General features: G+C 41.1%; 1 protein-coding gene across 1 annotated transcript; it reads right to left on the bottom strand.

Moving 5' to 3' along the window:
* Positions 1-29038: 29038 nt before the first annotated feature.
* On the bottom strand, positions 29039-113257 carry LOC121855917 (neuralized-like protein 4). Its single transcript, XM_042351111.1, has 7 exons — positions 113081-113257; positions 101235-101336; positions 55313-55426; positions 32670-32808; positions 31701-32467; positions 31259-31459; positions 29039-29390 (listed from the first exon to the last, which is right to left on the bottom strand). Exons 1-7 carry the CDS (start codon positions 113243-113245, stop codon positions 29199-29201), a joined length of 1680 nt encoding a protein of 559 aa, XP_042207045.1. The 5' UTR covers positions 113246-113257; the 3' UTR covers positions 29039-29198.
* Between the last annotated feature and the right edge of the window lie 5613 nt (positions 113258-118870).

The following is a 118870-nucleotide window of genomic DNA, read 5'->3' on the forward strand; positions in this document are numbered from 1 at the left end:
CAGCTCGCTACCACCAACTTCAGGTACAGCTACACCATCAACTTCAGGTACAGCTACCCATCAACTTCGGGTACAGCTACACCATCAACTTCAGGTACAGCTACACCATCAACGTTCGGTACAGCTACACCATCAACTTCAGGTACAGCCACCATCCTTCGGTACAGTCAACTGGTACAGCACCAACTTCTGGTACAGCTACCATCAACTTCGGGTACAGCTACCACCAACTTCTGGTACAGCTACACCACCAACTTCGGGTACAGCTACACCATCAACTTCAGTACAGCTACACCATCAACTTCAGGTACAGCATCAATTCAGGTACTCCCATTGGTACAGCTACACCATCAACTTCAGGCAGCTGCCACCAACTTCGGTGTACATCAACTTATTTCATTACACCATCAACTTCTGGTACAGCTACCCGCTTGGTAGCTGTACGCACCAACTTCTGGTACAGCTACACCACCAACTTCAGGTACAGCTAGACCATCAACTTCAGGTACAGCTACACCATCACTTCGGTTTATTTCACCATCAACTTCGGGTACAGCTACACCATCAACTTCAGTGCCAGCTACACCATCAACTTCGGGTACAGCTACACCATCGCTTCTAGCCAGCCACCATCAACTTCAGGTACAGCTTCACATCAACCAGGTACAGCTACCATCAACTTCAGGTACAGCTTAACTTCGGTACCTTCACCATCAACTTCAGGTACAGCTACACCATCAACTTCAGGTACAGCTACACCATCAACTTTAGGTACAGCTACACCATCAACTTCAGGTACAGCACACCATCAACTTCAGTACAACTTCAGGCAATCAACTTGGTATGCCATCATTCGGTGTACACCAACTTTAGGTACAGCTCACCATCAACTTCAGGTACAGCTACACCACCAACTTCGGGTACAGCTACACCATCAACTTCAGGTACAGCTACACCATCAACTTCTGTGGTACAGCTACACCATCAACTTCAGGTGCCAGCTACCATCAACTTCAGGTACAGCTACACCATCAACTTCTGGTGCTCTACCAACTTCTGGTACAGCTACACCATACAGCCACACCATCAACTTGTGGGTACAGCAAGTGACTAACAACTTCAGGTACAGCTATCTCTATCAACGTACAGCTACACCATCAACTTCAGGGTACAGCCACACCATCAACTTCCCAGGTACAGCTACACCTTCAACTTCAGGTACAGCTACACCATCAACTTCTCAGGTACAGATACACTAACAACTTCAGGTACAGCTACACCTTCAACTTGTGTGCCAGCCATGTTCAACAACTTCAGGTACAGCTACACCATCAACTTCAGGTACAGCCACACCTTCAACTCAGGCACAGATACACCAACAACTTCCAGGCACAGCCACACCATCAACTTCAGGTACAGCCACACATTCCTCCAACTTCAGGCACAGCCACACCATCAACTTCAGGTACAGCCACACCATCAACTTCAGGTACAGCTAACATCAACTCTCCAGGTACACAGCTGCCCTTCAACTTCAGGCACAGCTACACACCAACAACTTCAGGGTACAGCCACACCTTCTCAACTTCAGGCACAGCCACACCACCAACTTCAGGCACAGCTACACCAACAACTTCAGGTACAGCTAATCTTATCAACTTCAGGTACAGCTACACATCCCAACTTCAGGTACAGCTACACCATCAGTCTCAGGTAACAGCTACACCAACAACTTCAGGTACAGCCACAACATCAACTTGTGTACAGCCACAACAACTTCAGGTACACCTACACCATCAACTTCATAGGTACAGCTGGCTACCATCAATCTCAGGTATAGCTACACAACAACTTCAGGTACAGCTACATCATCAACTTCCACAGGCACAGCCACACCATCAACTTCCAGGCACAGAAGCTACATCATCAACTTCCAGGTACAGCTACACACCAACAACTTCAGGCACAGCCACACCTTCAACTTCAGGTACACAGCTACATCATCAACCCCAGGTACAGCCACACCATCAACTTGTGTACAGCCACACCTTCAACCCTCCAGTGCACAGCCATACATCATCAATCCCAGGCACAGCCACACCATCAACTTCAGGCACAGCCACACCTTCAATCCCAGGTACAGCCACACCATCAACTTCAGGCACAGCTACACCAACAACTCAGGCACAGCTACAACATCAACTTGCGGGTACACACACCAACAACTTCAGGTACAGCTACAACATCAACTTCAGGTACAGCTACACCAACAACTTCAGGTACACCTACACCATCAACTTCAGGTACAGCTACATCATCAACTTCAGGCACACCTACACCATCAACTTCCCAGGTACTACATCATCAACTCAGGTACAGCTACATCATCAACTTCAGGTATAGCTACACCAACAACTTCAGGCACAGCTACATCATCAACTTCAGGTACAGTTACACCATCAACTTCTCAGGTACACCTACACCATCAACTTCAGGTACAGCCACACCAACAACTTCAGGTAATAGCTACACTCATCAACTTCAGGTGCTGAAGCCACACCATCAACTTCAGGTACATACACCAACAACTTTAGGTACAGCTACACTATCACTTTCCAGGTACAGCTGCTACACCATCAACTTCAGGTACAGCTACACTATCAACTTCAGGGGTACAGCCACACTCCATCAACTTCCAGGTACAGCTACACCATCAACTTCAGGTACAGCTACAACGCCAACAACTTCAGGTACAGCCACATCACACACCAACCATGGGTACAGCTATTACCCATCAACTTCAGGTACAGCCATACCCCACCAACTTCCAGGTGCACAGCTACACTCCCATCAACTCTCAGCCACAGCCACATCATCAACTTCAGGCACAGCTACACCACCAACTTCAGAAAGGTACACAGCCACATCCATCAACTTCAGGCACAGCCTACACCAGCAACTTCAGGTACAGCTACACATCAACTTCCCAGGCACAGCCATACACCCATCAACTTCAGGTACAGCCACACCATCAACTTTCAGGTACAGCTACACCATCAACTTCAGGTACAGCTACACCATCAACTTCAGGTACAGCCACATCAACTTCCCCAGGTACAGCTACACCATCAACTTCAGGCACAGCCACACCACCAACTTCCAGGTACAGCTACACCCACTGTCTCAGGTACAGCTACACCATCAACTTCAGGTACAGCTACACCACCAATCCCAGGTACAGCTACAACACAACTTCAGGCACAGCTACACCATCAACTTCCAGGCACACAGCTACACCATCAACTTCCAGGTACAGCTACACCTCTCACTAACTCAGGTACAGCCACCCATCAACTTCAGGTACAGCTACACCAACAACTTCAGGTACAGTCCTAACTTCAGGTACAGCTACACCATCAACTTCAGGTACAGATACACCAACAACTTCAGGTACAGATACACCAACAACTTCCAGGCACAGCTACACCAACAACCTCCAGGTACAGATACACCAACAACTTCAGGTACAGCCACATCTATCAACTTCAGGTACAGCTACACCTTCAACTTCAGGCACAGCTATTATTCATCAACTTCAGGTACAGCTACACCATCAACTTCAGGTACAGCTACACCAACTTCCAGGTACAGCTACACTATCAATCTCTCAGGTACAGCTGCTACACTCATCAACTTCCAGGTACATACACCAACAATCTCAGGCAACAGCCACACCTTCAACTTCAGGTACAGCCACATCATCAACCCAGTACAGCTACACCATCAACTTCTGTAAGTACAGCCACACCAACAACTTCCAGGTACAGCTACATCATCAACTTCAGGTACAGCTACACCATCAACTCAGGTGCACAGCTACACCATCAACTTCAGGCACAGCTACACCTCAACTTCAGGTACAGCCACACCATCAACTTCAGGTACAGATATTGTTCAACAACTTCCAGGTACAGCCACACCTTCAACTTCAGGTACAGCCACCAACAACTTCCAGGTACAGCCACACCATCAACTTCAGGCACAGCCACACCTTCAACTTCAGGCACAGACACACCCCAACAACTTCAGGCACAGCCACACCATCAACTTACAGGGTACAGCCACACCTTCCAACTTCCAGGTACAGCCACACCATCAATCCCAGGTACACAGCTACACCATCAACTTCAGGCACAGCTACACCAACAACTTCAGGCACAGCCACACCTTCAACCCAGTGTTGTGCCACACCATCAACTCCAGGCAGCCAGCCACACCTTCAACTTCAGGCACAGCTACACCAACAACTCTCAGGTACAGCTACACCTTCAACTTCAGGTACAGCTACACCATCAACTTCAGGTACAGCTACACCAACTTCAGGTACAGCTACACCATCAACTTCTGGTAGGCATGTCACAGCATCCAACAACTCAGGTACAGCTACACCATCAACTTCCAGGTACAGCTACACCATCAACTTCAGGCACACCTACACCATCAACTTCAGGTACAGCTATACACCATCAACTTCCAGGTACACCTACACCATCAATCTCAGGTACAGCCACACCAACAACTTCAGGTACACAGCCACATCATCAACTTCCAGGTACAGCCACACCTTCAACTTCAGGTACAGCCACATCATCAATCTCTCAGGTACAGCCACACCTTTCAACTTCAGGTACAGCTACACCATCAACTTCAGGCACAGCTACAATTCAACAACTTCAGGTACAGCTACAACATCAACTTCAGGCACAGCTACACCAACAACTTCAGGCACACCCCACACCATCAACTTCAGGCACAGCTACACCATCAACTTCAGGTATAGCTACACCAACAACTTCAGGTACAGCTACATCATCCACCCAGGTACAGCCACACCATCAACTTCAGGCACAGCTACATCATCAATCTCAGGTACAGCCACATTCAACAACTTCAGGTGTACAGCTACACCTTCAACTTCAGGTACAGCTACATCATCAACTTCAGGTACAGCTACACCATCAACTTCAGGTACAGCCACACCTTCAACTTCAGGCAATAGCCACATCATCAACTTCAGGTACAGCTACACCATCAACTTCAGGTACAGCTACATCTTCAATCTCAGGCACAGCCACACCATCAACTTCAGGCACAGCCACACCAACAACTTCAGGCACAGCTACAACATCAACTTCAGGTACAAAGCACACCAACAACTTCAGGTACAGCCACAACATCAACTTCAGGTACAGCTACACCAACAACTTCAGGTACACCTACACCATCAACTTCAGGTACAGCTACATCATCAACTTCAGGTACACCTACACCATCAACTTCAGGTACAGCTACATCATCAACTTCAGGTACAGCTACACACTCATCAACTTCAGGTATAGCTACACCAACAACTTCCAGGTACAGCTACATCATCAACTTCAGGTACAGTTACACCATCAACTTCAGTACACCTATACCATCAACTTCAGGTACAGCCAACAACTTCAGGTACAGCTACACCATTCAACTTCAGGTACAGCTACACCATCAACTTCAGGTACAGATACAACAACTTCAGGTACAGCTACACCATCAACTTCAGGTACACACACCATCAACTTAGGTACAGAAGCACCATCAACTTCAGGCACAGCCACATTCATCAACTTCAGGTACAGCTACACCCATCAACTTCAGTGGCCAGCCACACCAACAACTTCAGGCAGCTACATCATCAACTTCAGGTACACACAACTATCAACTTCAGGTACAGCCACACCACCAACTCTGTGCAACAGCCACACCCATCAACTCTGTGTACAGCTACACTATCAACTCTTCAGGTACAGCTACACCACCAACTCTCAGGTACAGCTACACCACATCAACTCAGGTACAGCCACACCAGCAACTTCAGGTACAGCTACACCATCAACTTCAGGCACAGCTACACCATCAGTCCCAGGTACAGCCACACCATCAACAATCCCAGGTACAGCTACACCATCAACTTCAGGTACAGCTACACCATCAACTTCTCTCAGGCACAGCCACACCATCAACTTCCAGGTACAGCTACACCATCAACTTCACAGGTACAGCCACACCACCAACTCTGGTGTGCCAGCTACACCACCAACTTCTGTGTACAGCTACACCATCAACTTCAGGTACAGCTGCTACACCCACCAACTTGTGGGCAGCAGCTACACCATCAACTTCAGGTACAGCTACACCATCAACTTCAGGTACAGCTACACCACCAACTTCAGGTACAGCTACACCAACAACTTCAGGCCAGATACACCAACAACTTCTGTGTGTACAGCTACATCCCCATCAACTTCAGTACAGCTACATCTATCAACTTCCAGGTACAGCTACACCATCAAACTTCAGGCACAGCTACACCATCAACTTCAGGTACAGCTACACCATCAACTTCAGGGGTACAGCTACACCATCAACTTCAGGAAGGCCACACCATCAACTTCAGGCACAGCTACACCACCAACTTCAGGTACAGCTACACCATCAACTTCAGGTAAGAAGCATACCATCAACTTCTGTAAGCCAGCTACATCATCAACTTCAGGTACAGCCACACCATCAACTTCAGTACAGCTACACCACACCAACTTCAGGCACAGCTACACCACCAACTTCTCCAGGTACACCTACACCATCAACTTTGAAAGCAGCCAGCACCATCAACTTCAGGTACACCACACCATCAACTTCAGGTGCCAGCCACACCAAACAACCCCAGGTACAGCCAACATCATCAACTTCAGTACAGCTACACCTCCTTCAACTTCAGGTACAGCTACACCAACAACTTCAGGTACAGCTACAACATCAACTTCAGGTACAGCTACACCAACAACTTCAGGTACACCTACACCATCAACTTCAGGTACAGCTACACCATCAACTTCAGGTATAGCTACACCAACAACTTCAGGTACAGCTACATCATCAACTTCAGGTACAGCTACACCATCAACTTCAGGTACAGCTACATCATCAACTTCAGGTACAGCTACACCAACAACTTCAGGTACAGCTACACCTTCAACTTCAGGTACAGCTACATCATCAACTTCAGGTACAGCTACACCATCAACTTCAGGTACAGCTACACCTTCAACTTCAGGTACAGCTACATCATCAACTTCAGGTACAGCTACACCATCAACTTCAGGTACAGCTACACCTTCAACTTCAGGTACAGCTACACCATCAACTTCAGGTACAGCTACACCAACAACTTCAGGTACAGCTACAACATCAACTTCAGGTACAGCTACACCAACAACTTCAGGTACAGCTACAACATCAACTTCAGGTACAGCTACACCAACAACTTCAGGTACAACGACACCATCAAATTCAGCAGCAACTTCAGAAACAATTACAGGGTCAGTAACAGCTTCAGCAACAGCTATGGCATCTTTCTGGAAAGTTACAACTTCGGCCAGAGTTGAACCTACAGCTTCAACCAGAGTTGAACCGGATGATTTAGGAACTTCGGCATCTGAATAAAAACTCGCACATCATCATTGGCTGTCCTTATGTTTTCGACTTTACCACTATTGGTGAGTAGAATTTTTGTTTTACATTCATAAGTATTATTTCAAACATATATGAACAGCAATATGTGGTGCTTTCATATTCTTATACCTGTACAGTATAAGGAAATGATGCAATGTTTTCACATGCGCAACCTGTCTCACTTTTTTTTCTTTACTATTAGTGGTTAGCACCCACACACACCCTCCAACATCACCCACACATACTCTCCAACACCACCCACACACACACTCCAACACCACCCACACACACACTCACTCCAAAACCACCCACACACCTCCAACACGACACACACATCACACCACCCCCCACATACCACCCACCAAAAAAACAAAAACAAAACACACACACACCTCTGTTCTATTATTAATGCATCCTTCAGACAAAGCAAATGACCTAATAAATTGAAGACCGCATTTGTCACCCCTATCCCCAAGGTCACCACCCCCAAAGTCCCCTAACGATCTCAGGCCAGTTGCCATTACCCCTATACCCAGTCTACTCCGTGAAGACTTTGTTTTTGAGTGGACATTTGCTAGAATCTATCAGTCAATTGATCCACACCAATTTGGCAATGAGGACCTCCTCTACATCACACTGCTTAGTTAGTTTTCTGGATTTCCTGCACAAAAACCTGCAGAAACGAAAGACATCACTGGCCGATGCCCTTGTTGACTTCAGGAAGGCTTTTGACCTTGTTGATCACTGCACCGTTATCAACAAGGCCATTGCACTTGGGCTGCCCACCAACCTGGTTTCATGGCTCACTGATTTCTTGAGTGGATGTCATCAGGCAATGAGGTATCAGGGTTCTGTCTCCACATTCCAACACCTCACCTGCGGTGTTCCCCAGGGGACCAAGATGGGACCACTGTGCTTCCTCATCCTCATCAACGACGCTCTATCCGACACTCCTCACAGGTGGAAGTACGTGGATAACTGCACTGTGAGGGTTACAGTGGACAACACTCAACACTCATTGCTACAAGGCACCCTGGACAAGGCTACAGGCATGGACTACGGAGAACAAGGTCGTCAACAACAACCACACCAAAACCGTAGTCATGCACATCAATACCACCACCACTCCAGTGCAAGCTCCAGCAGTCACAGTGGGTGCCCATCCTCTCCAGTTAGTGCGGTCTGCCAAACTCCTGGGTGTTACCATAGACCACAAACTGGACTGGAAGGCCCATGTAAAAAACACAATCAAGGCAGCCTCGTACCGACTCTACATGCTACGACGACTTAGGTCACTTGGGACACCCACACCAGAGCTGAGGACTACCTACAATGCCTTTATTCTACCCAAACTAACGTATGCGTCACCAGCCTGGTCGTCTTCTCTCAACTCCACCCAACAACGTCGGCTAGAGAAGGTACAGAAAAGGGCCTGCAGAATCATGCTCGGTGCAGACTACTCCGGCTACATCAACGCTCTCTCCTCCCTGGAAATGGCATCCCTCAGTGACCTCCACCACCAAGCACTAGCAAGGTTTGGCAGTGGACTAATGCACCATCCTCGTCATCGCCACCTCCAGCCACCGGCAGTCCCCCACCAACCTAGCGCAGTCAGCCACTACAACAAAATTCAGCCCATAAGAGCCCGCACCGATAGATATAAGAATAGCACCATCCCATCTATTGTTAAAATAAATAATAAACAACTCCGGATTTATGTACTGTTCAGCCCTGTAAATGTATTCAACGCATATCGTTATGTCTATATGAAATGTAAGTTTGTATATTTTCAGCCACCGCCTGCAACTCTATTAATAAACCGTTGTTGTTGTTGTTGTTATTATTACACACACACAGTTCCTTCAGCCTTCATAGGGTAACGACTTGTGTAGTTGGCGCTGCCCGCTCACGCGGCTGTGGTCTCTTGACCATGGAGACAGCTGCCAGCCTGGTCTGTCGGGCCCTCCCCTTCCCCATCGAGAGAGAGAGGAGAGAGAGAGAGAGAGAGAGAGAGAGAGAGAGAGAGAGAGAGAGAGAGAGAGAGAGAGAGAGAGAGAGAGAGAGAGAGAGAGAGAGAGAGAGAGAGAGAGAGAGAGAGAGAGAGAGAGAGAGAGAGAGAGAGAGAGAGAGAGAGAGAGAGAGAGAGAGAGAGAGAGAGAGAGAGAGAGAGAGAGAGAGAGAGAGAGAGAGAGAGAGAGAGAGAGAGAGAGAGAGAGAGAGAGAGAGAGAGAGAGAGAGAGAGAGAGAGAGAGAGAGAGAGAGAGAGAGAGAGAGAGAGAGAGAGAGAGAGAGAGAGAGAGAGAGAGAGAGAGAGAGAGAGAGAGAGAGAGAGAGAGAGAGAGAGAGAGAGAGAGAGAGAGAGAGAGAGAGAGAGAGAGAGAGAGAGAGAGAGAGAGAGAGAGAGAGAGAGAGAGAGAGAGAGAGAGAGAGAGAGAGAGAGAGAGAGAGAGAGAGAGAGAGAGAGAGAGAGAGAGAGAGAGAGAGAGAGAGAGAGAGAGAGAGAGAGAGAGAGAGAGAGAGAGAGAGAGAGAGAGAGAGAGAGAGAGAGAGAGAGAGAGAGAGAGAGAGAGAGAGAGAGAGAGAGAGAGAGAGAGAGAGAGAGAGAGAGAGAGAGAGAGAGAGAGAGAGAGAGAGAGAGAGAGAGAGAGAGAGAGAGAGAGAGAGAGAGAGAGAGAGAGAGAGAGAGAGAGAGAGAGAGAGAGAGAGAGAGAGAGAGAGAGAGAGAGAGAGAGAGAGAGAGAGAGAGAGAGAGAGAGAGAGAGAGAGAGAGAGAGAGAGAGAGAGAGAGAGAGAGAGAGAGAGAGAGAGAGAGAGAGAGAGAGAGAGAGAGAGAGAGAGAGAGAGAGAGAGAGAGAGAGAGAGAGAGAGAGAGAGAGAGAGAGAGAGAGAGAGAGAGAGAGAGAGAGAGAGAGAGAGAGAGAGAGAGAGAGAGAGAGAGAGAGAGAGAGAGAGAGAGAGAGAGAGAGAGAGAGAGAGAGAGAGAGAGAGAGAGAGAGAGAGAGAGAGAGAGAGAGAGAGAGAGAGAGAGAGAGAGAGAGAGAGAGAGAGAGAGAGAGAGAGAGAGAGAGAGAGAGAGAGAGAGAGAGAGAGAGAGAGAGAGAGAGAGAGAGAGAGAGAGAGAGAGAGAGAGAGAGAGAGAGAGAGAGAGAGAGAGAGAGAGAGAGAGAGAGAGAGAGAGAGAGAGAGAGAGAGAGAGAGAGAGAGAGAGAGAGAGAGAGAGAGAGAGAGAGAGAGTTCCTTCCCTTGCCTGAGCTGCCTCCTTACCAGTGTTTTGTATTTGCCTGTACCCCTGTATTCATTATTATACAGGTATATTCTTTTATGATCAGCTTCTTATGGTGTATATTTTATCATTGATAATATAAAATATTAAACGCTATAGAAAAATACAATATATAATTTGTAATTTTTCATCAAAATTAAATAAGCCAAATAAGGCAATTTTTTCTCCCAGAAATCTCTGCACTAGGATGAGGGTGGTGGGTAGGCTAAAGTCCGTATTATAAAACAACATCTTCCCTTGAAGAGGATCCCTGCGTCGAAAATCTTTTACCGCAGCGCATGATGGAGTGTGGTGGTGGGAAAACGAACTAATATTGCTGAAATTTGAAGAGGTAGCTAGTACAAAGAAACACGTATTGGTAATTTTATAAATCTATTTTTTTTTTTACATTATTGGTTTTACGGCCCATATTATGACATTTGCAAAAGCTGTTTCCTGTTATATTACGACATTTGCAAAAGCTGTGCTTCCTGTCATTGCCAAATGCAAGCTGCTGGAGTCATCTCATCTTATTAATGCTGGTACTAATCAAGTAAGCACATTTAAGGTAATTTATTAAACTTTTTTGCAGTTTCATAAGGGAATTTCTATCTGGATAATATAAACTGGCAAAATTCTTGCCTAGAAATATTAAAATGGATAGAGGCAAATTTCACTGGGAGAAAATCATCACCAAAATTTATGAGGCATATATTAATAAAGTAGGTACACTCACAACAAAAAGTATCGGTGAATACTGTAGTGTGAACAATTTGAGACCAGTGACGATAGGTATTGGGAAAGAAAGGCGAGTTGTTCCAGCCATATGTTGGCAGCCCTGACTGTCAGCCATATGGCAACACCTAGTTGGGGTGGGGGTGGGGTTATGAGGATACACTTACCAACCTTCCCGACATATCACAGTGTATACGTATCGTTTCGGAACTCGTCGCTCTCACCCTGCACCGATACTTTATGGTGCGAGTGTACATCTAAGTTACTTAATGCAACTTTTTAGCAGTTTTATAAGTGAGTTTCTGTCTGGAAAATAGAAACAGGGGAGGTTTATGCCTTGTTACAAGGATGGTAACATTACATACAAAAAGACCTTTGATACAGTGGATCATGATATAATATGTGAAATACTGCAGGTTCTAATTTTTCATCACCAATTACATTATTTCGTTTTGGTAAACTTCCATTTGGCTGAATTAGGTGCATAATAAAAGAAGTTCACTGGAAGCTGGAGTTTGATTATTTAATGATAATGTGACTTAAGCATATATAATACAATATTTTGGTTAATATAGAGGACTTCACAGCAGCTTCCCCCGTCTCAGTAATAGTAAGTTCGCCCACGGCATGTGATAAGTTATGCTAGGTTAGGTTAGCTTAAGGTGAGGTTAGGTTAGCTTAAGGTGAGGTTAGGTTAGCTTAAGGTGAGGTTAGGTTAGCTTAAGGTGAGGTTAGGTTAGCTTAAGGTGAGGTTAGGTTAATTTAACTTTAACGTACAAATAAAACTTTTTCAAACATTTGCCATAAATATGACCGTCTCACTATAAAACATATTGAAATTACGGCATATCAGCACTTAAAAGACATTTCCTATTATTTTATGCATTACTGTACATTAGTTATATTCGACAGTTACATTGGAAACCTTATAAAATTTATATTTCCCCTGTGTTTGTAACTAATAGGCTTTCCACAAGTATTCCTATTTTGTGAAATCTTTTCTTCCCCAATCAAATGGACAAATAAATCACATTCTCCCTGTGATATAGGACTTGCCCTTGATGATTGAGAGGAAAAAATGTCCATGATGAAAGAGCAGTAATCTTAATTTTAGTGCCAACACACACAAGTAAGACGACCCATAATGGATCAGCGAAGAGTACGGTGCAGTGATCCCTCAGTTAACGAACACCTTGCTTAACGAAATTTCGGTTAACGAATTACCTTCCATAAGATTCTTCACTTCAGTTAACGAAAAAATTTCGGTTAACGAATTCCTTACGAATTTTTCCCAACATGTTTTCACCTGCTCACCAGCTGTAGTATTAGTCCGCCAATACAGTAATCGGTTTTAGGGCTTAAATTCATTACCATTTGAGTAAATATCAAGAAGGTTGTACTATTCAATAATTTCCCAAATCTTATATAAAAGTTTTTAGTCATTTTAACAATTATTTAACATAATTGAAGAACAGGGAACTAGTTTTTAGAGCGCCAAACAGCCACTTGACTCACCCAGTATGGTGTCAGTGTGTGTTCCTGCTCTGTGGAGGAAGCTTCTTGCTCGAGACTTTCTTGAACATAAACTATTTTTACGTTTTTACAGTACAATTATTGGTTATTCTGAAGTTTATTTTACATATTGGCAATATATAATGCAGTGCAGTGTTGATTTAAAGAAAATAATCTTGAATTACACCAAGTGAATTAAAATTTTATGGGTGAAATGGCAGCATGGGGTGACTTCTCTTCCACCCCAATGCCTTCTCTTCTCCCTTCTCCTCCACCCCCATTCTAATTCCCATCATCATCATCATCATCATCATCAACCAGGAGCCTTCTACATGCACACCTCAAAGTAAATGTACTTTACTGCATTTATTTTTAGTTTGTATGTAATTTTCAGTGAGCTGGAACCAATTACCCAAAATCCCATTGAAACAATGGTTTCTGTTAACGAAATTTGCGGTTAACGAACGACCTTCTGGAACGAATTGTGTTTGTTAACCGAGGGACCACTGTATTACCAAACCTACCCTACTTGGTCCCTCACGAAGGGGATGAGGTTCGAGCAATTAAAAATACCGTTTGAAAGAGCAATCCCTTCAAAAAGACTCTCCGTCAGAGAGGGAAGATGCTGTTTAATAATACGGGCGTTAGCCATTCCCAAGTTCCCACATTTTTTTATTTATTAATTTCAGTACTGATACATTATAAAAATAAGTATTATACTGTATATGAAGGATACAGGTATTAATATGCACAAGTTATTACAGTAACATATCTTTACTCATTAATAAACAAAAAACAATATAATGTTGAGTTACAGTAGAAATGACAGAGGCAGGAATATATTTGGGGTGTGAATGGTCAGTTTCCCCCCAAGGATCTCTCCCCTTCCTCACACCTCCTGGCCACCACCTTTATACTCCATAATGGATTTTAAAATGTTATGTAGAGGTATTAAATTAATAAAAAATATACAGTACTGTAAATAATTTGTATAATGACCATGTGTAAAATGAACATCTGTGTACAGTACTGCATAACGAACATCTGACATAAAATGACAAGATCAAACAACTCCTGGTGGTAGTGGTTTCCTCAAAAATTACAAATTAATGAATTATAGGAATAGAATATGAATTACAGTATATCAAGATACATACAGTACTGTGCAAAACTACATTTGAGTGGATAGTCGGGGAGAGGAGATGGCGGGTGGTGGAGGAGGGAAGACAACTGCTCACCTCCCGGCCCGTGCTCATCAGCCTTATGAAAACAGTATGAAATTCACCATAATTCCGATATTATTTAGGTTTATTTCGGGCCGAGTTAATAAAACATTATCGAGAAATAATTAATTTTCCAAAAAAATTCCACACTTAGTTCCAGATGAGCTATTGCATTGTAGTACAGTATATTATCAGTCTCTTGTTTACAGAGAAGTAACAGCAGATGTTTCCACTGACACCGCTCAACCCAATAAATGCAGTAAAGTACACTTACTTTGAGGTGTGTATGTAGAAGGCTCCTGGTTGATGATGATGATGGGAATTAGAAGTGGGGGTGGAGGAGAAGGGAGAAGAGAAGGCAGTGGGGGCAGAAGAAAAGTCACCCCATGCTTCATGCTGCCATTTCACCCATAAAATTTTAAGTTCACTTGGTGTAATTCAAGATTATTTTCTTTAAATCAACTTGTACTGCACTATATATTGTCAATATGTAAAATAAATTTCAGAATGACCAATAATTGCACAGTAAAATTGTAAAAATAGTTTATGTTCAAGAAAGTCTCAAGCAAGATGCTTCCTCCACTGAGCAGAGACACAAACTGACGCCACTCTGGGTGAGTCAAGTGGCTGTTTGGCGTGCTAAAAACTAGTTCTCTGTACCTCAATTATGTTAAATAATTGTTAAAATGACTAAAAATTTTAATATAAGACTTGAAAAATTATTGAATAGTACAACCTTCTTGATATTTACTCAAATAGTAATGAATTTAAACCCTAAAACCGATAACTGTATTGGCGGACTAATACTCCAGCTGGTGAGCAAGCGAAAACATGTTGACACGATTTCGTTAACCGAATTTTTGTTCGTTAACCGAGTTGAAGATTCATATGGAAGGTAATTTGTTAACCGAAATTTCGTTAACCGGGGCGTTCGTTAACCAAGGGATCACTGTATGGAGTTGGCTTTGACATCTACCACCGCATCCTACACAGGCTAACTGAAATGCCTATCGGGATCAACGAGCGCCTCATGAATAATCATGATGCTGAGAGTCCCATTGAATCACTCACGTCATGCCTTTTTCATCAGTGCATACGCCCAACACTGGATACAGAGGATGACATCAAGGAGGCCTTTTACACCGACCTCGACAGAGTGCTAACCTCTATCCCGAGAGAAGATAAGGTTGTGCTCCTTGACGACTTCAATGCCAGAGTTGGCAAAGATGCTGACATTTGGCAGGGAACCATAGGGAGAAATGGACTTGGCAAGTGTAATCCCAACAGCCTACTCCTCCTCAGTAAGTGTGCCGCTCACAATCTCACTATCACCAATACCTTGTTTAGGCAGGCAGACAAGTTCAAGGGCTCGTGGCAACACCCACGATCCAAACACTGTCATCTCATTGACTACATCATTGTCAGAGAAAGAGATCACCGAAATGTCCTCATCACCAGTGCCATGCGTGGCTCAGACCACTGTGACACTGATCATCGGCTCGTCAGAGCCAAGCTCTCACTTCACGTCGTCCCGAAACGGCGAAGGCAACAAGCCTCCACAAGAGGTTTTAACACGAAGCATCTGGCGGATCCAGCGGTAACACATGCTTTCAGAGAGCAGCTCGCACATGGGCTAATTAACAAACCGACAAAAAACAACCCAAATCCCGGTGCCGAATGGGGTATTCTCGACACCGTCATGACAAAAACCTGTAGAGACCCTCTGCCAGATCGAACGAATACACCAGGACTGGTTCAATGAAAATGACCAAGCAATCAATGTACTCGTCGATGATAAACGTGCCGCTTTAACTGGCTAGCAGAACAACCCTAAGTCTCGGACCAAAACTGATACCTTCCGTAAGAAGAAAGCGGCAGCCCAACGGGAACTTTGCAATCTAAATAACGACTGGTTTAAAAATAATCAGATCAGCACAAGATGAGCACATTTTTCAATTCCACTGAAACATTTTATGGGTCAATCACTAGAGTCGCAGTCCCCCTCCACTCATCTGACGGTAATTCCATAATTAAAGACGATGAAGGCATCCTTCAGCACTGGAAAGAGCACTACCATTTACTGCTCAACCGAAACACCGATGTGGATGTCCTGACTACCCAGCAGGTCCCTCAGCATCCAGAGCTGACCCACCTCAGCTATCCTCCATCCCTGGATGAGGAAGCTACTGTCATCAAGCAGATGAAAAATAACAAAGCCTCAGGGCCTGATGGAATCCCAGCCGAGATGTATAAAGCAGGAGGACCTCTGCTTAACAGACGTTTCCACTCTCTCCTGGAGAATATATGGGAAATGGGGGAAAACCCCCACGCTCTTAAAGACGCCTCCATCGTCAATATTTATAAGAACAAGGGAGATCGGTCAGAATGTGGCAATCACCGTGAAATCTCGCTGTTGTCCGTAGCTGGCAAGATTGTTGCCCGAGTCCTCTTAAACAGACTTCTTCCTGAGGTGGAGCACTTCTTCCCAGAATCTCAATGTGGTTTTTGACCATCACGTGGCACCATTGACATGATCTTTGATGCCCGTCAGATACAGGAAAAGTGCAGAGAACAGCGTTGTGACCTGTATTTGGCTTTTATCGACCTAACCAAGGCCTTCAACTCGATCAACAGGAAAGCCCTCTGGCGGACCCTCAGCCGTTGGCAGTCCACCAAAATTCATTGCCATTGTGAGGCAACTCCACGATGGCATGAATGGCAGTGTCCTGCACAATGGCACCCAGTCTGAGTTCTTCCCCATCCAAACAGGGTTAAACAAGGGTGTGTACTGGCACCAACTCTCTTTTCCATTTTCTTGGCTGCCTTCCTTACTCGTGCCAGTGCCAACTTAGCCAGAGGGGTGAACATCGAGTACAGGGTGAAGGGGGGTCTTTTCAACATAAGACGACTCCAGGCAAGAGCAAAGGTGTCGGCAGCTTCTATTACTGTGCTTCAGTATGCAGACTACCTCACCCTTGTTGTTCACATTGAACGCGACCTACAGGAGATCCTAAACTCCTACGCAGATGCGCAAGCGCACTTCAGCCTTGAGGTGAATGTACGTATGACTCAGATTCTCTTTCAGCCAGCTCCTGGTTCAGCCACACCTCCACCATCCATCCAGCTTAACGGTACTACCCTCTCTAATGTTACCCACTTTTGGTATCTCGGCTCCCACCTGTCCATCACCGCGGACATCGATGAAGAGATTCAACATCGGATCAGATGTGCATCTCAAGCCTTTGGCAGACTTCGAAACCGTGTCTTCAGCTGTAGGGAGTTGAAATTATCTACAAAGCTACAACGTATATCAAACAGTGGTCCTCCCCACCCTACTATATTGCAGCGAGACATGGGTCACATACAAGAGGCACCTCAAAGCACTTGAAAACTCTCACCAACGTATTTATTCTACGTTCCATCCTCCGAGTTCGCTAGAACGACGAGAACAAATGCCAGTATTCTCGCTGACACCAAATGTAGAAGCATCGGGGCTACGCTTATCCATGAACAACTACGCTGAACTGGCCATGTTACCTGCATAGACGACAGCAGACTGCCCAAGCAGCTACTTTACAGTCACCTAATGAATAGTAACCCTAATGTTGGCGGGCAACTGAAAAGGTATAAGGATAGTCTTAAAACAAACCTGAAAGAGTGCCAAATCGATCCCCTCACCTGAGAGACAATTACTCCACACCATAACACTTGGAGGGTCACCACACAAGAATGTGTCAATATCCACTACTGGCCGCGAGCAGTCTCCATGGTTTTTACTGCTCCCCGCCCTGCCTTAGGGAGGGAGGCAGGGAAAGGGTCATGCATGGTGCCATTGTTACATATAATGAAACTATAAAAATTATGGAAAAATCATTCAATACTCTAATGTAACTTCGAATAAAAGAATATATAATATAAAACTATAAATAAGTAATATGAAGAACATGGATGTGTATTCTGTGTGAGAGGTGATTGTCAGTGTGGAAGCGGTGAGAAGTTTGTCAATACAGTCTCTCCTCGACTTACGACGGGGTTCCGGACTGATGACCAGGTCGTAAGTAGAATTGGTCGTAAGTCGAAAAGGCGAAAATAATACGTACATAGAATATCTAAAATGGGTGTCCCTTTTTCTTCTCAGCACCACAAAACCCTCACTTTTACACTTGCCAGCAATTTTAAAGGGAATTACAAACAAAAATTTTGTCAGTACAAAGCGTGATCACTAACGTCGGGACTCGAAAATACGTAATTTGAAAAATATTTTATACGACTGCGGCGGTCTTATGTCCGGGTGGTCGTAATTCGAGTATGTCGTAAGCCAAGGAGTACCTGTAGCGCATCTTGTGACTAGGTTGGTATGGCCTATTTAATTTACGGAGTCTGTGGTCAGTTTACTTCCGGGAATGAGACATTTCCGGGTAACGAGATGATTCTCTCAAAGTCGAAAAAAATCTCTCATCCCCAGAATTCAGGATTTTTCCGGGTAATGGAAAAATGTTCTCAGAAGTTCTAGAAATTGCCCATAACATCATCTCTCAAACCCGGAAAAAAATTCCTCATCTCCGGAATTTTCCGGATAACGGAAAAAGTTCTCGGAAGTTCCAGAAATTGCTCATTACATCATCTCTCGAACCCAGAAAAATATCCCCCATTCCCTGGGTACTGGAAAATTGTTCTCAGAATATCCGGAAAATGCGCCTGATTTTCATCTTTTGAATCCATTAAAATCTCCCCCATCCCCAGAATTTTTCGAGTATCAGGAATATTTTCTCAGAATTTTCCGGAAAATATGCCCCTCAAATTTTTTTCCCAAAGTCAGAATTTTCCGAAAAACTCCGGCTTTGGGAATGATTTTCCAAGAAAATTTCAATTCTGGCAAACAGAAGTATTACTGTATGTCATAAAAATTAGAAAAAAGACCAAAACAGAAAACATAGCTATCATTAATGCTGCCAAAATAACTTTTATTTTCATGATGCTGTTGAAACATATACAGTTTTACCCCGCCTAACGCGGTTTCACTTAACGCGTTTTCGCATATACGCGGTGCCTTGCCAAAGCTGAACTTTCACTTAACGCGGATTTTTTCCACATATACGCGGTGAGTGTCCGAGACGCTATTTTTAGATTTGCCCCACCCGCCACCCTGCCTGTTTTAGCTCATAAAATTCATACAAATTACCAGGCCAGAATATAATTTACATTGCTGGAATTCTTATAATTTGGTGATCATTTTGAATATAAACATCATATATTTTGCTTTAAACTTACAATTTTTAGATAAAATTTTTCTCTAGGTAACTATGGTATCTTTTGTGCAAAATATATGACATTTATATTCAAAATATTCCTGGTCTTACAAGGAATCCAGCAATGTCAATTATATTATCCTAACTTTAGTTTGAGGTATTATTTATTAAAATTTAGTGGTTATCCCACACATCTCCTTGGGACGGTTGGTGGGGGGTGGGGGGGAGGGAGGGACCGACCGACCATCTGTTACCCTGTGAAGAATTATTTTTTTTTTTATTAACTGAAGATATTTGTTTTAGCTCATAAAATTCATACAAATTACCCGGTCAGAATATAATTTACATTGCTGGAATTCTTATAATTTGGTGATCATTTTGAATATAAACATCATATATTTTGCTTTAAACTTACAATTTTTAGATAAAAATTTTTCTCTAGGTAACTATGGTATCTTTTGTGCAAAATATATGACATTTATATTCAAAATATTCCTGGTCTTACAAGGAATCCAGCAATGTCAATTATATTATCCTAACTTTAATCTGAGGTATTATTTAATACTAAATGTTAAAAACTCTGGAAGGGAGGATTGGTGGGGGGTGGGGGGGAGGGTTGGGACTGACCGCGCGGTTGGAAGAGGGGGGGAGGCAAGGTGGGGTACTTTGATTGACAGATAGTGTCGTGAAGATTATTATTTTTTTATTAACTGAAGATATTTGTTTTAGCTCATAAAATTCATACAAATTACCCGGTCAGAATATAATTTACATTGCTGGAATTCTTATAATTTGGTGATCATTTTGAATATAAACATCATATATTTTGCTTTAAACTTACAATTTTTAGATAAAAATTTTTCTCTAGGTAACTATGTTATCTTTTGGGCAAAATATATGACATTTATATTCAAAATATTCCTGGTCTTACAAGGAATCCAGCAATGTCAATTATATTTTCCTAACTTTAGTTTGAGGTTATCCCACACATCTCCTTGGGACGGTTGGTGGGGGGTGGGGGGGGGAGGGAGGGACCGACCGACCATCTGTTAGCCGGCTGTGTAGTGTGAGAGGGGGAGGGAGTTGAGTCCATTATTTGAATGGACATTAACTTGGCGACTGTATTTCTCTATTTCTCTTAAGTATTAATTGTGTGCATGTACCATCATAAAATTAAGATGTTATTTTTACTACAACATAGGTATGTGTCTTCAAAAAGTGGAGTTTGGGGGTCGGGCCGGTTTCTATTGGAATTAATCCCATATGTTCTGTTGTTCACTTAACGCGGATTTCACTTAACGCGGGACCCTCTGAGTTCAATTGACCGCGTTAAGTGGGGTACAACTGTAATAACAATAATGGATGCCCCTTGAGATCGAGGATAGCCGGCCCTAGGGCCACCTAAGAATGAATTTGTTTAAAGTATAGAAGCTGTTGCGAACACAACAACCTCACCCTAAGTTAACGAATTGCATGACCCAGTGTCAAGGAACAGTCCGAGAAGACCGGACAACTCGCCAACTGCACTGGCCAACCATTACCCCGGAACACAATCCTCAAATCGATTAACATCCAGGTCCCCAATTGCTGCTGGGTAGACAAGAGGCAAATGGCATAAAGAAACTTGACCATAGTTTCACCCTGCCCGGGGATCGAACCTGGGCCCTCTCGCTTGCGAGGCGAGCATGCTGACCATTACACCACAAGTCGCCATATGCTGAAACATATGTACAATGAAAGACAAAAATCGTGTCATGTAATTTGGTGAAAACACATACTGAATGGCTAAACTTTTGGTGCTTGCCAACCACAAGATGTAACTGTGGTAGGGCTCTCATAATGTTTCACGAGTTATATTTAATCTTCAGACAAAACCGCGACACGACTTTTGTCTTTGATTGTACATGTACAGTAACTCAAAACATAATACACATGGCAGACAGCTGGGGTCTCCGGGAGATGAAACTATAAAAGTTAAGGAAAAATAATTTCAATACTCTAATGTGACTTTGAAATAAAGAAAATATATAAAACTATAAAATATGAAATATGAAGAGCATGGGTGTGTATTTTGTATGGGAGGTGATCATCAGTGTGGAAGCACTGGGCAGTTTGTCAATAGCTTACCTGACAATGGCTGGTTAGGCATATTTTGGTTTAAATGCCATAACACAACCACCTCTACTGTAAGCATATCTGAACTCTCACCATTCATCCTGGATCATCTTGCCATGATGATGATTAGTACAGATCCCATATAATGAATGATGATATGATGATGGGCATAAAACAATATAATAAACATGAAATAACATAATTAAATAAACATAAACATGAAATAACCAATACTCTGTACTGTACAAAGGTGTTGACCCCTCTTGATCCCTGGAGACTCTCCCCTTGCCAGGGGTAAGGTGAATGATGTTTATGAAGATGTAACAATGTCATGAGTTTTCCGCCACTTGAGAGTTCCTGCCAATTTTAAGCCAATAGTACGAACGCCTGAGGCCTGTCTTCGACCAATGAGAAAGCCTATGAGGCATGACGTCATGAAAGATGTGGCGTCCTTTATAGGCTGACACAGTTTGAAAGGCGGAGTCTGCGTTTGGTAAGAGTTAAGTGTGGTTGTGTCCTGGGTGTCACCTCCTCATATGGCGGCTATAATGTGAGTACCTATTAGGTTTGATCTGTTTCCTGAAATGTATTGCGAGTCATGGTCCCTGTTTAACTAGCTAGGAGCATAGGTTATTGTCTTGAAAGTGTAACTGTTCAATTTGAGTAACGCCGTTAATAAATGAAGAACCGTTATGATTAGTTCTCAATTCTCATGTGTTGACTAAAACATTGTCATGCATGTCTTTGGTATTATGCAGTAATACGGTGAGTCCTATATATAATAACTATCCTATATTTCCCCTCTGTGAAGAATTGTATCTTAGCCCCCCCTAACCAGCTTCCCCGAGTCTCCCCTTGGTGTAGGCCTTATTAGCCTAACCACAAACCATTAGTTCTGTACCCCCCTCCCCTCAAAAGTAAACAATTACCTCTCACTACCTCCCTTACTCCTCTCCACCTCTCACAAGTATAACGAGAAAGAATAGCAGGAATAAGTAAAAAATAAAAAAAAATAAAAAATAAGAGAAAGAAGAATAAGTATATAAATAAATAAGTAAATAAATAAAAAGAATAATTAAGACAATATAAGAGTAAGTTGTTACATAAAATATGTTACATTAAATTAGGGACATAAAATCTTTGTTACAATGATGCTGATGAAAAGGATGACTATGAAGTTGATGAAAATGATGATGCTCACTGCCCTTCACTCTCATCTGCCTCAACAGGGGAGACAAGGATGGCAGGGGAGAGTGGTGGAGGAGAGAGCACTTGGGGGTCATCCTCATCTTCAGAAGACAAATTGAAGATTGGAGGGCGTTGGCATGATACAATGGCAGTGGCACGAGTAATTTGAGTGGCAGGAGTAGCCGGAGTGACAGAAGATGCAGGGGTGGCTGGAGTGACAGAAGATGCAGGGGTGACTGGAGTGACAGAAGATGCAGGAGTAGCTGGAGTGGCAGAAGATGCAGGGGTGGCTGGAGTGGCAGAAGATTGAGTTGAAGCTGGTGTTTTGGGAACTCTGGAGAAGAATAGCATGATGGGGAGCTGAGATCTCTGGCACTTTAGATCTGTGAAGATTTTGATGAGTGGTGCTAGTGATTGGTCCACACATCTGTTTATCTCCAGTGCTCGGTCTAGAGATGAGTCTAATTCCAGAAGTGCTTCTTTTCCTTGCTTGAAGAATGTAAACAAAACAAAAATTCTCTTCTGTCCAGCTGTTTTCCTTTACATCAACTGGACCAAATTCTTTTTCCTGATCATCTTGCTCATCTTCTTTTAGTAAAGAAGCAGTTCTTCACTTGTTAATACAGTGACCCCTCCGTTAACGAACTCAATCCGTTCCAGAAGGTCGTTCGTTAACCGAAAAGTTAGTTAACCGAAACCATTGTTTCAATGGGTTTTTGGGTAATTGGTTCCAGCTCACCGAAAATTTCCTAAATTCAACAAAAATGGTAGAAAAGTTCACTTACTTTGAGGTGTGTATGCAGAAGGCTCCTGGATGATGATGATGATGATGATGATGATGATGATGATGATGATGATGATGATGATGATGGGATTTAGAATGGGGGTGGAGGAGAAGGAAAAAGAGAAGTCACCCCATGGCGCCATTTTACCCATAAAATTTTAGCTCTCTTGGTGTAATTCAAGATTATTTTCTTTAAATCAACACTGCACTGCATTATATATTGTCAATATGTAAAATATGTTTCAAAATGACCAATAATTTGCTTGGAAACAGAAAAAAAGCATTTAGTTGAAGAGAGTCTCAAGCAAGATGTTACCTCCAGTGAAAACAGAGAGAGACTAACTCCTGTTTGCTGTGTTAAGAGGCTGGATGCCGCGCATTAAACTAGTCACTTTACCTTCAGTTATGTTCAATAATTGTTAAAATGACTAAAAAATTGAATATTAAACTTTTAAAATTATTGAATAGTATAAACTTCTTGATATTTACTAAAATAGTAAGGAATTTAAGCCCTAGAACCGATTAATGTATTGGCAGACTGATACTAAAGCTGGTTGCCCGGTCAGTGCAAGCAAAAACATGTTGAGGTCGGTTCGTAAGAACTTCGTTAACCGAATTTTTTTTCGTTAACCGAATTGAAGATCCTTATGGAAGGCAGTTCGTTAATCGAAATTACGTTAACCGAGGTGTTCGTTAAACGAGGGGTCACTGTACTTCTCCAGTGTTTTCAAGCAGCTCTTCTCTGATTTCTTCTGGTTGCATGTCACCAAATCCCTCCCCACTTGCGACATGTGTGTGATCTGGGGCTCCACTGATGGGAATTCAGTGAAATCATTCACTGCTCCAGGCCATAGGGCCTTCCAACAGGAGTTCACACACTTGCTCAATTTAACATTTGCTAAGCAGTCAACACTGGTGTAATTTTTCCACATCTCCTTCACCCCCGCCTGGCCATTTTCTTCCAGTGCCTCGTGGATCTTGGAAAAACTGCGACTGACTAATATGATTTGAAAACAGCAATTATTCGTTGGTCAAGAGGTTGAATAAGAAAGGTTGTGTTCTTTGGGACTCATTTTTTTTTTCCCCCATGGCAATCCGTGAGCTTCCTAGGGACACAAATGTTAAAACCGCATGCCTCTGTTCAGCCCATCCCGAAGAAGGGTGACCATTCCAATCCCTTAAACTATCGCCCTACTGCCCTAACTTCAACCTTCTTTAAGATTTTTTAAACTATCATAAACTCTAATTTTTTCCGTCACCTTGAACGCTTTTTTTTTTTTTTTATCGGATCTACTGGTGATCTGCTCTCCTACTACACCCATCCTTGGTCATCCTCTCTTAGGGATTATGGGGAAACTTTCCTTAGGGCCCTCGACATTTCCAAAGCATTTGACAGGGTATGGCACAAATCTTTGCTCTCTAAACTTCCCTCTTATGGTTTCTCTCCCCCACTTTTTTCTCTAATCTCTAGCTTACTTGAGAACCAATCCATGGCAGTTGCTGTCCATGGTTCAATTTCTCTCTTTCTCTACCAATAGTGGTGTTTCACAGGGTTCTGTTCTTTCACCTACTTTCTTCCTTCTTTTTATCAAGGCTTTGCTTCAAACTACTACCTACTCTATCCATTCTTCCGCTGATGATTCTACTCTTCACTCTTCTTCACATTTTTCCCTTCCCCTTAACTCACAAACTAGATCTGTTTCTAGAGCAATTTTATTTCTTCTATCAATGCAGATCTGTGCAGCATCTCTGAATAAGAGATGTAGAAATTTGGTTAATTCAACAGTAAGAAAACACAGTATTTACCAATTACACTTTCCAAAATAGAAGATCTCCCACCAATCACATTTCAGGATGCAACCATTTTGCAAAATTCTAAAATAGATATGGTAGGCCTCACCATTTCCTCTTAATATGTCATGGAAACCAAACATCCACAAAATAGCTACAGTAAACCCTCGATAACTTGGCAGATATGGGGCTCTGGCCTTGCTGAGTTATCGCAAATTCCATCTTATTTAGGCACTTCCCTCCTCCTACAAAAATACAACAATAAAAAATTATCGACCCATATATACTGTTATCGCCGCTGGCTTCAGCTACAGTGCTGGCGTGTGATGCCAATAAATCTTTCGACCTGAGACCTCGCCAGATGTAGAAGTGTTTACAGACAAGTCCTGGTTCTGCTGAGTGGACTGTCTTAGACTGGTGGCGGTGGCTGCCCGCCCCTCCATGAGACAGATCGCCCTCTCTAGTGATGCTGTGAAGACCAGCCTTCTGTCCGAGAATTTGTGCTGGGAAAATTTACGCAATACTGTTTTCTCTTGGAACACCATACTGATCTGCATTGATCCGCACTTGTAAGTACAGCCTAAGCGATGACATACCCCTCGGTACTGAAATATTGTTGAATAATTACGCCTACTCGTTTCTGCCAAACCTGGAATAATAAGACACTGCAGAGTGAAGCGAAGCTAAGATTAATAGAGTTATGAACTTTGTGTTATGTCAGTATGTTTAATAAATTGTAATTAAGATAAAATTGTGTGAGACTAACTAATTATGTATCAGATGGATCACCTTGTAAAATTATGAACGCCTTCTCCTCTGCAGGTTTTGATCACATCAATAAATATTGAATACGTCAAAAGACGGGTTTCAGTCATTCCCTTCGACTTGCCCATAACCTGAACGTCCTTAACTAAGGCATTTATATATGTGGACATGTAATTAAAAATTTAATAAAGGAACACTTACGAGCACTGTAGGCAAAGAATAAAGCATCATAGTAGGTGACATAGATGAATGGTAGGTGACACAGAGGTATGGTAGGTGACACAGAGGCATGGTAGGTGATGCAGGTGGCCTGATATGCCAAGGTTTTCCCAGATAATTTTATATATCTCAGCATTTTCCGAGTTATACTACAATACATTCCAAGACCATATCCATGCCAAGTCATATGAAATTCCGAGTTATCAATGCCAAGTTATAGAGGGTACACTGTAAAGCTGCCTCCAAAAAGCTGGGAATGCTGTACAAATGCCATAATTACTTCACTAATGAGCAGTTGCTTCAGGTTTATATGGGATTCATTCATCCTGACATGGAGTACTGCTCTCATATATGGGGTGGTTCTTCTGTCTAACTGTTAGACAGGGTGGAACCAAATATCTTATTACTCACCTCCTAAAGTCAATACTCTCTCTTTGCTGTTATGTTTCTTCACTCTCTCTCATTTACCAGTGCTTTAATGGGCAATGTTTGGTGGATTTGGCATCCTGTGTACCACTGGCTCGTAACACTCATCTTGCCCATTGGTGCTCACAATTTCTGTGGAATGCTCTGCCTTCTTCTGTGTTTCCATACTCATATAATGTCTCACTTCAAAAAGCTGGTTTTCTGGCATCTTCACGATGTATGCTAACATTCTCTTTTTCTCCTATATTTTTAAATTTTTTTACCAGGCCCTGATTGTGGGTCAATAACCCGTGCCTGGGTGGACTATTCCCCATAATAATAATAAAAAATAAAAAATCATGCAATCTCTTCGTACACCCGAAAAATTTATTCCCAGTCCCAGAGCGGAGTGCATTGGAGAGATGTTTTGAGAAGCTACTTGGAATTTTTCCAGAAAATACGCCTGAATTTCATCCCCGGGAACTCATTCGCAGACACGGAATGGAGATAGTTTTTCCAGCCCAATTTCCATTCTAGCTACTGGAGAGTTCCCTCCGGGGATTGGGGAATCCGACTAACGGGGAGATGTTTGTCCTCTCTTCCGACGTTGCCACTTTGCTGCTGCACAGTTGCCACGTCATCTCAAATCTATTAGTAATAACCTAGGCGAATGACAAACTGTGCTATTGAATGTACAGGTGCTCCTCTACTTACAAACGAGTTACGTTCCTGAGGCTTGTTTGTAAGTCCAATTGTTTGTAAGTCCAAACATATTGTAAAAGATGAAAAGATTATGGATATTTAGTACAGCTATACCCTTTAATATAGCCTTAAAACCTGGCTCACTCTTCTCTTAGGTAAAGTTTGTTCTATCAAAATAATCCAGTCTCATCCACATTAAACACCTGTTCTGGCAGGTAACTCCCCTCAGTGATGATGTTTGTATCTCTGAAAGTTTGTAAGTTGAACTTTCTTAAGTAGAGGAGCACCTGTAGTCCTTTCCACTACATTCAAGTAGGAATAAAGAAAAGTGCAGAGATATGCCCGAATGGGGATATTATGTATACAGTAGTACCCCGATTTACACGGTCAATTGAATCCACGGGGTACCTCGGAAAGTGAAAACCGAGTAAAGTGAACAACAGAACATATGGGATTAATTCCAGTAGAGACTGGCGCGACCCCCAAACTCCACTTTTTCCGACACAATACCTATGTTGTAGTAAAAATAACATCTAAATTTTATGATGGTATGCTCACACAATTAATATTTAAGAGAAATACAGTCGCCAGGTTAATGTCCATTCAAATAATGGACTCAAATCCCCCCCTCTTCCCAGCTCACTAGCTCCTACCTCTCTGAGAAATGTTTGGGTGAAAACTCTAGATTTTAACATTTAGTAATAAATAATACCTCAGACTAAAGTTAGGATAATATAATTGACATTTCTGGATTCCTTGCAGGTCAGGGAATATTTTGAATGTAAACTTCATATATTTTACACAAAAGATAAAATATTTGCTTTGTGTAAACCAAATTATTACATTAGATCTAAAATTTGTATGTCTAATGCAAAATCCATGATGTTTATATTCAAAATGATCATCATATTGTAAGAATTCCAGCAATGTAAATTATATTCTGGCCGGGTAATTTGTATGAACTTTATGAGCTAAATAAAAAAAAATAAAAAAATATACTTCACGCGTATATGAGTAGATGCACCGCGGAAAGTGAAAGTCAGGTACCACGTAAATGAGAAATCGCGGAAAGTGAAACCATGTAAAGCAGGGTAATACTGTACATATGATCAATTGCTAAAAAGAAAAACATGTCATTCCCCCTATACAATTCCAAGATGGCACTTATCCTGAAGCACCATCTCAGACCACTCTGGTGAATTCCTCTTAAAAGCATGCGGTAGGCCTTCTTTTGCCCAAGAAAACCATTTTATACCAATAAAACAGACAAAACAATGCACTAGAGAATATCTTATGCCAAAATGTCCTCTATAGGGATTCAGCTTCCTCTATCACACCCACTACCATACCTTAAAGGTAGAATGTTATAACATTTGCAATATGAAGTAAATATTATACAGTGGGCTGTCAGCACAATGACTCAGAGCTGCAGCTTTAAAAAATACTTAGCTTCTAATCCCCAACATATGAGGATAGCAATTATTGAGGGAGAGTATGTTAATCTTTGAATTATCCCCACTCACCACAATTTAGGTTTACTAAGGGAATTGGCAGCATTTACATACAAGTCCTTCCAAAATGGCACTAGGCTCGTATAAAACCTGGTCAAAGCAGAGCCCTGAGTAGATATCCTAAATTAGATTTATAATGTAGCCATCAAGAAGAAATCTTGGTACATAAGTATTAATTAATTCTTATTGAAAATTTACCGAGTATGGTCTTCTGAATATAATAACTGAGTTTACCTTAACTGTCATGCCGTACAGGTCAACAACAGACCATACAGGTGAAGGAACTGTGGTTGCAGCAATGCCCTGATCCAGACCATTGATGTAGTAGTGAAGTTCTCCACCTGTTTTAATCATCATACCTATTCGATCACCTTCCTGAAAGCATATAAATAAGGATAAGAATGTAAACTCAATGCTATAAGCTTTAGTCAGAGAAAAGAGTACTTGTACACTATTATAAATTTTAAACTTTATATCTATATGATCTAAGAATTTGCCATGACTGCTTCTGCTATGTAACACTACTTCATCTCTAGCTCAAGAAAGGAAAGATTGTTCATGAACTCTTATAATCTAACTAAGACAGTCAAGTGTGACTTTGTATAACCAGGCAATGCACAAAAACTACATTAAGTGGGAAAAGTATGTATGATTGGGGTTGGTGAGGGAGAAAGTATCCCTCTCTCACCATTTCTCAGAGCCAACACCATTCAATGCAGTCACAATCATACCATTTGTTTGATTAATACAGTTTGAGTAAAATAAAGTGTAATACTGTATAGTCTGAGTTTACGCGGATATTTTTTACGCGGAAGGCCATTTACGCGGCACCTGTCAGAAGAGATAATTATTATTTACGCGGTAAATTCCATCAAATACGCGACAAGCGGCAGGGCAAGGTGCTGGGAGCTGACGTCACCGCTGATGTCAGACTCACGCCGGTGATGTCGCAGACTGTGATTGGGCCACGTATCCTTACCACCCACGCACGCCTTGCCGCGCGCTGTGATTGGTCTAGTTATCCTTGCCACCCTCGCTCTCCAACGCAGCCGGGTCAGTCTCTCTGTCCCCGTGTATACGGTATTCACTCGTGCCCAGGAACTGGTTTTGTTTTTTCTTTCTTGACAATGGCTTCCGCTGGACCCCCACCACCCCCGAGAAGCCCTGAACTACCTGGCCCAAGCTGCCCCAAGCCCAAGAAAGTGCGATGTGCCTTAAGCTATGAGGAAAGTACAAGATCGTCCAGGTGTTAGAAAAAGGCACGAGACAGGTGGATCTGACCAGACAATATGGAGCAGAAACTAACACATGCTGATGTGAAGGATGTCATCGAGTTAGCTGAGAAAATGAAGCTCATCCTTACCAAAGACCCAGTCAATCATCGCTACGAAGTGTCTAATAACCATCTGTTGAAATCCCTGGAGCCCTATGTTCAGTTGTATCATGACCACATCAATGCTAGTCGTCAACAAAACATCACCGAGTTCTTCACCCGCCAACCACCACAGCCAGCCCAAGTCAGTGATAGTGAGGATGTGGACTTCGAGGGGTTTGACGATGAGGCCCTGCTAGCCTCTGTGGTGGATAAAGAGACAGGCGAGGGCCAATAATCTGCCCCTCTGCCTCAGAACCAACCCCCCATCCCCGTGTGCCCAGCCATCTCTTCTACTAACGTAAGTGTTAAAAAACCTAATATTATTGATATTTCTCTCATGTATTAATTGTGTGCATACCATCATAAAACTAAGATGTTATTTCTACTACAATGTACAGTATTGTGTCGGCAATTGCCCCCAAAAAAGGGTAGTCTGGCAGTCGGCCCAGTTTCTATTTCAATTAATCCCATAGGTTCTGTTATTTTACTTATGTGTTTCACTTTATATGGGGCACATTTTCTGGAAAATAACAAGAAAATTTTCTCAGTAAGCGTAAAATTCCAGAAAATTACAGGGATGGGGAGATTTTTTCCGGGTTTGATACGAAAATCAGGCACATTTTCCAGAAATTCCGAGAAAAACTTTCCGTTACTCAGAAAACTCCGGGGATGAGGGATTTTTTCCAATTTTGAAAGAGATATAATTTGCAAATTTTGAAAATTCTGGGAAAAATTTTCAGTTTCCCAGAAGATTCCGAGGAGGAGGGATTTTTTTCCGGCTTTGAGAGAGCTGTCTCGTTACCTGAAAATCTCTCATTCCAATTGTTCCGGCTAATGGAACGCACACACACACACACCTGGTTCTCACCTTTAATTCATCGAGATTAAATTCCCCATACTCTCGATGTGTTCCTTTTCCATTTGTGAGAATCCCAGTGCCACTCATCATGGTGGTACCTGAGCGCATGTTGGTCATGGTAGCAGGGAAGTCCAAGAGTCCTGGATTGTGTGTAGTTATGCCAACTTCTATGCTGCCAGACCATTTGTCCACTAACCGGTCAATGCGAATCTAAAAAGGTATTTCATTAATATCTTATGGTGGGTATAGCTATATTGGAAATGATTTTTGAAGTACAGTACAAACAAAAATGATAAACCTTCCAAGTTTCAACTCTACATCAGGTGCACACATGCATATACACACACACATACATAGTAACCACGAATAGTTTCATTGCATCATTTATACTCTCTTTAATAGTTATAGTCACTATCCAAATACAAATGGCATAATAAACAAAAATATTTACCTCAAAAAGCTCATTTTCTCGAAGTGCTCTACAGCTCATGACCACTCCATTGTTGAATTCATCTAAAGGTCTTCTTCGTTCAGCTGTTCTGGAACTGTTGGACAGTTTAACAAGGGTTCCACACTTTTCATGAAACCTTAATCTATCAGATAAAGAGGAATAGTTTACCATATTGTCACCACTGACAGGATTACTGTTGCCAACTTGATTGGCAACTGTATTTACACCACTAGTGTTACTGTTGTTGTTTCCCCCACCATTGTTATTACCAGCACCATTATTATTGTTCCCACCACTGCCTCCCACAGCACCACCGCATGTGTAGCCAGAAGGAACAATTCCTACATCATTATTACAATTATTTACTGGGACTATCTGAGTTGGCCCACAGCTTGTGACAGGAGGGTGGGGAGCTGCGTCAGACACTCGTGGCGAAGGATTATGCGACGCCTCACAGCTACTCTCTCTACCATCTCTCTCATCATGTAAAACATTACTGTCACTGTTGGACATAAGACTGTTGGCAATGCTAATGTTTGCAACATGATTGTTAAGTGCACTACATGTATGACCAGCAGCTGCATTGAGGCTGGCAACTGTGGCTGGGATAGTTGAATTTGCAATACTAGCAACAGCAGCATGTGCAGATGCAGAAGTGTGATTGTTGATGCTGGTAAGACCAGAGGGGATTTGATCATGCTGGGAGTCCAAGATGTTGGAGTCCCGCATGGACGACATCTCACTTGTGGAGTCCTCATCCAGTGTGTCTGGAAAATTATAAATAGCACATATATTTTCTAAAATTATTAATACAACATCAAAGCACATACAATGTGATCCATTTCTCCATTTCTACTTTTATCCTCCTAAAACCCTATGAAAAATTTAACAATTAACTCAAAAAGCAATTAACGTATAGTAATAAATCATGACAATTCAAAATACTCTAACCGTATGTGATAAACTCACTAGAATCTGGTGTGGATGGTGCGGTAACAGTAACTTGTGCACATTTGCCATACATATCAACTACAGCATATAACATCTGGGGTAGATTGGCAGCAGCTACACCTTGGCACTCTCCATTCACAAAGAACTTTAGGTCCCCCTAGAATTAAAAAAATATATATATATTAAACATCCTTAAATCCAATGCCATTTTTTAATCAGATTGCGAAATTACAAGATTAGGTTGAGTAGTTAGTTATCACAGGGGATTAGTACTTATTCTGCGATGGTAGGAAAGGAAGAAAGAAAACGATACAAAAGTGAAAGGTAGTCCAAAACCTCATCAAAGCTCCCTTGAATATAAGACACAACAAACATCACTCTTACCTCCAGCCAGAAAAGTATATGATTTTACAATTTTCTAAATACAGGTAACTATTTTCACCAAACTGTAGCTAGGAACCTGACCTGTATTTCCTGTATGGTACACTGACCTAGTCACATACTCAAACAGCCATGTGTTGTCGTGGAACAGAAGCCTGTAATCATTGAGAAGTTTACTGCACCCTCCTTCCATTCTCAATTTCTGCTATAACTCCAAAACCACCAGTCACTCAAACTTCCCTTCTATTATCTTTTAACCAATTAGGTCTACCATCATTATCAGCCTCCTCCTACTGTTATATTAACAGATTCTTAACCCAACTTACCCCCCAAATTATCAATGCCAATCCTCCCTATCAAACATAGAGGACTGTATATATGATAATTATCACACACCAGATAACCTTATTCAATTTGAATTCTATAATTAACATTCTAGTGCTCCTATATGCAAGCAGTTATATGCTCATTATCAAGTCCACTTCCTTTCTATCCAAGAAAACCAGACTTACACCCTACATTCATATAATATTCTCCAATTCTTGTTTCACACACACTTTCGCATTTCCAGATCACTCTTTCCAGATACAGTAATATCTCTGTTAGCTAGAATCCCTCAAACCCGGAAATCTCCGATAGCCCGAATTGAAATGTGCTCGGAAATTCATTCCCAAAGCCGGAATTTTCCAAAAATTTCCGGCTTTGGGAAAAAAAATTCGGAGGTCGAACATCGAGAGCATTTTCTGAAAATGTCTTGAATAAAGATGGAAGCTAAAGTATTTTTGGGGGACCTGACCTAACCTGACTCAATGTCAGGTGGAGATAGGGTGGAGGATTAGTGGAATCATATTACTGACCTTCGGATGAAATGTCAGGTCACCCTTTCATGGATGGGGGATTAGAGGGTCTCATGACCTGAAGATGTCTTGAATAAACACAAAACCTAAAGTATTTTTAGGGAGATTGTGATAAGTATAAGTATAAATGAGCAAAGTTGTATCCCTTCAACATTATGTAACATAACATTTTAAAATATGGAGGGAGAAAGCAGAAAGGTGTGGTGATTAAAAAGTTGGAGTGGAAAGGAGTGTAACATGCACCAGTGTTGCCAAGTGCTTCTCAAAAGCTGATGTTTATCTCACCACCAGGCAGTCACACAACAAGACCCTCACCGGATGTCATTTTTTCTTAATTCAATAATAAAAATAATAATAATAATAATTAATGGTTTACTGAAAGAGCATGGCAGCCAGAAGGCTAAAAATATACAATTGCATAATTGGGGAATAGGTCTATTTATTTAAAAATGATATACAAGTAACATAAGTGATACAAATATGATACACAGTGGTCCCTCAATTAACGAACACAATTGGTTCCACAGAGTCGTTCGTTAACCGAAAATTTTGTTAACCGAATCTATTAATTCAATGGGATATTGGGTAATTGGTTTTAACTCACAGAAAAAGTACATACAAAGTGCTGTATACCAGTACAGTAATAGAATTAAATAATCATTAAATATAAACTAAATACAGTACTGTACTGTACAGTATAATGTACAATAATAAATAAAAAACAATAGAATACAGGTAGTCCCCGACTTACGACCGACTCGACTTACATCCACCCACACCAGTCGTACCAAAATGTGGTCAAATTATATATTTTTCAGTCCCAAAGTCAGTACACAGACAAAATTTTCATCTGTAATTCACTTTAAAATGGCTGGCAAGCTTAAAAGTGAGTGTTTTGTGGTGCTGAAAAGAAAAAGAGACCCAATTTTTTTATTTTCTATGTGTTATTTAAGCATTTCCGACTTACGACCATTTCGACTTACGACCTGGATGTCGGTCCCTAACCCTGTCGTAAGTCAGGGAGTACCTGTACTATATTTTAACTTACTTTGAGGTGTGTATGTCGTATTCCTGGCAGCTTTGTTAACATATCAAACAGCTGATTGAAGAGGCAGTCGATGATGACATGACATATTCTTTACAGAGTGCATTGATTCTAATGCCTTCTTCATGGTTCAGAATAATTTTAGCACTGTATATTATCAATATGTGAACTAAATTTCAGAATGACCAATAATTTTAAAGTAAAAATGCAAAAATATTCAAGAGACCAACAAACTCGATGTTCACTCCACTGTAAACAAAGTTAAACTGAGAAGTTTTGGTGGGTGATTCGATCAGCTGATGGGCGCACAAAAACTGTTCCCTGTACTGTATAAATTATCAATATGGTAACTAAATTAGAATGACCAATACTTTTAATATAAAAAATGCAAAAATATTCAAGAGCACAACTTTCTTGATATTTACTCCACTGGAAACGAATGTAAACATAGAACCAATTACTGTATTGGCGGACTAGCCGATCAGCTGATGCGCACAACAAAGCGTAAGGCTTTCGTTAATCGAAGTTTCGTTCGTTAATGGAATTGAAAATCCTTATGGGAGCTAATTCGTTAACCGAAATTTCGTTAATTGGACAGTTCGTTAATCGAAGGACCACTGTATAATAATTAGGTGGGGAGAAGTTCAAACTACAGGGCATTTCAACATAGTGACAGTGCAAAAAGTAAGATTTACTGGGAGTGAATACACTGGTTGATTACAAGTTATTGATAATTTTCACAATGGATGGGACTGGCTGTTCTTATAGCGATCAGTTCGTGCTCGTATGGGCTGGATGCGGTTGTGGTGTCAAACAACAATTCTCGGACGAGGGATCTCGGGTGGAAGTAGGAGCCGGTGTCGAGAATGGTGCACAAGCTTCTCACCAAATTTGCAGAGGAAGTCGTAGTGATGGTCAGTGAGAGCCGAGAGGGTCAGTGTGTTGAGTGCTTCTTGATATGTGTAGTAGGAAGGGGAGAGAATAATCTTGCGTGCCATTTTTTGCACTTTTTCTAGGCGTTTACTCTGTGTGTGTGTGTGTGTGTGTGTGTGTGTGTGTGCACGTGCGAGCGTGCGTGCGTGTGTGAGATAATAATAAACGGTTTATTGAAAAAGTTTTGCAGTCCGAAGGCTGAAAATATTCATTGGACAAAAATGACTTATTACATACAAAGACATAGGGTGGGTGGGTCGTTTAACAAAAGCTTTCATTACTCAAAGAAGAAGGAACAATGATTGAATATACAAATTATTACAGTTTACAGTTAATGGTCTGGGGGCCTGGGCTGGTCATTGAGACACCAGGTGGTGTGTTCACGTGGAATAGTAACTCCTCCTAGGGTGTTGATATGGACCTCAAGCGGTCGTGAAGCCATTTGGTGGTGTTGTGTTCACGTGGTGTAGTGACTTGTCCTCGGGTGTTCATATGAAGGACCTCACGTGGTCATGAGACACTATGTGGGGTGGTGTTATCTCATAGCCAGGTGTAAAACCGGTCTGATGTTGTTCCCAGGGTGGACGGAGTAACACCGTCTGGTCTGGTCAGAGGATGGTTCCCAGGGGTACTTATCTCACTGGTGGGTCATAGCTCTCACTGTTACTGTGTAGTGCTGAGTTCACTGGCTTAAACATTGTTCATCACTGTTCAACACTGATCCCACTTCTTTCTAAAACGAAATTGCCACTTTTGATTATGTAGATATCCCGGTGGTGACGATTGATTTTGATTTTGATTTTGCCGCTTGCAGCGGCTACTTTATTGTGCACCCCACACTCATCCTGTGAGCGGTAGCGCAAAAGGATTACAGAGTAGGGTTTACAAAGGGTCATAATAATTAACCCCCGTTGTCAGGATATTATGGCACTGAAAGTTACACAGTATTTCATTTACATTATTTGTTTAGTTCTATACATAAAGGGTAACTTATTCACAAATGCGTGAGAACAGGCGTGTGAGGCAGTATGTCTGGCCTAACACTTTGTTATTCACACCGCCTGTGGGAGGGCTGGAAGTGCTATTGTTGTGACTCAACCTAACGGTAATATAATTGAGAAAGGAGTTAGAATTAACAACTGGGCATCCACTCTACAAACTGAATTAGTTGCCATACTCACAGCTATTAAATTCATTGAAACCACTGTTACTGACAGTCTCATCATCACTGACTCTCTATCCTCACTACTTGCCCTTGGTACCCTCGACTCAGGTTGTCACGCTCTTGTCTCTGAAGCCAGACACAAATATGCGTGCCTTGTTGACTGGGGTGTCAGGGTCAAACTGTTGTGGATCCCCTCTCACATAGGCCTCATAAAACATGACAGAGTTGATGCCCTCGCCAAACTTGCGTCTAACAAAGACACCGTTGAATACAATTTGGGTCTGTCAAAAAGAACCCTTAAAACTGTAATTAGGAAAGAACTTATTGATGAGTTTGACGCAAGTAGACAAGTGCAAACAGGCATTAGTCGATCCATAGGTTACCATGATGAGATGTATCAAGTGAAACATGTATATGGAGCAAGTAACAAGATCACTAGATTACAAGATGTTGTAACCGCTAGATTAAGGTTAGGATATAAGTACCTTTGGCAGTATGTTCCTCAAGCAGATGTAAAGTGTGTGGCCATACATATGGCCACACACTTGAACACTACGTCCTCGACTGTGTGAAGATAGAACCTTTTAGGGACAGGTCCAAGCACACTGTGTGTGAAATGGCAGAACACTTCATCTCTAATGGCAAGATAGCCGACATATTAAGATTGTATCAACTTTTTTGCACTTAGTAACTATATCAATTCTCATGTACAGAACCAAATACGCAATGTGCTTGAATACCTCCCACGGTGGTGAAGATGGGTCGGGGAGAGGGACTTGAGGAATGGCGCTGTACATGGCCAAAGGGAGCAGCGCCTGAATAGGTCTCAACCCTCTGATCTGTGTGTGTGTGTGTTGTTACGACCGTGTCGTATTTTTTTCTATTATTTTTTATAACCTGCTTCCATGTTGTTCCATATTATTCCTGTAATGATGTGTTATATTTACTATTATATAATCTAGTCACCTTACCCTGTGCTGTTAAGGTTTTAACTGTTATTATTTGTTCAAGCCCATCTTATTTCTTCATTTAGTATTGTAACAAGCATTCTTTGTTCTCTAAGGACCATCTGCATCGTTAAACGCCCCATGTTTCACCAGCGTGTCGCACTGGCGGGAGCCGACCCTATATATAGTACCCCACAAGCAGACGGAGTTCAGTCCAGTCCTCTTGTCATTCAGTTCACATTCTTTTGAGTGACACCCGTCACCTGTTACTTATGCTTTATTTTATTTCTGTGTTGTTCCTGTCGCCACCAATGTGGTATATCTATGTGAGTACCTATTCATGTCTCTTATGTGTCCATCAGTGTTTGCTTAGTTACATTTAAGTAATTCAGTGTTGTTTCGCAATAGTAAATTTCAGTGTTAGTTATTTTATATGTTTACACAGTGTTAACGTAATCCAGTGTTTTATTTTTATTCTATATATTTAAGCAGTTCTTTGATGTTTCGATGTTTTAGTCTCATTTGTGTCTTAAAAGTTTCGATAGTGAATCAATTTGTTGTGACAGCCTACGAGGCTCTTTATTGCGTTACAGGTTGACAATCCTTTATCCGAAACCCTTGGGGCCAGAGGCATTTCGGTTTTCGGAATTTTTCGGTTTTCAGAATGGTTAGGTTTTTTTTTTTTCTTTATGTGTATTAGCCCACCCGGGCATATATCACTGACCCACATTAGGGCCTGGGGGTCGAAAATATTATAAAAATTATAATAATAATAATTCTTAAGTCTAGGTTGTGTTTCTCACTTTTGATCTTTTTTTCATTCTTGTACAGGTTGTACCTCTCTAGTCCGGCATTCTGTGGTCCGGAAACTCCAGTGGTCCGGAACGATTTTAGTTTGTCCAATAGGTAGATAGGCAGTTTTTTTATTTTTTTATTTTTTACTTATCTGAATTATTATTATTATTACAGGAGTATTAAATTTTTGCCCCTCAGGCCCCAATGTGGGTCAGTGACCTATGCCCGGGTGGGCTAATCCACTTAAAAAAAAAAGCCGCGGGAAATTAAGGTTTGTTTGCATCCGGCAGTTCGGCTGCTCTCTCTCTCTCTCTCTCCTTGTCTATACAGAGTACAACATTTAACCCTTCAATATATATGAGCAGTAAATAAGTGTTGCTTTCATATTCTCATGTAGAGTAATGACGATATATTTTCACATGTGCGCACTTACATACGAGCAGTCTCCCTTTTTTTTTTTACCATTAATGGTTAGCTACTTATATTGTTCCATTTATTAACATTACATAACATTACAGGTACCTCAAGGAACCATATTCATTTTTTGCATTAATTTTACTACAGCTAAACTCAGGGTCTTATTTTCTTCAGTTTTATATGTAGAACCAATCAGTCACTGGTTTCGTAAGCTTTAACATAAACAATGCCGACAGCCGTCTCGTCTCCTCTAATATTCCACGTATTATTAATAAATTGTATTGTTAATTTTGCACACACGTACATTAATTCAATAAAAACAAATTCAGAAACATTAATTAAAATATATACAGTGGGGTATGCTATAACGAACGGATCCTACTACGAATATTCCTATAACGAACGGTTTTACCTATAAAATTGAGAATGCTATAACGAACGAAACTCCTACAACAAACATTATTTAATTTTTTTTTTTTCTAATTTATTGTTCTTTTATTACAAATATTAATGATATTCTTTATTTCAGGGGTTTAGATGCGTATTTATGCACTTTTTTTACAATTTTACAATTTTATATTATATTTTTCAGTGTTAAGTGGTTGTATTTGGGGGCCTGGAACGGATTAATCCTATAACGAACAAGGTTCTAAAACCAATTAGATTCGTTATAGCATACCCCACTGTATATGAACAGTAAATAAGTGTTGCTTTCATATTCTTATGTAAAGTAATGAAGATATGTTTTCACGCATGCGCACTTACATATGCGATCTCTCTTTTTCTTTACCATTATCGTTAGCTACTTCTATTGTTCCATTTATTAACATTAAATAACATTACTTAAAACAACCATATTAATTTTACTACAGCTACAACCAAGGTCTTATTTTCTTCAGTTTTATATGTAGAACCAGTCAGTCACTGGTTTTGTAATCAACGAAAACAATGCTGTGTCATTTCCTCGTGTGTTTTAATATTCTACGTATTATTAATGAATTGTATTGCTCATTTTGCACACATAAACATTAATTCAATAAAAAGACATTCAGTAATAAACAATAATGAATCTTTTCTACATAAGAGAAATGACGCTGTTTACACGATTATGCACGTCATCTGCACGTTGGCGGGCCGTTCAAACCCGTCGAAATTCAAGTTTCCGCCGTCAAAATTTTTATTTTTTTTTGTGTGTTCCAATAAAATACGTTGAATTAAAAACTCGCGAAATTTGAGAAGCTACTATACGACATTTAACCCTCCAATATGTCTTCAAAGAGACCATGATGCAGAAAAAGTGGTGCTAGTGCTTCCAAGCATAAGCACAAGTCACTATCTATCCAGGAAAAGGGTGAATTTCCATGGTCCGGCACCGGTCAGGTCCTGAGGTTGCTGGACTAGAGAGGTACAACCTGTATTATTATTATTATTATTTTATTATTACAGTATTATTGTTATTATTATTAATTTTATTTTTATATTTTATTATTATTATTATTATTAATTTTATTTTAATATTTTATTATTATTATTATTATTATTATTATCATTATTATTTTATTTTGGTGTATTTTTATTAAATTTTTTATTTACAATGAATAGTTATTATTAATTACTTTTACATTTTCGCCCCCCCCCAGGCACTGATGTGGGTCAGTGATCTGTGCCTGGGTGAGCTAAAACTGTGTTAAAAAAAAAAAAAAAACGCCCACAAAAAACTTTCGGTTTTTAGAGCTTTTCGGTTTTCGGAATTTCGGATAAAGGGTTGTCAACCTGTAGTATTTAATTTAATTAAATTCTTAAAGGTTTACTTTATTTATTTTTATTCCCTTTTGATTTACAGGTAGTTCTTCTATAACGCGATAATTGTGTTCTTGTAAAATATCGTGTTATAGAAAATCGCGTAATAGAAATAACAGGGCTTATGGAGAAAATAGGGTTTGGTGCAGATTACTCGAAATCGAAAAAATTTAGTAGTTAGCCTAACACAAAGGATAGCACAGTCTAAATAAATGTTACATTCATATCTAATAATGAAATCATACAGTAAATGTAACACTTTACCTTGAAAAAATATGAATGTAACTTGATGGGGGAGAAGGGTGATTTTGAGGTTGATAAAATCGAGCTTCTCTTCAAGTGTTATATCCTTTCTTTTACAATCATCACCGGGAATTCTATCACCAGAACGCTTCTTGGAGATATTCTTCTTTACCATATTCACAGTTAATACCACAAAATTGGAGAAATAGTAAGCAAAAATCGCGTTATAGCAAACAAGCGTTCGCGTTATACAAATATTGTTCCTAATTCAAAAACCGCGTTAGAGCAAATTCGCGTTATCAAAACACACGTTATAGCAGAACTCACTGTACTTCAATTTTTTTTTTTTTGGTCACGCCTAGAACCTGGATATTAAAGTAAATTAAGAGACGGGGTAATAGTTTTGGCAACCTTGCCAGGATTCACTAACGACCTTTTGACACTTGTGATATTCTTTTTGTGTTTATTTTTTTTTATTTCTCAACTAGCCATCATGGTTATCATAAACCAAGATGATGTGCCTGCATTTGCATCAAGTAATCCCTCCATTGAGGAAGTTTCAGAGTTAAATACACATGAGTTAAGATCAATTTGCGAGTATTATGGTGTGGTAATTTCTAGCAGCGTCAGTAAAGCAAAGTTGTTTAACGCGGTAAGAAGTCAGCTGTTTGAAGATAGTGTTGATGTTGGTTTAAGAGAAGACCACGGTGAAGCTAGTCAAGTTAACGTAGATGAGTCACGTTCAGTGAATGATGAATTACGCTTTCTCGAGTCGCAAATAAAATTGAAAGAAGTTGGAATACGTCAGGCGGAAGCTGAAGCTATAGCGAAAAGAGTTGGGATACGTCAGGCGGAAGCTGAAGCTAAAGCGAAAGAAGCAGATTCAGAAAACTTGCGACTGCGTATACAGCTCGGTCAGAGTAACTCTTCTAACACCGATGGCCTCACCCCCAGATCTAGTTTTTCTCATTTTGATCCAGCACGTGCTGCTAGGCTAATGCCCACGTTTTCAGAGGAAACAGTTGATGAGTTTTTCATTGCTTTCAAGAGACTTGCTACCACTTTAAAGTGGCCTATAGAGTTTTGACCCATTTTGCTTCAACAAGCGTTTGCAGGTAAGGCTCTGTGTGTTTTTTCGTCTCTTACAGACAGTGACGCTAATGATTATTTATGTATTAAGGAGGAAGTTTTGAAGGCTTATGCCCTTGTTCCTGAAGCGTACAGACAACGCTTTCGTGGCCTCCGTAAGAAGGCAGAGCAGACCCACCTTGAATTTGCTAGGAGTAAAAGAGAGGTATTCTCAAAGTGGTTACACTCCAAGGAAGTGAGCGAGTTTGAAGCCCTGTGTGAGTTAATGCTCACAGAGGAATTTTTGAGAACCAAAAACAAAGAGGTTGCAGTATACTTGTTAGATAGGGAATTTAGTACTATTGAAGAGGCTGCTAAGCATGCTGATGGATTTGTTTTGAGACATGGTAGGACTAACAATGATGTTATGCCCCCACAGGTTCAAAGGACTTTTAATCCCTCTCTCCACAGAGCGAGACAAGGGAATACTAACAATGGTAATTTTGTGCGTAACAGATTTGTGCGTGACAGGAGGAGCTGGACGCGTTCGCAACCTAATGGGGTGTCCAAATTTTCTACATACACTTGTAGTTTCTGTGGAAAGCCAGGTCATAAGGCAGAGTTTTGTTGGACAAGGCTGCAGCCAAATACAGGCAAACCAGCAATGATTGTTATTGAGGAGGCTAATACGTCACCAGTCAGAGTGATGGCTGGTTTGAGCAAGGCTGACAGCATGCCAATAGCGTTAGTTTCCACAAAAGGTGAAGCACGAGAGAGTGCAGTTTCGGTTCTCGCCTCACGAAACTTTGATCTTTCCCAGGAGAGTTTTGCGAAGGACCCAGACGTTGGTACCTTTCGTCCCTTTTTGTCACAAGGCACGGTGGAAGTTGATGGTGTCAAAACACCAGTCACTATTTTGAGAGACTCGGGTTGTCTCCAAACTCTCATCAAAGAGGGTGTTGTTGCGGCGAGGAAGACTGACAAATACGTCGTTTTGGGATCCCTTTGGGGTCAAGGTATAGCTCCTTTGGTTTTAGTACGTGTCAAGTCTTCTTGTTTTTCAGGGATAGCTTATGTAGCCTGCGTGCACGAGCTGCCTGTTGCTGGAGTGGACCTCATACTCGTTAACGATTTGGCGGGAGGTCAAATGGGGAACGTAACCCCACCTCCTGTGCTGCAGGAAAGACCAGTCTACCGCAGAGCTGCAACAACTTGAAGATGATATGCCCAGTGTTTTCCCTTTGTGTGCTGTGACTCGTTCTATGTCAATGACTAATGATCATAATGTAACTCCTGATGTAGATGATTCACTTTCCTTAGAAGGACTTTTTGCTAACCCAATTGCTTCCCAAGACATTTCTTCCGCAGTTAATGCTGTGACCGGGAGAGTTGCTTTAATAACTGAGCAAGAGCAAGACGATTCATTACGGCTCTTGTTTGACCTGGTGTCCGATTCTGCCAATGATTCAGGCCCTACCACGAGATATTTCAGTCAAGACGGTGTTTTGTGCCGCCGCTGGCTCCCACCGACTATGTCAGAGGAAGACACGGACTGGGCGTCTGTCACTCAAATAGTTCTCCCACACACTTACAGACAACATGTTCTAACTCTGGCCCATGACGGTCGCTTTTCTGGACATCAAGGTGTCCGAAAGACGTTCAACAGACTGGCCAGAAAGTTCTATTGCCCAGGTATGAGGAGAGATGTCACTAAAAATTGTAAGTACTGTCATTTTTGTCAAAAGGTAGGCAAAGCCAATCAGGCTATTCCACCTTTTCCACTTGTAAGAGTACCTCACGTATCTGAGCCCTTTACAACAGTACAGTGTGACATTGTAGGCCCTCTGCCTAAAACTTCTCGTGGGTTTGAATATTTATTTACAGTCATTGATACCTCCACTAGGTACTTGCATACTGTACCTCTAAGGAACATTACTGCTAAGGCCTTTGTTAAATGTTTGCTTGACCTGTTTAACCACTTTGGGTTGCCGTACCGTGTTCAAACGGACAGTGCTTCATATTTTGTAGGAAAAGTTTTCAAGGAAGCCCTAACAGAGTTGGGAATAGTTCATTGTGTATCTTCTCCTTACCACCCCCAGACGCAGGGTGCAGTAGAACGTTCACACCAAACCTTAAAAATTATTTTGCGCAAGTATGCTTAGCAGTATGAGTCTTCTTGGGATATAGATTTACCTTATATTTTGTTTGTTCTTCGGGATGCCCCGAATGAAACCACAGGTTTCACCTCTTACGAGCTTGTTTTCGCTCATCAAGTAAGAGGTCCTTTGCACATAGTTAGAGATAGATTGTTAGGTAGTAGTGAAGAGAGTATTAGCGTATTAAGTATAGTAGGAGATGTTAGAGAGAAGCTTCTAAGATGTTGGAGCCTTGCCGCAGACCACTTACAGCAGTCGCAGTCCAAAACCAAGACATGGTACGACAAGCGTGCCAGACACAGAGAGTTTCAGATAGGAGATCAAGTTCTCATTCTCTTGCCGAGACATGGACAGCCGCTCCATGCGAAGTTCAGTGGGCCATATAGAGTGGTGAAGAAGGTAAGCCCCACAAATTATATTATCTCTACCCCTGACAGGCGCCGACTACAGCGCTTATGTCACGTCAACACCATCAAGCTGTACCACACACGCCCAGCATCCCCATCTATTGCTGATGATCCAGTTCCCGTGTGTGCCGTTGACACTTTCTTGGTAGACGGTGAGAAAGAAGAGGAAGAAGGGGCAAGTCCACTCGCCCTGTCATCAGTCAGGGTTTGGCAGTCCAACTCCGTGGAGTTGCAGGAGAAGCTACAGCATCTACCGGGACACCAGAGAGCTGACGTGCTGGCCGCCATCCAACAACATCCTCTTGTCTTCCAAGACAGGCCTGGCTGTACCACTGCCGTGGTGCATGATATTGATGTTGGTTCTGCTCAGCCTATCAAGCAGGCTCCCTACCATATCCATCCGAGCCAGGTGGAGGAAGTGAAGCAGGAGTTGGCCAACATGGAGTCCATGGGCATCATTGAACCAGCGAGTGGTGCTCACCAGTCACTCTAGTACCGAAGAAGGACGGCACTCTTCGATTCTGCATCGACTTCCGCAAGGTCAACGCCGTCACCAGCAAGGACAGCTTCCCTCTACCAAGAGTCGACGACTGCTTCGAAGCAATCGGGAACGCCAAGTTCCTCTCTAAGATTGATTGCCTTCGAGGGTTTTGGCATGTACCATTGACCCGTAGTGCTAAAGACATCTCCAGTTTTGTGACATTAGGTTAGACCTATAAATTTAATGTTATGCCTTTCGGGCTTTGCAATGCCCCTGCCACCTTTCAAAGGCTGATGTCACAAGTCACGGCCAATTGTTGTGTAGTATATTCAGATGATGTAATTTTTTTCTGACACTTGGTCAGACCACTTATGTCAGCAAGACGCTCTCTTCACGGAGTTAGAAAATGTAGGACTTGTTATAAACTTTACTAAGTCAGAATTTGTTTGTGCTCAACTTTTGTATCTGGGACATGTAATTGGGTTGGAAACTTGCTCCTCCCACAGCAAGGTGTGACACTATTTCTCAGATGCCTGTTCCATGTAACAAACGACAAGCAGCAGATTTTTGGGTTGTGTGGGTTATTACCGGAGATATATTTGTAATTTTGCCGAGTTGGCACTACCCCTTACTGATTTGTTGAAGGGTTATATTTTTTGTTGGACTTCAAGGTGTCAGGATTCTTTTCAAAGCTTGAAAAATGTATTATGCTCATACCCTATTTTGAGAGCCCCTAATTTTTCTAAGCCTTTCAAGCTAGCCTGTGATGCTAGTGATCTTGCTGCAGGTTCTGCCCTGTTGCAAGAGGATGATGACAGTGTAGACCACCCAGTGGCATTTTATAGTAAAAAATTCAATCCCGCTCAAACCCGCTATGCAACAGTGGAAAAAGAATTGCTGTCAATTACCCTAGCTTTGCAACATTTCAATTATTATTTATTACCAAGTAGGCCTATTGTAATTTATACAGATCACAAACCATTGCAGTTTCTCAAAACATTTAAGTTAAAATACCAGAGATTAATTCGCTGGAGTTTGTACCTTCAGAACTATAATTTACATGTTACACATGTTAAGGGTTCAGACAATGTTCTGGCTCATCTGTTATCTAGACCCACAGAATGAACACTTATGTCATATCAAAATTTGTGCAAGCCAAAATTTTATTTTATGGGGAGAAGTGTTACGACCGTGTCGTATTTTTCTATTATTTTTTATAACATGCTTCCATGTTGTTCCATACTATTCCTGTAATGTGTTATACTTACTATTATATATTCTAGTCACCTTACCCTGTGCTGTTAAGGTTTTAACTGTTATTATTTGTTCAAGCCCATCTTATTTCTTCATTTAGTATTGCAACAAGCATTCTTTGTTTCTCTAAGGACCATCTGCATCGTTAAACGACCCATGTTTCACCGGCGTGTCGCACTAGCGGGAGCCGACTTTATATACAGTACCCCACCAGCAGAAGGAGTTCAGTCCAGTCCTCGTCATTCAGTTCACGTTCTTTTGAGTGACACCCGTCACCTGTTACTTATGCTTTATTTTATTTCTGTGTTGTTCCTGTCGCCACCAATGTGATATATCTATGTGAGTACCTATTCATGTCTCTTATGTGTCCATCAGTGTTTGCTTAGTTACATTTAAGTAATTCAGTGTTATTTCACAATAGTTAATTTCAGTGTTAGTTAGTTTATATGTTTACACAGTGTTAACGTAATCCAGTGTTTTATTTTTATTCTATATATTAAAGCAGTTCTTTTGATGTTTCGATGTTTTAGTATCATTTGTGTCTTAAAAGTTTCGATAGTGAATCAATTTGTTGTGACAGCCTACGAGGCTCTTTATTGTGTTAGTATTTAATGTAATTAAATTCTTAAAGGTTTACTTTATTTATTTTTATTCCCTTTTGATTTACTTCACTTTTTTTTATACCTAAAACCTGGATATTAAAGTAAATTAAGAGACGGCGTAACAGTGTGTAATAATAATAATAATAATTAACGATTTATTGAAAGAGCATGGCAGCCAAAAGGCTGAAAATATGCAGTTACATAATTGGGGATTGGGTCACTTGATTGACAAATAATATACAAGTAACAAAAGTGATACAAATATGATATATAATAACAAGGTGGGGAGAAGCTCAAACTACAGGGTATTTCAACATAGTGCCAGTGTAAAAAGGAAGATTGACTGGGAGTGAATACACTGGTTGATTGCAAGTTATTGAAAACTTTTACAACGGTTGGGACTGGGCTGTTCTTATAGCCATCAGTTCGTTCTCGTATGGGCTGGATGCATCTGTGGTGTCGAACAGCAATTCTCGGACGAGGGATCTCGGGCGGTAAAGTAGAACGTTGATTTAAAGAGATTCAACTTCAGATTGATTTAAAGCGACACCCACAATATAGGACAATGTTTTAATTTAAAGCGAATCTTTCCTATTTTGTGCGAGTCAATCTGGCGCATCATATTTTAAATTAGCGTCTAATGTTTCTCTGGGCACGCTACACTGTCCTAAGGGCAAAGCAGTACTGTACATGTACAGATGCTCCTCTACTTACGAACGAGTTACGTTCCTGAGGCTTGTTTGTAAGTCCAACTTTACTCTTGAAGATACCAAACATATTGTAAAAAATGAAAAGATTATGGATATTTAGTACAGCTATAATCTTTAATACAGCCTTAAAACCTGGCTCACTCTTCTCTCAGGTAATGTTTGTTCTATCTGGAATTTTCTTCAAAATAATCCAGTCTCATCCACATTAAACACCTGGTCTAGCAGGTAACTCCCCTCAGTGATGATGTATGTATCTTTGAACGTTCTTAAGTAGAGGAGCACCTGAACTCAAGATAATGCACGAAATGATTACTAATTTTTTTTGTCTAGTGCAAACTATGGCATGTTTATATTCAAATTAATTACTATCTTATAAGAATTCCAGCAATGTAAATTATATTCACCCCGGTCACTTCTGTGACATTTTATGAACAAAAAACAAAAATTCAATCTAAAGGACATTAATAAACAAATAAATATTTCACTAGACCTTCGGCGCCAACTGTCAAACATGTCACTGTCGCCTCCCCTCCTCCCCCCCCCAGGGTTGGGTGGTTATAGGCTTACAGTTTTTATCTTATACAGTGGGGTATGCTATAACGAATCTAATTGGTTCTAGAACCTTGTTCGTTATAGCATTCGTTTGTTATAGGATTAATCCGTTCCAGGCCCCCAAATACAACCACTTAACACTGAAAAATATAATATAAAATTGTAAAAATTGTAAAAAAGTGCATAAATATGCATCTAAACCCCTGAAATAAAGAATATCATAAATATTTGTAATAATAAAACAATAAATTAGAAAAAAAAAAAAATTAAATTATGTTCGTTGTAGGAGTTTCGTTCGTTATAGCATTCTCAATTTTATAGGTAAAACCGTTCGTTATAGGAATATTCGTAGTAGGATCCGTTCGTTATAGCATACCCCGCTGTATAATATCACAGACTAAAGTTTGGAGAATATAATTTGCATTGCTAGAATCCTGCAAGACAGCGAATAATTTTAATATTGCACGAGATAAAAATTTTAGCCATTTGTAATAAAATTAATTAGAACATGTCAGTTCAGTGACATTTTATAAGAGAAAAACTTAGTCACTCTTAAAGACAGATAAATCAATAAGCACTAGACCTTGGCATCAACTGTCAAACATATCATATCACCTCACCCCCCCCCCCCTCCAATCTTCCCATCGGCTGATCCCGAGTAAACAGACCATTTCACATCCCATAACTTCAGCTGTGTTGATTTTTGAGTGTTTGTTTTAACATAATACTATAAAAAACAATGTTTTGTTTATTCTAGGAGATGGGCTGAGGTGCATCTGGGTAGATTCTCAGTCTTTTTAGTATTTTGTGTTTCTCTCAAGTACCAAACTAAATTATTCCATTGAAACAACACTTTGATTTAGTGCAAATTCAGTTTAAAGCAACCTGTCTTGGAACGTATCTCATGTTATATCGACGTTCTACTGAAGTAGGAGCCGGTGTCGAGGATGGTGCAGAAGCTTCTCACCAAACAATTTGCAGATGAGGTCGTGGTGATGGTCAGAGAGAGCCGAGAGGGTCAGTGTGTTGAGATATGTGGAGTAGGAAGGGAAGAGAATAATCTTGCATGCCCTCTTTTGCACTTTTTCTGGGGGTTTACGTTGTGTGGCATTTAGGGAGGAAGACCAGGTAGGGGAGGCATAGATGAGCTTGGCAAGTATGAATGTTGGGTAAACACTGAGGAGCTCGGGTGCAGGAACTCCGAGGGACTTGAGTCAGCTGAGGAGGTGGAGACGGAAGCTGGAGGATTTGACAACTTCACTGACGTGTGGTTTCCAATTTAGTTTGTTGTCTATGGTGACTCCGAGGAGCAAAGTGGTATCTACAACCCGGAGAGTGTTGGGGGCCTAAAGTAATGGAAGGGGTTGGGACAACGTCGGAGGAAAGAGGTTGATATATATATGTATGTATGTATGTATGTATGTATGTATGTATGTATGTATGTATGTATGTATGTATATATATATATATATATATATATATATATATATATATATATATATATATATATATATATATATATAAAATCACACGGAAAATGTGTGTGTGTGTGTGTGTGTGTGTGTGTGTGTGTGTGTGTGTGTGTGTGTGTGTGTGCGTGCGTGCGTGCGTGCGTGCGTGCGTGACCTGTAATTGAGGAATGGATCTCTTGATTGACAAATAATATACAAGTAACAAGTGATACACATATGATATATAATAACTAGATGGGGAGAAGGTCATACTACAAGACATTTCAACATAGTGACAGCACTAAAAAGGTAACATTGACTGGAAGTGAATACACAGGTTGATTACGAGTTGTTGATAATTTTTACGACGGTTGGGACTGGGCTGTTCTTATAGCCATCAGTACATGCTCGTATGGGCTGGATGCATTTGTGGTGTCGAACAGCAATTCGCGGACGAGGGATCTCGGGTGGAAGTAGGAGCCAGTGTCAAGGATGGTGCAGAAGCTTCTCACCAAATTTGCAGATGAGATCATGGTGATGGTCAAAGAGGGCCGAGAGGGTCAGTGTGCCAAGTGCGTCTTGATATGTGGAGTAGGAAAGGGAGAGATTAATCTCACATACCCTCTTTTGCACTTTTCTAGATGTTTAAGTTGTGTGACATTTAAAGAGGAAGAACCGGCAGTGGAGACAAAGGTGAGCTTGGGAAGTTTGAATGTTGAGTAAACACTGAGGAGCTCAGGCACAGGAACTCCGAGGTGGAGACGAAAACTGGAGGATTTGACAACTTCACTGATATGTGTTTTCCAATTTAGTTTGTTATCTACTGTATAGTGATGCCGAGGTGCTTAGCAGAGTCTACAACCTGGAGTGTGTAGGGGCCTAAAGTAATGAGGAGAGGTTGATGTGCATGACCATGGTCTTGGTATGGTTGATGGAGACGTGGTTATTGGTGCCCCAATTTTGGAGACTGTTCAATGAATCCTGGAGGGCAGTGTAGTCAGGAGCCGAGTAGTTGAGACTGATCCCAATGGTGGGGTCGTCAACATATTTCCAGCAAACATAGGTTTCTCTTAGGGCACCATTGATAAGTATAAGGGAGCAGAGCGGTCCCATCTTGGTGCCTTGGGGGAAGCCACAGTTGAGCGACTGAAAAGTAGAGACAGTCCCTTAGAAGCGTATGGCTTGGCGTCGGTCACTATGGAAGTCTGTGAGCCACGGTATAAGACTTCTTCGAAACCCAAGGTCGATAGCTTTGTTGATGATTAAATTGTGGTCAACTAGGTCAAATGCCTTGGTGAAGTCAATGAAGGTGACAGCCACAGACGTCTTTCATTTTTCAAGATGGCGGTATATGTAGACGACAAAGCTGACAAGACAGTGAGTAGTGGATGAAGTTTTCATATTGCCAAATTGCTGACGATCTATGGCGCCTGCAATATCAACATAAGCCCAGTCAAACACGTAACTTTCACATATTAAGCTGGGTATGGGCTGATTGCAATGGGACATAGCTCACTTAAGGATTGTGGGCTGGTTGACTTAGGCACTGGTGACACATTTTAGGTCTTCCAGTCAGCTGGGCATCTTGGTTGTAGTTTCATTAGTAAGTCAATGGGGGTGGTGGAGTGTTTTAACTTCAGTTTTTCCGGACGTTTTGCCACTTCAAATTCTTCTACTAAATCAGAGGGAAAAGGAGATGGTAGGTAAGCAGGGAGACTGGTTGTGTTAAGCAGGGAGAGCTTCTGGCATATAGTTGCGAAATGGTTGTTTGATTGCTCAGCTGTCATCATTAGTGAGATGGCTAAGAAAGGGGAGGGGGGACGTGTCTTATTGTTTAGTCCACAGAGTTCTTTAAGCTGACCATACCACAGACTGATTTTGGTCTGCTTCAGGTGTTGCAAGTTGGTTGGGTAGTGGGACTTGTTTGCAGTGCATGGTTCATGGATGATTTGGTTGCGAAGGGTCCTGTAGCGGTTGTGGTCATAAGTCTTTTTATCCGAGGTGTGATCCAGGGCAAGTCAGCTGGGTGTGATCCGACAGACTTATCGGGGAAGTGGTGGTGAGTTTCCGTGGTGATGTTGGTATAATTTCTCCATTTGGTGTCCACGTCATCCACACGAAGTACTTCAGTCCAAGGATGGTGAACTATCCACTGCCCGAAGAGATGCACTGTAGTCAGTAATCGGCCTGTAGGTCTTGATGTAGTGTCTCTGCACTTGGCCGGTAGTGTAACAATAATTAATAAAAAAAAAGGGTTTTATGCTTACCTTTTCTTTTCTTTTATTTCTTATTCATTTCTTTTTATTTATTTACTTCTTATATTTTTTTATTCTCTTTTCTTCTGTATTTTCTTTGTGAGATGATGTGGTTAGACTGGAGGGAGACTGGGAGACTTGTTTATGTTTGAGGGGAACGGTGAAGGGTGTTAAGGAATGTAAGCCTACAGTTGACCCTCACACACCAAGGGGACACTAAGGGAAATATGAAATAGTTATGTTTAAATGTGAAATAATTATGTTTTTACTTATGGGTCATTGTATCATTGCATAATACCTACGACATGCATGACAATGTTTTACTCAACACAAGGGAAATGAGAACTTATCATAACAGCTCTTCATTTATTAACGACATTACTCAAAATGAACAGTTACACTTCAAAACAATAGCCTATCTTCCTAGCTCTCTAACCAGGGGTCACATGAATCACAGTACATTTTGTGAAGCGGATAAGACCTAAACAGTACTCACATTATACCCCACCATGTGAGGAAATGACACCCACACACACCCACAGTTAACTCTCTCCAAAACCAGACTGTCTTTTTTCAAAATGTGTCGCCCACAAAGGGACACCACCTGATGTGGCCCACCTCTTCATGATGTCACGTCTCACAGGTTCTCTTATTGGTTCAGGCCTAAGGCATTCACACTCACTGCGATTGGCTTGAACCCTCAGGCGGGAAACGCTCATGACATTGTTACAGAAGTGGGAGCTGGAGACCAGAACACTGACAGGTGTGTGCTACACCCGATAGGAGGCATTGGTTGAGGTGGTTGGTACTGGTCCGCTAAGTCAGTTACATAAGGTCAAGGGTGTTTCAACCATGCGTAGGGAAGTTCACAGCTTGTGATAGTAGCAGCTGGTTCTCGATATCAGTGTGTCAATTTTGTTATAATCCTAGCATAATACTAGCTTGGCACATGGGTACCTAACTCTGAGGTGGTAATGAGGTGATTGATGCAAGGTCTCTGGTGCAAGAGTGAGGCGGATGGTATGCCACACAGTATGTGATATAGGCAGTGTGGCGAGGGTGGGTACATGGCAGAACACATATCCATAATGCCTCCACATCAGCTGAGACTAAAACATCCAGGTGTGACGGACATAGTTCATCTTGATAGAAGAGGGCAACGCACCCTCCACGTCCATGTGTAGGAAGGTGATGAAAGAGTTGATATCCCTCAATGTGGCAGGTTTCAAGAACAATTTGACACGCATTGCACATGACAACGACGTTGGCAGCAACTGACTGGACTGTGGCAGCGAGCTCTTCGAATATGTTGGCTGGGGAAGTGACGCTGCACTGTATAGTGTTGAGGAGGTGAGACTGTACCATATTCGGGGAACTTCAGTGTATTGGTACGGTCTGTCAGGAATAGGATTCTCTAGTTTTCTACTGGAGATGATGGTCCTGATGGGCTTCTGTTTATGACGTCCTTGTTTGCGGCTACAAGCATGGATTATGTTCAATGATTTTAGTATCCGTTCCCTTGCTTTAAACTGTACAAGGTGCGCCTGGAATACTTTAGTGTTGGACATCTATTGATATCTGTTGTTGTGGACGTACGGATGTGTTTGTCCACGGTAGCCTTTAACTCAATGGCAGCACTTTGACAGCCACCAACAGAATTTCCATGGCGTAGTACACTGCTAGACATCTGTCAATATTTGTCATAAACAGAGAGGGAGTTTCTCATCTCTGGCACTTTGAAGGTCACCGACAAAGTGCCCATATTGGTTCACTGTTAGAGAACCAATCATTGCACTGATCACTTGAATGTTTTGCTGATAATTCCCACTGGTGAAGTTAGCAAGGAATTGGGATGGGGGGCAGGCTTGGCCTGTGTGTGGGTGGCGAAGGGGGAGGGAGGGTCCTAGTGGTGCCAGGATCAGTAAACAAACCTCTTCGCCTCCCACACGACCATCTCGCTTCACTCTCCATCTCCCTATCACACCTTGCCTAACAACCTCAACTGATTTAGAAGAGCGTTTTGGAGGAACAGAGGTTGCTGAAACAGCACCATTTGTGTAAGAGGAGGAATGTCTAGGCCGTTTGGGTCTGGTTCTTTGGAATCATAAGGCCACATTGTTAAGGTGGTGTGGTGCCTGGTTAGGACAGAGGGACCACATCTCCTCACTCACTTCCTTGGATTTTGGGCTGGTTGTTTCCTTGAAGTAACCTCTTTTCCATGATAGACTCTGCCTTCTACTAGCTGCTCTAGGAGTAAACAGCCAAGAGGCACCAGCATCTTGAAAGCCAGAAGTAGAGGGTGGATCTTGAGAGCATGGAGTAGCAGGTATGGGTGATGGTTGCACTATCTGTGGCTGCACCCACTCACTATCATCACCAGGAGTGCTGCTACCAATGCTCGTAACATATTTCTGGGCCATGATATATGTCATCACTATCACTGCACATGTATTCATAATGATTGTTTTCAAGTGATTGTTGAAAAAGAATGTTATGAATCTGGGAATGGTTTTGTAAGGCGAGCGCTCTAGCATGGTGAAAACGATACTGAAGCCTACACAAAGGGGAGGCCTCACACCCATGCCACATCTGGAGAGGTTGCAACGTGTCATATTTTTCCTACAGTATATTAATCACTCTGGGACATTTCAGACGCTGCAGGAACTTTAAAAATCAAACTCATATATATACATTATAAGCAGCTCAGAGAAGGTCAATACTGTACATATGACATAAGCTCAAGGCACAATATTTAGCATATACAGTATGGCCATGGGTTAATCTGAGAGTCAGGATAGCACCCTGCAGCTATACATTACCTCATCCCCAATGCTGAAGCTACGACATTATCCTGACAACTGAAATGAACTCTTGACAGGTAAAGGAAGAACCAAAATAGGATACACAAAATCATGGAAAACAAAAACAGATATTAGGGCAACACCATTAAAAGGATCCTCAACAAGGTAACCTTTCATATACACTGTATTATCATTACAATACTGTGTTGTACTTTATAACCTTCTGGCCAAATGGTGACTTTATTAATTTTAAACATCATTATACTGTACATGCATGTTTCTCAAGACAAATTCATCTCTCATGCAAACAAATATGATATATACCAAACTGGTGTTCCTACCTGTGATGTTCTCATCACTCCAACTCTGTCTCCCTCAACCAGCTTATCTAGGTCACAGCCATATGCTTCGTGCAGGGAACGACCATCCCTCAACACTCCTTGACCTAACATTATCTGAAAGCATAATTATTGCACATTATAAATAATATATGAGCTAGATAATTAAATATTCCAGCAGATATTTGGTTTAGGAAAATTTATTATTCACTACAATGTTTATTTTGTCAAATAAGTGAACTGGAACACATCTACCACATAATGATTGAGTCAGATACAGTACAGCCAGTCCCTGGTTTACCGACTTAATGTGTTCCTGAAAATGTGTTTCTAAAATTCCATTGAAATAATGACAAATAATTAATTAGTCCCCAGATACAGGTACTGTATGCAGGTGAAAACCACATCTTTAATAAAAATAAATAAATTAATACAGTTATCAAAACATAAATACATAAACTCATACTACAGTATAAATAATACAATATAATATAGTAGCTGTACAATAAAATAAATATGCACTATATAAAACAATTAAGAATTACAGTACTGTAATTTATTAAATAATGCACATTATCCGTTGATGGAGTACTGTACAATAAATGTAAATTTTGTTCACCAAATGAATTATCAATGTAAAACTATACCACTGTATTAAACATGTAGGAGCCACTCAAACAAAGTACAGTAGATGTGTTACAGTAGAAGGGATGTGCTGTACGCCCACCTACTGTGTCTTTTCCCGCATTCAAGTGACTGAATTCCACTGTTTTACCAATCAGTGGCAGTACCGGGTATTTTAAAAAAGGTTTGTCGATATGAGCAAAACACGGAAACATGGGCATAAAAGTACATTAATATCTCCGTTAGCCGGAATCCCTCTTAACCGAAAATCTCCGATAGCTGGAATTGAAATTTTCTCGGAAAATTACAAGAAAATTTTCCCAGTAACCAGAAAATTACGGAAAATTCTGGGAATGGGGGAGATTTTTTTTTTCCAGGTTTGAGAGATGAAAATCAGGCGCATTTCTTGAAATTCCGAGAAAATTTTTCGAGTACCCGGAAATTCTGGGGACGAGGGATATTTTTATGGGTTCAAGAGATGATGAAATGTGCAATTTCTGGAACCTCTAAAAAAAGTTTTTCGTCATCCGGAAAATTGCAGAGATGAAGGATTTTTTCCAGCTTTGAGCGAAGATGTAATGCACAATTTCTGAAACTACCAAGAACATTTTTCCATTACCCGGAAAGTTGTGGAAAATTCCAGGGATGAGGGATTTTTTCTGGTTTTGAGAGACTCGTCTCGTTACCTGAAACTTTCTCATTCCCCGAAGTATTCTGCACCAATTATTCCAGCTAATGGAGATATCACTATAATACTTGTAGGAGTGGAGGTCCGTATGCCGGGTGTTCCAAATCCGACGATTACCTGTATTCTGCACAGGAATAGTTTAGAAAAGTTTTAAAATTGGATAAAATAGTATGTGATAATAGATGACATATGACAGCTACAACCAAGTAGCAAAACCTTTGATCCTTCAAATGTGAATTAAAAAGTGGCTTGTCCTCCTTCCTTTTTGTTAAGTACTGTACAGTACAGTACTGTACAGTGGTCCCTCGATTAACGAACACAATTGGTTCAACAGAGTCGTCCGTCAACAGAAAATTTCGTTAACTGAATTTATTATTTCAATGGGATATTGGGTAATTGGTTCCATACAAAGTACTGTATACCGGTAATATAATTAACAAAACATTAAATATAAACTAAATACAGTACTGTACAGTACACTGTACAATAATAAATAAAAAACAATAAAATACTGTACAACTGCTCCCCGACTTAGGACGGGGTTAGGGACCCAAATCCAGGTCGTAAATCGGAATGGTCGTAAATCGGAAATGCAAAAAATAATACATATAAAATCTAAAATGAAATACAGTACAGTAAAAGTAATCAATAATGAAGAATGGATACAGTGTTACTGTGCACTTACCTTTAATGTAGTCAGCTGAATGCACATGGGGCCCCCATAATTTTCTATTTACAGGTATACATGGAGACTATATTAATTGGATGAAGCAGAGGAGGAGACAGGGCTGGGTGGGTCATCAATGTCGCTTTCTTCAGACAGGTTATGTACTGTGGAAACTTGCTGGTTGAAGGTATTGGATCATCTTTAGGGAGTGAAGAGGCAGCACTGGTGGGGCATGAGGAGACAGCAATGGGGGACTTCTTAAAATAGATGTCCAATTTAGACCACACAGTTTGCTTTTTCTTTTCATTATAAATCTCCCTGTAGCAAGCAAGTGACTCTTGGACCATTCTGTCAACTTTGGCAAAACGCTCAACATTTTGATCCATTCCGTCAAACATTTGCATCCCCTTATTAATAGTAGCAAGTGCCTCTTTCATTTGCTTCACTGAAAAATTTTGGGGAGGTGCAGGTTCTTCTTCTACATTTAGACTCTCTTCTTCCTCTGCATTTTTCTGTGCTTCCAGTTCGATAAGATCCTCGTTACTTAGCTCTTCTGCTACACTTTCAACCAACTGTTCAACATCTTCATTATCAATTTCTAACTCAAGCTGTTTACCCAATTCCACTATCTTGTTAGTAATCTCAGAAATGACTTCATCTTCATTACAGAAGGATCTCGCCAATAATTAAGTTACAATAGATACCCATTTTCAATAATAACGTCTGGATTCTCTTGAATAACGGAGATTTCGCGGGAAGCGTCCGAGCGCATCAATGATAGCGTTTGTTTGGCCGCCATGTTGATGACGTAGTTGTCCGCTCCGCCTCACTCTCACACACACTCTGTGGAATACAGCGTTGCGCCCACGTGTGAGATTTTCACCTCTATAACCAGTGGTTGCGAGGGTCGGTGATCAACAATGGCTTCCGTGTTTTTGCCTGTGGGGGCTAGGGGAGGTGGTACAGTGAGTTCTGCTATAACGCGTGTTTTGACAACGCGATTTATGAATTGAGGAGCGATATTTGTAAAACGCAAACTCGTTTGCTCTAACGCGATTCCACTCGAATGGTTGTTATGGCTTCAGTTCACGTTCGACATCACATGTTCAATTGAGTTATGTGTTTTGTTTGTGAACAATTGCAGAAATAATGTATGTAATATTTATGTATACAGTATACCTATATATTATAAGTAAATTGCAAAATTTTAAATAAAAGAGAAAATCAAATTACATAGCATTGTACACCCGCGCTCTCTTTACATCACACACAGTGTTTACAGTTCATGTTCGACATCACATATTCAATTGATTTATGTGTTTTGTTTGTGAAGAATTGCAGAAATAATTTATGTAATATTTATGTATACAGTAAACCACTCACAAGGTCCTACAGTACCACTAATTATTTTATACTGAAACTTACGTTTGGGAAGCTGTATTAAAATGAAGATTACCGGTATATTAAAATAATAAAAATGTATTATAAACCAGTCTAACATACTTTAAAAGAACAATATACCCCGGTAATAAACACAGCTGCTATCATCACCACCCTCCCCCCATTTGCCAGTGGCAAGAAAGGGAAAGTGACCTTGACTGTGACCGCCTGTGGCTATTTTTAGCCGTCCTTGTGTTCGGAGGTGGTCAGTAATGCATATCTGTATATTTACTGATCATAATACTTATCTCCTATAAATAGTTCATTTGAAACTTATTTTTTTGCAAAGAATATTCAGTAAATGACTGCGTTAATTCTTGAAACTACCTACATTGGTAAATTTAGGATATAAATGATGAACAGAAGTCACGTCATGGATTCGGAGTTTGGTCCTTAACGACCACCATAAATGTACATTACCAGGTATAATGGTAGCCTCCCTTTTTCGAGAAAAAGTATATAAATTAAAGAAAATACAGTGACCCCTCGTTTAACGAACGCCTCGGTTAACGAAATTTCGGTTAACGAACTGCCTTCCATAAGGATCTTCAATTCAGTTAACGAACAAAAATTCGGTTAACGAATTTCTTACGAACCGACCTCAACATGTTTTCGCTTGCACTGACCGGGCAATCAGCTTTAGTATCAGTCTGCCAATACATTAATCGGTTCTAGGGCTTAAATTCCTTACTATTTTAGTAAATATCAAGAAGTTTATACTATTAAATAATTTTAAAAGTTTAATATTAACTTTTTTAGTCATTTTAACAACTATTGAACATAACTAAGGGAAAGAAACTAGTTTCTGGTGTGCCATCCAGCCTGTTAACACACCAGACAGGCGTTAGTCTCTCTCTGTTTTCAGTGTAGGTAACATCTTGCTTGAGACTCTCTTCAACTAAACGCTTTTTTTCTGTGTTTCCAAGCAAATTATTGGTCATTTTGAAATATATTTTACATATTGACAATATATAATGCAGTGCAGTGTTGATTTAAAGAAAATAATCTTGAAATACACCAAGAGAACTAAAATTTTATGGATGAAATGGTGCCATGGGGTGGCTTCTCTTCCACCCCAATGCCTTTTCTTCTTCCTTCTCCTCCACCCCCATTCTAATTCCCATCATCATCATCATCATCCAGGAGCCTTCTACATACACACCTCAAAGTAAGTGAACTTTTCTACCATTTTTGTTGAATTTAGGAAATTTTCGGTGAGCTGGAACTAATTACCCAAAAACCCATTGAAACAATAGTTTCGGTTAACGAACGACCTTCTGGAACGGATTGAGTTCGTTAACCGAGGGGTCACTGTACTTGCAGTATATTTAATATATTACAGTATATTATAAATAAATAAATAAACAAATAAATTCAAATTCCCTTATCATCCTGTGTTATATACAGAAATACTTGAGTCCCTGAGCGAGTACACAAAAAGAAAACGGAGGACTAAGACATCCTGAAGTGGATAGAGAACGGACATCTCTACTGGGGGACTCAAACGTTTCTTATGTTTTGTGGGCGCTGTAGCATAATATGAATAATATGTAAATTACAATTTACTTATATATATATGTAAATTGTAAAAATTTAAATAAAAGAAAAACTACATACATAGCGCTTAAAGTGTACTGTACAGTGCTGTGGCTTGGCGCGGGGTTATGCAGTGTTTACAGTTCACGTTCGACATCACATATTCAATTGATTTATGTGTTTTGTTTGTGAAGAATTGCAGAAATAATTTATGTAATATTTGTGTATACAGTATACCTGTACAGTATATGTAAAATGTAAAATTTTAAATAAGCGAAAACAAAATACATAGCGTTTTAGACCCGCGCGCTCTGTTTACTCCACACTTTATTTGAAACACGTGTGAAGTTTTTAAGTGTCCTCAGTGAATTCTGATTACTGTTTCTCCAATTTTGTGACTATGGAAAAGAAGAATATCTCTCGGAAGCACTCTGGTGATCGCATTTCCGGTGGTGATCGTAAAAGAAAGGCTATAACACTTGAAGAAAAGCTTGATGTTTCATGACTCCTCAGCCTCAACATCAACCTTCTCCCCCATCAAGTTATATTCATATTTTTTCAAGGTAAAGTGTAACATTTACTGTATGATTTCATTATTAGATATGAATGTAACATTTATTTAGACTGTGCTATCCTTTGTGTTAGGCTAACTACGAAATTTTTTTTCGATTTGGAGTAATCTGCACCTAACCCTATTTTCTCCATAAGCCCTGTTATTTCTATTACACGAATTTCTATAAAACGATGTTTTACAAGAACACAACTATCGCGTTATAGCAGAACTACCTGTAGAGGGAGTGATTTGCCGCCTGAACGCCCGGGAACTTTTAAAGTGAATGAGAAAAAAGACCCCAAAGCTAAGAGACAAAGCCACAAGAAGCGTGCATACTCGGTCAAGGATAAAGAACAGATTGTTGAGCTCATTGAAAGTGGTGCAAGGAACATTGATATTGTGAGGAAATTGAACTGTTCTGAGTCTACAGTGCGAAATATTAAGAGGAACTTAGAAATATTTCGGTAGTGATGGAAATGCGAGGCGAGCTATGAATGATAAAAGTGATAGAAACAGGTTGATAGTGATAACAGAGCATTTTCTTGTGAAATGGTTAGCTTGTAGAATGAAAGACAGTGTAAGTGTTAGCGGCCCTCAGATACGAGATCAAGCAAGGGTATTGTACGCTGCTGTAGCTCGAAAGAAAAACATTAAGTCTCCCCCTCCTTTCAATGCCTCAGCAGGGTGGCTGCATAAGTTTAAGATTAGAAGTGGCACAAAGTATGCACAGTATCAGGGTGAGGCTTCGTCTGCTGACTTAGTGGCTGCAGATTCCTTCCCTGAAATTGCCAATCAAATCATTAGATTTTTAACTGTGACGAGACCGGGTTGTTTTGGAAAAAATCCCCTAAAGCAACATTTATCTCTAAGAAAGAAAAACAGGCTAAAGGTGTGAAAATGGCAAAGGATCACTTTAGTGTCCTCCTAACCTGTAATGCTTCAGGTGACTGCCTCATGAAGCCTCTGGTGATCTACAAATATAATAAAAGACCAAGAGCTTACAAGGGATGTGATATGTCCAAACTGAATGTCTACTGGGAAAAGACAAATAAAGGCTACATGTCCACGAGTTATCAAAGAAGTGGTTTGATGATTGTTTTGTTAAGGATGCCAGAGAATACTGCCGGAAGAAGAATGTAGCCTTCAAAGTGGTGCTCTTTTTAGACAATGCCCCCAGTCATGCACAATTTCTAGTAGGACGTCACCCTAGCGTTGAGGTTGTGTTTCTACCACCAAATACAACCTCCAAAATACAGCCACTAGACCAAGAAATTATAGCAAATGTAAAGTTGCTGTACTGCAAATATGTCCATGACAAGATGAGGAAGGAAACTGATAAGCAAGAAGAAGTGAAGGAAATTGCTGAAACTGTGAGCAGTAGCGAGGAGGAGGAGAAGGAGGGTCCACCCCTCGCCGCCTCCGCTACTCCGCCTGGCTCTCACACTGCCTCCGCTGCTCCGCATGACTCGCTCACACCCTCCGCCTCCGCTACTCTGTCTGGCTCACTCACAGCCTCCGCCTCCACTCCTCCTCCTGGCGTACCTTCAACCTCCACAGTGACTGTTACTGCCTTCTGGAAAAATTATAACATTCGCCAGGCAGTCAATTTCTTTGTAAAAGCCTGGGGAAATACTACGAAAGCAACCGTTAGGCATGCCTGGTCGGCACTCCTGCCACAACTCAAGTCTGCCGAGACGAAGAGACAGCAGCCAGCAGAGCTAATGAACCAAGTATTGGAAACCGTCCGCAGTATCCCAGCCCCAGGATTTCAAGAAGTGACTTGGGAAGATTTAGAAGAAATGATGCAAGAAGGTAACACAAATGACGTCGAGGATCTCCTGGAGGATGAAGAAGGTGGTGAGAGTGGTAATGCAGCGAGTGATGCAGGGGAGACCGAGCAGAGGAAAGTGACGACAGAGAAGCTGTCACTCTTAGTGGGTGTCTTTACCAGCCTTCAAGAGATGATCCAAGACATTGAGAGTGAATCAGGTGAAAGGGAGCAAGTGATTGGAGTTATAGAATCTATTTCAAGGAAATATCAGACGCAGTACAACGAGCGAGTGAATGCCCGGCAGCAGTCACTCATCACTCGCTTTCTTTCACAACGCCGGCCAGCCGAGGAAGACCAACAGAGAGAGGTTGAAGTTGATGAAGACATTGATGACATTGGGGAAATGCCTGAAGATTTTGACTTTGCGGGGTTTGATGAAGTGTTAGCGGAAGTGGGTGAACCGGGTGCGAGAGGCCAGCACGGGGACGGAGGTTCGACGCAGTAGCATCCATGCCCAGCCTCGGAACAATCAACACACCAAGCACCTCAAAAACTCCCCCAAGCTACGGGTAAGTGTTATATTACTCAAATTCTTTATTCTGATGATTGAATAACAAATCTTTTTATTTCAGCTAACAAAATGTGTTAGGCAGGGCTTCAAAGGGGAACAAATGGGTGAAATTCTTGGGGCGGCAGCACCAATAAACCCTTTTTACATGTATTTCAATGTCACACAAATAACGTTTTGCCTAATAACGGCGTTTTTCAGGCACCTATTAGACGTTATTGGCGAAAGCCTACTGTAAATCCTCTGAAACCGTTCACATATCTTTTCAGGACTTTCTTCCATATTCCATTCATGCACTGTTCTGTAACCTCATCCCATGTTGCACTAATGTTCTTTATACATGTCAAAATGTTGTAGTCCTTCCAAAACTCTCTGAGCGTTTTCTCTCCTTCAGTAGCAGCAACAGCCTGAGCAAAGGTCGTACGTAAATAATTAGCTTTAAAAGCTGCAATAGCACCTTGATCCATGGGTTAGATGACAGAGGTATGTTAGGTGGAATGTAGACTACCATAACATCAGGGTGCATGTCGTCCAGGTGTGGTGGGTGTCCCGGAACATTATCCAAAATTAACAAAATCTTGAATGCAATCCCTTGTTGCAGACAATACTCCTTGGCTCGAGGAATGAAAAAAGTCAGGAACCAATCCTCAAACTGTACTAGGGTCATCTAGGCTTTCTTGTTACTTCGATAAAACACTGGCAGTGTGTGCTTGCTGAAATGTTTAAAAGCCCTGGGGTTCTCTGAATGATAGATCATGAAGGGCTTTATCTTGAAACCAGCTACATTCCCCCCCAACAGAAGTGTAATTCGGTCCTTGAATACCTTGAATCCTGGCATTGTTTTTGCCTCTTTGTGGATGTATGTCCGTTCTGGCATGCACTTCCATAATAATCCAGTTTCATCCACATTGAATATTTGCTCAGGCAAATAATTTCCTAACACGATGACACGATCTAGCTCCTCCTTAAAAGCTTCGGCAGCACCAACATCAGCACTAGCTGCCTCCCCACTCACCTTTAATTATGGAAACTGTAGCAGTTCTTAAATCTGTTAAACCACCCAAGACTTGCTGTGAAGGTTTGCTCGCACTCATCTCCTGCCTGCTCCTTTAGGCTTTCGAAAAGGCTTCTTGCCTTAGCCTGTAGGGTTAGAAGGCTTTTGTATCAGGTCTTCCATCCATATCACAAGTAATTTTCCATCTCATGAATGGGACCTTGTCTTTTCTTCGTTATTATAGTTCCCTTTATTGGTGCTGATCCTTTCACTACCTCACGAATACGTTCCATGTCCTTCAAAATAGCAGATAACGTCGAGTGGGAGAAGCCTAGGTCGCGTGAAATTGTTGCTACAGTTTTTCCATTTTCATACTGCATTATTATCTTCATTTTCGTCTCAAAAGTAATTGACTGTCTTCTTTTCTTCTGAGCACTACCAGCACTCTCACTTATACGCTTTCCAGTCATTCTAAAATCAATTAAATACGAAAATAATGTCAGTACACAGCGCGATCAGTTGCGGATACAACGACAGCCAAACACCAACTAAGCGCTCTATGGTGTGGGTGCTGTAGCCACGAGGCGACCCAAGCCACGCGACGCTCTCATATGGGACGGAAACGTTTCGGTATAGAAAATGCGGCGGTCGTATGTGTGGGTGGTCGTTACGGACTGTGGCAGGTCGTAGGTGCAGGTGGTCGTAGGTCGAGTAGGTCGTAAGTCGGGGAGTTGCTGTATTTTAACTTACTTTTAGGTGTGGATGTCGTATTCCCAGCAGCTTTGTTTACATATCAAACAGCTGATTGTAGAGGCAGTCGATGATGACATGCCATATTCTTTACAGAGTGCATTCGATATAATGCCTTCTTTGTGTTTCATAATAATTTCTGCACTGTATATTATCAATATGTTAACTAAATTTTAGAATGACTAATAATTTTAATATAAAAAAATTAAAGAGCACACCCTTCTTGATATTTACTCCACTGGAAACGAATGTAAACATAGAACCGATTACTGTATTGGCGGACTAGCCGATCAGCTGATGAGCACAACAAAACCTGTTACTCGTAAGGCTTTTGTTAATCGAAGTTTTGTTCGTTAATCGAACTGAAAATCCTTATGGGAAGTAAATCGTTAATCGAAATTTTGTTAATTGAACCGTTCGTTAACAGAGGGATCACTGTACTGATAATTCTTCATATTTTACTTTTAAAGGCTAAACTCAGGATGTGTTTTCTTCCCCAGACTACTATTTTCTGTGTTTATATTCAATCTATGATGCATCAACTGATAGTCTGTAAATTTTTTTTAACCATTTCTACACATAGCAGCATTTTGTTTTTTTTCTACTTTCTTCCTACTAATTAGTTTTAGAATGGTTCATGAGATTATTCTCACCTTATCCAAACACACTTGCTTTTCAAAGCAAATAGTTAGCACCTGCTTCGCTTACACAATAAAGATATCCTATCCAAAGATTAAATTCTTCTGGAAGTGATTAGTAGGTGTTCTTTCAGTCACTAAAACTTAAGAGGTTCTAAGGTGGTTGAAATGCTCAAGAAAGATTCTACTAGTTTTAAATCCTAAATTTTTGCAGGGATCAATGTACTGTACTGCACTGGAATATTCAGGTTATCGCAAGGGATGTGTTGCTAAAAGTCATTGCGGTTAATGAAACTGCAAATATCATGGCAATTCCCCCATAAGAAAATATGTAAAAAGGGCAGGGGATACATTCCCAGCTATCAACTTTCACTACATATTTTTTTTTTTATATAAACTCCTCATTATCCAAGGCTATTAAGAACCAAGTTTACTAAAAATTTTGTCTAGTGCAAATGATAGCATGTTTACATTCAAATTACTGGTAATCACTATCTTATAAGAATTACAGCAATGTAAAATATATTGTGCCCGGTCACTTCTATGACAATTTATAAGCAAAAAACAAAAACTCAATCTAAAGGACATAAATAAACAAATAAATACTTCACTAGACCTTTGGCGCTAACTGTCAAATATGTCACTGTCACCTCCCCTTCCCTTGTAGTGGATTTCTCCCCTACAAACGCTGTTTGTCGCTGAGTAGCCGACCCCGCTAATTCCCCAGTGTATGCCTCGTGGTCTGGGTCAACCAGCGCCGCCATACATCACGGAGGTCAACTACTAAGCCACGCCTACCCCCGCTATTTAAGACCTGACCTCGTGGTGACCTCTCTCTTCTTCTAGCTACAGCCGCAGAAAGCTACACCTCCTCCTCCGCCGCTGCCTGGCGGCCCTCGCTCCCGCCAGCAAGCATGGCGACCCACAAGCTGTCCTTCTCTGAGCATCCTCACCAACCAGCTCTCTCTACATCATGCTTGTAACCACGCTGCCACTTCCCAGCACCAAGCTGCATTGTACATCCAATACAACATGTATACAGAGAGCACATTGTGAGTTTCCTTTCTCCACCCCATCCTGAGTGAGAACCCAAACTATCCATACCCCAATAATGGTGACCCCCGGAGATTCGCACTTACACAGGATGGAGGAGAAACAGATCACGCTCCCAGTCTTCAAGCAACATGGAAGACTGGCTTACCCACGCAGAGGCAGCTCTCATCGGCTCTACAGCTACTGTCTCTACACCGCTGGTTAGACACCCCAGAGCAGCACTGCTTCTCTAAGCAGACACCAGCTCAACTTCCTGCCCCAAGCACCACGTCCTACCGACCCCAGCACACCCGTCCTGCCTCAGACGCCGCCCCCGGCCCAGCAGTACCCCCTGCTGAAGGTTCCAAGTGTTCCCTGAAGAATGCAGTGATGGGTAGGGAAACACCGGGTAACACTGAAGTCCATTTATTCGGATAGGAGAAATACAAGTGGTGACTAGCGTGTGCCATGCACGGCCCACGAAGTCAGACTGAGACTGCCTTGCCATATGGCAGCCTTGGGGCAATGTTGCCACATAACACGTGCAGTGTTGCCACGTAATTATATACATAGATGCTACTCGGCACAGTAGCTTATATACTAGGTTGCTACTCGACACAGTAGCATAGATACATAACCTACACCTCCCTCCTCCCCTCACGCTCATAGTCTTTGTCTTGAGCGGACTTCTTAGTCCTAAGTCGCTCCGAGCGTCGAAGTGCACTGTGGGGCGGATCCTCGTGAGGTGTAGGGGACTCGTCCTCGGTCAGGGGGCCAGCAGCAGGGGGTGGGATTGGCCGGAGGAAGCGGCGGTTCCTCCACCAGACACAGCCGCTCGGCATCCTGACCTTGTAGTCCCGCGACCGGCCGACGCCCATCACTATGCCCACCTTGTCCCGACATGTCGTCGTCAGGTCCTGGACGCGGACAAGGGCACCAATCTCCAGCGGCTGAAGAGGGCGGGCACGGTCGTCATACCGAGCCTTGGCGTCCTGGGCACGTGAAGCGGCGCGGCGGTCGCAGCTCTCGGCTCTGGTCTGCCACTCCTTCGCAAAGGCCTGGCGTGTGCAGGAACGCAAGAGCGAAGAGGGTGACCATACAGGATCTGGGCAGGGGAGCGCCCTGTGTGGGTAGGAGTATTACGTAACTCCAGGAGTCCTTTGTCAAACGCCTCACAGTCTATGTTGCCTGAAGGGGCCACCTTGAGGATGAGGTGCTTGACTGTCTTGACCGCAGCCTCAGCGTGGCCGTTTGACTGTGGGTAGTGGGGTGTTGACACGATGTGGCTGACTCCCCAACGCTCCAGGAATTCTGTGAAGTCCCGGCTGGTGAACTGTGGCCCACCGTCCGTCCGCAGACGTACGGGGACGCCCAGGTCACGAAAGAGGTGCCGGAAGTGGCGAATGGTGGCTGAGGACGTCGTGTCCGAGCCACAGATTACCACCACAGGCCAGCCAGAGAGTCGGTCGGCGACAACTAGAAAATGTTTCCCAGCTGTGCTGAAGAAATCAGCCGACACGGACTCGAAGTGGCCTGGTGGGTTTGTTGTCGCACAAGAGGGGCTCCTGCTGTTGACTGGGCTGCATGATCTGGCACGGCTCACAGGCACGGACCGTATTGATGATATCCACGTCAATGCCGGACCAGTACACAGCCTGCCTTGCGCGGCGCTTGGTGGCCTCTGCTCCACGATGGCTGTCGTGTAAGCGGGCCAGAACGCGACGACGGAGAGCTGCAGGGACGACCACACGGGCACCATACAGGACGAGGTCCCCATCTGCGTAGAGGTCCTCACGTATCTTCCAATACGGGCGTAGGGCGTTGTGGAGGTCAAAACGGTCGCGAGGGAACCCAGTCCTCACTCTCCAAGAGCTGAGTGTAGGAGGGGTCGTCGCGTGCCGCGGTCCGTAGTTCCTCAAGGGCCAGATCGCTGTCGGGTGGCGATACTGAGGCCTGGGTGCTGACAGGGGAGCGGGAGAGGGCATCCGGGATGCACAACTCCTTACCTGCGCGCCAAGCCGCGGTGAAGACGAAGGCCAAAATCTTCTCCTTCAGGTGCTGGAGGCGGGGATTCTCGATGGCGTCCAGCGAATAGTGATTAAGAATGGGGACCAAGGACCTGTGGTCTGTGATGAGGTCGAAGTGCTGTAGGCCAATCAAGTAGAACTTGCACTTCGATAAGACCCATACCACTGCCAGCAGCTCCAGCTCGATGGTAGCGTAGCGAGACTCAGCATCGGTAAGGAAGCGAGAGCCACACTGTACGAGCCGGTACTTTCCTCCACCGTGATCCTGGAGAAGGGCGTAACCAACCCCGTACAGGCGCGAGGCGTCTGTCTGGAGGACGGTGGGGAGCGCTGGGTCGAAAGTAGCAAGGTTAGGTGGACTTGACAGGGCCTCCTTCACCTTTTGAAAGGCGAGGTCGTGGTCAGGGGTCCACGTGAAAGTCCTCTTGGGGCTCATCAGGGGGCGGAGAGGCCCGGCAGCGGCGGAGACCTCAGGAGAAAATTCTGCCAGCTGGTTCACCAGGCCCATGAAAGACCTGAGATCCGTAAGGTTGGCGTGTTTTGCAAAGTCCGCTATGGCGCGAACTTTCTCCGGGTCTGCAGCAATGCCATCCCTTGAGAGTCGGTAGCCGCAGAAGGACACTGCAGGTGCGGCCAAGACGAACTTCTCGGCATTCAGAGTGATGCCGTGCGTCCTACACCTGGTCAGTACCTCGTCGATGTGGCGAAGGTGCGCCAGGTAGTCCTCATCGTAGAGGAGGACGTCATCCACTACCTTCACGCAGTTGGTCACGCCTTGAAGTGCCATGTCACCACGGAGACAGAAGGCGTCCCCCGTAGCGGCGAATCCCATAGGGCCACGGTAGTAGCGGAAGCGTCTGTAAGGCGTAATGAAAGTAGTCAGTGGCTGATCCTCCTTCTTCAGTGGGATCTGCCAGTAACCACAGAGGGCGTCCATCGTCGAGAAGTGCCGTACCTTCGGATCCACACTCCGTATAGCTGCAAAAGGTGTGGGTGAAGGGTGGGCGGGACGGGACACCTGGCTGTTAAGCTTAGACAAGTCGGTAGTAATTCGCACACCACCGTTAGTCTTAGCCACAGCGACTAGAGGGTGGCACCAAGGGGACGGGTCGTCACCAACGGGTACGATGACACCCTGGGCCACCATGGAATCCAGTTCCTTCTTGACTGAATCCCTGAAGGCGAGAAGAATCAACCGGGGAATGTGTATGGCAAACGGCTGTGCATCTTCCCGCAGGTGTATCCTCATAGGCGGACCTGCCATAGCCTTCAGTGGCGCGGTCCGTAGGGCCTCCTTCGTCACCAGCACATCCGAGTACTCCTTCAGGAAGTAGGCCCTTGCGGCTGAAGGAGACGTCTCGCTGTAAAGAGGAAGCAGCCATGACTTGGGTGGAGGCGGGGCGGGAGTGGACGCGGGTTCTGGGCCGCTCTGTGCGGCAGCGCCAGGCGCGTCGCTCGGTGATTCACGCACCCTGCTGGCGGTGTACCGAGCAGCTGGGATCTGTTCAGGAAAGTCTCTGGGCACCACGCCTAACTCCTTGCAGTGCTCCCACGACAACAAGGGTGTAGCGAGAGTAGGCTGCACGTCGATCCATCCGTGACACGACCTGTCGCCGTAGGTGATCTCCGCTTGAAAGGAGCCCACAGTGTCCGGCGTCTGGGAACCGTCAGCATTGTAGTATTGCAGCTGCGGCGGTGGTCCCAGGTCGCGTTTGGTGAGGCCCAGTTTCTGGAGGTGCTTCAGGCCTATCACCGTAGTATCAGCGCCGGTGTCCGGTATCACCTCGATGTGACCCGACATCACCGTGAGTAACGGCGACGCGAATGGTAGGGGAAGGGGTAGCCCTGGGGCGTGTGGTCGATTCCACCCTCCTGATGTGACGCAGCTGCTGCTTGGGGCTGTGTAGGCCATCTGAAGGGGGATGCATGCGAACCACCCCGAGGGAAGTGCGCTGCTTTCCTCCTCGTCTCGGGCTTTTGGGCTTGGGTTGGCGGCAGCACTTGTCGTAGTGTCCATAACGACCGCAGGCCTGACACTTGCGGCCTCGTGCAGGGCACCTGTCTGTGTTAGACCAGTGGCCCTTACGGTCACATCCACGACACAGTGCGTCGGCGGCTGGGCATGTCTTGGGGCCATGCTGCTTTCCACAGCTGCCACAGGAAGCTCTAGGCGGGGGCGTGGAAGAACGTGCGGCAGCCTTCACGTTGTTGGCCGCCTTCTTACCCTTCTTGTACTGAGAGATAGCTCTCACAGCAGGTGGGGCCCGTAAGGCAGAGGTGGTGGACTTGGTGGCCTCGTATGACCGACATTCAGTCACTACCACCTGGAGTGTGGAGGAAGCGTCAAGGGGGATGAGTCGCTGCACCAACTCTTCGTGCCTGACACCTGTCAAGATCCCGTGCTTGATCCAGGCTTCCTCACATTCCCGGCTGTGCGCCTTGCAGACGTCGATCTCCCCTGACAAACTCTTCAAGCGTACAAAAAAGTCGTCAAAGGATTCGTTCTCCGCCTGCTTGCAGCTGGTGAAGGACCGGCGACGCAAAGCCTCGTTATTCCGGCCTTTAACGTGCTCCTGTAAATGGTCGAGCACATCCGTCACTGAAGATGTAGAATCGGGAGGCACTTGCAACGTGTGCTCCAAAACTCTCTGGGTCTCCAGCGACAAACACATCCGCAGTTGGATGAGCTGTTTGTTTGGAGGCATGCTGTCAAGGTCCACCACCGTGGAGTAATCTGTCCAACGCCGCCTCCACTCACGAAAAAGCTGAAACGTGACGTCTGGTGAGAGGGTGGGTGGGGGTTGAACAGATGCCTTGGGAGCTGTTGGAGTAGCAAGAGTGCCTGGAGGACGCTGGTGTGGTGGAGGAGGGAGGGTACTGGCGCCTTGGTGCGCGAGTGAGGGAGGGTGGGTTAGCGCCAGGGTCGCCAATATTGCGTCAAAGCGCGCCTTTTCCTCCTCTCTTCGTATCTCCTCCCTCTGAAATTCCATCTCTCTACGTCGCTCGTCCCTGTCGTCCATCCACCTCAGAATTGTGGCAATGTCCGTCACTGGAGGTGGAGGATGAGAGTCTGCGCCCGGTGGAGGAGAAGGTGGTGGGGAGTCGTGTCTCCCATCTTGACGTTGTCCCTTCTTACCGCCCATCTTTGTGTGTGCGTGGACTGCACTGTTTAGTATATAAAGTGGCGCCTCAACAGCTCGAACCACATATATATGACATAAACAGCGCAGAAATAGCGCATAGAGTCCACTGTTCTGTCCGTGAGTGAGTGTGTGCGTGCGTGTGTATGTGTCTGAGACAGCAGATGCACTCCGTGGTGGCCTTACTGCCAGTGGCTAGAGCTGCCGTGATGGTGAGAACGTTAGTGCCTCCCCGGATGTCACACGAGAAGGGTGTACGCCTGCGTGCTCCGTGGGTACCACAAAAAAAACAGGCCAATGCTCAACTCTCAGCTCTAGACACACCAATACACTGACACTAACACTGCCACCGTCACTAAAAAGCACTGTGACGGCCCAACACTGCACATCGCGGCAAAACACAACACAACACACACAACACATGAAGAGTCGACGCGCACATCACATCGCCGGCAGACTGTCCATTGTTCACACACTTGTAAGTCCACAGATCCTAGTCACTGCGCCATGAAGGTTCCAAGTGTTCCCTGAAGAATGCAGTGATGGGTAGGGAAACACCGGGTAACACTGAAGTCCATTTATTCGGATAGGAGAAATACAAGTGGTGACTAGCGTGTGCCATGTACAGCCCACGAAGTCAGACTGAGACTGCCTTGCCATATGGCAGCCTCGGGGCAATGTTGCCACATAACACGTGCAGTGTTGCCACGTAATTATATACATAGATGCTACTCGGCACAGTAGCTTATATACAAGGTTGCTACTCAGCACAGTAGCATAGATACATAACCTACACCTGCCGCTCCTCCTGATGCAGCCCCTGCTCCCGACACGGCCCATGCGCCTGAGTGCGGACCCACACACCCCTCTTTTCTCCCTTAGGTACTCCCTGCTACTGTCCTGCACCCTGCTGCTGTCATGGACCCAGCTGCTGTCATGAGCCCTCATCCGCTTCTGCTGACGCAGCCCCTGCTCCTGACCCAGGCCCACACACCCCAGCAGGCGCATCTGACGACTCTGTACCTGCCGTGAGGGAAGCACAACATTCATCGCCTCCACACACCCTTTTTCTCCCTCTCTACTCCCACAGATATTGTGTAACTAGACAGTTGTCTCCTCTAGCGGCCGGCTCATCCACGCCATCGCCGTTATGGCTCACATGTGGCATGCACCGCCCGTTCTGCCTCACATGTACCATGCAACCCTGCAGACAACAAGTCTCCTACACTGCCTGGAGGGAAGGGGGGAGTATTATAGTGGATTCCTCCCCTACAAACGCTGTTTGTCGCTGAGTAGCCGACCCCGCGAATTCCCCAGTGTATGCGTCATGGTCTGGGTCAACCAGCGCCGCCATACATCACGGAGGTCAACTACTAAGCCACGCCTACCCCCGCTATTTAAGACCTGACCTCGTGGTGACCTCTCTCTTCTTCTAGCTACAGCCGCAGCAAGCTACACCTCCTCCTTCGCCGCTGCCTGGCGGCCCTCACTCCCGCCAGCGAGCATGGCGACCCACAAGCTGGTCCTCCTCTGAGCATCCTCACCAACCAGCTCTCTCTACATCACGCTTGTAACCACGCTGCCACTTTCCAGCACCAAGCTGCATTGTACATCCAATACAACATGTATACAGAGAGCACATTGTGAGTTTCCTTCCTCCATCCCATCCTGAGTGTGAACCAAACCACCCATAACCCCACACCCTCCCTCCCAGCCAGGGTTTGGTGGTTATACAGTAGGCTTAAGTTTTTATCTTGTATAATATCACAGACTATAGTTAAGAAAATATAATTTGCATTGCTGGAATCCTTGCAAGACAGTGAATAATTTGAATATAAACATTATATATTTTGTACAAAAGATAAAAATTTTAGTACATTAGTCTAGTACATTTTAATAATGTACAGTTTTCAACTGTATTTTTGGATAGATTTACAGAAATTTCTTCCTTTATATTTATTCATTTACATGCACACACCATACTAAAAGAAACGTACAAGAAATAAATAACCTAAGTGCAAACCTGTACTGTACATGTACTAAATGATTACGGTACTAAAATTTTTATGTCTAGTGCAAATTATAGCTTGTTTATATTCAAATTAATCACTATCTTACAAGAATCCCAGCAATGTAAATTATATTCTCCCAGGTCATTTCACTGGCATTTTATAAGAGAGAAGCTTAGTCACTCTTATGGACTGATAAATGAACACGTGTTAGACCTTCGGCACCAACTGTCAAACATATCACCTCCCACACTCCCTCCCTCCCTCCCTCCCTCCCTCCCTTCCTCTCCCCCATCTGCCCAGCCAGGGTTTTAGGCTTACAGTTTTTATCTTATATAATATTACAGACTAAAGTTAAGAGAATATAATTTGCATTGCTGGAATCCTTGCAAGACAGCGAATAATTTGAATATAAACGTCATATATTTTGCACAAGAGATAAAAATTAATCACCTGTATCACATTACAGTAGTGATTTAAGAGTATGAGTGTATATGTATGCATATATATATATATAAAGTGATTTAAGGGCGATTTAGGGAAATTTTAGGAGTGTTTCTGACTTTATGCATTTTTTTGGCTTTACTTTGTATGTACTTTTCTGTGAGCTGGAACCAATTACCAAATATCCCATTGAAATAATGGATTCGGTTAACGAACGACTCTGTGGAACGAATTGTGTTCGTTAAACGAGGGACCACTGTACAGTAGGCCCTTAACATACGCGGGTTTAGCATACGTTTGCAAACACGCATTACCCGCCGAGCCACAATGGGCCCATAACATACCTTTGGGTTTAGCATACACGGATTTGCAAATCTTGGCGGATTGCCCTTGAGGAGAATATTCTGTACATTGAAGTAATTGAGTACATTCAAATGGCGCCATCCCAGCTGCGCCACCTTGACACCCGAGATTACGCCCGCTCCCACCAGCCTCCACACCACCTGCGCATAGCTCTCCTCACTCGATCAGTCTGCTGTAACCACGCTTGTGTTGACCCCATCAGCATTGTAGTTGCAAAAATATTACATTTCGTGAATGTATTATATCAACTGATATGAATAAGAATATCACTAATAAGAGTATTTTAACTGACTATAAAAAAACAGAAGTAATATATCTTGAATTTATCGGAAGGTTAGGTAAAGTCTTTTGTTTTTCATGTAGTTTATCCTAATTTACATTGAAATGCATTACGTTTCATCAAAACTACTATTTATTTTGAAATATGGAAATGTAATATTTGCTGAAATAGCGATAAATATTACAGTGGAAAGTAGCGAAAACAACTAAGCTTTCTTTCTTCGTTCAAAGATGTTACCACGTAATCGCTTTTTCGAATGGTTTTCGGTTAAACTGTTGTATTAATAATATTCTATCTAATTCGCGTGATGCAACGGTTTTTTTAACTGAAAAAACAAATCGATCTGACCTTTGAACAACAAATCATTGTTTTTCGTCACGATTCTCTACGCTTTCCACTGTATCACGTCGTCATTTCAACAATACATTCCGTGAATGCATTATATCAGAAAGCACAGTATGAATAGAATATCTGTTGTAATATATTAGTATTTTAACTGAAAACTATTAAAAAACGAGTAACATCTCTTGAACATTGGAAGGTTAGAGGCGAAGTCTCTTGTTTTTTATCATGTATTTTATCTATTTTACATTCAAATACCTACATCGTTTCAACAAAATTACTATTTATTTCTGAGAATATATTCATTAAGAGCTGATTTAGAGTAAAAAATACCGTATTAACATAACATTTTTTAATTAACGGAATTAAAAGCTCCACTTTATAGCCCTGTTCAAGGAGAAGACTGGGAGGAGCTGTTTGGTGCTTAAGACGATGACAAGGAAAATGATTTTGATGGATTTTAATGAAAATATTCAGAAAGACCCTGGCACTGTCAAGGAAAGTGGCTGCTGAAGGCTTCCAGGACATGGCAGAGGACGAGATTAGGGAGCTAATTGAAGAGCACGACACTGAGCTGACCGAGGAGGATCTATAGGAGTTAGTAGACTCGGAAGAGGAAGCGAAAGAGGATGAGGAAGAGCACCAAGAAATAATGTTGGAGAAGTTGGGGGAGATGACCAGGAATATTGAGGCACTGAAAAACCTGGCCTATAGTATGGACCCCTCCATGGTGCGTGCCCTGAAATTCATGCGAGGGATGGATGACGTTTTTGCTCCATACAAAAACATCATGGAAGAGATGAAAAGAAAGAGACGACAACTCCCCATCACCATGTTCTTTGATCACCGAAGGAGAGATTTAACACCATCAATCACTGGCGGCAGTGAGGAAGCAGCTGAATCCACCTTCGCCCCCACTTCACCACCCGTTACGGAATTGAGTGACGAGCCCAATGACCCCCGTCCTGTCGCCGAGGATAGGTACTGTACAGTAAAGTGAAACTTTTATCTCTTTTTTTTTAATAGCTTTTCTTGCCATGTTTATTGTTTGTAAAAATGCACAGCACAGTACAGTTCAGTACTGTACATAGGAAGTGGAGGTGCAGTTATTCACAAAACATTTGTGTTTGTTGTCGGCAGTAGTGACGGTGAGGAGGCGGAGGAGGGAGCGGAGGGAGCGAGTTGGGAGGAGTGGTGACCTTGGACGCGGGAGCAGGGACGAGTGGAGATGCCAGCCAGTACATTAAGGGTGTATTAATTGTGTTTATGGCTATTTTTACATTTTAATTTTGAATACTGTACTTTACGTTTCAACAAAACTACCATTTATTTCTGAGAACATGGAAATGTAATATTTTTGCCAAAATGATGTACGTATTACAGTGGAAAGTGGGATAAAATTGTGACGAAATCAATGACTCTCTTTCTTTCGTTCAAAAGATGTTACCGTAATTGCTTTTCGAATGGTTTTCAGTTGTGGTATTATAAGGCTAATGATAGGATAGAATATTATTGTAATACAGTATGAGTACAACAGTTTTTTAACTGAAAACCATTCGAAGAGCGATGACGGTAAAATCTTTTGAATAACGAAAGAAAGCGAAAGTCATTGTTTTCGTCATGATTTTATCCGGCTTTCCACTGTAATATGTACGTCATTCCAGCAAAAATATTATATTTCCATATTTATTTCTGAGAATACGTATATTCATTCAGTCACAGTTAAGGTAAAATATACTTGTGATGTAATATTTTCATGAAAATACGGTATCGTAGTTTTCTTTTGTTTCAAATTTAATTAACAAAGATTGATGTTTCAAATGTAATGAAAAAAAATTTATGTCCAGTAACTATAAATACACTTTAATAAATGAATACTTTATGTTTTACATCATCCTGTGCTACCATACCATGGATTTGGCTACTTTGGGCTTGCTATGATGACGCAAGATATCTGCCCTGGCAACTGTACTGACACTCACAGCTGGTGGTGCGTTGGTGCATCGTTTCCATTGTTTACTGGTAGTTACTGGTAAATATTTTTCAACCTGACGAAACTATTACCCGTTTAGAGGTCGACCCCCACTTTTTTGCCAAATAATTTGGTCTTAAAAACTCGAACTACACACAAGTATATACGGTAAATAAGGACATTAGTTTGGGGGGGTAACATCCACGGGTATCTGTGTTACGTAACCCCCGCGTATGTTAAGGGCCGACTGTATACTGTAGTACCAGTAAATGTGAGGAATAAATAAAAATTATACCAATAAATAAAATAAAAGAAAAAATACCGCATTGCCAGTTGACAATAATTTCAGTACATGCAGAAGACTGGAGCGGCTGAGATCTTCAATGCCACGCCATCCTCCTACAATCCAGGCGACTCCCACGGTCAAAAGAAACATTCATTAGCTTTATGTTTAGACCTTATGAAAATCATTTCTTTAATATATTTTGCACATTCTCTATTTAGATTTTGTGTGCCTGTAACTAAGTAAAAATAAATAAATAAATTTAGAAAATTACGAATAAGTACACAATAATGCGAGTTTAACCCTTAAGCCATGGCCTAAGGTGCTGCTGGCAGACCCCCCCGAGGATAAATCGAGAAAAATCGACTGGAACGTCACCCGGGGACTAAGGGTTAAAAATAACAATAGCCAAATCCCAGCACATATGCACATGGGTCACTACACCACCACCACCAGAATTCACCGCCCCAAGACTCACCACCACCAACACTCACCACTCCCAACAATCACCACCACCAAATCACCACAACACTCCCATGACCACCACTACAACACCACATCGTGAAAGAGTTGCCACATCATATGAGGTCCTTCATAACACCATCTGTGAGGGAGTTACTGCCCCACTACAGTGTCACAGAATTATGGGAATGGATATATGTATGTGTTTCATAATTTCCTACCATAGAGTTAGACACCTTCACACTGGTTGCTTACAGGAGGTTATCAGCCTTTAGTTTGTATATAAATGATGGGCAGTGCATTCAGCTTATATAATCATATCACCCCCCTGTAACTTTCCACTAGCTTTGAGGTGACATGGTCACATCACGTGATGGGTAAGTTCTACCCTTGAGGCGGGACCCTAAAATGGTAGGTCAGGTAATAGAAGCCGGCTACACTAGGGCATTCTCACCTCAAATCAACAGGACGTGTTTAGCAGAGCTATTTAACATAGAATCTGTCCTCATTTAACACTCATAGCTACAGTCGTTAAGTTACAGTGATATACACTTCTAACTGTATATACAGTTCCTCCCCGACTTATGACCTACTCGAATTACGACCACTCCCACTTACGACCTGCTTCAGTCGTACCAAAATTTTGTCAAATTACGTATTTTCGAATCCCAACGTCAACACACAGAGAAAATTTTTGTTTGTAATTCACTTGAAAATTGCTGACAAGCTTAAAAGTGTGAATTTTGTAGTGCTGAGAAGGAAAAGAGACACCCCTTTTAGATTTTCTATGTACAGTGATCCCTCGGTTAACGAACGCTTCGGTTAACAAAATTTCGGTTAATGAATTACCTTCTAAAAAAATCTTCAACTCGATTAACAAACAAAAATTTGGTTAACGAAATCCTTACGAAATCGTGTCAACATGTTTTCGCCTGCTCACCAGCTGGAGAATTAGTCTGCCAATACAGTAATCAAGAAGGTTGTACTATTCAATAATTTTAAAAGTCTTATATTAAAATTTTTAGTACAGTGACCCCTCGGTTAACGAACTCAATCCGTTCCAGAAGGTCGTTCGTTAACCGAAAAGTTCGTTAACCGAAACCATTGTTTCAATGGGTTTTTGGGTAATTGGTTCCAGCTCACCGAAAATTTCCTAAATTCAACAAAAATGGTAGAAAAGTCTTGAGGAAGAGAAGTCACTTCCCATGGTTTCTTAAGAACACTGCACTGCATTATATATTGTCAATATGTAAAATATATTTCAAAATGACCAATAATTTGCTTGGAAACACAGAAAAAAAGCGTTTAGTTGAAGAGAGTCTCAAGCAAGATGTTACCTCCAGTGAAAACAGAGAGAGACTAACTCCTGTTTGCTGTGTTAAGAGGCTGGATGCTGCGCTTTAAACTAGTCACTTTACATTCAATTATGTTCAATAATTGTTAAAATGACTAAAAAATTTAATATTAAACTTTTAAAATTATTGAATAGTATAAACTTCTTGGTATATACTAAAATAGTTAAGAATTTAAGCCCTAGAACCGATTAATGTATTGGCGGACTGATACTAAAGCTGGTTGCCCGGCCAGTGCAAGCGAAAACATGTTGAGGTCGGTTCGTAAGAAATTCGTTAACCGAATTTTTGTTCGTTAACCGAATTGAAGATCCTTATGGAAGGCAGTTCGTTAACCGAAATTTCGTTAACCGAGGCGTTCGTTAAACGAGGGGTCACTGTAATTTTAACAATTATTTAACATAATTGAAGTACAGGGAACTAGTTTTTAGCGTGCCAAACAGCCACTTGACTCACCCAGAATGGCAACAGTTTGTGTCTCTGCTCAGTGTAGATAGCATCTTGCTTGAGACTCTCTTGAACATAAACTATTTTTACATTTTTACAGTACAATTATTGGTCATTCTGAAATTTATTTTACATATTGACAATGCATAGTGCAGTGCAGTGTTGATTTAAAGAAAATAATCTTGAATTACACCAAGAGAACTAAAATTTTATGGGTGAAATGGCGACATGAAGCATGGGGTGACTTCTCTTCCACCCCCAGTGCCTTCTCTTCTCCCTTCTCCTCCACCCCAACTTCTAATTCCCATCATCATCAACCAGGAGCCTTCTACATGCACACCTCAAAGTAAGTGTACTTTACTGCATTTATTTTTAGTTTGTATGTAATTTTCGGTGAGCTGGAACCAATTACCCAAAATCCCATTGAAACAATGGTTTCGGTTAACAAAATTTTTGGTTAACGAACGACCTTCTGGAACGAATTGTGTTCGTTAACCGAGGGACCACTGTATTATTTAAGCATTTTCGACTTACGGCCTGGATTTGGGTTCCTAACCTCGTCATAAGTCGGAGAGGAGCTGTAATATATTTTCCTAATAAATGTAGAAAAGACAGTTGAGTTTTTGCTACTAAAAACCCTATATACTTTTACTGTACATGTTCCAGCCCCATTAACTCATCAAGAATCAACAGTTAAGGGCCAGTTCATAAGGTGCCAGCAAAGTGGAAACGAATAACAAGAATCCAGTTTATATATACGTATACATTCTAAAGGACAAGTCATAAGTGTTTTACACAAAAAAAGGAGAGAATTCCATTACGTGCTATAGTCTTCCAAAGTTCATTAAAATATCCCGTAGTGAGACGTTATATGATGAGTGATTTTCATTTTGTCATCCAAGGAGATTTAAAAAAAAAATCTTCTCAATAACAAGTATTAAATGAATTATTGATAAGTTTTGCATATTATGGCAACACCTCTGTATGACAAGCTGCAACCAGTCGTGGTGTGACAGAAGAATTTGTGGGATCAGCATTCAACATCCTGTAAGTGGAAGGAACATACCCCCACTGACAGCCCTATTGGTTCTTACAGTGTTGACACATACTTGCATATTTCAGACCTTACACCATTCAGACATCACAAGTTGTTTAAACAGAGTGTTTTGGCTGTTCGTGACTGGAGACTGTGTACATTCCATGTGTACCCAACAAGCTCCTTATATACAGGGCAACCTTAGGTCTGTATCACACAGAAGCAAACTGACTCTCATCCATAGGAGACGTTCCCAGTGAACCCAGCGATTCGCCAGTGATTAGTCAGCATCTTGACGGATAGTGGACTCCCCGTCGTCAAAGTGGACTCGACTATCGCCATTTTGAAGCTACAATCAGTTGCTACACAACGGAGACATCATCTGATATGCTATCAACACGGAGGACATTGACCCACTGACCGAGACCTTGGCATCAGCTGTGACTGCTTGAGGGACTACTCCAACTGACAGCTACAGTTTTTCTGCATCAACTCAAGACCACATTTATAGGTATTTCTTAGGTATACATTATATTTATACCCACATTGATATTTTCTACTGCATAGCTTCACACGTTAGTCATCGTGTAGATTATATTCTTTTTATAGGTGTCTTACTTACCTTTTATATAAATACCTGTGTATAGATAATGAAGTAATTACTTTTCAGTATTCATTTTCTCGTGTTCATTTATTGATAATTTATTTGTTTTACAAGTAAATTTATTTAATGTAAATGGAAGGCAAGAGTATTTTTGTGATATAAATTTTGATGCTATCCATTTAAGTATTAATGGATGATCTTTTTTAAATTATCATGTTCAGATACAGTAAAGCCTCCGATAACGACGGTTCAACTAACGAAGATTCATATCCAAGACTCTGGTTAATTTAGGACACAATTCAATTTACGACATTATTTTCTTCGTATTTACGACGAAATTAAAAATTTATATTACATTTTCGTATAAATAATTACTAAATCCCGATATTAAAAAAACAAAAAACACGCCTTGCGCACGGAGGCTGCCGGGCTTGTTAGTGGTGACGCCAGCTTCACTAGCATAAAACATCGCAGCTGGCTGGCCCTTTGTTTTCACGCATCTGAACAGGAAAAGGAGAAAAACTTTCTCAGGTATCTTACAGCATTTTTTCATCCCTATTCAATATGAGCAAGTGCTGGTAGTGTTGTTTAAAAAACTAAAAGAAAGTGTATAAGCTTAGCCGAGAAACTAGATGTGTTAAACCGATATGAAAAAGGTGAGAGGTCTGTGGATATTATATGGAGCAAGCAATGAGCATATATTCTGAAGTGGATCCATTAACAGAACAAAGCCTTAAAATTTAAATAAATGGAAATAACCTTTACATAAAGATGTACAGGTTGTACCTCTCTAGTCCGGCAACCTCGGGACCTGACCGGTGCCGGACCATGGAAATTCACCCTTTTCCTGGATAGATAGTGACTTGTGCTTATGCCTGGAAGCACTAGCACCACTTTCTCTGCATCATGGTCTCTTTGAAGACATATTGAAGGGTTAAATGTCGTATAGTAGCTTCTCAAATTTCGCGAGTTTTTAATTCTTAACGTATTTTATTGGAACACACAAAAAAATAAATAAATAAAAATTTTGACGGCGGAAACTTGAATTTCGACGGGTTTGAACGGCCCGCCAACGTGCAGACGACGTGCACAATCGTGTAAACAGCGTCATTTCTCTTATGTACAAAAGATTCATTGTTGTTTATTACTGAATGTCTTTTTTATTGAATTAATGTTTGTGTGTAAAATGAGCAATACAATTCATTAATAATACGTAGAATATTAAAACACACGAGGAAATGACACAGCATTGTATTCGTTGATTACAAAACCAGTGACTGACTGGTTCTACATATAAAACTGAAGAAAATAAGACCTTGGTTGTAGCTGTAGTAAAATTAATATGGTTGTTTTAAGTAATGATTATTTAATGTTAATAAATGGAACAATAGAAGTAGCTAACGATAATGGTAAAGAAAAAAGAGAGATCACATATGCAAGTGCGCATGCGCACACGTGAAAACATATCATCATTACTTTACATAAGAATATGAAAGCAACACTTATTTACTGTTCATATATATTTTAATTAATGTTTCTGAATTTGTTTTTATTGAATTAATGTACGTGTGTGCAAAATTAACAATACAATTTATTAATAATACGTGGAATATTAGAGGAGACGAGACGGCTGCCGGCATTGTTTATGTTAAAGCTTACGAAACCAGTGACTGATTGGTTCTACATATAAAACTGAAGAAAATAAGACCCTGAGTTTAGCTGTAGTAAAATTAATGTAAAAAATGAATATGGTTGCTTGAAGTACCTGTAATGTTATTTAATGTTAATAAATGGAACAATATAAGTAGCTAACCATTAATGGTAAAAAAAAAAGTGAGACTGCTCGTATGTAAGTGCGCACATGTGAAAATATATCGTCATTACTCTACATAAGAATATGAAAGCAACACTTATTTACTGCTCATATATATTGAAGGGTTAAATGTTGTACTCTGTATAGACAAGCAGAGAGAGAGAGAGAGAGCAGCTGAACTGCCGGATGTAAACAAACCTTAATTTCCCGCGGCTTTTTTCTTTTTTTAAGGGGATTAGCCCACCCGGGCATAGGTCACTGACCCACATTGGGGCCTGAGGGGCAAAAATTTAATACTCCTGTAATAATAATAATAATAATAATAATTCAGATAAAAAAAAAAAAAAGCTGCCTTATCTACCTATTGGACCAACTAAAATCGTTCCGGACCACAGAATGCCGGACTAGAGAGGTACAACCTGTATAATGAGAAAAGAAAGCAGCTGTGCAAGGTTCTTTAGACAGCTTTATTATTCGAAGGAACCATCAACTTCAGCTACACCATCAAATTCAGCATCATAAGCAGCTTCAATAACAACTGCAGGTTCAGTAACAGTTTCAGCAACAGCTTAATGTAAAGTTACAGCTTCAGCCAGAGTTGAACCTACAGCTTCAGCCAGAGTTGAACCTGATGACTTCGGCATCTGAGTAACAACTCGCACATCATTGGCTGTCCTTATGTTTTACACTTTACCACTATTGGTGAGTAGAATTTTAGTTTCACATTCGTAAGTATTATTTAAAACATATATGAACAGTAAATAAGTGTTGCTTTCATATTCATATGTAGAGAAAGGACGCTATGTTTTCACATGTACTCACTTACTGTACATACGTTGGCGTTCCCAATCGTTTCGCTTTATTTCTTTACCATTAGTGGTTAGCTAATTCTAGTGTTCCATTCATTAACATTAAATAACATTACTTAAAATATACATACAGGTATTCAATTTTTTTTTTACATTAAGTTTACTACAGCTACAACCAGTATTATTTTCTTCAGTTTCTTATGTAGAACCATCGTCACTCATGAAAACAATGCCATCTTGTCTCCCTGTGAGTGTTTTAATATTCTACATATTATTAATGAATTGCATTGTTCATTTCACATATATAAACATTAATTAAATCAAATACATATTCAGTAATGAATCTTTTGTGCATATTCTTAAGATAAATGACACTGTTTCCTTGAGTGCTCACGTATATGTTGGCATTCTCAATCCATCTCATTTGTTTTTCTTTGCCATTAGTGGTTAGCTATTTCTATTGTTCCATTTATTAACACTAAATAACATTACTTAAAACAAATATATTCATTTTTTGCATTAATTTTACTACAGCTACAACCAGGGTCTTATTTTCTTAATTTTCTTATGTAGAACTAGCGTCCCGGACTCCCGGCTGTAAACACCAATGAAAACAATGGCGTCTCATCTCCTCTTGTGTGACCATATTATTATTCATTTATATTGTATAAGGTGCATTCAGAAACATTATTTAAAGAATATAGTTTGCAATTTTCATTAATTGTATTGTTTTAGGGGAAAAGAGAGTAAAAAGCCACACAAGATATGAAAAGGTCACACTTGGGAACGCATCTCATTATTATTGCTTTATTTTAATGGTAATTAATGATTCGCCATACGATGATTCACCTTACACTGCAATATTGGAGACACATTACCGTCATTATTCGAGGCTTTACTGTATTACGAAATTGGTGGAACGTTATTAAAATGATTCAGATACTGCTGATGGTATTAATGTCACTACTGAAGAAATAGATTCATCAGATTCGCACAAAACACAGGCGCAGTCCCAGCTAGACACATAAGAACATTAGAATGGGGGAAACTGCAGCGGCCCTATTGGCCCATACTGGGCAGTTCCATTTACACCCAACCCCTATTGCTCATATATCCATCCAACTTATGTTTGAAGCTATCCAGCATATTTGAGTTAATGATGATGTTTGGTAACTTGTTCCATTCATCCACTACTCTATTCCAAACCAGTGTTGACCTATTTCATGCCCAAATCCAAATTTATCTAATTTAAAACCATTGTTACGAGTTCACTCGTGGTTGGATAGTTTGAGTACCTATGTTATGTCCCCCCTTTGTTTAGCCCCGACTTCAATTTATACACCTCTTATAATATCGCCCCTCACTCTACGTCTCTCGAAGGAGTGCAAATTAAGATGCTTTAACTTGTCTCAGTACTCGAGGTTCCTAATGCCCGGGATTTGTCTTGTAATTCTCTTCTGAATTCTTTCTAGGGATTCTACAGGTATATCCATTCTGTAATACGGTGGCCAGTATTGAACTGCGTAATCCAAGTAAGTTCTCACAAGCGCAAGATATAGTTTCAAGATGACCTCTCTAGTCTTGCAACTAACACTCCTTTGTATGAACCCAAGTACTTTATTAGCCTTGTTTCGAGCAAATACACATTGTTTACTTGTCTTCAGATTTCTACTTATCACTACAGGTACTCCTAAATCTTTCTCACATTCGGATTTCTCTATAACATTGATGTTCATCTGATATCTGGTTTCTCTGTTTATATCTCCTAGACTAAGAACTTTACATTTGTCCACATTGAATTTCATCTGCTATTTTTCAGACCATTCAAAAATTTTTCTTAGATATACAGTCATGCGCCGGTTAATGTCCGACCGAACAACGTCCGATCGCATATGTGTCCATGCCCCCCCCCCCCGCCCAAAAAAAACGTGACGCCTGCTGGACCACCACTCCATGACCCCCTGACGGAGACATGATGATCCTATACTGGTCAGATATTATGTGTTAAAGTAATATGCTTCCTTACTTAGGCTTTTTTAAGCATTTGCCTACAGGTGAAATGTTAACCTACATCTATTGAGGATAAAATCTTTCACCTACAAATTGACAATAACACATTTGCTGTAATCAGACAAATCTAGTTGCCTCAACAATTGCAACCCCAGTTGCAATTGGGGTTGCAATTTCAAATTCTGTGGCATTACTAAAAATAATAAAGTTTCTGGTGCACTCTAAGATTAAGAGAGAAAACGGAGGACTCAGGCGTCATGATGTGAGAGAAAACGGACTCGTATGACGGGGGACCAAATAAAAAAAGCATGGCTACATGTTTTGTGGACTACAGTATTAAGCGTACCCTTTTCATCACTTTGTAATAAACCTAGCCATGCCTATGTGTGTTTATGATATTTACCATAACATTATATATATATATTTAGTGGGTCTAAATGGTCGTAAAATGGGAAACTTGGGGTTGGGTCTTGGGTAAATGAACCAATTAGAATAAATCCCATAGGTTCTGCATTTTCGTTATCGGCGGGGTCCCAATTAGGCGCAATAACCAAGGGATGACTGTACTGTACTGTATATACTTGTGACACTGGCCAGTTGCTTCTGGTGTTATGGTACAGGGGTACCAAGTGACAGCACTAGGATCCCGCTTCCTCTATCAAGGAATAAACAATTAAAATTTAAATTGAAAAAAAAAAAACATTCAAATAATGGGACCTTGCGAACCGAAATGGACCTGGAGCGGGCAGTCACGTATGCATCGCGTATTCTTATAGATTGTGCGGCCAGGCATACGTTATCTAGTGAATTTAGTCAATATTGTACAGTAACAATGGACCTAAGTGCAAACCTGTATTGTTTATACAGGTATTCAAATAAATTACTATCTTACAAGAATCCCTCCAATGTAAGTTATATTCACCAAGGTCGTTTGGGTGGCAAATTATGAGAAGAGCTTAGTCACTCTTCAGTAATGATAAATAAACACGCAGGCAGGCCTTCAGCGCCAGCTGTCAAATCTTACCTCAAATAAATAAACAAACAAACGCCAGACATTCTGTCACCTCACCTCCCCCCCCCTCTTCCCACTGCCCTCGTGTTCCAAGATAAAAGATTGGTGATTTCTTTATGTTTATTTTATATAATATCTCAGACTAAAGTTAGGATAATATAATTTGCATTGCTGAAATCCTTGCAAGACAGAGATTAATTTGAATATAAGCGTCATATATTTTGCTCAAGATATAAAAAAGTTAGTACATTAGTGTACAATACTGTAGTACATTTTATAAAAAGTTTTTCAACTGTATTTTTGGGTAGATTTACATAAATTTCTTCATTTACAGTTTTACCCCGCCTAACGCGGTTTCACTTAACGCGTTTTCGCATATACGCGGTGCCTTGCCAAAGCTGAACTTTCACTTAACGCGGATTTTTTCCACATATACGCGGTGAGTGTCCGAGACGCTATTTTTAGATTTGCCCCACCCGCCACCCTGCCTGACTGCCTGTTTTAGCTCATAAAATTCATACAAATTACCAGGCCAGAATATAATTTACATTGCTGGAATTCTTATAATTTGGTGATCATTTTGAATATAAACATCATATATTTTGCTTTAAACTTACAATTTTTAGATAAAAATTTTTCTCTAGGTAACTATGGTATCTTTTGTGCAAAATATATGACATTTATATTCAAAATATTCCTGGTCTTACAAGGAATCCAGCAATGTCAATTATATTATCCTAACTTTAGTTTGAGGTATTATTTATTAAAATTTAGTGGTTATCCCACACATCTCCTTGGGACGGTTGGTGGGGGGTGGGGGGGAGGGAGGGACCAACCGACCATCTGTTACCCTGTGAAGAATTATTATTTTTTTTTATTAACTGAAGATATTTGTTTTAGCTCATAAAATTCATACAAATTACCCGGTCAGAATATAATTTACATTGCTGGAATTCTTATAATTTGGTGATCATTTTGAATATAAACATCATAGATTTTGCTTTAAACTTACAATTTTTAGATAAAAATTTTTCTCTCGGTAACTATGGTATCTTTTGTGCAAAATATATGACATTTATATTCAAAATATTCCTGGTCTTACATGGAATCCAGCAATGTCAATTATATTATCCTAACTTTAATCTGAGGTATTATCTAATACTAAATGTTAAAAACTCTGGAAGGGAGGATTGGTGGGGGGTGGGGGGGAGGGTTGGGACTGACCGCGCAGTTGGAAGAGGGGGGGAGGCAAGGTGGGGTACTTTGATTGACAGATAGTGTCGTGAAGATTATTTTTTTTTTATTAACTGAAGATATTTGTTTTAGCTCATAAAATTCATACAAATTACCCGGTCAGAATATAATTTACATTGCTGGAATTCTTATAATTTGGTGATCATTTTGAATATAAACATCATATATTTTGCTTTAAACTTACAATTTTTAGATAAAAATTTTTCTCTAGGTAACTATGTTATCTTTTGTGCAAAATATATGACATTTATATTCAAAATATTCCTGGTCTTACAAGGAATCCAGCAATGTCAATTATATTTTCCTAACTTTAGTTTGAGGTTATCCCACACATCTCCTTGGGACGGTTGGTGGGGGGTGGGGGGGGGAGGGAGGGACCGACCGACCATCTGTTAGCCGGCTGTGTAGTGTGAGAGGGGGAGGGAGTTGAGTCCATTATTTGAATGGACATTAACTTGGCGACTGTATTTCTCTATTTCTCTTAAGTATTAATTGTGTGCATGTACCATCATAAAATTAAGATGTTATTTTTACTACAACATAGGTATGTGCCTTCAAAAAGTGGAGTTTGGGGGTCGGGCCGGTTTCTATTGGAATTAATCCCATATGTTCTGTTGTTCACTTAACGCGGATTTCACTTAACGCGGGACCCTCTGGGTTCAATTGACCGCGTTAAGTGGGGTATAACTGTATTTTCATCCATATACATGCACACACCATACTAAAAGAAATGTAAAATGAATAAATGACCTTAGTGCAAAGTTGGAGTGCACATGTACTAATTTGATTACAGTACTAAAATTGTTATGTCTAGTGCGAATTACAACATGTTTATATTCAAATAAATCAGTATCTTACAAGAATCCCAGCCATGTTAATTATATTCTCCTAGTTCATATCACTGGCATTTTAAAATGAGAGAAGCTTAGTAGGACTGTTATATAAACACACAGAGACTTTCAGCTCAAACTTATCACCTCAACGCCCCCCCCAACCCCTCGCTGGGTGGCGTAGTCGGCTCCGGCAGTCCCCCCCCCCAGCCAGGCTTTTAGGCTTACAGTTTTTATCTTATATAATATCTCAGATTAAAGTTAGGAGATTATAATTTGCATTGCTGGAATCCTTGCAAGACAGCCAATAATTTGAATACAAACGTCATATATTTTGCTCAAGAGATAAAAAGTGTTGTACATTTGTGTACAGTACTGTAGTACATTTTATAAAAAAGTTTTTCAACTGTATTTTTGGGTAGATTTACATAGATTTCTTCATTTATTTTCATCCATTTACATGCACACACCATACTAAAAGAAACGTAATAGAAATAAATGACGTTAGTGCAAAGCTGGAGTGCACATGTACTAATTTGATTACGGTACTAAAATTGTTTTGTCTAGTGCAAATTATAGCATGTTTATATTCAAATTAATCAGTGTATGTTACAAGAAACCCAGCTATGTAAATTATAATCACCCAGGTCATTTCACTGGCTTTTTATAAGAGAGAGAAGCTTAGTCACCTAAGAACAGATAAATATACAAGCGTTAGACCTGGGCCAACTGTCAAACGTACTACCTCCCCTCCCCCCACGCCCCCTCGCTCGCTCTCACCCTCTCTCTCCCCCATCTGCTTGGCGTTGCTGGAATCCTTGTAAAACAGTGAATAATTTTAATATAAACGTCATGTATTTTGCACAAGAGATACAAATTAATCACCTGTATCACATTACAGTAGTGATTTAAGAGTAAAAGTGTATATGTACGTACATAGTATTCCACATACACGTAAGTATAAATAAAAAGTTTATGTTGTCCGATCATCACATAACCGGCGCATGACTGTATATATATATATATATATATACTGTACAGGTAAAATAAATAATTGTTCTAAAGGCAAGCACATAAAAGGAAAATACATTTCTTTGTACACAAGTAAAAAAATACATTTGTTTGTTCACAAGTAAAAATGTAAACCCCTCCCCCCCCGGTTCAGCAAATGTTATTTGTGGATTTGGTGATTAGCGGCCATTTTGAGAACCTAACCACCTGCGAATTTGGGGGGGCCCCCTGTACTATAAATACAGTACAGTGCTGTCATGTTAAACAATATAGAATAATGAAAGTAGTGTAAAAAATGAGATCTTATTTACAGATTTTTGTGAAGAATATATATTGGGATCCCATTCGTAACTATGGATGTTCATAAGTCAGGCATTTGTAGTGGACGTCTCCCCTACAACTGCCTACAACTGCGTAGCCACAGCCACCACCTGCTACCGCCTTCCCTAGCAACCCACCAGATGCGCCGCCGTATCCTAGCAACGAAACTAGGAACCGGCGACTTCTCGGGTTTTCCCAACATGACTCATAGCGGCTGCTGCTGGGTATATAAGCTCTGTCTCTCCATTGAGATTCATTCTGACCATTCTTCTTGAACAAGCAACACTTCCTCCTCCACCGCTGCCTGGCTGCCTTCGCTTCTCCTCGCCTGCCTGGCGATCCTCGCTCCCGCCAGCGAGCATGGCGATCCACCAGCTGTCCTTCTCTGAGCAGCCCCTCACCACACGGCACCTCCAGCACCAGACTGTCTATCATAACTTATATTATACAAGAAAACCACATTAGAGTTTCCTTCCATCCTGAGTGCTAGACAACATTAATATCTCGATACCCCTACACATTCATAACTCAGGGACTGCCTGTATTGATTTGTACAGCGGTAATGCACGTACAGTAGAACCTCGATAAAATGGACTAATTGGGGCAGACCTAAGTCCGAAAAATGCTTAACCCTTACACTCCGGGTGACGTTCCAGAACCAGAACGCCCGACAGGCGCGCCCCGGATGACGTTCCAAAACTCACGCCTTTTCCCGCCACTGTTTAAATGCCCAGCACAGTTTATCAGGTTCCAGTGTGACTATTTGCCTCTCACACCACATCTCGGCCACAGGGAAGCTTCCTGAACATAATTACCAACTTTTGTTTGTTTCATTTTCATTGTTTGTCCATTTTATAATGTTTTATCAAAGTAATATTGCTAAAAGTAGTGTAGTTGTATTGTAGTATTACTGGAAAATAATGGTATGATTATGTTATAAATGTATTTACAGTGGACCCTCCATTAACGAGCGGTTCAATTTACGAAATTTCAGTTAACGAATTACACCCTATAAGGATTTTCAGTTCTATTAACGACAGCCTTACGAGAAACACGCTTTGTTGTGTACATCAGCTGATCGGTTAGTCTGCCAATACAGTAATTGGTTCTATGTTTACATTCGTTTCCAGTGCGGTAAATATCAAGAAAGTTGTGTTCTTGAATATTTTTGCATTTTTTTATATTATAATTATTTGTCATTCTGAAATTTAGTTAACATATTGATAATATATACAGTACAGGGAACAGTTTTTGTGTGCCCTTCAGCTGATCGAATCTCCCACCAACGCTTCTCAGTTTAACTTTGTTTACAGTGGAGTGAACATCGAGTTTGTTGGTCTCTTGAATATTTTTTGTATTTTTAAATTAAAATTATTAGTCATTCTGAAATTGTTAACATATTGATAATATACAGTGCAGAAATCAATAAAAAATACGAAGAACCAATGCACTCTGTAAAGAATACGGCATGTCATCATCGACTGCCTCTACAATCAACTGTTTGCCATATAAACAAAGCTGCCAGTAATATGACATACACACCTCAAAGTAAGTTCAAATACAGTATTCTCTTGTTTTTTATTTATTATTGTACATTATACTGTACAGTACAGTACTGTATTTAGTTTATATTTAATGTTTTGTTAATTCTATTACTGTACTGGTATACAGCACTTTGTATGTACTTTTTCTATGAGTTAAAACCAATTACCCAATATCCCATTGAAATAATATATTCAGTTAACGACTGACTCTGTGGAACCAATTGTGCTTGTTAATCGAGGGGACCACCGTATTTGTGGAATTATTATTTCATGCAGTACTTGCTCTACCAAACATAAAGACAGCCAGACAGCCTGGCGACCGACTGCGTGTGTGTTGCCGAGCGCTTTTCATGAAAAATAATGCAAATAAAATATTCTAAATGAATTATTTATAGCAAGTACGGTAAGTATTACGATCAGTAAATATATGTATTACTGGCCATCCCGGACACAAAGGCAAGCAGAAAATGGCCGCTAAGTGCGTAGTGACCACGAGCGTTAGCCATCAAAACAACACTGTCCCCTTATCTCCCTCGCCACTGCTGCCACAGGGAAGTTTCTAGAGGGTCAATATATAGTTTTTCTTACTGCATTTTTTATTGTTTTATCATTTAAAAAGGTTAAAAATTATTTTGGGAAAAGTTGATATTTCTCGATTTATCCCAAATTGGAGATACAGCCAGCGGCACCCTAGCCTGGGGCAAAGGTCAAGGCCGAAATATGCAAATATATGAGGGGGTTGGGAGATAACACTGCTTATCTGAAATGCTTAAAGAAAATTAGTTGATGTTATGTTATGTTATTACTGCACTTCAACAACTAAGGCCTTTAAGTGTATAACTAGGTTATTTACAGAACATTGCATCAATAATAAAAAAAATATGAAACCACTCTCTGGGTTGAAAATCAGACATATAAGTCTGGTTATCAACAACTGTTGTCACTGAGATGATTGTTTATTTACTATAAAGTGTTATATGTAAGCAACCACAGAATTTGTCTTATGAATAAAGAGAAAGCTGTATACTGTACAGTACTATAAAGACAAAAAGAAGAACAAATAAGTGTAGGGGGTATAATGTATGTGGAAGACGAATGTTTATCTGGGAGCAGCTGGCGGGGGGGGGGGGGTAACATGGGTGGGTACTCCCTCCAACAAGATTCTGTTTATACTTCTTTAGGCAATTTCACCAAAATCCTCATATAATTTATGATCATTTGGTGCCAGGTTGATGAAATATTATCCTAAAGTAATCAGCTTTACTGAAAAAAAGCATCCCACACTGAACCGAGTCATTTGTTTACAAAGAGCAAGCAGCTGATTGGCTTACCACAATGTCTGTCTTCAACACTTAGTAAATTAATACAGTCTTGTATTTATCATCACTTAATATTATACTATTGCAGTGTGTTTATCACCATTTAATAAATGGTACATCACAGAGAGTGGCTTGGCTCTGCAAAGGATGACCCAGGTGGAGCTGAGGTACTCTCTTTTTCCTTACTTAATGATTTGGAACAAATAATCAAACACCCTACACGCGTTCCTGATCGACACGATCAACTTGCTAACATTCTTGATCTTTGTTTTACCTCTAACCCCTCACACTATTCATACTCAATTTTTACCCCCTTAGGGTCTTCTGATCACAACCTTATTTCTATTAAATTAAACTGGGCACGACCACCTCCCCCACCCCCCTCTAAACGTCAACTATGGCACTATCGGAGGGCAAGCTGGCAATCCTTGCGAGAATTCTTCACCGACTTTCCTTGGGATGAATGTTGCTTTTCCACTCGGGATGCCTCGGAATGTGCTGACAGCATTGCTCGGGTTATACAGGGCGGTATGAGTGCATTTATCCCATCTTCTACCAAAACTTTCACATTACAATCATGGTTTGATCGCTCAAGCACTCTTGCTTGCAGGGTGAGAAAGAGGGCATATCGAGCTATGAAACTATCTCCTTCTCCTATTACCCACACCTCTTTCATTAGTTCTAGGAATCTGTAAGGCTATTCTTCGTAGGGCCAAGCGGAATTTTATTAAAAGAAAGACCGCTGTCCTGACTAATTCTTACTCTAGTATATCCTTCTGGTCCTTAACTAAAAACATCTGCACACCTTTTCCTCCCCTCTTCCATCCCAATAACTCTATAGCCAACTCACCCCCCGACAAAGCCAACCTCTTTGGCACCTTACTCTCCTCTCATTCCATCTTAGACGATTCCCACTCTATCCCCCCTACCCCTGCACCTCCTACTGAACCTATGCACTTTCCTATAATCTCCACTCGCAGGGTTGCCGGTGTGTTATCCAGGTTGGATGTGAGTAAGGCGCATGGACCGGACGGAATACCCCCTCTTGTTCTGAGGGAGTGTGCTAAAGCCCTGGCCCCTGTGCTTGCTCGCCTCTTTTGCCTATGCCTCAAAACCTAAACTTTTCCTTCTGCTTGGAAGCATGCCTTGGTTTAGCCCAACCTGAAGAAGGGTGACCATTCTAATCCCTCTTAACTATCGCCCCATTGCCCTAACTTCATCCCTCTCTAAGATTTTCGAAACTATCTTGAACTCCCATTTTCTCTGTCACCTTGAACGCCTTTCTCTTTTGTCGGATCACCAGTATGGCTTTCGCCAGGCGAGATCTACTGGTGATCTGCTCTCCTATTGCACCCATCTTTGGTCATCCTCTCTTAGGGATTATGGGGAAACTTTTGTGGTGGCCCTCGACATCTCCAAAGCATTTGACAGGGTATGGCACAAGTCTTTGCTATCTAAATTTCCCTCTTTTGGTTTCTCTCCCCCACTTTGTTTTCTCATCTCTAGCATCCTTGAGATCCGATCCATGGCAGTTGTTGTCGAGGGATCGATTTCTCGCTCTTTCTCTACCAGTAGTGACGTCCCACAGGGTTCTGTTCTTTCAGCAACTCTCTTCCTTCTTTTTATCAATGATTTGCTTCACACTACAACTAATTCCATCCATTCTTACGCTGATGATTCTACGCTTCACTCTTCTTCACATTTTCCCCTTCTTCCTGACTCTCAAACTGGATCTGTTTCTAGAACTATTATCATTACTTCTATCAACGCGGATCTGTGCAGCATCTATGAATGGGGAGGTACAAACTTGGTTAAGTTCAATAGTAATAAAACTCAATATTTACCAGTTACACTTTGTAAATTAGACGATCTCCCACATATTACATTTCAGGATGCTATCATCCTCCCAAATTCTGAAATAAATATGTTAGGCCTCACCATTTCCTCCAATATGTCCTGGAAATCACACATCCTTAGTATTACTAAAACTGCCTCCTGAAAGTTGGGAATGCTGTACAGATGCCGCAGCTACTTCACTCCTGAGCAGTTGCTCCAAGTATATAAGGGATTCATTCGTCCTAACTTGGAGTACTGCTCTCATATCTGGGGTGGCTCTTCTTCTGTCCAATTATTAGATAGGGTGGAATCAAAGGCAATTCGTCATATTAACCCTCCTCCTTTAGTCGACAATCTCTCTTCCATTTCTCTTCACCGCAATGTTGCTTCACTCTCTCTCTTTTACAGGTACTTTAACGGGCAATGTTCGGTGGATTTGGCATCCTGTGTACCACCGGCAAGGCCGTGGGTTCGTAACACACGTCTTGCCCGCGGTGACCACCGTTTCTCTATGGGTGTCGGTCACACGAGAATAACCCGTTATAGTACCTCCTTCTTTCCTCACACAGCCAAACTGTGGAATGCTCTGCCTTCTTCTGTGTTTCCATGCTCTTACAATCTGTCTCACTTTAAGAAGTTGGTTTTCCGGCATCTTCGTGGTGTAGATTAATACAGTATAACCTTTTTTTTTCTATATTTACAATTTCTTTCCGTTCTTTTTTTTTCGCCCCCCAGGCTCTGTGGGTCGTTTGACCTGTGCCCGGGTGGGCTAATTCCAATATAAAAAAAAAAAACACTCAAATGTACTGTAGTAAATAAATTTTTTAAGAAGGTATCTTCATATCAAATACTATACAGTGTGCTATAATGACCTCTGTTGTAAGCTGGTCTACTGAAAGCTCTCACATGAATGCATCTTGAGTAAATAACCTTTTGATACAGGTTATCCTTTTATTTTTCAAGTCATATTACAAATTACATACAGTATTGTATTTTTCTCTGTTACTGAAGTTGTTATCATAATCATGATGAACCATAAACCATAAGAGGCCAATCATATGAGAATATAATACTGAATCAATAAATAAATAAACCTGACGAATACACAACACCGAACCAGCCCCAGCCCACTTACATACTCTAGTGTCTTAGTCCTCAGTAGGCCAATAGCAAATCTGATTAGACCACTGTCCAGTATTCAGTAAGTGTTCTTTTCATATGATTTTTTATTAATCTTCCCCGTTTCGGATTATTTTTTTTTTTTTGCATTTCTGGTGACCAGAGCATCTCAAGAGTCCAAAAAAGAGAATTTTGATATATTCAAGTCCAATTTATCGAGGTGTTACTGTAACTCTCACCAATATGTCAAGGGTTCGAGCCTTGGCCCGACACACGTGAGAAGGGTGTTATCCATTGTGATCCTACTGAATATCACAGATTACCAGGGGTCCCAGGTTTCTTCCTGTACTAACATTGGATAGAAAGCCCAAATGGCAAATAAGCCGATTAGATTATTATTATTATTATTATTATTATTATTATTTATACATTTTTTTTACAGGAATAGCCCACCCACGCACAGGTCTGGGGGAGGGGGGGGGGGAATAAAGAGTGCAGTGGTCCCTCGGTTAACGAGCACAATCCGTTCGAGAAGGTTGCTCGTTAACCGAAACCATTGTTTCAATGGGTTTTTGGGTAATTGGTTCCAGCTCACCGAAAATTGCCTAAATTCAACAAAAAGGGTAGAAAATTACACTTACTTTGAAGTGTGTATGTAGAAGGCTCCTGGATGATGATGGGAATTAGAATGGGGGTGGAGGAGAAGGGAGAAGAGAAGGCATTGGGGTGGAAGAGAAGTCACCCCATGGCGCCATTTCACCCATAAAATTTGAGTTCTTTTTGTGTAATTCAAGATTATTTTCTTTAAATCAACACTGCACCGCATTAAATATTGCCAATATGTAAAATAAATTTCAAAATGACCAATAATTTGCTTGGAAACACAGAAAAAAAGCATTTAGTTGAAGAGAGTCTCAAGCAAGATGTTACCTCCACTGAAAAGAGAGAGAGACTAACGCCTGTTCCGTGTGTTGCCAGGCTGGATGGGGTGCCAGAAACTAGTTTCTTTACCTTCAATTATGTTCAATAATTGTTAAAATGACTAAAAAATTTAATATTAAACTTTTAAAATTATTGAATAGTATAAACTTCTTGATATTTACTAAAATGGTAAGGAATATAATAAGCCTTAGAACCGATTACTGTATTGGCAGACTAATACTACAGCTGGTGGACCGCCAAATGCAAGCAAAAACATGTTGAGGTCGGCTCGTAAGAAACTCGTTAATCGAGGGATTGCTCGTTAACCGAAGTTAAGAATCTTATGGAAGGTAACTCGTTAACCGAATTCTCGTTAACCGAGGCGCTCGTTAACTGAGGGACCACTGTAAAAAGAAATTTAAAATAGAAGAGAAAAAGAAAAAAAAATTATATTAATCTACACCACGAAGATGCCTGAAAACCAGCTTTTTGAAGTGAGACAGATTGTATCAGTATGGAAACACAGAAGGCAGAGCATTCCACAGTTTGGCTGTGTGAGGAAAAAAGGATGTACTATAATGGGTTATTCTAGTGTGACCGACATCCACAAAGAAACGATGGGCACCACAGGCAAGACAAGTGTTACGAACCCACGGCCTTGCCGGAGGTACATAGGATGCCAAATCCACCGAACATTACCCGTTAAAGTACCTGTAAAAGAGAGAGAGAGTGAAGCAACATTGCGGCGAAGAGAAAGGGGAGAGAGGTTATCAACTTTGATTCCACCCTATCTAACAGATGGACAGAAGAAGAACTACCCCAGATATGAGAGCAGTACTCCAAGTTAGGACGAATGAATCACTTATAAACTTAAAGCAACTGCTCAGGAGAAGTAGCTATGGCATCTGTACAGTATTCCCAGCTTTCAGGAGGCAGCTTTAGTAATGTTGTGGATCTGTGGCTTCCATGACATATTAAGAGGAAATGGTGAGGCCTAGCATATCTATTTTAGAATTGGGCAAAATGACTGCATCCTGAAATGTGATTGGTGGGAGATAATCTAATTTAGAAAGTGTAATTGGTATATACAGGTTGAAAACCCTTTATCCGAAATTCCAAAAACCGAAAAGCTCTGAAAACCTAAAGTTTTTTTGTGCATTTTTTTTTTTTATATATTAGCCCACCCAGGCACAGGTCACTGACCCACATCGGGGCCTGGGGGGTGAAAATGTAATAGTAATAATAATTATAATAATAATGATTATACAGTAATAATAATAACTATTCATAGTAAATAAAATTTGTAATAAAAAATACACAAAAATAAAATAAGAATGATAATAATAATAATAAAAATAATACTGTAATAATAAAATACAGTAATAATAATTATAATAAAGAAATACAAGAATGAAAAAAGATCAAAAGTGAGAAACACGACCTAGACCTATGAATTATTATTATTATTATTATTATTACAGTGGTCCCTCGGTTAACGAACACAATCCGTTCCAGCAGGTTGTTCATTAACCGAAAAATTAGTTAACCGAAACCATTGTTTCAATGGGTTTTTGGGTAATTGGTTCCAGCTCACCGAAAATTTCCTAAATTCAACAAAAATGGTAGAAAAGTTCACTTACTTTGAGGTGTGTATGTAGAAGGCTCCTGGATGATGATGATGATGGGAATTAGAATGGGGGTGGAGGAGAAGGAAGAAGAGAAGGCATTGGGGTGGAAGAGAAGTCACCCCATGGCACCATTTCACCCATAAAATTTTAGTTCTCTTGGTGTATTGCAAGATTATTTTCTTTAAATCAACACTGCACTGCATTATATATTGTCAATACTGTATGTAAAATATATTTCAAAATGACCAATAATTTGCTTGGAAACACAGAAAAAAGCATTTAGTTGAAGAGAGTCTCAAGCAAGATGTTACCTCCAGTGAAAACAGAGAGAGACTAACTCCTGTTTGCTGTGTTAAGAGGCTGGATGCCGTGCATTAAACTAGTCACTTTACCTTCAATTATGTTCAATAATTGTTAAAATGACTAAAAAATTGAATATTAAACTTTTAAAATTATTGAATAGTATAAACTTCTTGATATTTACTAAAATAGTAAGGAATTTAAGCCCTAGAACCGATTAATGTATTGGCGGACTGATACTAAAGCTGGTTGCCCGGTCAGTGCAAGCGAAAACATGTTGAGGTCGGTTCGTAAGAAATTCGTTAACTGAATTTTTGTTCGTTAACCGAATTGAAGATCCTTATGGAAGGCAGTTCGTTAACCGAAATTTCGTTAACCGAGGCGATCGTTAAACGAGGGGTCACTGTACAGTAATAATAATAATTATTCATAGTAAATAAAATTTTTAATAAAAAATACACAAAAATAAAATAAGAATGATAACAACAATAATAATAATAATAATAATAATACTGTAATAATGAAATAATAATAATAATAATAAAGAAATACAAGAATGAAAAAAAGATCAAAAGTGAGAAACATGACCTGTGCCTGGGTGGGCTGAACCGTTTATATAAAAAAAAAAAAAAAAAAAAAAAAAAAAAACTAACCAACCATACTGAAATCCGAAAAATTCCAAAAACCGAAATGCATCTGGTCCCAAGGATTTCGGATAAGGGATTGCCAACCTGTACTGTGTTTTATTACTATTGGATTGAATCAAGTTTCTACCTCCCCATTCGGAGATGCTGCACAGAACATTATTGATAGAGGTAATATCAGATCTAAAAACAGATCTAGTTTGAGAATTAGTGGGAAGAGAAAAATGTGAAGAAGAATGAAGAGTAAAATCAGCGAAAGAATGGGTAGAATTAGTCGCAGTGTGAAGTAAATCATTGATAAAAAGAGGAGAGAGAGTCGATGAAAGAACAGAACCCTGTGGGACATCACGATTGGTAGAAAAAGAGAGAGAGATCAATCCCTCGACAACAACTGCCATAGATCGGTTCTCAAGGAAGCAAGAAATTAAAGAACAAAGTGGGGGAGAGAAACCATAGGAGGGAAGATTAGAAAGCAAAGACTTGTGCCATACCCTGTCAAATGCTTTGGAGATGTTGAGGGCCACCACAAAAGTTTCCCCATAATCCCTAAGAGAGGATGACCAAAGATGGGTGCAGTAGGAGAGCAGATCACCAATAGATTTTGCCTGGTGAAAGCCATACTGGTGATCCGACAAAAGAGAATAGCGCTCAAGGTGACGGAGAAAATAAGAGTTTAAGATAGTTTCGAAAATCTTAGAGAGGAATAAAGTTAGGACAATGGGGCGACAGTTAGAGGGATTAGAATGGTCACCCTTCTTTGGGATGGGCTGAACCAAGGCATGCTTCCAAGAAGAAGGAAAAGTTTGGGTTTTCAGGCAAAGGCAAAAGAGGCGTGCAAGCACATGGGCCAGAATTTCAGCACACTCCCTCAGAACACGAGGGGGTATTCTGTCCATTCCATGCGCCTTACTCACGCCAGCAACCCTACGAGTGGAGATTATAGGAAAGTGCATAAGCAAAAATTATAAAAATAAAAATGAAAACTACCAGTAATGTACTACTACTGACTATGAGTACCAATTTTATATGTTACAACTGTGACTTTGTCATCATTTAGATTCATTAGTGCCCCCATGATTGTAACAGTCATCACCAGTATCTCCACATTATCACCCATAATGCCACGGTGCCCAACATGTCTAAAAATAAAGGATTCTTAAAATTCCATTTTGTAACCAAGCTCAACTTTGTGTAGTGGATTCACGAACCTGCTGGTAGGAGACCCTAGGAGACTTTAGTGGCTGTAATCTCTTCTGATAATTATTCCACCCCTTTTCATTGCTATAATTGCCTCTAATGTCACCTTTAATCTCCATTTCTTAATATAAATGGTTGCAATAGTGAGGGAGCTCAATTCATAAGACACTGTACATGATGGCAATAAAACATTTAGCATAGAATATTGTTACCTGTAGTACAGTAATATAGTACTGTATATTTAACAGGCAATAACATTATTAATAAAAACTTACATCTTTATGGTGTATTTACATAATTCAGTACATTATTATTAATGCAATGAAGATACTTACCCATGTTCCGCCGCGTAAATCTGTAGCTGTAATTGGAATGTCGATCACGTCTGGGTTGCATACCGTCACACCTATCTCGATACTTCCACTCCATGTGTTCAGCTGTACAGATAAAAACTCTGTGAAAATTAATCCTTCAAAATGAAACATTTTGGCATTACAGGGTATTAGTTTTTGTTGCCCCAGACCAACATTAACAATAAATTACTGTATTCGCTAATTTCTATCGACATAAACGTACATTCCTATTCACTTACTTCAATATCAGTTTTTCACTAAATTTCCAAAACCACAACTTGTCACATTCCTCTCCTTGATCTGTTAATCTAATATTTCTTTATTTTGTAATCATGCTCCAGTTACTGTATGGTATTACACATACAGTAATATCTCCCTTTGCCGGAATCCCTCAAACCCAGAACTCTCAAATGGTCAAAATTTTAATTTTCTCGGAAAATCGTTCCCAAAGCCGGAATTTTCCAGAAAATTCTGGCTCTGGAAAAATTTTTCCGAGGGGCACATTTTCTGGAAATTTATGAAAAATTTTTCCGATACCTGGAAAATTCCGGGTATGGGGTAGTTTTTCCAGGTTCGAGAGATGAAGATCAGGTGTATTTTCTGGAAATTCTGAGGACATTTTTCTGTTTCCCGGAAAATTCCAGGAATGAGGGATATTTTCCGAGTTCGAGATGATGTAATGGGCAATTTCTGGAACTTCCGAGAACATTTTTCCGTTACCCAGAAAATTCCGGGGATGAGAGTTTTCATCTTTGAGAGTCATCTCGTTACCCGGAAATCTCTTGTAACACTTCACAGAGCAATCGACAGAAACCGCGTGATTCAAATGATCACGTGATGTAAACAGAGAGTGCTGGTGTAAACCGTTATTAGTCTTCACTGCGAAACATTCTTTTTACTTATTCTTTTCATACAGTATTTATGGGTAACAGCTAAATTTGCAAAAAAAAAAAAAAAAAAACGAAATTTACAAAGTATCTCTCAAAAAACACTTCATAAACAAAAGACACGAATCAATTGAACATGTGATGTCGAACACGAACTGTAAACATTGCATAACCCCGCGCCACGCTTAAAACGTGGAGGATGGAATAAAAACATTGAGGATGGAATCGTGTTATTGTCAACATTCGTATGAAAAGGTTCACGTTTTACAAGCAGTGTTCCCCTATTCATCAATCGCGTGACAACCAATTCGTGTTGACAAAACACGCGTTGTAGCAGAAATGACTATACAGTATTTTAATACTATTGAATTTAACCAAGTTTTACCCTCCCGATTTGGAGATGCTGAACAGATCCGCATTGATAGATAAAATGATATCAGCTCTAGAAACATACCTAGTTTAAGAATTATGGGGAAGAGAAAAATGTGAAGAAGAGATGAGAGTACAAAGTAAATCATTGATAAAAAGAAGGAAGAGAGTACTGTATAGTAGAACCTCGATAAATCGGACTAATTGGGGCAGACCCCAGCCAGAGGAAAGGCGAATATAGGGGGAGGAGGGTGGGAGAGATAACACTGCTTATCTAAACTGTTTAAAGAAAATCAATTGTCATGTTATTACTGCACTTCAACAACTAAGGTTTTTAAGTGCTTAACAAAGTTATTAAAAGAATATTATGTCAACAATAAAAAAAATTATGAAACAACTTTGTGGGTTGAAAATCAGACATGCAAGTCTGGTTGTCACTGAGATGATTGTTATTTACTGTACAGTGGTCCCTCGGTTAACAAGCACAATCCGTTCCAGCAGGTTGCTCGTTAACCGAAAAACTCGTTAACCGAAACCATTGTTTCAATGGGTTTTTGGGTAATTGGTTCCAACTCACCGAAAATTGCCTAAATTCAACAAAAGTACACTTACTTTGTGGTGTGTATGTAGAAGGCTCCTGGATGATGATGATGATGATGATGGGAATTAGAATGGGGGTGGAGGAGAAGGGAGAAGAGAAGGCATTGGGGTGGAAGAGAAGTCACCCCATGGTGCCAATTCACCCATAAAATTTTAGTTTTCTTGGTGTAATTCAAGATTATTTGCATTAAATCAACACTGCACTGCATTATATATTGTCAATATGTAAAAGAAATTTCAAAATGACCAATAATTTGCTTGGAAACACAGAAAAAAGCATTTAGTTGAAAAGAGTCTCAAGCAAGATGTTACCCCCACTGAAAAGACAGAGAGACTGGCGCCTGTTTGGTGTATTGCCTGGCTGGATGGCGCGCATGAAACTAGTTTCTTTACCTTCAATTATGTTCAATAATTGTTAAAATGACTAAAAAATTAATATTAAACTTTTAAAATTATTAAATAGTGTAAACTTCTTAATATTTACTAAAATACTAAGGAATTTAAGCCCTAAAACCGATTGCTGTATTGGCGGACAAATACTACAGCTGGTGGACCACCAAATGCAAGCGAAAACATGTTGAGGTCGGCTCGTAAAAAACTCGTTAATCGAGGGATTGCTCATTAACCGAAGTTAAGAATCTCATGGAAGGTAACTCGTTAACCGAAATCTCGTTAACCGAGGGATCACTGTAAAGTGTTATATATGTAAGTAATCACAGAATTTATCTTTTGAATGAAGAGAAAGCTGTACAGTGGGGTATGCTACAACGAATCTAATTGGTTCTAGAACCTTGTTCGTTATAGCATTCGTTTGTTATAGGATTAATCCGTTCCAGGCCCCCAAATACAACCACTTAACACTGAAAAATATAATATAAAATTGTAAAAATTGTAAAAAAGTGCATAAATATGCATCTAAACCCCTGAAATAAAGAATATCATTAATATTTGTAATAATAAAACAATAAATTAGAAAAAAAAAAAAATTAAATTATGTTCGTTGTAGGAGTTTCGTTCGTTATAGCATTCTCAATTTTATAGGTAAAACCGTTCGTTATAGGAATATTCGTAGTAGGATCCGTTCGTTATAGCATACCCCACTGTATACTGTACAGTACTATAAAGATAAAATTAAGAGCAATAAGTGTAGGAGTATATTGTATGTGGAAGACGAATGTTTATCTGGGAGCAGCTGGCAGAGGGGAAGGTGGGTACTCCCTCCCCCAAAGATTCCTTTAACACTTCTTAAAGCAATTTCACCATTTGTTGCCAGGTTGATAAAATACTATCCTGAAAGAATCAGCTTTCCTGAAAAAAGAATCCCACACTGAACACTATGAGTCATTTGTTTATAAAGGTCAAACAGCTGATTGACTTACCACAACGTTTGTTCAAAACTCAGTAAATTAGTACAGTACAGTCATGTATTATCACTACTTACCAAATACTCTTGTAGTGTACAGTATTATGTATCTGCATGTACCCTGGTTTATTCATTAATCATTTGTCTAAGTGTACAAGTAGCCAAATTGAGTCATCATATAACACTCAAAGATAGTAAATCATGTTGTTAAGAAGGTATCTTCATATCAAATACTATACAGTGTGCTATAATGACCTCTGTTGTATGTAAGCTGGTCTACTGAAAGCTCTCACATGAATGCATCTTGAGTAAATAACCTTTTGATACAGCTTATCCTTTTATTTTTCAAGTCATATTACAAATTACATACAGTATTGTATTGATCTCTGTTACTGAAGTTGTTATCATAATCATGATGAACCATAAACCATAAGAGGCCAATCATATGAGAATATAATACTGAATCAATAAATAAATAAACCTGACGAATACACAACACCGAACCAGCCCCAGCCCACTTACATACTCTAGTGTCTTAGTTCTCAGTAGGCCAATAGCAAATCTCATTAGACCACTGTCCAGTATTCCGTAAGTTTGGTTCTTTTCATAGAATTTTTTTATTAATATTCCCCATTTCTTAAAACGTGGAATTTTTTCATACAGTATTTCTGGTGACCAAAGCATCTCAGAGTCAGAAAAAAAGTGAATTTTGATATATTGAAGTCCAATTAATCGAGGCTTTACTTTAGGTGAAAGAACAGAACCTGTGAGACACCACTATTGGTAGAGAAAGAGCGAGAGATCAGTCCCTCGACAACAACTGCCATGGATTGGTTCTCAATGAAGCTAGAAATTAAGAGAACAAAGTGGGGGAGAGAAACCATAAGAGGGAAGTTCAGAAAGCAAAGACTTGTGCCATACCTTGTCAAATGCTTTGGATGTCGAGGGCCACGACGAAAGTTTCCCCATAATCTCTAAGATCCGACAAAAGAGAAAGGCGTTCAAGATGTTTAAGATACCTGTAGTTTCAAAAATCTTAGAGAGGGATGAATTAAGGGCAGTGGGGTGATAGTTAGGGGGATTAGAATGGTCACCCTTCTTTGGGATGGGCTGAACCAAGGCATGCTTCCAAGAAGAAGGAAAAGTTTGGGTTTTGAGGCAAAGGTAAAAGAGGCAAACAAGCACAGGGGCCAGAATTTCAGCACACTCCCTCAGAACACAAGGGGGTATTCTGTCCATTCCATGCACCTTACTCACATCCAACCTGGATAACACACCAGCAACCCTATGAGTGGAGATTATAGGAAAGTGCATAGGTTCAGTAGAAGGAGCAGGAATTGGAGGGGACGAGTTGGAATTGTCTTAGGTGGAGGAGAAGGTGCCCAAGAGATTGACTTTATCAGGGGGGGAGAGTTGGCTACAGAGTTATTAAGGCAGAATAGATGAGGAAAGGAGGGAGTGCAGATGTTAGAGATGTTTTTGGTTATGGGCCAGAACGACTTACTAGAAGAAGAGTTAGACAGGACAGCGGTCTTTCTTTTTATAAAATTCCGCTTGGCCCTACAAAGAATAACCTTACAACGATTCCTAGAAGTATTGAAAGAGTAACAGGTAACAGGAGAAGATAGTTTTATAACTTGATACACCCTATCTCTCTCCCTACACGCAAGGGAACAGGAGCGATCAAACCATGATTGTAAAGTGAAAGCTTTGGTAGGAGTTGGGATAAATGCACTCATACCACCCTGTATAACCCCAGCAATGCTGTCAGCACATGCCGAGGCATCCCGAGTGGAAAAGCAACATTCATCCCAGGGAAAGTAGAAGAATTCTTACAAGGATTGCCAGTTTGCCCATCGATAGTGCCATAGTTGACGTTTAGAGGGGGATGGGGGAGGTGGTAATGCCCAGTTTGATTTAATAGAAATAAGATTGTGATCAGAAGATCCTAAGGGGGCAGAAATTGAGTATGAATAGTGAGAAGGGTTAGATTTAAAACAAAGATCAAGAATGTTAGCAAGGTGATCGTGTCGATTAGGAACATGGGTGTTTAATTATTTGTTCCAGATCATTAAATAAGGAAAAAGAGAGCTCCTCAGCTCCACCTGGGTCATCCCTTGCAGAGGCAAGCCACTCTCTGTGATGTACATTGAAATCCCCAAGGTAAAGGATCTCGGTGTTGGGGTGTGTGGATAGTAACGACTCATGGCAAGAAGTGAGATAGTCAAAGAGTTCCAAATAGTTGGTAGAGTTTGGAGAACAGTACTGTATAGGAAACAAAGGAAAATAGTCATAGTTGGTAGAGATATTTTGAGCCAGATGACATCATAAAGGATAGATTCAAGATCCGTGAATTGAGCTACAGGTGCACGTGTGTTGCAGTAGGCGCATACACCTCCTTTCGAACGGAAAGATGTATAAAGGTTGCAGTTGGAGACTTGAAAAGGTTTGGGTGAAGCTGCTTTGGTCAGTTGAAGTTCGGAAAGAAATAAGAAAGTGATTGTTTTCGTCACGATTTTATCCCACTTTCCACTGTAATACGTACGTAATTTCAGCAAAAATATTACATTTCCGTAAATGTATTATATCAAGCACAGTATGAATAGAATATCATTGTAATATAACAGAATTTTAACCGAAAACATTAAAAAAACGAGTAACATCTCAAGAACAGAAGCTTGGGTAAAGTCTTTTGTTTTCGTCATGTATTTTATCCTATTTTACATTAAAATACATTACGTTTCAGCAAAACTACTATTTATTTCCGAGAATATATTCATTCAGGCACAGCTAAGGTAAAATATACATGTGATGTAACAGTTTTTTAACTGAAAACGATTAAAAAAACACGTGTACCGTCTAACAGTCTAGCTTATACTCAACAGCTGGTGGTGCGTCATGCGTCGTTGTAAACAATAGGAGGTTGAAGTAGATTGCCGGGTATTATATTAAGTGTGAAATATTGAAAAGGTTTTTATTACCGGTATTTTTTGTAGATCAATGGGAACTGTGATACCGTATATGATATGACAAGTTAGCCTGTGCTAGGAACTTCAACATAGACTACTGAAAACACGTTGTAAGGTAATTTAGCCTATTGTAAGTTGGTGAGCTTCATTTACTGAAGGAACTGCACAACTTTTCATTACTAATTGGTACATATTTTACGTTTCCATTGTTTACTGGCAGTAAATGGTAAATATTTTTCATGTCTGAAGCTAAAAGTTGCATCCCCCCCCACACTAGTGGTGGAGATGTTACATTTAACCAAAAAGACGCTGGTGTTTTATCCCAGCAGTGGGTGGACCAGCATTTTAGCTTAAGGTCCGCGTAGCTAATATTCCTACAAATCTAAAAAAAAATATATATATATATATATATATATATATATATATATATATATATATATATATATATATATATATATATATATATATATATATATATATATATATATATATATATATATATATATATATATATATATATATATATATATATATATATATATATATATATATATATATATATATATATATATATATATATATTATATTAGGGCAGGAATTTTGCTTAAAGCTGCACTATATATATATATATATATATATATATATATATATATATATATATATATATATATATGCTATTATATTGAAAGGGTGAATTGCCTGCCGCACTCTTCAGGCATTGTTCCTTATACATATCTAAGACTCCATGCCAAATTTGAAGCTGATATGTCGAGGTTTAGTCTGCCGCATTTTCTACTGAAATTTTTAAATTTACCTACAGTACTAGCCAAACAGCCGCTGTGGCGGTGCAATGTTCTGTTCAGTGTTTATCAACTTTTTTTTCATATCTCTTATTTCATTTAAGTTGTCTTGTTGCAGATGAGTATGGTGCTATGTCTATATTGATTATCAGCCTTTTCTCATTTCATTTCTCAATGTTGTGTTACTGTAATGTAGGGGAGACCTGGGTAAGTTGCCACTTGTGACCGATACTTGATTAGTGATTATGCTGGAGCTGCCATTGCTACTGCCACCTTAACTGACTATGGCATTATCACAAAGGATGACAAGAGTCGGGTTATTGGACCACATAAGCTGCGGGATGCGAGACAAAAATACCGATTTAAGAGGCAAGAAATTGAGATGGCTAGTTTAGATAATTTGACGTCACTCTATTTTGATGGTAAGAAGACCGCCACTCGTGTGATGATAAAGAATGAGAAGACCGAGAAATGGAGTTCGAGGATGATGGTGAAAGATCATTATGTCATCATGGTTGAGCCTGGCAATGAATATCTCACACATGTGACTCCCAAGACTGGACACGGAAAGCAGATTGCCAAAACTATTCACGAGTTTCTGGTGGAGAAAAATCTAACCCAGCAGCCCATTGTGTGTGTTGGTTGTGATGGAACCAATGTAAATGTAGGATCAGAAAATGGAGTCATTCATCATCTTGAAATGTTACTTGGTCACCCGCTCCATTATTTCATATGTCAGCTTCACGGAAATGAGCTGCCTTTCCGCGCAGTTTTTTATCACTATGATGGTAAACCAAGTGGTCCTGAGCATTGGCGTGGTCCCATTGGAAAGCAGATCAAGGAGTCTTTGTCTGAGCTTCCAGTTGTCGCCTTCCAGCCAGTCAGTTTCCCTGATTTCCCTGTGTTTAATGATGAAGTGGAGAAAGATCTGTCCTGGGATCAGAAATACCTGTATAGGATTTGTAAAGGAGTTATCACAGGTGTTGTTGAAGATGACTTGGCTGCTATTGAGCCAGGTCCTCCCTGTGTGTCAAGGTGGAACACCTTATGGAGTAGAATCCTCAGGCTGTATGTAGCAACATCAAGACCCAGCCATGAGTTGAAAAGAATTGTCATTACAATAATAAAGTTCAGTGCTCCAATGTGGTTTTACATCAAGATACACCCTTACGTAACACACGGCTCAAGGAACGTATTCCAGTCCCTGCTATATATGAAACACCTGAATAGTGAGGAGACGATAGTGAAGAAGGCTGTCCAGAGAAATGCATACTTCGCCCACACAGATCAACTTCTTCTTGGTATGTGTGCAGATGAGGACATGACTGTTAGAGAAAAAGCTGTCTCAATGATAAGAAAAATTAGAGAGGAGAATCAGCAAAAGGAAGAATGCACTGGCAGATCTGAAGAGGAGGAGGAAGATTCTGATGCTGCTGTTGACGAGAATTTGTTAAACTATACTGATGAGGAGGGTAAAGATGGAGATGGGAATGAGGATGTGCCTCCTGTAGTCAACATGAGAAAGGTGGTGACTCCGAAACTAAAGTGGCAAGCAAAAAACTATCATTCCATGATTAACTGGAGGAATGAACTCAAGACTGAGCCTCCTTACATTGCTTCTCTGTCAAATCTACAGGTTAATGACATTCTTGAGACACCATTAGTGGTGCCCAAGTGGCCAAACAGCACTCAGGCGGTCGAGAGAGGCATAAAAGTGATGACTGAAGCTTGCACTGAAGTGACGGGATACGAATCGAGAGATGGATATATTAGGCAAAGATTATTGTCTAGGAAAATGATGCCAAGGTTCCGCACAAAAAAGAATTTCAATATGAACTTGTAATGATTTTCTATACGGTGTACCTGTAAAATAACATGTGAATTAAATCGATGTCACCCATGTAAAATTTATCATTATCCTGGAAAACATTAAATGACACCTAATTTTTGGTATACACTAAAAGTTGACAAAAAGTCGTTCGCGATGCGGCAGGGTAAGTATGCATGAAATGGCATGAAATTTTGCACAGGTGTTTGTTACAGCCATACAAAGGATGCCTGAAAAGTGCAGCCTGCAACTCAAATAAAAGTGTTTTTTCCCTGCCCCCTAACCTAGGCGCGCACTAGTTTATCTTGCGGGCGGTAATGAGGCCATGCTCTGCTGAGGGGGCTTTTCCCGCGCCCGGGGCGGTTTGTTTTTCAGCATGTCGTGTAAAGGTTGTCGCTGATCTTACATGGACGTACAGTCAACCCTCACTTTACGCGGTACCCTGCCGAAACCGGAATGCTCACTTTCCGCGGTGTGTGTACCCTTTTACGCGGAGAGCGGCGTGAGCAGGGTGCGCACAAGGTCGCCCAGTCATCAAAACATTACCGAGTTCTTCACCCGCCACAGCCGGCCCAAGTCAGTGATAGTGATAGTGAGGATATGGACTTATATGGACTTTGAGGGGTTTGACAAAGAGGCCCTGCAAGCCTCTGTGGTGGATAGTGATACAGTTGATACAAGTGAGGGCCAATAATCTGCCCTCTGCCTCGGAACCAACCCCCCATCCCCGTGTGCCCAGCCATCTTTTCTACTAATGTAAGTGTTAAAAAACCTAATATTATTGATATTTCTCTTAATTATTAATTGTGTGTGCATACCATCATAAAATTAAGAAGTTATTTTTACTACAACGTAGGTATTGTGTCTGAAAAAGTGGAGTTTGGGGGTCGGCCCGGTCTCTATTTCAATTAATCCCATATGTTATGTTGTTCACTTTACGCGGGCCGCCATGGGTTGAATTAACCGCGTAAAGTGAGGGTTCACTGTAATTTGTGAATTTAGGGGTAAAGACCCTTCAATTGTTTAAAGCTCATGGCATTGTTCCTTTACATAGAGACTGTTTATTTTCTTACATTATTTTCATCAGTGAGTTCTGATATGATAATCATTTGTTGTGGAACCCGCCAACACAGTAAATCACTCCGCCGCCCGGGGTGCATAACGCTGATGCGGCCGTATCATCTCACTTCCAGAAAATGCCTCAAATTTCACAATATCACAGTAAGTTCTTTCTGTTAAATATACCAGGGGGTCCGGAGACCTGTTAGGTCTGTTTTTCATACTCAGATATGTTAAGTAACGTTTATTTTTAGTATATCCAATTTTTAACATATTTCCACAAACTAAAACAGTGTCCACTATAATATAACAGAAAAAATCAGGTTTCTTAATTTTTTTCAATCAATTTCGCTCGCCCGGTAAAGATGTATAAGAAGGAGACCACCAGAAGGAATTGTCCAAATTGGTTTAAATTTTGTCTACATGCTAATATGATATTAAACAAAAATGGAAACGACAATGCATAGAAACTAATAGAACCTGACCTAACATACCCATAGGTTGGGTGTTAGGTCAGGTTTTATTAGGTTCTATGCATTATTTTTTATTAATTTTTTTATTTAATGATAATACCATGATATTAATCACAGAAATGGAAACGACAATGCATAGAACCTGACAATCTTTTTAATTACTCTATCCCGCTTCACAATTCTCCTCCCGGCACCATTTTTGTTGTTTACCTCGCTGAATCCCTCTTCAGGAGACGTTTCCTAAATGATGGTGAACGCTTCCGCGTATACCTCCCCGCCATTGCTGATGTATGGAAACCTCAATGTTAAGGGAAGTTGTTGAACACATAAATTAACATGATAATGCATAGAACCTATTAGAACCTGACCTGACATACCCATAGGTTGGGTACGTTAGGTCAGGTTCTATTAGGTTCTAAGCATTGTCGTTTCCATTTTAGTTTAATATCATATTAGTGCGTTGAAAATTTTTCAACCAATTCGGACAACAACTTCTTTTGGTCTCCCTTTTGTACACCTTTACCAATTACCCTTATAAGTTTAATCATCATATAAGCTGCCACTTGATTATGGTTAAAAGTACCAACAGTTTCATGATGGATGTCAAAATACTAAGGGTTGGCGGGTCCGACTAATTACCCAAATGTAGCCGCAATGAAGTCAAATAATGGTCCTACATGAATACATCGGGTTACCAATCACTTCTCGACTAGTATTTGGTGTCACAAAGTAAAAAAAAATTGGAAAACGTAATTTACTTTGAGTAAATAGATCGAGTGCATGTACCGAACCCAACCTAACCTAACCTCGAGGAGTATTTGGTGTCCCGAATTCACAAAAAATTGGTAAACTTAATTTAATCTGAGTTAATAGATCAAGTGCATGTACCTAATCTAATCTAATCTAACCTAATCTAATCTAATCTAATCTAACCTAACCTATCACAACTCAGATTAAATTAAGTTTACCAATTTTATGTGAATTTATGACACCAAATAATAATCGAGAAGTGATTCACAGCCCGATTTACGCTTGTACGACCATCATTTGACTTCATTGCGACTACATTTGGTTAATTACTGGCTCCCTCGGTACATGCACGCGATCTATTAACTCGGATGAAAGTAAGTTTTCCAATTTTTTGTGACTTCGTGACACCAAATACTAGTCGAGAAGTGATTAGCAGTCCGATTTATTCATGTAGAACCATTATTTGACTTCACTGCGGCTACATTTTGCTACATTTGGGTAATTAGTCGGACCGAGGGTTGGCTGCTTTCCTTCACATTATATTAATGCAACCTGCATCATCTTCTTGCAATGCCAAATTTATTTTTTCTTGTTATTCTTCCTGGTCATAACTATACTATACATAACATCAGCACCGAGAACACGGTGACAGGAGCGGGACAACACCATCAAAATATTGGCCTTCGTAGCAGCAGTTCTCCCCAAACATAATGTCCAATCTTTTGCTTACCTTTTTATCGATCGTCACCTCGAACGTTTCATTGTCTTTGATAGGCTCGAGGCTGAATATGAGTCCTCTATTGAATTCCTGTGTCGGGTTACTGCGAATTGCAGTTTTATTGCCATTTGAGAGGTGAACACAACGTCCGCAGCGAGGGTGGAACATCGCGGACATGACACAAACAGATGATCGACACTGCTATCTCAACTAATGCACTTTGACTTCACTTATATTAAATAGCACTGTAGTAATCACAATTATTATGTCTTTCTTCTCGATATCAACATACTTTATAGGTTGCAATGTAATATTGATCAATTATATTTATATTATATTTTATTTTCGTCGCAAAATTAAGTTTCAAAGTACAGTAATATTTACATCAAGGGATTCGGACAAAGGTCAATACCAAGACAAAATTTATATGGTAAAGCTTCATGGTTTATTAATGGCATTTTAAAGAAGCGACATTGTCTATCAGATTATCTGTTTAATGATTATGTATATTCATACACAAGGGGTGATTCTAGAGAAGCAATTAGTTATAACTGCGTAGCATGTGCAATTATACAGATCTTGCTGGTGCAAATTTAGAATTACAAATTAGTAAGAACATAATTAACCTAACTAAATCTACCCGAGAAGATTTATTAATTATATATATATATATATATATATATATATATATATATATATATATATATATATATATATATATATATATATATATATATGTATATATAGGCTATATATATATACCAGAGGACTTTGTAATATGCGATACCTATCTAGTGATGGTTTCCCTCCAACTATCAAACAATACAGAAGCAAAACTTGAACATATCCATAGCATTAAAATATTGGTATCTCAATATAGTGTTTAAAGTGATATATTCACGAAAACGTCAAAATAAAGTTATAACCTACAGGTCTATCAAACTTTATGAAAGAGTTTCTGTGAAATTAATACAATAATGGACCTTTAAGGGAAAATTACATTAAATTAATTTTTTTATAGATTGCACCTGAGGGGGCTAGTTTATTGGGCACCCCTTTAGATCCAGTGCAAGGTGAAGAGCAGAAGCGTTTACAGTGCCCATCTGGGAAGCATGCGTAGTTCATGCTTGCCTTTATGACTCATGCATTAAGTGCGTAAAAGCTTGAAGGGTCATAGGTTTTGTCAGCAAGTTACATAAAGTGACAGAATGATGAGTGTGTGGGGGGAAAATTCCCGGTACAATTTATCTGTTTGTGGCAAAGCGTGGCAGGTCCCTAATAATGTTAAGTGCCAGGCTATAGGCATTGACAACATTGAGGGACATACATTTTATTGTGATTGTGATGGAGTGTACGTTGGTAGTGTCGGCTTCAAGGGTGACGTCGAGAGGTTAGTCCGGGACATCCTTCTTGCCGTAGATACATAGTCCACTAGCATGTCCTCATGGTGGTCAATTGATGTGGAGAACTGGGGTGGATGGGCCCCAGGTGCCCGCATGGCGGTGGGGGACGGGGAGCCAGGGGTGGTATCCTCGGGTCCAATAAGGGGGCCTCGATGCAGACAACTCAGAGACATAGGCAGGCGCGGCTTGCGGTGGCTGGACATGGGCAGCAGGGCACACCGGAGCAGGCTTGGTAGGTGCCACGCCAACAGTGATGCCAGGCGGCGATGGAGTAGGCTGTGAGCAAGAGGGGCACACAGGGGGGATACCAGCTTGTGTCAAACCAGAAGAGGGGGGTGATTGGGTAGCAGCTGAAGGCAGGGGTAGTTTGTGTAGGTTTGAGATGGCGGTACAGAATGTATCAAAGAGTTTCTCAACACGGTTGGTAATTTCGTAGAAGAGGGATATGATCTGTGTCGTGTCACTGGAGGGGAATTGTAGGGGGGCACTGGTGGGAGCACAAGGCCCGACAGCATCAGAGTAGAGACAGGGAGGAGGCCCAGTAGTAGTTGAGTAAGGAGATGGCTGGGGCTGCTGTGTTGCAACCAGGTGAGGCCAAGCAGGTGTTGTTGAAGAAGGAGACATTGCTTGAGACAGAGGAGGGGACACAGAGGAAAGTGGCCCGGTAGGCTGGGGGGGAGGTTGAGACAGCCTTCGGGGAGGCTTTTCTCCTGGGACAGGCGGACGTTTGGGGCATTGCCGTGAGTCAGCATTGTGCCAGCCACCACAATTACAACACCGGGGTTCAACAACATAGCCCACACCACCCCCATTGAGGTGTTTTTTGATTTTCTAGGCACAGACTGAGGAGTTATGGTTACGTGAACAGAAGAGACATCTGGGACGATCACGTCGGCAGCAATTGGTGAAGGTGTGACCCCAATGAGAGCAGATGACACAAAAAGCAGGCCCGGAGTGATAGGGTTATGCGTACAGTGGAGCGAGGACTGGGTGGGCCTCATCAGTGGTTGGGCACCATCACATGTCGGCCCGCACCGCTGTCTACAATTGGCTAATTAGGTGATACCCGAGAACGACTAATGTTAATGAGGGTGGTTCACGGCCTGTTTGCTTATACTGTATAAGTTTTCTAATGTTTTGATTTACAATGTTTTTTTTTTAATATTAATGTTATTTAGTTTTGCTTGTAAAAACATTATGTAAGAGCCATTTTCTGTTTTATAGGATATAAGGTGTAAAACTTTTAATGTAATCTTTTCTTTTATCCTCTTCACCACTGATCGGCTCGTTAGCCGCTTGGGCGATCTGTCACGTCTCTGTCACGCACTGTTGGCAGGTACTGGGCATGCACCGGCTCCTCAATGTGCCTGAACATGCTCCAATGTTACTTTTACTTTTTACTTTTATCCTCTTCGCCAATGATCGGCTTGCTAGCCGCCCGGGAGATCGGTCACGTCTTTGCCACGCACTGTTGGCAAATACTGGGCATGCACCAGCTCCTCAACGTACCTGAACCCGCTCCAGTGTTAGTCAAGTCTTGTCTTGAAAGAGCTCACACTCGGTGCCGTCACAACACTCTCTGGTAGATTGTTCCAAGAGTTTACAACCCTCACTCCGAAAAAGTTTGTCCTCACAGTTTTCTGGACTTGTGGCTTCTTCAATCTTGAGCTGTGACCTCTTCTGGGGCGAGCGTCCGCCAGCTCCAAGTAAGGACACTCAACTGAGTAGTGCCCCCTGAGATGCTTATACATCTCAACTAGGTCCCCCCTTGCCCGTCTGTAGTATAAGCTAGGCAAGTTTAGGCGCTCCAAACTCTCAGGGTAGCTGAGGTGCCGAAGTGCAGGCACCAGTCTGGGGGCCCTCCTTTGAACATTTTCAACCAACTGACAGTCCCTAGCATTTCTCGGGGACCAGATGTGGTGACAGTTCTCCAGATGGGGAAGCACTTCACTCCTGAAGATCGTTACGAGGGACGGACCGTCTAGATATCTGAACGACCTTCTTATAAGACCCAATAATTTATTTGCCTGATTTACCTTCTTCTCGCAATGGCCCGAGAACTTCAGCTCATTGTCAACATACACACCGAGGTCCTTCTCACATACAGTCTCAACTAGTGCAGTTTCCTCATCCCGTTGGGACATATGATACGCCTCCTTACCGTTGGTAAGCCCCAGGTATATCCTCTTACGCTTCGTGACATTGAATCTCAGCAGCCATTTCTTCGATCATTCTTGGAGCCCACAGAGATCCTTCTGCAGCTCTTCATAGTCCGCTTGGTTCTTGATTTCCCGAAATAACTTGGCGTCATCGGCAAACATTTGTATGGAGGAGTGTACAACGTCAGGCATGTCATTTATGAAACAAACAAACAACAGTGGGCCCAATACACTGCCCTGTGGTACCCCACTTGTGACTGGTACAGATGACAATTCCGTGCCATTAATCACCACACACTGCTTGCGGTCATGTAGAAAGTTTTCTATCCACGCTAGGACATTTCCCCGAATTCCGTACCCTTCCAGTTTGATCTTCAGCCTTTCGTGGGGTACACTGTCGAAAGCCTTGGCAAAATCTAGGTAAATATTGTCGATATTGCCACCCCGTTCCAGAATATGGGTCCAAATATCTAATACCTTGAGCAATTGTGTTAAGCAGGAGCTCCCCGGCATAAAACCGTGTTGGCAATCCTTTACAAGGTTGTTTCGTATTAGATGTTCCATTGCGGCATCTCTGATAATACTCTCAAGTACTTTACATATTATGCTGGTCAGGCTCACCGGTCTATAGTTGTTCATGGAGTGGCGATCGCCCTTCCTGAAGATAGGACTCACATAAGCCACTTTCCATTCACTGGGGACCATTTGTTCATCCAGGCATTTACAAAACAGGATCTTCAGGGGCTCTGCAAGCTCGTTGCACAACTCTCTTAGCTCTCTAGGATGCACCATGTCAGGTCCGGGACTCTTATGGACCTTTAGCCTGGACAGGTTATTTCTAATACCCTCTTCTGTGAACACAATGTGGGTCAGTGCTGTTGTCATGATCGTGATAACGGCTAACCTGAAAACCTTAAGGATTCATATTACGCTCAAACGTCCACAAAACCTTCTGAGTCCCCCAGTGGAAACGTCCCCCGTTTTCTCTGTTTCCCCGCCTTTGTTTAGAGGGAACTTTGAATATAATCCACGGATTTAGTAGCAGACGCTGTATGTTAGGACCTGTTGCCATCCAACCCTTTGTAATCAATTTGATTTTGCTTTTGATAGCTGAGTCAAAGCATTGTTAGTGAAGATAATAGTAGGGAAAGAAACTGAGTTCATAGTCTCAGTTTCAACGTCAGAAATGTACAGTAAATTAATTCATCGGAATAGAAGTAGGTGGACTCCCTGGTCTGTTTTGAGTGAGGGCGCCGCGGGCATTTCTACCGTTAATGAGTGCCCGTCCCTTCAGCCATACAGGTATGCCATTCCACGCTGTGTTGTGATTCGCCCTTCTTTAAGTGATTTGACCCAATTAATAGTTGATTGTGCAAGTGTTACAGTAACGTAGTTGATATGCTCTGAGTGAAGTCATATTTACGTCTTTAACGTCCCCTGGAACGTGATGTAGATGTCTACCGTTAGTGAGTGCCCGTCCCTTCATCCATACAGGTCCCTAACGCAGCCTAGGCCGTGTCTGTAGCGTGGATGTTGTATCCACTATGTCTGGGGAGATGTCCGAGGTCCAGTAGGATCAGTTACCTTCGTGAGACCCGGCCGTCAGACACTTCAGACTACCTATAGCCCCCATAGCTGGCTCGTCTGGCCCTAACGCTCGGCCTGCGAGGTGACCCCGGATCACCAAGCCACACACCACTACCAGCCCCCATCATTGGTGGATGAGTGTCTAACTCAGTAGGGCTATTTGTGTGGTGGAATTAATCCCCTGGGATCTTCAGAGTTCGTCGGAAAGTACTCCATGGTGGCTGGACCCCATGGCTGTTGCTTGAGTATCACCCCTGACGACTGAGTGTTGTAGTGGCAGTTGCCCTGGTCTTTATGGTGCTAAGTGACTATAAGAGTTGTGTGTTATTGAGTATGTCCACCCAGTAGGGTTGGAAGTGTTATTGAATATGTCCACCCAGTAGTGGTGTGAGTATGTTGAGCCTGAGGGCCCAGTACTGATTTCGTCTGTGGTACAAATAAATTCTTCTCCTAATTTCATATTCATGTTTTAAATAAATTTAGTATTTGTATAATGTTCATTATTTACCTACAGTATTTACCGTTATTTCTTCCTATTGCTTGATAATACTATCATTATGATCTACCCACGAGCCTCCTCTCGTCACGCTACCAATGGTACAAGTATGAGAGCACAAGGAATTGTTACTGGCACACAGAGGCCCTCATAAATG

The sequence above is a fragment of the Homarus americanus genome, unplaced genomic scaffold (genome assembly GCF_018991925.1).
Source record: "Homarus americanus isolate GMGI-L3 unplaced genomic scaffold, GMGI_Hamer_2.0 scaffold19117, whole genome shotgun sequence".
Classification (NCBI taxonomy): Eukaryota; Metazoa; Arthropoda; class Malacostraca; order Decapoda; family Nephropidae; genus Homarus; species Homarus americanus.

Coding starts and splice junctions, on each gene's coding strand:
- LOC121855917 (XM_042351111.1), bottom strand. CDS start 113,245: ATGTCCGCGATGTTCCACCCTCGCTGCGGACGTTGTGTTCACCTCTCA. Junction 55,427..101,234: donor ATTTACGCGGCGGAACATGG/GTAAGTATCTTC, acceptor TTATGCTTTCAG/ATAATGTTAGGTCAAGGAGT. Junction 32,809..55,312: donor GAGTGATGAGAACATCACAG/GTAGGAACACCA, acceptor TTTTAATTCTAG/GGGGACCTAAAGTTCTTTGT.